This window comes from Lutjanus erythropterus, chromosome 12 (assembly GCF_056507025.1).
Source record: "Lutjanus erythropterus isolate fLutEry1 chromosome 12, fLutEry1.hap2, whole genome shotgun sequence".
Taxonomy (NCBI): domain Eukaryota; kingdom Metazoa; phylum Chordata; class Actinopteri; order Lutjaniformes; family Lutjanidae; genus Lutjanus; species Lutjanus erythropterus.
Window position 1 is genome coordinate 6,116,771 of NC_139328.1, and position 112,216 is coordinate 6,228,986.

The window sequence follows — 112,216 nt, forward strand, 5'->3', positions numbered from 1 at the left end:
TGCAATTTAACCTTGTTTTGACATGAACTGTTGACATCGATATTGATATTGCTTGGCTGATTTTTCTTACAGTATAAGTTGTGAGTTTTTTTGTTTTTTTTTTGTATTTGTATGTCGCTGTCATGCAAACATTTGTGCTTACGTGAAAGCTGACAAACGCTGCGGGACAAATACTTCGCTTTAAGCATTTGTGCTGCAGCGTCGGTCGGCCATTTTACCGCGGTCATGAAAAGTGTTCCATTTTGTAAAGTTTGGATGTTCCTGTCACTGGTAATGTTTACATTGTTCTTTACTTTCTCTCAGATTATTCTTGGTTCTCCTAGCAAAACGTGTTCAGGATATCAAGATGGAAATGTTAAGAGTTCAAGAACTGGATTCATCGTTCTACAGCGTGCAGGGAACCACAGCGAGCTGAGGCTGTTAAAATCTGAATTTGAGATCCAGAAATTGCTGAACCAGTCTGTTACTGAAGAGGGTTTTTGTTAAGAACAAATGAACCCTTTTTAAACGATCATCTATTAGAGAAGATTTGGCACACATTTTTACAAATTGTATCCAAGCACCGTATTCAAATTTCCCTTGAATACGAGCTGATTGTTTATTATGAAAGCATCCTTTCAGATGAGATTTAAAATCTTTCCCTCCACTCCTTCTCTGACCCAGCTGCTGTGGTCTCAGCGTACAGAAATGACAAACTGCACGGTTTAAAAGTATTGTTTATTTCATTACTGGCGCGTTCACTCATGTTGTTCTTGGACGCTCTAACTTTTACTCCCTCTTTGTTGCAGGATCATTTCAAAGGCGAAGCGAGGCCTGTGTTGAACCTTGTAATAGTTATTGATTTTTGACATGTTGCTCATAGCTCATAGTTGCTGTCGGTGCTTGAAAAAAAAAAAAAATTTGCTGAGTCATTTTAAATGTCCATGTTTTCCTGTAAAACACTAATAGCTTTTATGTCTTTGGTTCTGTTGCAGTAATACTTGAGCTCAAATTACCAAAATGTGAGATGAACAGACAACTGGACAAGCATTTCACTTTTTTTTCTATACCTCTCATTTCAGTGTCTGTATGCAATTCGATATCTTCAGCCCGTGTGCTTGGACGGCATGCGGCCTCAAGCAGGGCTGAATGAAACCTGGAACATTGGTTCTTGCCAGCTCAATCATTGATGTATTTTTTGTTTGTTTGTTTGTTTTTTAAACACAAAAGTAAATAAAAAATCCACTTGCAACTAAAATCATATCAGCTTTTTTTCTTCCTTTGTTTATTTATTTATTTATGTATATTTTTGTGCAGGTGTTTTCACTTTGTAGTCCTGAGGGTTAAAGGCATACTATGCAGGATTTCCTGCAAACAATATATAGACTCATAAAAAAAATAATCCTTGCAATCATCACTTATGACCCAGTAGAAATGTGTGGTGGTGACTGTATCTGTAGAAACCCTGCCCTCTGCCTGTATTTTCTTATTTTCTCATTTCTTGCTGTGTGCAGGAGGCTTTACCAACCCCAAACATCAATATTTGTTGACTTTCTGGTGAGTTTACAAACAGCAACTGACATGTCCTACCTTGAAAAAAGACCCTGTTATTTGGATGTTAGAAATGATTGATGAAAAATTGCAATATTTGACTTATATACTGTGCATAATAATCTTTCCTTTCAGTTTACAACATGTTAAATAGCTCAGAATGAAGAATCTCAGAAACTTACTGATGCTTCACATTCTTTCTTAGATTTGATGGAATTTTAACCATCTGTAACAAAATTTTTGTGCCAAAGTTGCTCATTATATAATTTTAAACAGACGTCTAAAAACAATATACTGAATGTGTATGAAACAAATGATCAGAGAGAGGAATTAGCACAGTAAGACAGGACAGGATGTGTAGGTTTTTCAGATTTCCATTTGTGCTCTTTTGTGTTGTGGAAATTTGGGCAAAAAATACAAACAAACAAACTGTTTGTATTTACCTACAATTACCACCAGGGGGAGACAAATAGCTCCTGATAGAATTGAGCATTGAGCAGTGCACAAATTCAAGTTTACTGAGTTCACTAATTCAGGTTTTCATCTCTCTAAATTACAATGAAGAAATGTCATAATATAAAAAAAATAAAAAGTTTTAATGAATTTAAATAAGGTGGGTATTTCCATTAAGCACGCACACACACACACACTAACAAAGGCCCACACAGTCACATCTTGCACACATCTTCATGATCATTTTCATGTTCAGACATTAGAGGCCAATAAAAGCATTGATTTCTATTTAGCTCTCTCTCTCTGGTTCACGTCTGATAACCTCCAGCAGAATGAATCAATGGATGAGGCTAAATGGAAATTGGAATAATCAGTCATCATACATGTCGTGGCTGAGATTTAGCCTATAATAAAAAAATGCCCATAAGATATTTAGAGCCCAAGCACCGATCTGTGAGGACCTTCCTGTAAACCAAAGATATATTTTTCTTTTTTTCTACCAAGCGAATCACGTTTTGAGGGGCCAACTGTGCTTGAAAACTCATCAAACCTGCCACAGGCATCAGTCGGGGCGAAAATTTACATCTGTAAATTTACATGCAGCCTCCATAGCATGTTTTACCTACATACATGGAAATTGGTATCATGCCCAGACGTAGAAAAAAAGCCTCTTGGAGCTCTAGCCAATCATCCATTTTGTAGTTTTTTAGTGTTAATTTTTGAATGTTTCCAGGCATTGTATTTTTTACAAACTCTTCCTACAGAATTCATCAGCTCTACTTCAGAACAAGTGTGTGTGATCTAGACTACATTATGGTCAAAAGTTACTAAAAGATTCAGCTATCATTAAAGGGTTCAATCTAGGCTTGGCATCAAATTTTGATGTTTTACCACGAAACAGGAAGCTGCTGTAACTTCAGTGTACTTTGTCCAATCTGCCCCAAACTTCACGTTTGATAAGAGGCACAGCCTGATGATATTCAGTCGTAGTCATAGCAACACTCACTCAGTTGTGGTCAGAAAAGCCCAAAGACCTTGATAAAGCTGTATTGTGAAGTTTATGACATTACACCAAACGTCATTTTAATCTCAGACACATTTTTATTCCCAGGTTTTCTCGGGTCCACCATGGAGTATCTGATCTTATTTCAGTCACATGCTTTTATCTTCGGCTTCTTTCCTCAAGCAACAGGACTGGGTTGGGGTCACCTGAAGTTTCTCTGCAGCTAATCTCAAGTACTACTGTACCGATCGTCTTAATTTTTTTCTCTGTACGTTCACGACTGCATGCTGAAGGACCTCTGTGATTCAGAAATCTTGAAACACCTTTAAGGAACTTTTTTGTGACTCCACACTGACGACAGCCGCGGCCACTGGAGTTATGTCATCACATGTTATCACATTCGTATGAACACGATATCTCAAGATCACACTGAGGGAATTTCCTCAAACTTTGCACAAATGAACTCTTCGAACTAATTAGATTATGGCGGATTAAGGTCAAAGAAAAGAAGAAAAGAAAATTCACACATATGCTTAATTGGTTGCTGTAAGTGCTGGAGAGTATTTACATTTGACTAGTTATGTAATTAAATTACAAAATAAATGTGATTGTAATCTTTAAAGGGCTGTCCACACCAAGAACTAAAAATCAGTCCTGCAATGCCACCTAGAAACAGGATGTGACAATGACCTCCTTCCTGCAGTGTCTAAAACATGTGAAAATTCAGAATCTTCGGGCCGGTTGTCATCCGGTTACAGAGCTGTAGCTGCCACACACCCCGACACGCATGGAGGTGCGAGGACCCGATCACTGCTGATTGCAGCTGTAATAGTTTATATTGATTCTGTAGTCCAACGGTTACGGTTGATCAGCACAAACAGCACACAGCTCGAAGCAAATCAATCAGTCCCACTTTGTTTAATTTAAACAAAATAGCCAGAATGTTAGAAATTACAGCTGATCAGTCCATTGGTCTTTTAGTTGTGTATTTGGATTGACTTCCACTTAAGAGCCCACTGATTTGATCAGTGATAAAGATTCTACTGGAAACCACAAACTGTGATGTTCACAAGAACAGAGAAATAAAACAGGGTGATAATGATACCTTCATGTGCTGTCGGAATTCTGTGGTTAGTAGTAAGGGAAAATTGCTTTTTACTGGAGGTGGTAAAATAAAGTAGATCAGATATTACACTATCTTTTATATATAATATATATGTAACATACATTGATGTACTTATATATAAAATAGTTTCGTCAGATTTTGTTTAAATTCTTTAAATGGTCCAGGTCAAGGTAACAGTTGCACAAAAAGCATAAACAGAAAATTTAACACTTTCTGAAGAAAATTAACATAAAAATTAATCATAAAAACTTACAGTTGAAATTTTTTAACTAATTGACAAACTGAAAGATGTTGAAGTTTCAGTGGCAGTTGAAATACAGTTACTGAAAGAAGTTGACTATGGCAGTTAAAACAAAAGTTAAAGTTGAAGTATCTATTTATTTCGGTGAAGCTCAAGCACTGAAAGGAGTTGTAATTGTCGAAAATGTTAGGTGACAAGTTGAGTGGTGTCAGTGACAGTTTCAGTGTGCCTAAAATCAGATAAACTAATCAAAAACTGAAGCAGTGAACTGTGTGTTAACGAGTCAGTGCTGAAAACTGGGTATCAACAATTCAGATATGAGCAGGAAGATAATAGTTAAGTTAATAGCTGTTAAAATAAAATCATAGAGAATATGAAAACATGTATGCAATATATTACATTTACTGAAAAACATCTGCAGAAATGTAACACATAAAATCATAAAAGAGATGATCACAATACAGTATATCCAACAAATTTACAAAAGTTAAGAAACACTGGGAGGCAGCTGTCGGACTCCAAATCAGCCATATTTTGCTTTTATTATCATTTCTATTAGTAGTAGCTGCCATAGTACTTGTTTAAATATTTTTTATTTATGTTTGAGAATGTGCATGTGTGTTTTTTCTGCTTATGTTTATTTCATTTAAATTTTTCCATGGACTTTTATTATTCACTATATTAAATGTTATCTTTAAGTGTCTCTTATCAGTTTAGTTTTTTTCTTTATAAAACACATTTCATACACAAAGGTAGTTTCAAGTTAAAATAACACAATTAAAAGGATCAAGATAAAGCAGATTAATCTATTAAAATAAGAGAGTAAAATAATTGAAAACTAAAACAAAATTTTTAAAGCAATAAAGAGATTGTTGTTGTTGTCGGGGATGGGAGGGTGGGTTTCTTTGAATGTTTCCTTCGCTTATTAAAAATAAACAAAAAGTTAAAAAAAAAAAATAGTAATAGTAGCAGTTATAGTATTAACAGCGAACATACAAACTTTACAAACATTAGTGTAGCAGTAGTAGTGTTATTATTTTTGTACTGCTTAATGAATTTTACAAAAGGAGTTTGAGTTCACGAGGAGCCCCTGAACGCACCATCCGAGCCTGAGCCAATAGCGACACAGTCGAATGCTGTGTTGTGGTGAAAGCGACCAATCAGCGGTCGCCGTGCGGAGTAAATGGACACTCAGCATCGGGACGCTGGCTGTCTGGATGTATCGAGCTGCTGTTTATCGCAACAAAGAAACCGTCGCTACACCGCCGAAACACATGTAACAGCGCTCGAGTAACGTTTCCGTCTCCAGCGGAGAAGAAGAGACGCCTCTGCTCCTCTGACCTCACAGAAAAGTGTCGTTTGGAGACGAGTTGACTTTCGGCTCGGTGAGTGTTTCTCTGTTTACACCGGACGAGCTGCTGACCACAGGATTTGGAGCACTAGGTTACGTGTGGTTGTAGGTCGGCGAGTAGGATGTTTTCCATTAAAAAAAAGTGTCTTCAGTCCACGTTGGACCGTTGACAACGACGGTTAACGTTGACAAACCAACTTATATTTCTATGCTTGTTAGTTTGTCGCCTCTTGCGGTGTTTTAGTGTGCAGAAGTTCTTTCAGCCAGCGTCAGAAATACTCACGCAGCGCACCTGAATGCAGCGTGAAATGGTCACTTCTGTGGTCAAACTGGGGTCACAGCATTTGTCATCTTGCATCCCACATAATGTGATGGAAGAGTTGACTGCATCTCTGCACTGACTGAATGTGATATGTCAGTGCATTCAGCGCCTCAGGGATGAGCAAAACCTGTCTGTTATCGATTGTTTGACTGTTTGTTTTGTGATCCTAATTTTCTTTTAGAGAAGAACTATACTAATCATTTCCAACCAATGAGTCAATCTCTTCATTTGTGACCCTTTGTCACACCTTGAAGGGTTCAGCCTTGAAGTGGGTCAGAAAGCTACTAGCCCAAAGTCGACATGTACTTGCCCCTGTGCATTTTTTACAGGTTGTCATTAAATAACAACAAGGACTAAAGTTAAATCTAGTGCTGAAAAGTCTATAAAATGTCAGAAAACAGCGACAAATGTCTATTCCAGGTTTTTTCATTCTCTTACACTCAAAGATAGACTGTTTATTATTATAATTAAAGAAGAAAAGCAGTTAATCTAGCAACTGAGAGGCTAAAAACAACTGTTTCTCATTTTGCATGAAAATTAGGTGCAATAATTATCAAAATAGTGTAATAGTTTAATTCTTTTTTTTTTTTTTTAACAAGTGAGTTGCCAGATTTACTTGCCGTGGGCAAGCAGGCAAGCCTTATTGTCAAGTTCAACAAGAACACAGATGTGTCATCCATGGATTGGATTGTTAAATTCAAAGAGTTTTTAGAGGTAAAATTCAATAGTATTTCACAGTAAAAGAGCAAGGATTAGAAACAAAAGTCAACACATCAACACTTTGTAAGCCAATCTGATTTATTTTGTATAAAACAAGTTGGACACTACTGGGTTAAATGAGCTGCTCTGTCAAAGCACCATCTAATCTTTGCATGACCATTTTTGGCCGTTTGTAGAAGTGTGAACATGCATAAAGCTCGGCTAGGCAGTTATTGTTGGTGCTGAAGTGTCAACTGTTTACACTTAATTTCCATATTCAGAGAATCGGTCAACTCAGTGGAGTGGGTGGATTCAGAGGACTGGACCCAGGCTACAAACGTTCCATAATAACCTTTATTCATGTAATTCAAATGATCTGACAGGAAAAAAACACTTCTGTGGTAATACCATTTTACACTAAGTTTAATGTTTATACGCAGGTTTCTTAAATGCAGCTCAACCCACTAAAATAGTAAGTAATAATACTTTTCTCCTGTTGAAAGTAGACAAGTTTGTCTTTCTGTTTTATTTTGTTTGTAGAGCAGAGAAAGTCTGTGTGTTCAGCTCTCAGTACTATTGTAGCTTCCAACTGAATCTCTGTAGCTTGAAGTTTAGTTTCTCTCCTACGTAACTGTTTGTACTTTCAGGTATTTGCTTTATTTTACTGTTTGTACTGTTAGCTACAGAGGAGTCATGTTACGTTAGTGCTGATGAAAACTCAACATTTCCTGATTTTTGCTGCTTTGAAGAACTTATAAGACGTTTGTTCACAGTTTTACAAGACGAGTGTGTAGCAGTGAAATGCACACCTTCAAGCAGGTGCAGACTCTGCCGTGCTGGGCAGATGCACAGGTCAAACTGATGCAGGTTTGGCTAGAACAAGTGTGTGGACAAAGGGCAAATGAGTCACAGTAGTTACTAACAGAGGCAGCAATCCAGAGTCATTTGACCCAGGAATGAAGGCTGATTGTAGCCTTTGCCACAGAAGACAAAAGCCAGGCGTTAGTGGGTGTTTGTGACTTTTTTGTCCAGTGTAAAAGGTGCTCAAGATATCTGACTGTTGAGTCTCATTCTCAAGATGTCAGTATGTGGCATTCAGGGAATGAGACTCAGCGATCAACCATTTTCAAGCTGCCAATCCAAGTCACAAGAAGAGCCACAGTTAGTTACTATCACACAGCAGTTGTCTGTGTATGTAAATGTAGAACTGGATTGCATTTTTGCAAAGTAACAAAGCATTTTCTTGCTGTATTCTATGTAATGTGAGTGATCAGTTCTCTCTGGCAACATCTTGACATTTATTCACCTAAGATGGGTAAAGTGTCAAAGATGTGAAGAAAATGGAGAGCAGGTGGTAAGAGCAGGGAGGGGATGAGAGGAAAGCGGAGTACAGACAGAGATGGAGTGCAAAAGAAGAGCAGTGGAGATGGGAGAAGGTACGGAGAGAGCAGGAAAGAGGATGAGGAGAGACGAGAAGGATGGGAGTGTAAGAAGATTAGGGGAGAGAACATAAAATGTAGAGAGAGAGCAGTGAAAACAGTGGGCTCTCACTCCCGCCTCATGTGTACCAGGTGCAGCATCGCTTCATTTGGTTTACTAACAAGTAGCCTAATGGGCAAAAAAATAAGTGTGTGTGCATGTGGGTGGGTGGAGTCTGCTGGTTGATGGATGATCTGTCGAGGTGAGGGTGGGGGGGGGGTGTTGGGCGAAGAGAGAGATGCAGGAGGTGTAAGGGATGGAGCATTGTAATGGTGACAGGGGGTCATTTATCTGTCTGCTCCATCTGACCAGCCGGTCACTACGGGAGATCAGGCTGCTCACCGGCATCTCCCCTCACCGGCTGTGTCTCTTTTTGTTGCCTTTCATCTTCGATCCATACGTCCCTTCCTCCCAGCTCTTCTTCTTCTGCTCCGTCCTTGGCGCTTCCCCTGGAATTCACGGCGACTTCATGTCAACCCACATTTCTGAATTTCTGTCCTCGCCCTCTCTGTGTCTGTTCTTCTTACCTGCCTCTTGACCTTCAACAAAGTGCACATGCTTCAGCTGCTTCAGACGCTTCACATCAACAGGACACGTCAAACTATTTTGCACTATTTTAACTGACATTTCAACTGCTGCCACTCTTCACATACCAGCTGACACTTCAACTATTTCCATCACACTTCTTTTAAACATTACACTTATCCATTACACTTCTTCTTTATATCTTCAGCTTCAGCTGAAATTTCAGTTTAAGCCTTCGCTGAGCCCCACCCCCCTTAGTTACTGTTGCTACACCTGTCAAGCTTTACATTCTCGCACTGCACATTAACAGTTTACAGTGATAACGGTAGATTTAAGATCCAAACTGGCAGTAAATTTTATAAAAACCAAGGTCTTGGACTCAACAGAGAAGTAAAAAAAAAAAGCAGCTTCTCATTTTCAACTGATGACCGTGGATTTCATCGACTATAATTATGACTCTCGCTGGCAGATTTCCTAAGTGTAGCTAGCTAATGTAAGCTAATGCTTAAACTCCTTGAGTCAACTGAGACGTTTGTCTCCAGCTGACTCTTTAATGTTTCCATCTGACACATTTTAAAACAAGAAACCTGTGAAAGGGTCTGTGGCTGCATAATATAAGCTACATCAAACACTGGTTGGATGGTGGAATACGACGTGTGTATACAAGAGACAACAGAAATACACTCTTGTGTTGTTGGAAAAGGAAGCGCAAGGATTGGATTGAAGAAGACCGATATAAGAGTGAAGTTAACCCAACTTAAACCTGAGAGAGCGAGCCACGGAGAAATGTGCAGCCATTGGCTCACTTTGATTCTGCACCAGCCCACACCCTCCTCTTCAAACCCCCCCATAACAAATCCCAGTGTAACCCCTGAGAACATTACTGCTGGTAGTAAGCTAGCTAGCTGTACAAGCTAACATTTGCAGCTTACATCAGGGCAGATAAAGACAGAAAAGTAGAATGTTTTTGAAAAGACGCCAGCGTCCAAACTCAAGACACAGCGAGTATCGCTCCTCTTAGAGCCCCATGCATGTCGCGTCAACATGGAGAGACAAGCAAAGCTTGAAAGGCTTGCTGTGTCTAGTTACAGTTACTCAGCTATGATTGGACAATTGGTGTTTGGAGGAGGGGCTTAGTGAAGGGTCACTTGCTTTCAACGGTTCAGATCAACTGACATTTTAACTGCATTCATCTTTGAGTTTTTACATGACAGTCCAGTGCTGAGGAGCTTTCAGTACTTGCTTGTTGATGTTTCAGCCATCATTAAATTTAAATGCTTTCAGTGAAGACACATCCTCTGATTTCAGCTGATTTGGGTTCCCACACTTACAGGCATTTAAAATATGCCTGTTTACACCTGCAGTTGTCAGCACAATCAAGCACACTTTAAATTTTCCTCATTAAATTGAGCCTTTTCCAGTACATTTCTCCCTCCTCTTTTGCTTGGCTTTCTCTCCCTCTTAATCTGTTTTCTTTCTGCCTTTCCTTCCTGCTCTTTCCCTCCCTTTTTAAAAATCTCCCCTTGTCCCCTTTATCCCTCCAGAGGGACTAATAAGCAGCATTATGAGTCAGTGTGAGGAGAGAGGCAGATGGGATTCAGCTCGTAGGCCAGATAAGGGTTTTTAACTCGGCTGTGTCTTATCACACCCTGTCACTGCTACTTAAACTGAACAGATACTGTCTGGCATTATGTACAGACTGGTAGAAATCCTCAAACTGAGATAGTGGAACTTCTGTCTGAAGCATGTTGGAGTAATCCTCGTGCAGAAGGGTGCCCGTGATGTCAGAGTGCTAATTTAAATGCAATGATGGGCGACTTTTTCAGGGAGTTCACAAAGGCGACAGCCGCCCAAGAGTTGACTCAGTATTATTGCGCATCAATTAATCAACATCTTGGTCGCAGAGCAGAATTTTAAATTAGATTTTGGGCCAGTTTTTTTTGCCAGTTTCCCGGACATATTGCTCATCTGCATTTTGCTCAGTGCCCAGTGTGTCACCGTGCGCATCGCTCTGTGACACACCGAGAGGCAGTTTGGTGACGAGTCAGACAACATTTTGTAGTCGGTGTGAGCTGCTTTCCATCAGCCATCATTATTTTTAATTACTTTATTTCCCCGCCTCTCCCACTGTGCTTGTTGTGCACCGCAGCAGAGTACCACGGGAAGCAGGCTTTAACAGGAAGCAGGCTCAAAGATCTGAACCTGTGAAGCCTCAAATTAGACTAAATCAAGGCACAAATAGATCACAGCCTTGTATTTATAATGGTGTGAGTCACATTTTGCCTAGCATGAGCAAAGTGCAGATTGACACCTTGAAATACTTTGAATCTATGTATCCAACTATGGTTGCAACTTATTTTCATGATTGATTAATCATTTATAATTTTGTTGTTTGTGAAAAATGTCCATTACAATTTTCCAGAGCTGAAATGTCATACTGAAATTTATTGTTTCGTCTGACAAACAGTCCAACAAGGTATTCAGTTAACTATTGTGTAAGACAAAGAAAAGCTGCAAATCCTCACATTTGTGAAGGTGTAATCAGTGACTATATGGCATTTTAAAGGACCGGTGCGTAAGATTTAGTAGCAGCAAGTGGTGAGCTTGCAGATGTTTGCAAGGCCATATCTAGTGCCAGTGTTTGGTTTATTATTTTGAGGTGACTGTACTTATGAATATTATAGTCCATTCTGTCATATTCTGCAGTAAATCTCTGTCACTCTTTCACACTAGTCCAATAACTTTCTATGAACTTTTCCTAAGTTTTCTGTAAAGAACTATGTTGCATGTTGAGAAATGGGAATATGCTCCATTTGTGTTGACTTGTATGCGAGCCTGTTTAACTTTTTTCCTTGTTCAGCCGACTTGCTTTGCCCTGATTAAAAGACTCTCTGGGTTATGCCAACAAGTATTTGGAATTAATTAAATGGAAATGTACCGATTGAACATTTAATCTTTTTTTCTCTATAATTAGTACGACATTGCAGGAGTTGCAGCTGTACTTTGTGTTTAACACTGATTGGCAAATGTTTGTACACCATGCTAAACTAAGCTGGTGAAAATAACATCATACCTGCAAAACATCAGCATGTTAGTGTTGTCATAATGAGCATGTTAGCATATTGATGTTAGAATTTAGCTCAATGCATCATTGTGCCTCAGTGCAGCCTCACAGAGGTGCTTGCGCGGCTGTTAAGTCTGCAACTAACAATTATCATCATAATCAATTAATCTGCTGATTATTTTCACGATTGATGTATTCATTGTTCAGTTCAGTTGTTTTCAAAGAGACTGTTGGTCTCCCTGCAGACGAAGCCTCTTCTTAGTTTACTTGCTTAAGTGTTGCTCAGTTCCTGGATGTCTGCCCCCCCCCCCCCCCCACTTTGAAAACCTCTGGTTTAGTCTATACAGTGTCAAAGACCCAACCCAAAGACTCTTCATGTATTTTCATAAATAACAAAGAAAGGCAGCAAACATTTGACATTTTTGCTTGAAAAATGGCTACCACAAGTAGCCAACTATCAGAATAGTCTGTGATTTATTTTCTTTTGATTGACTAATCCACTTATTGTTGACGCTTTAGAGTAATTTTCTATTGATAGGGTAATTGCTTCAGCTCAATAGATGGACAGATAGACAGACAGACAGACAGACAGATGCCTGAATGTCACTCTTTCTACCCATCTTTCTGTCTAGTTCATTATTGGTGTAGTCATTTATCTCTCCGTCCTTGGACAGCCATGTAAATGCATGTGTCTTACACTGGCAGATGGATTGGGAATGAATTTATATTCAGCAGCCTTTTGTTAAGTCGGTGATAGACTGCTGAGCTGACAAAAATGTACACACACACACACACACACACACACACACACACACATGCATATACACAAATACACAGATGTCACTCAAGGAAAACAGCACTCTCATGCCCTACTGCACTCTGAAGTCAATGACATCAGCTGCTGCAGAGAGGAACAAACAGGAAGATGACGTGTTCTTCTTGCCCTTGACAGGTGCTTAGTGTCTAAATGCAGTGTATAACCTGTGTGTGTGTGTGTGTGTGTGTGTGTGTGTGTGTGTGTGTGTAGGCTGTGTTCTGTGACCGCCAATGCACTGGTGACTCACAGAGGCCATTACAACGACAGGATAACTCAAGCAATAGTGCACTTTACAGTAATACGGGCAGATTTTCCTCCTGGTGCCTGCCAGTACAGTGAGTGGCAGAGATGAATCCGAAATGTCACGATGTTCCTGAAAATCAGCCGCTGCGTGCAACTTTGCTGGTGAGGCTGCTTGTGTTTTAGCTCGCTCATCGCTTTATCGGCAGGGCGAGGTTGATGCTCCCTGTCGTGTTGTTGTTGTTGTCATCCTGCGTGACACACGTCAGTTTGTTTAGGAAGGATCGCAGCAGTGAGTCATTAAAGGGATGCTTTGGATTATTTGAAGTGGGTTGCTTGAGGTATTTATCAATAGTTGGTGTATTTGCTGGACGCGCCCCCAGTTTAAAGAAGCAGAGAGGAGCACCAGCACGGAAGCTAAGCAATGTACTGCGGTGGACAGGGTCAGCAGCAAAAGGTATTTTAGCCCCCAGGTCCACCCTAAAAAAATCAATATATAGAAGTTTAAGTGTGCACTATATTCAGGATATTTTCACAGCTTAACTTACTTACCTTTTCTGACAGAAAAGGCCTAATATTGCTTTCTCCAAACCAACCAAATTCCATAGGAGAAATCAGCAATTTCACCTCACAGAACACAGGAGTTGCTGGTCTCCCTCTGCCTTGTTTTGGTGGTTTGTTTGTGTTATTGTGTGGCTTTGGTGAATCCAAACTATCCTTGTAAAACTCTGAAGTCAGACAATAACACTAACTAACTGATGGAAGCAGCAGTACACCAGCAACTCCTGTGTTCTGCCAGGTAGAATTATTGATTTTGAGTATGGAGCTTGGTTGATTTGGAGAGAGCAATATTTGGTTTGTATGATGGCAGTTTTCTGTAAAAGTATTCAAAATGTTCTAAATATAGTGGACACTTCTGTGTTGTCACTCCTTTCTGCTTCTTCAAACTGGGGATGTGGCGACGGCCATCTACTGTGGGTAATACACTGACTATCAGTAAGTACCTCATACAACCCCACATCAAATAATACAAACTATTCCTTTAAAGTCCTTCTCACAGGGAATACAGCCCGACCACGATCCAGCAATGGAGTTTGAGCCTTTTGGGAACAGGAAACATGAAATCATTAGCGTTGTGACAAACAGATCTGATTTGCGGCTAATATCCGCCCCTCGTAAACCCCGTCATCTCAGCTCATTTCACCTCGCTGTGGTCCCGTCTTGTCACGTATCGTTTGACTTCCCGTCGCTCCCAATCATCTTGTCTGACATCTTGTCTGATCTGATGGGAAGTTTGCTCCATCTTTTGGTTTTCTGAGTAAAGAGAGGCTGCATGGAGGGAGTGGCGGTGTGCTCATTTACATATAAATGACAGCGGCGTCTGAGGTGCGGGGCTCTTGCTCATTTGTCATTTTGAGGTGAATCAGTGACCACGCGTTTGTGTGTGTTGTCCGTAATATTAAAAAGTTTCTTTTCTCTTTTCTGTGTGTGTGTGTCAGTGCAGCGTCATAATGTGTCAGTGTCAGGACAATCAGCTGTGAATCAGCGGCCTCGTGCCGCAGTCTGGCCGTGATTTCATGGCTTCTATGAGACTATCTGATGGCTTTTCCAGTCGGATAAAATCAATTGACTCATCCTGGAACGTAAAGCAGGCATGTGATCATTTTGGCTCCAGAGAAAGACTTCAGATGATTGTGAGAAAATGCGATTGAAAGAAAACTAACAGGGTGTATTAACTGCTGTGATATGCTCTTGGTGAACAAGAAATGGTCGGATGTTGCATCATTTTTTTTTGTTTTACTAAAAGGAAAAACAATAGAATCTCCTGCCAGAGACTCTCTTTAAAAAAAAAAAAAAAAAAAAAAAGCCTTGAAGTCTTCTCACGTCTCATCTCTGAGTGTCTTTGTAACAGGAATCCTGGCTGGCTTCTCCAGCTATTTACTTATAAACCCAAAAATAGACCAGACGGCACTCTGAGGCCTGGTTACCACACATCATATTCGCACTAATATTAGATGTGATATTAGATTTGTCCTCAGGCTTTTAAAGGAATGGGATGAACCCAGTGCTGCGATGCTTGTGGGAAACAATGACATTTTTTTTTTCTGTAAGATAGCCTTTGGGCTGGGAAGCATGACCAAAATATCTGTAGCACACTAAGTAATTAAATGTTAATATAGATACCATCAAGGCCTGCTGATGAGTAGGAATTACATGATCATGTTTTGAATATGCTACACCTGTAAAACATAAGAGAACAATCCTGCTTTTTGTGAAGTAAGCTTTTTTTCTATTCTCGCTGAGGGTTAGATGAGAAAATCAATACCATCCTCATGTCTGTATGTGAAGCTACTGCCAACAGCCAGTTAGCTTAGCTTGGAGACTGCTAGCCTGAGGTTCACAAGTACTGGTGAAGCTGGACACACACTGTAAGATTTTTGAGCTGCACAACTGTGAAGAATCAGACAAAATTTCAGCTTTGTTGGGAGTCATTTTCTATGCAGCGAGGACAAATCAGCTGCTCTCGAATGGCCGTTGGACATTGTGATGAATTTCTGGTGTATCGGACATTTTGGTCGTCTGTCGTCAGGTTCTGGCACAATTGAAGTAGAGCCACGAGTCTGTTCCCCAGCGCCAGGGCCTTTTTAGCACCTATGCGAAAAGAGCATCTGAAAGTGCCATGGTGACACGATGCATCATGTGGACAGTTAATATGGACAGTAAAACGCAGCTAACTTACCTCCTATTCTCTCTGAAAAGCCACCCAGCCACCTGTTTGAGCACACAGGATGCATCAAGGCAGCATGTTTCCACCCATTATTTCTAGAAAACAAACTTCTACCTGACTCGGAGCGTTCAAACAAAACTTTACAGTTTAATTATATAGCACAGTGTTGAGCCAAAATGCTGTCCAGTTGAGGCAGGTGGGCTCATGTCTGCCTTCAATGTAGGTGAAACAACATTTCTAAAATTGCACAGTGCCCAACTTAAGCAGATTCTCTTACCTTCATACAGAGCCAGGATTTTCCAGTCTTTATGCTAATTGAGCTAAGCAAGTAAGCTTAACGTCCCCAAAATGTCAAACTCTTCCTTTAAGGCCTCGGTGTGTGTCAAGTGAGGTCGCCGTCGGATTGTCAAATAACGTCTGAAGCGCCCTTTCTGACAGGGTAATTGGGGCGGCTGTGTACGACAGTTTCTGAAACTTTCCACAGAAACAACCTCTCCTACTTGGCGCAGCTTTTGGCCAGTTGTGTGCATTTGTAAATGTAGTCAGAACTCCTCTCTGAAGTTCTCCTCTATAATTTCTTCCATCACTTTTCGTGTGAATAATAGAGGGCAACATCATAAATGCCTTCGACGTCTGAATATGCACACCTTTACCCTCATCTCTGTGGTTCATTGCATCTTAACAGCCTCTATGAAGGTGTTTTTTCCACCCTACCGAAACAGATATAAATGCTAATGACTTCAGACTTGGGTGCATGATTCGTCATACAAACTAGTTTGTTTGAGAGCTTCACCATTAGCCCTCATCATGTGCATGTTGTTTTGTTTTGAATATAGATTTAGAATAAAAAGTAGTTTTTTTAGTGGCCCATTCACTAGATCATCTGGGGAAAAGCTTTTCATCAACCTACCTGCATGAGCCAAATTAGATCAGTCACTTGTGCATCGACTCCTGATGTCGGCCTTGGTACATTGTTGGTTTATCGCCCAGCTCCACTTGGCAGATACCTCGAGCCAAATGGGAATAAACTGAGCAAATCTGTTTTTTGTTTTTTTTTTCCAAGTCATCACAAAAGCAAGTGCTGCCATAACTGATTATTGATTTCAACTCCTTGGACTGTTGAGTCCAGCGATTTCTGTCCACAGCTGTCAAGGAGAATTGCCACTGTGGCACTACAGCTCCATATATCCAGCCTCTTATTATCACATCATAAAACAGCATCCTTCATGCCTGAAGTGAGCTCTCTATATCAATTTAAGCAACTTTTTAGTGCAGCAAATGCAAAAAAACCCGCAGGAAAGTTTTGTTTGTATTGACATGGTGCTGCAGAAACAAAAAATACACAAAAATAATAAAAATATGTTGACATAAAACAGTAAAATCCCTTGCCAGCGAATCATATGACTAGAAATAGTCTCTAGCTTCTCTGGCTTGGATGGCAGAACTGCACGACACTGTGTTGATATTTCTGCTAATACTGTGGGACAGCCTGTGTTTAAAAAAAAAAAAGTGTGAGGGCATTTCCTTCTCTGCCTCCCACTCTCTCCTTCTTTTTCTCTCTTTGTCTCTCTCCGTCTATTTTCTGGCCATAATTACAGAGCTCATGAAAGCGTTTAGAGTCTCATGAATATTTAGGTCTTGGAGGGGAAGTGTCAGGGGAGACCCATGTGTGGCTGGCCTGCCCTAATTATGGAGATAGGCCTCCACACCCACACACACCCACACACACACACACACACACACACACACACACACACACACACACACACACACGCTTAAAATGAGGGAGGAAGGAGAGAAAATGATCAAAAGCCGCCAATTTGGGAAAAGTTAATATAGGCTTAAACAAAGGTACAAGCACTGGTGCATGTGTACACACGCACACACTGTAAAAAAATTATGCTCATTTAATGGAATCAGCTAACCTTTCTTCATTTAAATAAGAAATTAAAATGTCTAGTATTAATTTACTTATAAGCACAAGCTTTTCTAACTTGAAGTCTTGTGATGAGTTGGATGAATGTACTTCACAGCAGCCATTCTGAGGTGGGCCTCTGAGCGCCATCTAGTGGACAGCAGAGTAGAGTTGGTTTGTGTCCAGCGGTAGAAATTTGTCAAATCCAGTTCACACTGCGGGAGCTGTTTTTGCACCGTCTTGTGCGATTATGGCGTGATCTTGCAGGACCTCGTGACTCCAGATTTTGGCTGCTGGGCCGCTCAACACGTTCTTATGTGAAGCAAGAGCAGCAGTTGGTGGCAGCAATGCATCTCTAACCAGTTGATTCCACCAAGCATGGCACGTCTGCGCCACGGTTCTGATCCGTCCTCCGCATGGCTGCAAGCCCCTTCAGGCTACGTGGTTAAATAGATTTTTTTCTGTCTGTCTTGATAATTGTGATTCTGCACAGGGTCTTTTATTTACTGGATTCTCTTTGCCTTTTCTGTGTCTGACTTCCTGCCCGTTCGATCTGCTCTGTGCTGATAGACGCGGCATCCGTCAAAAATAGACTTGGCGAGTATTTGAAGCCGAGGGGCTGCTGGAGGAATCGCAAGCACCGTCTAGAATGGCTGAGGATCGCTCCGGCTGCCGTGGCGCGGCCGTAATGTGACGCAGCCGTGCCTGGTGGAAATCAGTCGTAACAGAGGAAGAGAGTGACAAGAAAACATGAAGGAGCAGAGTGAAATTGCAAATGCAGAACAGGCAGCATCTCCACAGAGCAGGTCCTAACCAGGCTGATATTTATTTGCACCTGTTAACCGTAAAGCCAGTTTAAAACAATCATATCAGATCATTTGAAACCTTATACATACATTTTTATTTTACTGTAATACTGGTCAGTGTGACTGAAGAGTTTATTTGACTAAAATTACCCCAACTTGTCTTTTCAAAGCCAGTTAACGTAAAATTTGAAGGCAGCTCAAACTTTTTAAAGTTAAAACAGATTTTAACAGTTTATTTTTACAGTGCACACACACATACACACAGCAGGGAGATAATAATAGCACAGCTGGTTGTGGCTTGCAGCTGGTTCTTTCGGCTTGCTGTTATTTAGTAGTGAGCTAATGATGGACATGAGTCTGCGTGGCAGATTAGTCAAGCGGACTTGGGGATGGGTTTTTTGATGTCATGTCATGCAAAGTCATAGCAGAGATGAACAGAAGTGTGACTCATTGACTCTATGATGGACACCATTGAGTCAAGAGGAGACAGGAGGGGGGGAGTCATGCTTTTTGGCTGGAGAAAGCTGCAGAGGAAGGAAGGAAGGGGGTGCATGAACAAAACTATGCATGAAGGCAAAATTAATTCATTAAATAGAGCTAAAAGAAGGATGGAAGCAGAAGGAGCAAGGAAGGAGGAGGATAGGAAGTTGGGGGGAGGAATAAAAGGCGGTGGAGGGAAAAATGGATGGAGTGAGAGTACGAGAAGGTGGGCGAACCGAGAGATGAAAGCGGAAGTTGAGATGAGTGTGAGTGAGAGAAAAGGATGGGTGAAAAGAAAGTGAGAAAAAAGCAAAGGAGAGAGATGGGGAGGTGAGAGGTTTGCGTTTGGGAGACGGCTCGTATTGTAATGAGTCATTTCAGAGAGGGAGGCTGGTGAAGGATGGAGGTGAGAAGAGAGGAGACAGGTGTAAGGAAAGGTGGGAGAAAGACAAGTGACCTGAACAGCATGTAAGGAGGATAGGAGAAGAAGAGGGAGTGAATTGGAGTGTGTCGCTGCAGATGGTAATGTCTCTGCAAAGGTGAGAAGTGAGGGTGGTGAATTTAAACACAACAGTCGCATGTTTAGTCTCGGAATAGAAAATAGCATGATAGTATAAATGATTCATCGGTACAGGTAGTTCAATGTATGCAGTGTTTTATAAATTCATAATTCATAGAGGTGAAGAGTTAAAAAAGATCCCTCAGGCTACCATTCACATTAGCATTTATTACTGCGAGATCAGAGCAGAGTTGGCCTCAGACACTGCGTCACCGAATCACATAAACGTACAGATGGGTGATAAAGTAAAGGACAAACCATCGAAAAGTGTCTGAGTAAGGAGTTGTGAACAGTTTCGGAGCTCCTTGTCATCGATTCTCCGAGGGTGAGGGACGAGCATCATTCTTTCAAATGTTATTCCCTCGCTGGGTGACTCAGTCCAAAATATCCCACAGGTGCTGGACTGAATCGAGGTCCGGTGACTGTGAAGGTCAGAGCACATGATTCAGATTATTTTCATACTCGTCCAACCGTTCAGTGACCTCTTGTGCATTGTATGGGAACATCTGCATCCGAGATATGAGATGGAATATTAAAGCCGCTGTGTGTCACAAGTGAAAATGTCAGCTTTGGCTCCCGTAGTGATTATGGATGCAGGTTCGTTCCGTTCCTATAAAAGCTGCTCGGTGGTGCCTGAAGCCGAAAAAGAAGGTGGACGATTTGAATCCTCAGTCAGAGGCTCCTCAGTTGACTGAGAATCTCCAACTTCAGCTGCTGTTTTTCTTAAGGGTTGCAATTCACGATTATTTTCATCGTCAGTTCGTCTTTTGATTACTTTCTTGATTCATTGATTAAGTCTGTGTGCTCCAAATGTTTGGAGCTATTCTTTAAGACTTTCCTGTAATTATCATTTTTATTATCAGTCAACCTGTGACGTGCACAGTGACCTGGAAGGAAAAACACAATGGGCCAACATGGCGGCTCACACCGGACTCTCTGTAGAGACGCAGCACAAATTTCCCTCTGCTTCAAGCCACGAATATTTGGATCACATCTCCATTACTGTAAAACAAAGATCAAGATCAAACTACAAGTTTTGGGTACTTGTGATCAATTTACAGTACCTGCTGCCATATTTGAGTCACTAAAGTTGCCACCAGAGCTCCACTTTGGCGATGTTTACATCTATATTCCTCACCTTACACTGCCAATCTGGATGAAAGTGTACAAAGTTATATGCATTTTTTATCTGGATGGGTCAGTAATGCTGCTGTTTGAGAGGCTGAGGATTAGAAATTCTTTGTTAGTTAGTTTCAGAGTCATTGTGGTCAGTGTTGTAGGGCAGTAGATTAACATAATAAAACGTGACATAAGTCTCATCAAAACTTTAGTAATGTGTTCACTGTAACTACGTGTGTCCTCTGACGGCTGACCTCCCCGGGGGGACCGACGCATGTTTAACGGCACAAATCTATTATCTCCCCCTTTCTGGGTCTTCTTTGTTGGACAGGATTCTGCAGAAACACAGCCCAGGCTTGTCTCCTCATTGTTTAGTGCATCCGATTGCACAACAATTACGCGAGACAATGGAGGCTGTTCAGTTCGTAAGCTGGCGGGCAGCGGAAGACGGCATTGTTTTGCCCTCCGAGGGGGCGTTCCCATACGGATGAGACGACACGTGAAAACTATGAATTGTTGATTAGTCGTTTGGTCCAGAAAATGTCAATCAGTGTTTCTCAAAGCTCAAGATGACGTCCTCAAATGTTTTGTCTTGTCCTCAACCCAGAGACATTCAGGTTTCTGTCAGAGAGGAGCAAAAACACCAGAAAATACTGACATTTAAGACATTTTATTTCTTAGAAGATGACTCAAACTGTGTAATTGATTATCCAAATGTCAATAATTGATTAACTGTTGCAGCTCAAGTTTTTTTTGTTTTTTTTGTCAGTCAGTGTACATTGGCTGCCTGGAGGCTTGCTGTGATGGTATCAAAATCAGGATTATTTCCTTAAAAATCTTAAAATATCTGTCTCTTTCTGGAGCCGAAATATTATGGATGTGAAATATTATTTCACTGGATGATAATAGTGCCTAATTATCCTAATATCCAGCAGAAATCAAGATAATAAATGGCTACATTCTCAAACATGATATAGAAGATAGATTTACTTGTTCAGGAAAGTGAATTTAAAGTCTGAATGAGTTTTTTATTTTTATATTAAACATCCTCTTGCTCATTCAGAGCTCAACTGTCTCGCCGCTGTTAAATATCCGCGTCGGACCGGGAAGTTCTGTTGTCCGTTTGCCGTTGGAGCGCTGCGGTCACGACAGGAGATCAGGCTCGTCTCACCGCCACCATGTGTGAGCTTTCATCAGGCCACTTCACAGCCCTGTGAGCGGAAACCAGACCACCACCACATGCTGTGAAGGCACGCTGCTGCCGCCGCCGCACAGACAGTGACACACACACACACACACACACATACGGGTACGATTATGAACTCAAAGACACACAAACACACATGTCAGCACCACTTACAACAGACCACAGTTTGATGAGGTGTGTCACCAGTCTGAGAGGACTGGAGACCACTCTGCTGTGTGTGTGTGTGTGTGTGTGTGTGTGTGTGTGTGTGTGTGTGTGTGTGTGTGTGTGTGTGTGAGGGAGAGAATTGGTTAGAAGTTAGTAATCACTTAATCACATAAAGGCAATCACTGTGCATCAGCCGACTGACTGGACGGCTTTAATGTCATTCAGCAGCTGTGTGTTTATGAATATTTATGTGTGTGTGTTGAGCCGCCAATGGGAGGAAGGAAATAATGTATTTATTTATACGTTCTACTTAATGTTTATTTATATATGTTGTACATTAGCTGAGAGTTTAAACGAATAAACCATTCACATGTAGCCTGAAGTCAGTCAGAAATTGTTTTAGAGTGTCCTCAGGGTCGTGTCTCCTGATTTCATTTTGTTATTCCAAATGTGATGGAGCGGTTTTGACACTGTTTTCCCATATTTTTGGTCCTGAGTTGGTGGATATCAGTGAACCTAGAGAGTGAAAAGTAGTAGTTATGATCAAAATGTCAACCAGTACTTGTCAAAAATATCCAACCCCCGTCTCTTTCTCTCACACACACAAAGAACAATTTAAGCTGGCGGTGGAGTTAAAAGGAAATGGAAATTGGCACGTTCTCACGGGCAATAAATTCGGGAAAAACAAGCCCTGCACTGGGCTTTGATTGCCACAGTGTGTGCAGGACTCCTGTCAAAACTTCACGCGAGCGCAACTAGTGTCTCTTCCTACCTGCAGTTTATATTTTTTCATCATTTAGCTAGATGGAGCAGTTTTGTGAGCCAAAATAACCCATTTAATGTGACTTGGAAAGACATCCATCCTCTTAACTAGGCCCCATGAATGCACAAAAAAAGAGACTGATTTTGTTTTTTACTTCACAGAGCTTTATTTTTTTTCACGCTGCCCAGTAAAAACATTTTAGAAGCCACAGTCAACTAAACTGCAGATAATGATGCCTGTACTGCCGTAGCCACTGACTAATCCACTGGCTCATTAAACCTACAATAACTTGGGAGCCACTGCTGATATATAAGGAGCTTGATAGCAAATAGCTTCTTATTTATGCATCCATCAGTTATGGAGCAACAGTATCATTCATGTGGAGTTGTATTTGTGTCCACATGATTAATATAAGTCCAATATTCACACTCTGTTTTTGTTCTCCACCAACTCCTGAAGGAAACATCTGCCTCTTTATCTGCCAAATACTAGTATATATAGTGCTAAGTAAAGCCCCTGTCATAAGGCCTTTTCAAGGCAGGAATATTCTGCCTTTGTTCCACCTCGCGTCAGTTTTGTTCTGCCTCTGATCAGCCAAGGCAGGCAGTAACAGAGCCAGAACAGAGCCAGTTTGATGCCTGTGTGAAAGGGTAAGCCGGCATGGCGAGAGAGGATGCTGTTAAATTACACGTTCACTGCTGTTTGTTATTGTGTTTGTTAATTACATACTGTACATACTGTTTTAAGCAGAGAGAGAGGCGAGTGGACGCTTTTTACAGCGCTGACACAGAGCTGTATGCACTAAGCAGACACGCTCAGACCGACAGGAAGTGAGAAATCCTCCCCATAGGTCATCACACAAGGCAAACGTTTTAACTAATCTGTAGCAGAAGAAACAACAGCCTCTTTATCCAGAAAGACATAAAAATACTGTTGTGTTAAGGCACCTCTTTTGGTTCTGCGATGCCAGCACGCTGTGTGAAAGGACACGCTGGGGCGGCTTTGTGCCGACGCGTCTTGATTCAATGTAAATACACAAACCCTGCTTAAAGGCGAGCCTTGGTTGCGGCGATATTGCGGCATCTCTGTGTAAAAAGGGCTTATCTGTGTTTGCCTGTTGTTGTTTCAGAGCAGAAAAGCAGCTGCAGGGATCTGCAGAGTTCAATTCTCAGTGGGTGCGTCACTATGAGCCGACCTTTTCCCATAATGTGGTGCTTTTTTTTTTTTTTAGTACAAAAACATTGCTTTAAAGAACAAAAGCAGGTTAGTACCTGTACACTGCACCTTTCAGGTAGTTTAGGGTAGAACCTGACTGATACTGGATTCTTTGAAGCTGTTACTGATACAGAGTTGATTGAAATTTGATTTGATAAATCCTTGTTTAACACAAACACTTAACAGAAACATAACATTTTAAAATAATTCATTTAAATGTAGTTATTACTGAAGACTAAAGACTAAATTGAGCAGCACAAAAAATGTAATCGTGCCAGTGTTTCTAAATGACCTGAAACCTCAGTTATCCTTGACATTTCTGTATTACATCTGCTTACTTCTTATTGGCTGACATTTTCACTTTGATGCACGATGAGTGTCAATGGTAAAATTGGTATTATTATTTATTATTACAATAATAACAATAATTGATTATAATAATATCTGATTTAACAGATTATGTCAAAGCATTTAATTTCAAATGCTCCACAGAAATGAAAGTGTATTTCCTTTACCGGGAAAATTAAATGAGTCAGGATTGTTCTTTGTTTTTGTTGCAACAGTGATAGATTTGGTTCAGTCGGAGGAGTGAATCATTTATCTCTGTTCACTACATCTTAGCCTTTCTTACCCTCAGGCATGCAGAAACTACAGGTTATATGAATTCCTTTTTAAATTACAAAAATGTGAGATTATTGGTCATCTTATCGGTATCGGTCACGAGAAGCAGTTATTTCCATCGGTCAAAAATTTTAAATATCTGTAATAAACTAATGATCAAAATGTTGGTCCAACAGTTTTATCCATTGATCTGTAGCCAAAAAAGTGTAAAAGAAGTGCTGATTATCAAGTTTAGTGTGTACAGGAACCTGCAGTTATAGTGTGTTTATGCCTGAATCATGGTCAGTGTGTAGAATACAGGATACTCCATAATATAGTGTTTTAAATACCCAGTTATAGATTGCTTTTTAAACAGCGTAGATAGATGGAAAATATTTCATGAAAGCGGCCACTCGTTTTGGTTGATCTCAGTGTTTCCCTCTTCATCCTTACTCCTCGTGCTGCAAAAGAAGAACAATCTCTCTCCATACAGTCTCATTGTTTTGTTTAGGGAATGAACATACAATTTCCTTGTCTGTTTTTTTTTTTGTTGTTGTGATAAAATTGGTCCTAGAATTGAAATGATCTTCTCCCTCCTGTGTTATTAGCCGTTCGTTTGATCACAGCCGGGGCCTGCGTAGTCTTTGTTTTCTTGGTTTTCACCACCGGAATTATTTCCAGCATCATCTCCTCTTCAATCGCCTCCCGTCCCGGCGTAGAGGACCTCGAGTTCGATACGGGTTCAATAGCCTTTGAGCGCACACCAAACTCCATTTCAAACTGAGTGTACTGCAGCTCTTAGAGAACACTCAGAACAGAAGCACTGTACGTCATCCAGTCGGCACTTTGTACTTTACTACTGAAATGATACTGTGTGTGTGTGTGTGTGTGTGTGTGTGTGTGTGTGTGTGTGTGTGTGTGTGTGTGTGTGTGTGTGTGGAGAGAAAATACACCATCTCTTGTGGAGGATTATAGAGATGATGAGCACTCAGTGAAGCAGATGTGTGTGAGTAGAAGAATGAGTAAGATAATGTTGTGAGAGGAAGAAAGATGTGTGAAAAGCCGTAGCGAGAGATAGAAATAGTCCACTCGAAGTTTCTTGGACCCAGTAATGTTGTTTCCTCTGAACTTTTATGATAGAAATCTCACGTACAGGCCGACTGGATGAATTCAACTTCGTTGCAAAGAGTGGGATGTTGGGCAGTTTGCCTAATTAGCATAATTAGTTCATTAGCTAAGACACTGGTTCCCAACCTGGGGTCAGGACCCCCCTTAGGTTGCTCTGAGGTCCGAAAAATCAGATTTGCACATGTCAGCTAAAATCAGAATTTCAGGGTTCGTACACCTTTTTCACCTTCTAGGGTTGCGAATTTTGCACATTTTCCTTAACTGATTGTTGAAAATACTTACAACTGAATAATCTTTAATAATTAATAATGTATTTTGGACAGTAAAGCTTTGGAATGAATCACATATTCTTTTGGTGAATGTTTGTGCATGTTTGGGCTCAGCTTTCCTTAGAAGCAAGTAGGTGGGGCTCCAAGGAAAAAAAGTCTGGGAACCACTAGGAGTTAAGATAAGGAAGAAAATCAAAAATTAGTCACAGACTTCTCAGAGTAAATTTATTTTACTGTCCTCGAACGGTGTAGTGCATAAAAAATCAAAAGCATTTTGTCCCCATTTCATGCCCTTGTAGCACATTAATCATTAATGACCATATTAAATGAAGAAAATATTTATCTCAGGTGTTTTTTGTTGTTGTTGTTGTTTAACTATTTTATCATTTAAAAACTAGCATAAAACTACCCTTGCATCAAAGCGGATAAACGATGCTTGCAGTTGCAGTCTTTTTTACGACATGTTATGAAACATTCAGGATTTCGGGACTTCACCTGGACCACCTTTCTAAGTTAACTAAAAGTAAAATTATAGTCCTTTCCAGTTTTGTTGGCACTTAATTGGCTCATTATGCTAACTACTCAAATTGCTCATCATGCAACTCTTAGCAGCCAAGCTTATACTCATTTACTAAGCCTATAAGTGACATTTTAATCATATAGGTTCATAGGAAACAACATTGCTGGGTTGCATACAGCCCATGTAGGGGTTTCCAGTGGACTAAAAGGGCAGCAGGTTCACATAATACAGAGCCCATCCCCCACTTATCATTTATTTATACATTCATTTTTGTTTTTCATTTAGCGGGGAGATCTGGGTCAGACTCAGGAGTGTGTGTGTGTGTGTGTGTGTGTGTGTGTGTGTGTGTGTGTGTGTGTGTGTAAGAAGGAGAGGAAGAAATAAAGAACAGGACAGATGTTTCTGTACAGTGGAGACTGAAATCTGCCAGTTTAAGACGGACACATGAGGCTGCTGGCAGTTATGTGGACAGATGCAGGATATGAGACAGATACAGAGACGTGAGGACAGACTGGCATTCAGAGAGACGGACAGATGTGAGCCAGCTGTTCATCATCTTCCTCCCCAGAGCCCCTTTGGACGGAAACCAACAGGTGTTTGTATTCAAATGACAGATGCAGACAATTTGTGGCTGCGTGTTTTGTTGCTGCAGCGCGATAAGAAAAGCGTCGGTTTGCTTCAGGGTTTCGGCCTCTGAGCCGGTTTATCTGCAGCTGTAACAGATCTGACTGATCGCCTTGAATTAGTCAAAGAAACAGGAGGTGGCCATGAAACTGGAGAGCCTTACAACATGTGTGTGTGTGTGTGTGTGTGTGTGTGTGTGTGTGTGAAAGAGAGACAGAGAGATCGAGACAGCAGGAAGAACAATAGGACAAGACCAGACAGCAAATTCATTTTTTCTTGATCGATTGATCGTTTGAGCCAGTTTTCAAACAGAGGGTTCCATTATTTGTTGTTTCCAGCTCCTCAGATCTGAAGATTTGCTGCTTTTATCTGTTTTTTATGATAGTAAACAGAATATATATTGATTTTTTGGTTGTTGGATTGCAAGACAAAGGAAGCGACACTGGGTTCTGGGAAATTGTCGAGATTCAACATTTCCTAAACAAAGTAATTGATCAATTAGTCATGAAAGTAAAATAAAAACATATTCTTTAATGAAAATAATCATTGTTCGCAGTCTGGTGTGTATTTCTCTGTTGGCACACAAGAAAAGACAATTGCGGATGAGCATCTTAGAAGCTGTGAGCTGTGACATTAAAGATTCTCAATTTTTCTTCCTGTTTTGCTTGAAGGTCTCCTTTCATTATTGTATAATCACCTGAAAATACGATTTTTGTGTTTTTTTTAACCTTAGAAGGAGCCCTTTGTCTGCTAAGTTGAACTGCCGTGTTTCTACAGTAGCCCAGAGTGGACAAAACAAACACTGGCTCTAGATATCTAGATTTTGTGCGAGTTTCACAACCATCATAGCTTCTCCCACATGCTTGGAAGCTCAGACGGACATACGTAGATGCCACACTGGCCTTTGGATTGTGCATCAATGTTGTCGCCATATTGGACCAGGCAAGACTGGCCTGTAAACAGGAGAGCTGCAGGGTTTTAATCGAGAAAATAACACAATAACATTTACATTTCTCATCTGATTTCAATGAGTTTTTATATTCAAGGGGAGAAAGTCCATGCTGATCGTGCAAACAGCAGCTCACCTGTTTACAGGTATTTTACAGGCATTTGTTCACAGTCCAGTAACATCCTCAAATGTCCAGGAGGCAAGGATATTCAGTTTACTGTCATATAGGGGTATAAAAAACAGAAAATATTCACATTTGAGAAGCTGGAATCAGAGAACTTTGACTTTTCTTCTAAATATATTACTTAAAACGATTAATCAATTATCAATATAGTGGCTGATTACTTTAATAGTTGACGATTAATCATTGCAGCTCTATCAAATTGGCTGAAGCGTTCATTGCAGCAGCTACCTATCTACATGAGATGAGGTGTATGCCATTAAATCCTACACACTGGCTTTAAACAAGCCTAAGAGCTAAATAGCACAATAATAACACACTCCCTTTAATTGTGGTTTGTTTGACAACCGTGCTGATTTAATCTGGATCCATGAGCTGTCAGCCAGGACCTGACAGACAGAAGCATTCTGTGTTCGAGGTGAGGAAATTGTCCAATATCCTGCCAGTATACCTGTAGAGATTTTTATTTTATTTTTTTTTTTTTGAGGAAAAGCTTGCTGCCGTCACATAATCGAAAATTCCTGGTGTAATATATCTCTTTTATACAGCAGAGTGGCTCTAGGGAAATATTTGGTCCATTCAAGGGGAAAGGAAGAGAGGGAAAATGTCAGGGAGATGGAGCGATGAGGAAACCGGTGGAGATATGGAAACGATGGAGCAGATGATAAGAAGCTCATTATTCTGTTCCTATATTTGGCTCTCCATATCCTCCTCTCTTACAGTGGAGACATCCTCTGTGTAGGCCTGCGTCCTACTGAAATCTGTCGCCCGCACGCCTGTCTGTCTCCGTGCGCCTTCTCAGTACTTCTGTGGTTGTCATGGCAACATTAGATCGTCAGGCATGTGAGGGTGTTTTCAGTGAGGTTGATGTATAATGAGCCGAGGTCTCTTGTTTTCAGAAGGAGACGTTCATCAGGTTGACCTTTTCCCCCCTCGGCCACGGCAGAGGAGCAGGCGTGAACGCACGAGGCCGTCTCCTCCTGCTGCGTGGAGTCTGACTCGCTCCTCTTGTTTGTAGCGGCTCTCCTGTCATTAGCGGCGAGGTCTGGCTTCATTTCACTTTTCCAGCACAAAACTGAAACGCATCACTTGGCGCTCGCGGTGTTTAAATGTTTACTGATGCTCTCATTCGCCACAGCGAGTGTTGACTTTTCTTTGTCTGTGAGCAAAGAGAGATGAGAGAGTTTGGTTACATTACACACAGTAACCTGATTAAGGCTCCTTATTCAGATTCCAGTAAGATGCATAAATAACTATATTCACTTTTGCACACATTATGGATTAAACTGTAGAAAAGTGCCTATAACAAGTTTCTCAGAGTCTCAGCAAATCCTCACATTTGAGAAACCTGAATAGGCAAATGTTTATATATCCCTTAATATGTGCCTTTTTTTGTCCATTGACTAATTGTTTTAGCACTACAGTGAACTGAATAATACCGTCCATGCTAAAGAAAATGTTTAATTAAAAAAAAAAGAAGATGAGAAGACAGACACCACTGTGATGTCTATTTTTTCTTGTCATGAACTTGTTGTGTGTTCACGTACGCAGCCTGGCCAACAAAAAGTCCACCACCTGGATTTAACTAATCAAATAGTTAAGATCCTTCCATTGGATAATTACTGCAGTCAAGTTATTTAACCCGAACTGATGCAGTGAGGAGCTTCTCATTTCTTAAACAGCCATGTCAGAAGACGTATCCTGTGGTTGTGGAAAAGATGTTTCTCTGTTTCAGAACCTGCATCAAGCAAAGAAAACAACTAAGGACATTGGTGAAACTAGTAAAACTGGGTTAAGAACTGTCCAACGAGTTGTTAAAACAGTAGAACTCACAACTGTTTAATAGTGAAAGAAAGAACATTTCCACACAAACAATGTGAAGAGAACTCAGGGGATTGGGACTAAACAGCTGTGGAGCCTTAAGAAAACCACTTATCAGTGAAGCTGATCAGAAAAAAAAGGCTTCAGTTTGCTAGGGTGCATAAAGATTGGACTCTGGTTCAATGGAAAAAAGGTCTGTGGTCTGATAAGTCCAGAGTTACCCTGTTCCAGAGTGATGGGGGCATCAGGGTAAGAGGAGAGGCAGATGAAGTGATGCTCCCATCATGCCTAGTGCCTACTGAACAAGCCTGTGGGGGCAGTGTTATGATCTGGGGTTGCTTCAGTCGCTCAGGTCGAGGTTCAGCAACGTTATGATGTCAGCTCACTGCCTGAATATACTGAATGAGCAGGTTTTTACATCAATGGATTTTTTTCTTCCCTGATGACACGGACATATTCCAAGATGACAATGTCAGGATTCATCAGGCTCAGATAGTGAAAGAGTAGTTCAGGGAGCATGAGACATCATTTTCACACATAGACTGTCCACCACAGAGTCCAGACCTGAACCCCACTGAGAATCTTTGGGATGTTCTGGAGGAGACTTTACACAGCGGTCTGACTCTCCTATCATCAATACAAGATCTTGGTGAAAAATTTTATTGCAGCTCTGGACAGAAATAAATGCTGTGACACTGCATAAGATTATCAAAACGATGCCGTGGTGAATGTGGACTGCAATCAGAGCTAAAGGTAAATGAAATATTAGAGTGTGTGACTTTTTTTGGCCAGGCAGTGTGTATAATATATGAAACAGCTTCTAAAGCGAAATTCAAATATTTCATTACTTTTTCAATGGGGCAAAGATTGCTGGATTGTTTTATGGTTAAAGGGATAATTCGTATTATTTGAGGAGGGGTTGTATGAAGTACTTATCCATAGTCACTGTATATCCTGTAGTAGATGTGGTCAACATGCCCCCAGTTTGGAGAAGCAGCTACCTCAATTCACAAAATCCCAACTACCCTTTAAGCACACCAGGCATCACAAGCAGGAGCAGTCAGACAGATTTTAAATACCGTATAGTGTGTCACCACTTTAACCTGCTCATCTAAACCACTTATTTGGAAATCTAAATGAAGCTAAATTTCAAAATTATTACCCAGAATGTCAGCTGTACACGTACTGAATCTGAACATGTGGATGAAACTGTTGAAACTATCATTAATGAGACCCAGGTTAAGAAAATATAAGTATTGTAGCATATAGAGATACAAAATAAGATGTTATTTTTGAGCATTAACAGTTTTAGCCTGGCAGATGAAGCAGTTCAAAGTCTTGGATGGACATTCGATTCTCTGAGTTGAATAACCAGTACAAAAGATAAGCGATTGCTTTAGATGTCTGATTCTTTGATTAAAAAGTTGATTATAAAAGTCAGTGGCTATAAAAATGTAAAGGACAGGAGCTGACTGCGACTACCAAAGTGCATTTCTATGAGAAATATTCAATCGCTCAGTTTTAATTTCCGTTGTGTGTGCCACTAACAGCAAAATTCAACATTCAGTTAAATATAGTTCACTTTCTGGGTCAGTGTTATAAGAATTCATGGACTACAGTGTTGTGTTCCAAATATTAAAAAAGATGGGGGGCTTTTTGCCTTAATTAGACAGGGACAGCTGAAGAACAGACAGGAAAAGGGGTAAAGAGAGAGGATGACATGCAGCAAAGGGCCGCAGGCGGGAGTCAAACCAGCGTTCGCTGCAGAGGACTAACAGCCTCAGTATGGGAGGCGCATGCTTTACCAACTGAGCTAAATGATGTAAACCAGTGGTTGAAACATAACTGTGCAGCATTGTTGAATTATCCAGGAGACTCCTGTGTGTCTCGTGGTTGCCATCTTAATATCAGAATATTGATTTGAATGTAAATGTAGAGCACATACAGGCAGGACTCTGTGAATGAGTCATCAGAATGAGTGAGGGAGAGGTCAAGACAGAGCTGGACAGACAGACAGCGAGTGACACCTGCAGAGGGCTGCTAATCCCAGAGTAAAGTAGATTACTGTAGCAGCCTGGTGCTCCCTCCCAGTCTGCTGCCTGGAGGAAATAGAGCTGCCATAAGCTGCTGAGAAACTGCTGGCTGTGCTGCTGTGTTGACCAGAACGCTGCTCGATATCTCGCGGCTCCGCTCTGGACTCCTCGACTCCTCTTTGACCCGTCTGTCATCCCCTACGTGTCACTTAACCTACTCTGCCGAGTCCTGCTGTCGGACAAGGTCTGTCTGTTTGTGTGGCTGCTGTCACTCTGATCTGTGCTCTGTGTGTCTGTGTGTGTGTCTGTTTACTTAACACACAAGTGTAGCTGCAAAGAGCACTTGAGTTACTAAAAAGGTTGTGTTTATGCAAAGAAATGACACGAACATTAATGACAATTTTACGCTCTTTTCACCCACTGGGCAGTTCTGACTATTTAAAGTATTTTTCTGTTTAGATTTCCCTGAATGTCTTCTTGTCACTCCCATGCTGACAAATTCATTTTGACAAACTAAGTCTCTCTTTTTGCTTTTGTCTGTACATACATGGAGTGGACACAATGCTGACCACAATTTATCTTAAAATGCAATAATACCACTTTTATATGTATATTTTCATTACAAAGGTGCAACACTTCACATGGGTTTGGGGCAAAAATTCTTCATTTTTAATTTTTTTCATCGAAAAAGTGTATATACTATAAACAGTTCTTGTTAGGCGCAACTTTCTGTGAAAATATCATAGGAGGTCATCACAAATCATAATTTAGTAATAAGCCTGGTTGAAAATTTTCTGTCAATATTGATACTTATTGATCATGTGGGTCATGACTGACGACATGTCTTGTACTCCAAAGGGTGGATGCGGCTAAAGTGATAAAATAAGTTTGTTATATTGGGCATACACAAAATCAAATATCACTTTTAACATAGTTTTTGACCAAATACCTCTATTGATATTTATCAATATTGTATAGATGACTATTGGTGCTTTCACAAAGTAGTAACACAATTATGATTTTTGATAAATGAGGCGAAAAAGCATATAATGGAACAGCTAGACAAATCTGGTACATTCAGAAAAATACATCACATAACTATAATGTAGGCGTTAAAACCAGAAAAATACAGCACTTGTGCCATCTCATGATACACCGAAACCTAAGAAGATATCTTGTCTCATATCACAATGTGATTTAAAATCAGCCCTGTTTGAGCCTTGAAGGTTAGAGCTTTAGACTTGCTGGTGACTTACACACATGTGACTCACTCCCACCTCTGCACTGAACGTAAACATACATGAAAACCCTGCAGGGCGTCTTTAATTCTTGCAAAAGTGTGAATAATTTTTTTTTTTTTTTTAAATAATTCTAACATCTGAAAAGTAATCTGCTGTAAATAAAGATGTCTTTCATTTTTTAATTTCCAACCTCAAACAGCTTTCACAGTTTATTACTTGTTTGCTGAATGTCTAAAATTGCTTTCTGGTTGTCTTCACTTGACAATCAAAATTTTTTGGTCATCTGAGTGGCTGTTCAGCCTCACAGGGTGAGTGATGCTGCAGGTGTTCTGGGCTTGAATTACAGGCACAAATTATGTTCCCTGATGGCACCGCTATTCCTCCGTTTTGCTGAGTTACACACAAACACGCAGAAATGTTGACTCTGCGAGTGAGACGGATGAAAACAACAGGCACGTCAAACTTCGGGGGGGGACAGACCTCTCTGTGGGCGCTGGTGTCGTCTTCGTCACGCAGGGTGACAACACGACAGAGTGCATGTCACCCTGCGCGACAAGGCTAATATCACATTTTGTAAATGGGTCTCTTTGCTCAGCATGACATGCGGTAAATGGAAAATATGGAGCTGGAGGTTGATGGGAACTTTAAATGCTGCTCTAGCAGACAGATTTCGTGACCCACTGTGACACAGTTTCTGAATGCACAACACAGCAGAGAAGAGGGAAAAGGGAATAAAAAAAACTAAGTACATATGTGTCTGCATGTATTTGTGTATTTGCCGAGTTCAGTCCTGATGGCTGATATCTGTGTCTCTGGTTTATTGATGACAGGGAACCCTGCAGTCTACATATTTGACTGACCGTGCACCTTTGGCCCTGGCCTGGACAAACACATGCAGGATAAAGACATGTCGGTGTAGACTGAATACTGGGTAAGGTTCATTCATTCATTTCATAAAGTTTAAAGGGATAGTTTGGATTATTTGATTTGGATTTGTAGGAGGTACCCCCCACCCCTCCCCACCCCAGTTTGGAGAAGCAGACAGGAAGCAATGTACTGCTGTGGACAGGGTCAGCAACGAAAGGTATTTTAGCCACTTAAAGAAAAGGTCCACTGAATAAAAACTCAGTCTCAGTTTAAGTGTATGCTGTATCACTTTACTTTGCCTTCAGACGGCCTTTTCTGATGGGAAACAACCCAAATATCTCTTCAAACCAACCAAACTTCATGGGCAAAATTTTACTTCACAGAACATGAGAGTTGCAGGTCCACAGCTGCCTTGATCTGTTGATTAGTTTGTGTTAACATTGTGTGACTTTGTTGAATCCAAACTAACCTTAGACCAGCAGGTAAAATGACTGATTTTATCCATGGAGTTTGGTTGATTTGGAGAGTGAGTGAGAGAGATATTTGGCTTATATAACTGCATTTTCCCATCGGCAAAGGCTGTCTGACAGCAGAGTAAAGTGGGGAAATATGTTGCTGTGCACAGCAGTTCATTGCTTAGGTTCCATGCTGGTACTCCTCTCTGTCTGAAGCCAGGCCTGTGCCAACTGGCATCTGCTGTAGGCTGACTATCAGTCAAAAACCTCTTACAACCCAACATTAAATAATCCGAACTATCCCTTTAAAGTACATAACCTGCAACCATCAGCTATTGTCTGTCCGGCACCTTCTTATTGTTTGCATGTCTGTGGGTGCAGATACGTCTCTGTGTCTCCGCTGATTACCTCAGTCTCTGTCTCTGTTTTTCTATCTGATCGTCTGTCTGCCTGACTCTGACCTGGTTTCTTTTGAAATCGTGACTCAGGTTTCATAACAATGGTTGATTCAGTAGAAAATCGCCAGTGCAGATATACTACGCGGGTGTCACAGATGCCATGTCCATGAGCAACTTAGGCTTGAAGCTCACACCCGACGTATGACTGGCAGATGCGTCTGCACTCGACTGGTATGAGGAGACGATGCTGGACGTGTGTCACTGTGGTTTATTAAGATCCCATTTCCTGTAGTAGAAATGAAAGATAAGCTGCTTTCACACAGTGCAACATGTTCATGCATGTGTATTATGTTGGCTATAAAAGGTCTATAAGCTTTAGATTTCTGTAAAACAGCACATAGGAGAGGCGGCAGTGTACCAGAAGCAATTTGATATTGTGGACGCACTGTTTTTTTCCGTCCCCGTGGTAAGCTGCTGTATATTGCAATATATGGCAGTAATGTTCTTATTGTTGCTGCCTGAGCACAAGCTAAATTCACAATGCACCTTTGAGGTGACACTTATGACTCCTGGCCTTGCAGGTTGGCTAGTAAAACAGATTTACCAATATAACTTCACCACTGCCGAGTCCTTCATATTTCAGCTGTTAGTGACTCACAGCATGCGGTCTATTTATTTTGTGGAACAGCATTAACTTTCTCAGTAGCTGGGGTATGTTTAAAGGGATAGTAGTTTGGGTTATTTGATGTGGGGTTGCATGAGGTACTTGTTAAAAGTCAGTTTGGAGAAGCAGAGAGGGTCCCATAGCACTATACTGTTGTGGATGAGGTCAGCAACAAAAGGTATTTTAGCCATTTAAGAAATGGTCCATCTAAAAAAACTCAAAACCAGTTGAGGTGAATGATATATTTAGAATATTTTCACCATTATTCTTTGCCTTCAGACATCCTTTTCTGATGGGAAAGCACCCTTACATAAGCTAAATATTGCCCTCTCCAAACCAACCAAATTCCAGAGGCTAAATCAGTCATTTTACCCCACGGATCACGGTCTACCACTGCCTTGATCTGTTAGCTTTTGCGTGACATTAGTGTTTTGAAAAGTTAGTTTGGATTCCCTGAAGTCACTCAGTAATACAAACTAACAGACTGAGGAAGTGGTAGACCAACAACTCCTCTGTTCTGCAGAATGAAATGACTAATTTTGCCCACGGGGTCTGGTTGGTTTGGAGAAAACGATATTTGGCTTATAGTGCGGCAGTTTCCCACTGGTAAAGGCTGTCTAATGGCAAAATAAAGTGGTGAAAATATTTTAAAAATAGTCTACACTTAAACTGATAGTGATCTTTCTTGTTGCCTTTTTGTGGGCAGTGGCTAACCCTGTCCACAGCCATACATTGCTTAGCTTCCATGCTGTGGGTAACACACTGAATCTCAATAAGTACTTCATTCAAACCCACTCAAAATGATCTGAACTGTCCCCCACCCATTTGTGATTTGCAGTATGTTATTCGTTTGTTTTGCTGAACAGCACAAGCTAGCTCAGTAGCCGGGGTGCCTTTAAGCTAGTGTGTTTTAGCACAGCGTTAACCCCAAACCAAAACGTCAGAGTCAGCACTGCTGCGTCTGTAGCTGTAATGCAATCAGCGCTTCAGAGTGATGATCTTAAAGCTGTTGAGATTCTCTGCACACGTTGTCCAGGCCCCTTTAATTGAAGGATTTGGCCTTTATGAGACATTTAATTGACAAATGATACAGCGACGTAATGAGAATCTGCAATCGGAGGTCAAATTTGTGTGCCTTTCTCGCTCTCAGTGGGTGGGAGACAACCACCTATCACAAGCCGATCTGTGTGTGTGTGTGTGTGTTAATGATTTAGGGTCTCTGTGGGACACTGAGGGGAGGACTTGGCACGTGGCAACGAGGGGTCAGCAGCGACAGACGCAGACCAGCAGATGTTGGAGAACGGGGGGGAGGAGAAGAGAGGTGGGGGCACGAGGAAGAGGACTGGCAGTGGGAGAAACTGTGGGAGGAGAGGAGTGGCAAGGGAGGTGTTGGGTTGATTGATGGATGGGTGAGCAGAGATAGAGGAGCACAGAGAGGGAGGAGAGGGTGGAGATGAAGGGCTGGAGGGAGGAAGAGGGGAGGAAGGTGAGGAAGAGGCCATCAGGCAGCTATAAAAAAGAAAAAAGAGAGAAGGAGAGACATTAATTCAACTGAAACATTAGTTGTCCACACACTCCTGGAAATAAAAGCGCTAACTAGAACAACAGAGTTCTCTGGCTTGTCCCCATCAAAGAACACTTTTTGATTTCTGGTAGAACCTTTTATTAAGGTTCCTCTTTCAGAGAGTTCTACCTAAAACCCAACATAAAGGGTTATACTTAGAACCATCTGTGAAAGAATGACAATATGGTGTATTGGTTCCACCCAGAACCCTCTCTGGGAGTTCTATCCAGAACCGTTCCACCTTTTTAAGGGTGCTAACAAGAACCCAGTCAGAGGGTTCTACCGGGAGCCCTTTTTTATACCATGGGTTTTATTGAGAACATAGTCTGAGGGTTCTACCGAAACCATAGTCTTATAAAGAACCCTTTCTTCAGAAACAAAAACTTTTCAGAAGCAAATGGTTCTGGGTTCTTTTGGAGCCATTATTTATTTATTTATTATTTTATTTAAGAGTGTAGACTCAACCCGTGTTTAAAATGCTTTCTGAAGGTTATTTATTTATTTAAAAAAAAGCTTGTTTAGTGTAAACAGGAGACTCTGACATATGATTGACATGTGATCTAAGGCCTCTTTATTGTCATGTGACATATTTTTGAGAACTCTGACTTGCTGACACGCTCCATTCTTCAGACTTCAACAATTGTGAAATTCAATGCTGTGGAAATTTGCTGTAACTGCCGGCTTAAGTGGGTTACAAAAGCTGAATAAGAGCGTGAACATTAATAAAAAAGCCTGACAATGGTGGTGCAAATGGAAAACTTCGCACATTTAAAGCAGGTTTTCTGCTCTTAGTGAAGACGAGTCCTTTTTTCAGCTGTACACTGAGCAGAGAGCAAGCCACAGACATGATACCCTGTGACAGTGTAATTGAAGAGTTTGAAAGAGAGAGGGAAAACTGCATGTGTGCTGTACAAAGTGAGGCTGTGACTCACTTAGAGAGCTTTCCTATAATGAAACAAGACATGGAAAGGTTGTGTTTTAATGGAGGGAGAGAGGGAGACGGAAATGAAAGCAGCAGATCGCTGTCTGTCCCTCCTGCTGCCTCCATTTACCATCATTGATTGTGCAGCCGGGCTGAATTAATGCCTACCTGCTGTACTCAGATGGCCGGCATCTGTATCGATGTGTGTGTGCGAGAGGGAAAGGAATGGAGCGCTGTGTGTTTCACCGAGCCTTTCTTTTGTGTTCACACAGGACGCCAGCTGAATATTGGTGTTCTCGCCTTCTCATGAATGTCCTCACAAAGAAAGATGAGGACGGCCCTCTGATATGAGGACATTTTTTTTTTTTTAACCAGGCACTGCTCCTTTATGGGGCTCTTACAGGGTGAGGGCGGGGGTTTAGTGCAAAGATTAGAATACAGATTAGATTTGAGTTTGATAAACTTAAATAAAGGTTAGTTGAAGGTTAAGATGGGTTTAGGGTTAGGATTAAAAGTATTAGCATAAATTTTACGAAAAGAACAATACCATAAAATATTTCTTTAACATACTCAGTTAATGAAAGCTTTCCTGATAAACTAAAAGGGCACTCCACCACAGCCAGTACTCCAGTCTTATATATGTCTGGATGTATTTAAATAGGCTTATTTTCATTATATTGTCTTGTAAAAAGCAAAAAGAGGAACTCATTTCTTACATACCTGCTGCATAAGTTTCTCACAGCATGGCATTCACTTTTATCACAACGGGGTCATGCACATGCAACAGATTCAGTTCATCTTATCATAGGCAGTGGTGTTACAATTGAGCTCACGATGTTGCGTTAAAATAATTAGCATGCACCCTGTGATTTGGATCCGCTTGAAGTATGCTGACCCCTTCCACCAAGTTTCACGAAAATTAGGCCAGTAGTTTTTCCGTAATTCTGCTGACAGACAAACAAACCAAACTGAAAACAAAATCTTTGACCTGTTACACTGGAATTTTACAGATTATTTCTTCATGTTTGGTCACGTTAGATTGCAGTTAAGATTTAGGCATAAAGGAAGAGTTCAACATTTTAGGAAATACGCACATTTGCTTGTATACTGAGACAAAAAGATTGATACCATCATGCCTCTTGGACTGATGGGGCTTTTCAATTGTCACTGTTGGCTGTGGCGATTTGCATTTCCATTACCACTTTTATCGCACCGAGTTATGCTAAGTCATGCCCAGGATAGACCTTCTCCACGTCTGACGTTTTGTTTCTCTCCTGCGTCGCTGTTTGTACTTTCAGGTATCTACTTTATTTTACTGTTCATGTTGCTTTCAGCTGGAAAGGAGAAGATAAAGTATTTATCCACCATTTTGCAGTCGCTCAACCGAGCTAAGGTCATCTTCAGTTAAAGACACGCTTTCAAGCAGGTAGGCCTGTTGTCATGGAGATGCAAATCCCTGCCATGCTGGGCTGATGATGTGACGAGTCAAACCAAGCTGAGCCAAGCCAACACGTGTTTGTAAAAGGGGGTAAATATCTCCCAACCAGCACCTCTGAAGCTCACTAATAAACATGTTCTAACTCTTGTTTAATCTGAACTAAAACCAACATGTAAAAAGGACACGTTGTGGTTTTATGAGGGTTTGTTTAAGGGACTATTTTTCAGCTGAGGCTCACTGGAGCATCCCATGTTCCTTGCAACCGCATGGTGAGGTTTAGACTCACTGTGCCAGGAAATAGTCTGGCACATAACCCCTATAAAACACAATCAACTATCAATTTTCTCATCAAACTCTAACAAGAAAGTGAAAAAGCTTATTTCCCCAAATATCAAACTGTTTCTTTAAATTTTAAATGAAAGTGGTTTTAGGTTAGGGAAGATAATTAGAATCCCATGGATGTGAAATAGTGATTATAAGTGTTTGAGTGTGTTTGTGTCCAATATTGAAAACAACAGCTGATTGTTTGAGCACAAAATCAGCCAATGTGTCCTTCATCATCCCTCTTTCATTATTACCTCGTCCAAACTGGCCGCCTGGCCTCCTGTCGCTCTGTCTCTCAGCCATCTGTACACGTAATTCTACCATCTACTGTTTCTCTTTTTTCACTCTCCTCCTCTTTCTCTCTCCCTCTAACTGTCCTCACCCTTCACCCCAAGGCAGCACGTTTCAGACCCCTTGTTCCTCCCACTCCCTTTCTTCTGTGCTCCCGTTCTCCCCCGTCCGTCCGTTCATCTATCCCTCCTTCCCTCTCTGTCGATCCTTTTCCCCTGGGCCGTGTGGACAGTTGGATGGCTTTGTGTTTGACACGTGTGTTGGCAGGAGGCGGTGCACGCACACATACACACCCACAAATGCACATGCACACACACTTCCAGTTTCTATTGTCAGTAAGCTGCTCAGCTGTGAGGCCCCTAGCCCTAATTCTGTGTGTGTGTGTGGGGCGAGGACAGGGCCCCCATTGTCCTGCAGATTAACTCTCACACACACATACACACACACACACACACACACACACACACTCTGCCCAGACCCCATGGGGTCCGTTAAGTGTGAATGTGCCTTGAGGCAGAAAATCAGGGGGCAATTTACAGCAGGGTCCTTCGGAGAAGATGGGGGATGTACCGCTGGCTCAATCCTCCGTTTGAAGCTTTGATGTCCAACTGCATCTTTGGTTCTCATTCAGGATGATAGAAGTGAGTCTGAATCCTTTTATTAGACAGCACAATAACCGAAAATATGTACAGGAATTTGATTTAGCGGATTTTTGCAGGACACTGACAATTCACAGATGGACACTGACAGATGCAGAAAACAATGAAAAAAAACAGTAAACTAGACATATTTTCACCATATCAGGGAACATGTGCCCTCAAATATAGTGTAAATAGAATGTAATTGCTGTGATGCTAAACAATACAATAAATTTTGGTGATCACTGGTTTGAAGCAAAGCCTCCCAAAACTAAAACCCGGAAAAGCCTCTAAATCCAGCAGATTTAGGGGGGTTGAGATTGTGGGTTTGTATTTTACATGCAAATTAAACTGTAAATTAGCAGCAGTAAAATAATGAGCTCAGACTTCATATACTCAAACATTCAACCTGTCTATAAGCTCACTGTCTTTACAGCTGATCCTTTGCTATCAGTGAAGCATCTCCAGGTCCTGTCTCGCAAATCCAGACTTCCACAATCCTCTTCTAGGTCTGGGAAGGAACAAAACTTAATTGGCATTTGTGGAAGAATTGGCAGGTTTCTGCAGCAAACAGGATTATAGCAATTAAGCTTGTTTATACATACTCAATCAAGAATTTATATCCTGTGTATACAGCTGTCCGAAATAAAAGTCCTTAATTTAGGGGGAAAATCATTAGGGAAATATTTCCCCAGACCATTAAACCTGAACTCGGCCTGTCAGCGTCACGACTTTCATGGAAACGTAGCCTCAGGTCCAGATTTCTAACCTGGCTTCAAAGCCCCCTCCTCCTCCCTTACCTGTGTGTATTATGTTAAGCCCACAGTGACTGCTTACATTCAACACCATTGACCTACATCGACTGCTGTCTAGAATAACGGCAAGTCAGTTAGACGGTTGAGGTTGGTGTGTGTGTGTGTGTGTGTGTGTGTGTGTGTGTGTGTGTGCGCGCACATGTATGAACTCTGTGTGTGTTTATGTGTGTGGGGCAAAGGTAATGTGTCAAACCCATACGTCTGCTTCAGGTGATCCATAGCCACCAGTGTGTGTTTGTACAGATCTGCACATTTCCTCTTTTCCGACGCTCGTCTGAATGAGGCCGATTGACTTGCTTTGACGTGTACACACTGTGTGTGTGTTCCTATGTGTGGCTGTGTGTTTGTGTGCGTTCGTTTTGAATAGTTACCAACGAGTCCAAAACATATATTTTTCTTTTTTACGTGCGTGTTTTAACCTTTTTAAAATCTTAATGAGTTTCAGGCCTGTCCCACAGACTGTACAAGTGAATTTGATTTATAACAAAAGTTTAAACCACTCAAATGTTTGTCTGTTAAATATGAGGTCACCTCAAGCCAGGACTTCCTGAATTGTATTTCACCAACCCCCACCAACACAGCTCCTTGTGTTGTCTCAGCGCAGGGCTGATTTTGGTCTGAACTCTTGCTCAGGCTACAGCGAGCAGCAAGTGAGCCTGGCTTACAGCAACAGCTAGTGTGGTTCTGTCAAATGACAAAATGCACCTACTAGCACTCTTTAAAGGTCAAGTGTGAAAAGATAAGGGTATTTATTGGCAGAATACAGCAAAGATTGAATATAATCTTCAAAAGAATGTTTTCATTGCTGTATATTCACCTGAAAATAAGAATCTTTGTTCTTTTGCACCTTAAAATGAGCCATTTATACCTACAGAGAGCATGAATCCTCTTCGATGGCCACCGTGTTGCCTTACCATATTTATACAGTAGCCCAAGACAGACAAACCAAACACTGACTCAAGATATGACCTCACACATTTGGCGCAAATTTTGCAGCCACTCATGGTTTTCCTGCATGCTTGGAAGGGGAGAGTGAGACGTGGTGTTCGCAGTCTGCTAGATGCCAGCAAATCCTACACACTGGTCTTTTACAGTTCACCAATTAACACAGTATATCTTCTTTATTTTATCCGTTCAAAATTGAAGTGTAAAAACAACAACTTGCTGTTTTATTGATCCGTTGCCAAGCAACCTGCAGAGACTCCAAGAATTTGCTGGTCCTGGCAAAGAAATAGTCCAGCACACAACCCAGAATAAAACAGTTCATTTTTGTTTTTCAGTTTGGTCTTTTGTAAGGAGTGAATTAAACTGGCAGTTAACCACTGACCGGTTAGCTTAGCAAAGCTAACCTGGCTGTAGTTTTATATATAACGGGCAGATATTAGAGTGGTGTCAACCTTTATTGCTTGTGCTTTTTCACTTTCTTGCAGAGAGTTGCATAATTCCCAAAATGATAAACCCTTCCATTAATGTAAGATTTAGGGGTGTCTATTAGTAGAACATGGCAGAAACGAAATATAATATTCATAAATATGTTTTAATTTGTGTATAATCATCAGAAAATGAGAACCTTTGTGTTTTTGTTATCTTAGAATGAGCCGTTTGCAGGTTTTCTGGCCTTCGTAGGTTCTCCTACGTGCTTGGAAGGGAAGATTTAAGTGACATGTTGGCAATCTGCAAGTTCTACCATTAGATGTACAGCTAGATGTCACTAAATCCTACACACTGGTCATTTAAGTGTGTGATGTGCATTTGTGTATCCATGTGTGTGTGTTGGCTCCCTTGATTGCACCAGCTCCTAATTAAACACATCCTCTTTGTTAATTGCAGATGTCTGAGAACAAAAGTCAGACAAAACTGTGATTAACTGTCCCACAACTGTCTCTCTCTCTGCATGCTACACTTGAACACGTCTGCAGACATGTGATGTAATGATACGGTCATGATATATAGTGGGAGCGGTGGTGTTGCGGGGAGTTTGGATCCCTTGTGTTCCCTGCAGCCCTGGGAAAAGGAAGTCTATACAGGAAGTGAGCTGGCTGGGCCTCAGTCCTGCATGACTGCGAACACTGTAGTCTGCTTTCACCACTGAAATGTATGTGAAAGTAAGCATGTCCATGCTTGAACACACACACACACACACACACCAGTACTACTGCACGAGAATTTTTATGTGTAAGTGTAAGGGCATGTTGATGTGATTTGCTTTTAAATGCTGCATGACGGTGAGAAGTTCCAGCAGTGACAGAAAAACCTGACCACATCTAAGTAGTGTTTTTTTTTTAAATCTTATGTGCTATTCCAGACTCGTTCCTCACCTCCCCAACTTTGTGAATGAGTGATGTAGCTGCGGGAAAAGGCTCCAACAACTGAAGGCTGATAAATGGACTTAGTCATCACATCACCTCAGTGCCAAGTTATGCAGTAATGTGGGCAGATGCACAACGTGATGACAGGAAGGAACAGGGAGCGATCAAGTAGAACAAAGCAGAACAGGTCATAACCCAGATAGTTTGGGGTGTAATGTGTCAACCGCGGAAATTTAGGAAAAAGAAACAGCTTGTACTCGGCAACAATATTCCAACATTGTGGAAAGAACCATTATTTTTCCTGATTTTCTGGGTTTCTGCAGTATACTACAAAAGTCCATGGAGCTGACACTTATTGATTAGTATGGATTATTTGACGTGGAGTTGTGTGAGGTCAGTGAATTACCTGCAGCAGATGGCGGTTGGTACGGACCCGGTTAAGAGAAGCAGCATGGAAGCTATGTAATAAAGTGCTGTGGACAGGGTCAGCAGCAAAATGTATTTTAGCCACCAAAAACCTGCTAATATTTATAGTATTTTCACCGCTTTACCTTACAGTCAGACAGCCTTTTCTGATGGGAAACCATCATTATGTCTACCACTGCCTCATTTTGTTAGTTTGTTTGTGTTATTGTGTGACTTCCGTGTTTTAAAAAGGTAGTTTGGATTCACCAAACTCACACAATAACATATAAAAAGTCTGATAACAAACTGATCGCGTTTCTTCAACTTAATTTAAGTTGACTGAACTCTGTACAGTACATTCACTCAACACATCATTTCAAGTCAAAAGACTTTCAAGTTAGAAGAACTCATGTTTATAAGTTCTGAAATGTTCTGTAAATAAATAATGATGTTAATGAATGGAAGTCATTGAGAAAAGTTTAGCTGATTCTACTGAATTCCTGGGTGATTTTTTTTTTTCAGTGTACATATACGTGTGGTGAAACATGACATGACTGGCATTTTTCACCCTGACGCCTGAATATACACATGCTCCTCTCGTGCTGTGTGTGCGTGTGTGTGTGGCACGTGTAGGTGTGTGAACATGTGTGTTGGTGTGTGCCTCTCTCTAACAGAGGGAGAGGCGGGGGTTGGTTTGGTTGGCTGGCTCGGTGTGAGCTCTTTGTAAGAAGGGGGGAGTCAGGCAGGGGAGGGAGGGAGGTGAACCGGGTGTTTCTCTCAGCTGCCTGCTGGTCTGGTTGCTGTTGGTAACTTTACTTGATGAGATCAGAGGGGATCGGCTTTCAGCCCTTCATGTCTCTCTCTCTCTTCTCTCTGCTCTCTCTCGGAAAGACTGAAGTGGAACTGAAACTGGAGTGGGGCTCCGCTGTTGAGGTCTGTAGTTGTCAGCGGAGAACGTCGTGATGGCGCTGCCTTGGAAACACTCTTTAGAGTTGTGTTGGGGGAAGGTGGCAGCAGTGGTGGTGGTGGTGGTGGGGGGGAGTGTGTGAGGAAGAAGTGATAGCCTCGGGACAGATAAGCTCCAGGGAAGGAAAAGAGGGAGGGAACAAGAGCAGGAGGAGGAGGGAGAGGTGGGCAGCTCTGTGAGGAAAGAGGGAGTCTCTCTCAGTCTTTCTCTCTCAGTCAGACTTGCCGGCTGCTGGTCTCTTCTTCCTCCCGTCTACTCGGGTTCTCTGTTCCTCTGTGTGCCGGCGGCTGGCTGGAGGAGTTTAGCTGTGTTTTGGCTGCCTGTCTGGATTTGAACATGGACTGAACAGCTACACGCAGCGAGACATGAGAAGAGCCACTGGAGATTCACTGTAAGCAGCTTGATCTGTTCTCTGTGCTGTCTACAAGGTGTAGTGTGTCATCGCTGAAATATGTCTCACTGAGAGAGATTGTTGCTATTTCAGGAGTGTGTGAGAGTGTATTTGTGGAAGAAATAGAGTAGCCGCTCAAGCTGTGTATGATGACAGTTTATACAGTGATATACAATGTATGTCTGAGTGTTAAAAGTAGCTTTAACTGTGATCAATTTTATATTCTGTTTCCATTGTGTGTATTTGTGGAAGACGCATCTGCTCCATCTGTGTGTGATGATAATTTATACAGTGATAGCGGGGTGTGTATTGGCAAGAATCTGGCGACACGATATGTACCAAGATACAGGGATTATGACTCAATATATTGCGATACTGTAAGTTGATATATTGCTATTATTTTAATCTAATTTAAAGAAAACTGTGGTAGTATAAATATCACATAGTCATCTGCATAAAATCTGAGTTAAAAGTTTACTTATTTTTTTTATAGTATTATCATTATTATTATTATTAACAAACTATTAAATTAATCACAAACTCTTCTGATTTTAGCCTCTTAAATGTTAATATTGTCTATTTTTTAAACTCCTTTATGACAGTAATCTATAAATCTTTGGGCTGTCGACAAAACAAGATGTTTGAAGACATCATCCTGGGTTTATTATCACAATTTTCTGACATTTTATTGCCCAAAAAAACTGATTGATTAATGAGGAAAATAACCAACATATTAATCAAAACATGACACCCACGTGAACCAACAATTTCCGCCCCTCTTTGGCAGAGACAGTTAAGGCAGGTCACCTGTTTTGCTTCTTTGTCATACACATGTGCTGCTTGACTCGGTTTGACTCGATTTGATTTGGCTCTTCAGCCCAGCACAGTGGAGTTTGCACTCGATTGAAGGTGTGTATTTACTGATGAAGCACTCGTCTTTAGTCGAGCCTCTGAGCCTCTTATTTCCCTTAAATTCTTCACATTAAAAGTCCCCTGTTGCTTTGTTATCTAAAAGCTTCTATAATGAATTAGCAAAATCAGGAATTGCTTGGATTTCATTAGCAGTAACTTAATACAACTCCTATCCCACTGAAAGTTTAAATGAAAAAGTTAAATAAAGCAGATACCTGAAAGTACAAACATCGACGCAAGAGAAAACTAAACTTAAAACCACAGAGATTCAGTTAGAAGCTACAAAAGCAATGAGAGCTGAACACACTGACACGTCTCTCTGCTCTCCTGTACAGAGTTGACTCTTGACTTTCCAGTGCACATTAGAAAAAAATAAGTCTTTAAGTACGATCAGTTTTCCATGATGAGCCCAAACATTGCTGCTGCTGTTAACCCGCTGATGATACACTCAACATTTTCTTCTGTTATGGATGCTACCATGCACTCAGCCTCTCCTCCTCCCTCTCTCCCCCTTCCTTTGCTTATCTTCTGTCTCCTTTAATTCTCTTAATGGTCTCGAGGCCCCAGCTGGCCAGCTGGGATACCCCTGTGTCTGTGTGTGTCTGTGTGTCTGTGTGTCTGTGTGTGTGGGTGTGTGTCCTTTTGTTGGGGACAGATAGAGAGAAGAGAGTTGTGGGATAAGCTACCCTCGGATTTCCCCCGCTCACATACAATAATAGGATAGATCCTGCTTTCTATTTTTAAACACACTGTTTGTCTATATGTTACAAACACCCCTAATCTGACGCCTTGCTCCACACGCTGCCTGCAGTAGCATTTTCTCGCCATGTTGTTGTTGTGTTTAGTCTATGGATCGGGTTGGGAAGGTGTATTTGTGTGGTCCATCCTGGGATAGGGAGATAGCAGCTCTCCTTTTCTGACTTTATCCTTTTGTTTTGTCAGCTGCTGACCTCTGTTTCTCTCTTTCCCCGTCTCTTCCATTGTTTGTGTTCTCTTTTATTTCTGCCAAATGCATACAGACGTCCTCCATCGCAGCCTCTGCTGCCTGCTTTTTATAGTCAGTCCCTTAATTTAAATAATCGCTCTTTTTCTGCAACGTCTTTCCTTTCTTTCTCTTTGTTTTCTGTCTTTCTCTGGTTGCAATCTGAGAACGGTGGGGAGGCTTCTCAGTAACTCTGTGTTTGTTTGTGTGTACAAGCTTGTGTGGATGTACTTTTCCCTGTCAGATGTCCTGGCACAGCACCCTTTGTTCCACTTTGCACAAAGCAATTTTGGAGGACACCAGAGAGAGACAAGTGCCCCACCATTGACTGTGTGCATCTGTGTGTGTCTGTCTCATATAGCTAAGGCTGCAGTTATTTCCATTTTCTGTCAATTATTGTTTGACTAATTGATGATTTGCTTAGCAGTGAAAAATGCTCTTTTAAAGTTATTAGAGTATCCAGAGTGACATCCTCAGAAATATTAATATCTAATTTACAATTATATTAAACCAAGAAAATAAGCAAATCTTCACAGTCGAGAGCTGCAAACAGCAGCTGTTTGGTATTTTTAGTTATGCAGCGGGGCTCTAGAGATGACAATGGTCGGTTCACCACATTGGCTCAGACTGAAATATGTCAGCAACTATTGGATGGACTGACATGAAATGTCATGCTTTGTTCCATTTACCTCAGACATTGGAGCTGGGAATGGCGTCACACCCAAATCAACCATGTTCCAGTTCAACAAGTCAGAAAGAGAGACGCCTCCCAGGAAAACCTTTGTAGTGCTTGATAACAATGTTTTGTGCATACAAGCAGCGTAGCAACATGTCCACCGATATATATGAGTTGGACTGTGTGCAACTGATTTAATAAGACAAGAAAAAAGACAAGTGCTAATAAAATGCCATGTTGGATTTTGAGGTTGGGGTTAGTGAGGTTCCTCCAACTTTTGGAAATTTCAGAATGGGAACTCAAAAATTCTGACAACCATGGTGCCCATCGTGAGATCAAAATTTTATTTGTCTAATACTTTGGTTTATAACCAAATACCTGAAAGGCTATTGGCATCGCTATACTATGTGATTAGCGCTTAATGGCGAACGTAAGCATGCTAACACACTAAGCTGAGATGGCTGACTTAAATGATGTACGTTGCTTGAACGGAAACGGATGAAATGCATGACAAAGTCATGTTTCCATCACTGCTGATCGGAGCTGGAGCCAATAAATACCCATGACTACTGGAGAGTGATTTGGCCTGAGAATTACACTGATTGTACTCTCCCTACTAAAGACAAAAGACAAATATCATTGGATGTTAATGGGTTTTGTCCTGTTGCTTAAAAAATCACTAATTTACTTACAGTTTTAGCTCTACAAAGATCTCTAAGCTCCTCAGTCTCCCTCTCTTAAGTGTTAAGTGTAGTGGACCAAATTCTGTTGTAGACGTCATTCCATCATAGTGTTTTTACAAAAAAAGAAATTCATGGCTTGCGTTTGGTTTGTGTGGGTGTGACACGTTTCATCACACTCTGCAAGCAGCTTTGGATGTTAAACGAGTGAGGCAGCAGCAGTGCGTCATATTCAGGCAGACTTTGATTCAGTTTCATTACTGCTGGGGTTGTGAATCTGCCACCTGATTCTACCGCTACCCCAGAGAGCTTTATGGATGGCACCGCCAAGGCCTTCTGTGTGTGTGTGTATGTGTGTGTGTGTCCATGTGTGTGTCTGTGTGTGTAAGAGAGAGATGAATAGGTTTTGCGTAGGTGTCCGTAAAGGAGTGCTCAATCACTGTAGCACTAATAGTCTTCCCTTAGGGCACCATGGATTTTAAGGTGTCACAGCAGTCGTGAGAAAATATAAGAACTTAGTAGCAGACTGGGTGTGTGCGTGTGTGTGTGTGTGTGTGTGTGTGTGTATTCATCCATCTTCCTTATTTCAGTCTGTTTATATGCACTGAATTGTATTATTTAGTTTCAATTCCTTGATAACCAACGAAGCAAGTTCTGTATTTAAAGGGAAAGAGCAAGGGAGTTTTAGGAGGGAATTTTTCATTTCAAGAGAGGAGCAGATTAATGTGAGCAGAGGAGGAATATGTGGGAGAGGGAACATGATTCATTAGGGAGACGATGACTGGAGTGACATCGTAAGGAGTTCAGACCGTGATGGAAGAAAGAAGGAGAGACTCTGCCTCGCCGACTGGAGTGGGAATACAGAAAAGTGATGCATCAGGGAAATTTCACTGACGGCGACCGACAACTTGTGTGTAAAGGTCATTCCTTCCACAAGTCAATTTCATCTCCATGTGAGGGAAGTTTGTGTGCATCGGTGAGCTTGTGTACTAACATGTGGCTGTGTGCGAGTTTGCTTGTGTTCTGTGTTTTGCAGAGCAGCGCTTTTCCTGCATGCTGAGCTCGCTATTGATTGCCGCATGGTAGACGCTAGGGCATTTGGTGGCAGGCCTGAGATAATTTGTACCAATTGATAGGGTGTCAGCTCCGCCGCCGTCTCCATGGATTTACTGGTACAGTAAGCCAGAGAGACAGAGAGAAAGAGAGACAGGGACAGAGACAAATGCATAGGGGAAAAAGTGGAGAAAATTGTAGAAAGTAGAAGAAGGAAGTGGAGTGGAGGGGAAAAACAGAGACGGGAACATTTTGTTATAGATACCCAAAACTTAATTTATTTTTCTGATGTTTTATTTCTACTCCTTACATTTTAACCCAGATGTCTTTCATTTGTTGCTTAAGTTTTGCGTGCCACCTTCCCAACATCAAGGCTGATTTCAGTCTAAATCAGTGTTTCTCACTCCTGCTCCTCGGGGACCACTGCCCTGCATGTTTTAGGTGTTTCCCTGCTTCAACAGACCCCATTCAAATTATAAGCTCATCATCAAACCTCTGCAAAAGCCTGATAATTTCTTCATTTGAATCAGGTGTGTTGGGGCAGGGGAACACTGGTCTAAATGGATGAGACAATAACAAATAAAAAATACAATTACTTGGTGTTACGCATCGGTGCTCATGACAAACGAGCACAACAGACATAACAACAACAACAACAAAAAAAAAAAGACAGAAGGAGACTCTACCATGGAGAAAAGGTGAATCCATCAGCAGCCTGCGAGTCTTTTTAGCGCTTTATTCAAAGAAGTTTAAGAACCGGCTTCTGCTGACGGTGAACAAAAGATTTCAGTATTCCTGTAGAGATGAAGGCATCTCTAACAAAAGAAAAAAAGATTAATTAGACTTGCAGCACGTTCTTGTGTTGATCATAATATTTCCATAATGTTTCAAGTTCTGTTGCTGACATTGAAAACTGATTTGCATACTGGAGCGAAGTTAATGTTCATGACACGATGTTCTGTTAGTTTTGCATAAAAACAGTCAGTAGAAATTTGCTTCAGCGGGCTGCCTTGGTAATACTCCCATTGAACGGGTGTGCATAAGACTGTCATTACACTGTCATAACCATGTCATGACACCTGTCATGGAGTCCTTATGAATGTTTATTACTGTGGTTGTTTGTGTGTGTGGTTTGGTCAGTTATGTCATTTTTAAAGCATTTTTTGTTTAAGACTGCTTGACATTAACCAAGACAACATAACCTGTCAACTTGACATTATCAGACTTAAAGAAACTGTTTAGCTTTATGTTTTCACATCACATTCAGCTTCATATGTGGTTGGTTTGACACTGGCTATCAAACTGTGTCATAAGTGCGTCATGAATTTTTTCCTTGACCTCAAGTAAAGTGGTATATTTGGGCTTTGTCATAAACATGTCATTAAATTTTATTACACTGCCGAATGCTATTGTAACAGTGTTATGGTTAATTTCCTGGACTTCAGCTGAGATGGTTCCATTGGGATTTGTCATAAAGATGTTATTTAAGGTTATAAGACCACTACAGTACAGACAGAGGACATTTAGCTACAGAATTACCTGCTGGACAGACAGCGATTAGCTAGGTTACTTGTTGCTAAATGTAGGCTAACTGCAGTCTGCTGTTATCTGTAGCTGCCGTTAGCTAGTTAGCTGGGTTAGCCGTGGAGCTAGCTGCCTAATTGGCTGACTCAACCCTTGGTGTCTGGAGTGAAACATTCATAAAGACTCCTCCATATTCATGACAGGTGTCAATAAATTGTTATGATAGTGTAACAACAGTCTTGTGCACATCCCTTCAAATAAAGTGTTAGTGCTACTTTCACTTTTATACTTTGAGCACATTTCAGAGACTGTACTTTTTCACTTTTACTTGAGTAAAGAAGTTAAATTCTACTTTTACCAGTCTTTTCTTTGCACAAGTATCTGTACTTCTACTTGAGCAAAGAATGTGTGTGAGAGAAAGATGTGTGAGGAAGATAAAAAGTCAAACCTACAAAGATAGGCCGTGATAACAGAGTGGTGATATCTCCTTCTACAACTTCCTAATAAGTCCGGAAATGTCCAAATGAGTGCACCACTTCTTCTCATCAGCTGAGAGATAAGTTAAAAGTCTTGAGTCTGTATTTTTGACATCCTGTTAGGAGCCAGACGGTGCAGTTTATGTCTAGTTCTGGCATCCACAGCTACCCAGGGATTCCCTCAGTAGGAATGAATGCGAGCGATGAAGAGAGGACGGTAGTTTGTTTAATCTGGTGGGTACAGCTGTTGCTATGAGAAGTTATAATATAATACTGTAACCGTGTGCGCCTGTTTCCCTGTGTGTGTTTGTGTTTTCATGTGAGCTCTGTTTTTATATGCTGCGGTGCCCAAATGTCCCCCCCAGGAGTGGAAAGTGGAAGAAGTGACCGCTTTGTGATTCATTTTTCAGACGTCACAGGAATGAAGCAAAGTCTCTGTAATGTTGCATGACAGTTAAAGTTCAAATAAGGTCGGAGGGCTTTAAAATATGTTACATAATCGTGGCAGAAACTGATATGGCCGTGAAAGAAAGTCTTTGAGTAAAAACTAGAATACTTTTGTTTTAACAGGACACATGAAATTAGTTTGGCATGTGCATCTCAAACTTCAAACGTGTCCTCGTTATTAGAGCTTCTGCTGCTCTCCAGCATGAATTACAAGCTTGCCCAACATATCGGCGAGTGAGCGGTTTTTAAATTAACACGCCACCTAATTCTGCTCTTAAATCAGAATTCACCACAGCCAGAGTAATTCGAGTTCAGCGACCCTTGAAAGGCGAGTCACAAAGTGCGTTTCGCACCCTGCTGCCGACATGTTTTAATGCAGACTCGCAGTAGTTCCCACAGAAAAAGACAGACACCTCAATATTTCAGGAGGAAGCTGCTGAATTTCTCATGTGATAACCAAAACAGAAACAGACACATGAAATGTTTTAGCTGCAGTTCATTAAATGTTTCATTGCGTGGACTGTCTTTCCAAATGAATGTCCCCGGTGTCTCAGTGGTCTTGGGGGCAAGTCATGTGTATTAACTTTGAAATGGAGTTCAGCTTTGTAACTCTGAGGAGAACCAAAGTTTTTTTTTTAAGGAATACTTTTGAGAAGTTGGCTCATGCACTCTCTTGCTGAGACTTAGATGAAAAGATGTCATCTTCAGACAGAGTCAGGCTAGCTGTTTCCCCCTGTTCCCTGTCTTTATGCTAAGCTAAGCTAACAGCTGCTGTCTGGAGCCTTATATTAAACAGACAGACATGAGAGCGGCATCGATCTTCTCATCTCCCAGCAAGAGACCTCACAAAATGTCAAACTTATATTAACATTTCACTGCATGTGACTTTCATTTTGCTGTAGAGGAAAAATATATTCTGGCTTTTTTTTTACATTTACATTAGGCTTGGGAAATATAGCTGAAAAGTGTATAAAAATGAGGTAAAAGATATGAAGTTCACATCAGCTCATATAGAGAGTTATTGATCATGTGACTGGCGACATGTAATATTCTCCAAAAAGTGTAAGCGTCATGATAAAAACAAGTTTGCTGTATTACTGGTGTTGGTCAGGATAGTATTTCTGTAAAGTTTACTCGCAACAGCTCTGATAGTTTTACATCCATCCATTTTCTTCTGTTTATCCGTGGTTGGGTCACGATGGCAGAAGGCTAGCGATGTTTTCCAGCTCCTCCCCCTCAGTGGGCTTCTTTCAAAGCATCCTGTGCTTTTATTGCAGGTTGCATTTCAGTGCATTTAAGTGGATCCATCAAACATTTTATATGGGACTGTTTTCTTAATGCTATCAATTACCTGTCATATTGTTGTATCACCCAGGCCTGATTTACACATGACGAGGCGAGCCCTGGCATTAACATGGCAAATCTCCACAAAAGAAAAGGCAAGAGCTGCTAGCTTGTTTATGTGCATACCGTTAGCAACCAAATGCTAACTTGCCATTTTCAGCATGTAGGTTGCTAGCTTTAAAAAAAAAAAGCGGATAACAGAAATGGCGGATGCTGCTTGAAACAGGCAGCCAAAGGCAGACTTGAACTCAGAGTCTACATCCGGTGTGTCAGATTAGTGACTCGCTAAACGAAGCCCATTGTCTCCATGCACGGTATTAATGGTGCAAGACAACAGCTGTTTCTGCTGCGTCTGCAGGTGGCTGGGATGATAACTCGTGGACCAGCTGATGTAGGATGAAGGATGTGCGCACACACGAGCACAGTCTCGGGCCAGACATTGATGCATGAACACAGAAACAGGAAGGCTGAATAATTGTCTGACTACGAATCCTGATCCTGTGTGGCCTTGTGGGTCACTGGTTGACCAGTTGACCGTCAGACACAAATTTGAATGAACACATGTACAGTAAATATGACTGTATGTAATCGCCGTTGTTGCAGGTCACACCCGTCTCTCTCCCTGGTTCCTGTCTGCCTCTTTACTGTCACCAAGGCAAAAAAACACACACAAAAACCCTAGAAAATCCACAAAAAATCCTAGAAATAAAAAATAAATACTCCTGTATTCAACATTACTTGGAAAACTTGGTTTCTGTTAGTCATGAGTCCTTATTTAAACATGGTGCTTTGGACATTCTGGGGAACTTGACATGATTTTTGTGGAAAAGCCCACAGACATATTTGGCCTGTCCCCAGAGGGTGGTGCAGTATGAGTGAGAGGTTCCCCAGCAGTGTTCCTACCCTGTGAGTGTGTGTGACTTCAAAGCCTGTCTGCCCAGTAAGAGGTTGTTGGACAGTTTTAGATTTAGTCTGAGGCACGCACACACAGCATCCTCCTCTCATACAGTGTTACATACTTACAGACACACACACACATACACAAGCCGCCCTCACATGGTTTTCAGTGACTGGAGCTTGTTAGTAGTGCGGCAGGAGAAGCCAGATGAAGCCAGCCCACACACCAGGTGCACACTGCTGTCTGTCTGTCTGTCTGTTCCCTCCCGTCTTATCTCCATCCCTCCCCACTTTTTTTTTTGACAAGGCTTTTAGAAGACTTTCTGTTTTAATGTAGCCTGTCGGCTTCTTTTTTGTCTCAGATTCACTGACCTTTTTTTTTTTGCTGCGCTTCTCTCTCAATTCAAATTATTTCTTTTTATTCTGCCAAGTTTACTCATTTTCTCATCTTGTCCCTGCTCATTGTTCCAGACTCCTGCTAATTTATATTCCTAACATCCACCTCCTGCAGAACCGATTTGTGTTATCTGATATTTACAAAGCGATAACAAAGCTAAAAAAAAAACAAAAAAAACAACAGAATAAAGCTGAATCAATTAAGTGACGAATCAATAAGTTGACCAGCTAATGTCAGCTAAGTCATTTTTCATGCAGAATTGGCAAATATTTTCTAGTTCCAGTTTCTAAAAGTTAAGGAATTAAGTTTTATTTATCTTTTCGGACAGAAAGGTGTAGGCCTGTAGCTAATGTCATTTTTTTTCCACGCTTCTTTTGAGTTTTTTGAACAAAATGTCTGTTGTCGTATTTTATGATCTTATAATATAACGTTTTACTTTGCTAGAAAAGGGCAGACAGGGCGCTGAGAGGAAGCGCTCATATGGTGACATCAAAAAAACATGGCAGATGCCTTTTGTTTCTATGACGCAGTACACTTAACTATTAGCTTAACAAGTACACTGTGGTTGTGTAAAACACCAACAACCGTGAACAAAGCAGGTAGAAATATCCATATCCATCTTTATCCATTGTTACTCAGGTAATACGACGTGCATGCCAACTCTGTAATAAGCCGCTAGCCCCATTAGCTCCATTAGCCGTGTCGTGGTGTCTCTACGGTGGCCGTCAGCATCTCATCAATCAGACTCAGCAAGTCCAGGAGTGATGCCAAACTGTGGATCGGTTGTTGGTCAGTTGTTCACCTTCACCGCAAATTGGATGGACATCTCTCTAAATGTCAATAAAAGAGCATTAAGACTTAAACAATCAAGCAGTGTCTGTAAGCTCCAGGTGCAATTAATAAGGGAATGATCCAGTCAGAAAGCGCAGTGTGTGAGTGTGTGCGTTTCCAAAAGTCTTTCTTTCTGCACATCCAGACTGAAACCCTGAAGTTTTAAAACTGAAATTCGGCTTTTTTGGCGGTTTTAGGTTTCCTCACTGGTCGGCTAATGTGGACATCACGTAGCAAAAGGAAATGTAGTAGTGTGGCTGTAGCCTTAATACAAATGAAAATATTTGAAGATGCCACCTTTGGCCTTGGGATATTTTTTCTACTTCTTCTTGTGCAAATGATGAGTTTATTGGTTATTAAAACACACTAATCATCATGTTTATAGATAATAAAAAGAAAACAACCTGTGTTTTGCACTTTTGTGGCACCATGTGGTCCTTTGTCCCCTCCGTACCTGTCTGACCCAGCTGAAAGTACAAATGAAGGGAGGGGGGACGAGTGTGTTCGCTCCTAAATGAGTTGGCTGCAGAAGAAGAGAGAGATGGAGGGAGATGGAGAGAAAGTAAACAACAGATGGCAGAAACATGTTGCCGCTATTCGCAGCAGCAGACGCCGCGCCAGGCCCACCACCAGCCTCTTGAGAGGTTACTACGCAACGGCGACCGTGACGACACGGGGTCAGAGATCAAGTGCCTCCTTGATGACAGCCCATGATGCCAGATTGTCATCCACATGCTGCGCCAGACCGGGCCAGCTGAGACACACACACACACGCTGGGAGTTTGTACAGTGTTAAATGGTGTTTTCTTTGGCTGAAGTTCGGCAGCGACGGCTCTGGAACCTTCCATGCAGAGTCCGCCCTTAACCCACCTGCCAGCCGTGATGACACACACTGAGGCAGCTGTCTGCGTGCATGTGTACGTGTGTGTCCGAGCACTGAACCCTCTCATGCTGAGGAGTGAACTGAGTGGGGGCACACATTGGCTGCCAGCTGCCATGACCTCATTCACAGCCTAGAGAGACAGAAAGAGAGAGACAGAGAATGGGAAAATGCAAGTGGCCAAAATGAGATGGAGGGGTGTGTGTCTGTGAGTGTGTGTATGTGTGTGTAGAGGGCATTGAAATTTCACACAGAATTACACCATGACCTCACTCTGTGGTGTGTGGCTGACTGGTTTGGTGGGAATATTTCTGCCTGTGTCATCAGTCTTTAGTCGAAAATAAAAACACTGTATGTATTTTTATTAACTTCACTGCGCTTTACATTTTAGAGAAATTAGGTTCGGGTGACATGTTAAAATTTTCCAACTGCGCGCGCGTGCGTGTGTGTGTGTGTCCGAGTTTGAGCTGGGAGCGCGTGTGTGACCACCAACTTTACTGTGTTAAAAAAAATTTACGTTTCCAACGTCCAAAAAATAAACAAAACAGAAGCTAGAAATCTAGCTACTGGCTTTACAATTCGTGTTGGCTCATGTTTAGACTGAGACAATAAATTCAATAGATAATAAAAATAATACAGCACAGTCAACAGTAGATCAGGATTTACCCCTCTGTATCTTTTTTTTATACTTGCAGTGTTGACACATACAGTAAATAAACTGAGGTGTGAGACACTCTTACCAGAAGAAGCGTCAGTTTGGTGTAGACATAAATGGCTGCTCTGCAGTTTGCGGTGGGTGAGGTAAAGGCAGGCAGCAGATAGATGAGACACACAGCGAGTTGTGTCATCCACTTCCCTGTCTGCCCGAGGTGTGACTGCCTCTTTTTCCTGTGAACAGGAAGCACCAGCTGCTGTTCCTGGAAGAGATCACTACGTCAGTGTTACCACACCGCACTGTCTAAGTTTGTGTGCATGAGATCATCTTGATAGGCCTGATGTGCTAAAATATTGCGTTCAAGGCTAATGACTGTAAAATAACGATAAGATCAAATGAGTAAATTACACAAAACTATACTTTTTCTGCCTACAAAACTAACTATACCACACTAATATAAGTAAACTATTATTATTAATGTAACTTTTTTTTACATGTGGGATAAAAAAGATGTCAAAAGGAAAGTTTTTGACAGTGCCACCTTTACCCCAAATACACCAAAACAACTGAAAATGAATAAAAACTGAACTAACACGTTCCTGCCCACACTGGAATTAACACACATTACACTGAAAATGGTATAAAAAGGGAACTAACATTCTTAAAATGAAACCACAATATTAACGGTGGTTATTGCTCACCGGGACTTTGGGTTTTATGCAGATGACTGAACACAAACTGCCTTCTGCTCTTGCTTGTGTCCTCGTCCTATACCATCTATTTATTTACAAAAGTGTGAGGGTAGATGTAAGTCAAGCTGACTTTTTCAACTTTGTTTCACTAAGGAGTGGAGATAAATTATTACCTGGTGTTTTGTTATTCCTTGCGTTGTGTTGATAGCTTTGCAGACTCAGGCAATACTCATTAAAATTACATTACCTCACTGAGAGCGTCAAATCTGGGCAATGTTGCACAACTGGGGAATGTTTGCAGAGTTGCATGCATATATTGGCGTATGACTTTGTTAGGAGGATGCGGGATGAGTCAGAGGAAGTGTGTGTGTGTGTGTGTCTGTGTGTATTTATGCCAGCATTTGTATATACTTGTTCATCCTGTTCATTGTTTACTCCTATGAAAACAAAGCCACACGAAATCTGTGACTCGAGGAGGTATGCCAACACTTGCCATCAGCGTAATTCCCTTTCTCTTTGAGTTACTCCTCATTCTTTTTCAGTCATCGACTCTGGTTGTGTCTTTTGTTCTTTTTCTAGTTCACACGTTTGCTGAAAACTCTTAAGCTGGGTTGCAACAACAAGCATTAATTTTTAAACCCAATTAAATCAGGGCTTAACATTAAATCATGTTCCGCCAAACTTTAAAACTACTTGAAAGACATAAAATAGTTGCCTTTTTGAGATGGACTTAAAATAATAATAAGTTGTTTGAAGAGAGTTGAGGGACAGACTTAACCCAACTGAGTTATGTGGACGTGTCCTGTTGATCTGTTAAAACAGTTGCAGCCTGGAATTCTCTTGTCCATACTTGTTTTTAAAAATCTACTATTACTTGGTCGTATTGCTCCATTAATTTGGCAGACATGTTTTTGTCAAAGGAAGCAAAATTAGAGCTTCTGTGCTGAGCCATCATGAGTAGTTTAGCTTTAACTCAAGCAATGTAATGTTTTAACTTTTTAGCAAGTTAGCGACAATATAATTTTTTGTGAAATCCAGTCTTGGTGATTAACAGTCAGAGGGTTTAATACCTGTCTTTGTTTTCTCTTGTCCTTCTCTCAACAGGAGTGGCAGCAGCTCTGTCTTTCTGAAGACATATATGGCATGAAACCAGCTTGCACACGTCTTTCATTCATCACCTCCTTCATCTCCCTCCACCACTCTCCTGTTAGGAACTCTCACCTCAGCTCCACCGCATTGATGAGGTAACGTCAAGCTCTGCGCAGCGCAGCACCCACCTGCACAAACACCACCCTCCCTCCCCCTTTCCTCCCCCCCGCCCTTCCTTCTGTCAACCCTTGCATCGCAGCCATGGGACAGAAGATCTCTGGCGGCATTAAGTCGGTAGATGGCCGCGGGGAAACCGGCGGCTCCCCGTCCTACCGGCCCTCGGCTCACCGCCGCCAGCACCCGGAACTGAGGGATCCAGATTTCTCCAAACCTCCCAGGCTGGACCTCCTGCTGGACATGCCGTGTGCCGGACCGGAGACCCAGCTCCGTCACGCGTGGAACCCCGACGACCGCTCGCTCAACATCTTCATCAAAGAGGAGGATAAGCTGACATTTCACCGCCACCCGGTCGCTCAGAGCACGGACTGCATCCGGGGGCGGGTCGGATACACGCGGGGCCTGCATGTGTGGAAGATCCACTGGCCCTCCCGGCAGCGTGGCACCCACGCTGTGGTCGGGGTGGCGACCTCAGAGGCCCCTTTACATTCTGTTGGGTACACGGCGTTGGTGGGGTCGGACTGTGAGTCCTGGGGCTGGGATCTGGGACGCAACAGGCTCTACCATGACAGTAAGAACAGGGCCCACAGCTCACTGCCCACTTACCCTTGTTTCCTGGAGCCCGAGGAGACATTCACCCTGCCGGACTCTCTGCTAGTGATTCTGGACATGGACGAAGGGACGTTGAGCTTCATGGTGGATGGACAGTATCTAGGAGTCGCATTTAGAGGACTGAAAGGCAAGAAGCTACATCCCATCGTCAGCGCCGTGTGGGGACATTGTGAGATATCCATGAAGTACATTAACGGCTTGGATCGTAAGTACCTCATATATATATATATACACACTAACAACACATTATGAGCGTCGGTTAAAGAGAATACTCAATTTTACCATATTTTTGTACACAAGAGTCTTTAAATTAATGATGGAAAATTCAACATTTTCCTCCAACAAGCATGAGCCATAGTTTGATGACTTTTAATGGAAGAATAGGGAACCAGTGGTGGTAGCCCGATCGAATTGTGACATGTCACCACTTGGGTTGTGGTAAGACTTTCCCCTTTGTGATGTAACTCCATAAACTCTGAGCTTGTACAGGGTGAAAGTCAGTTTGGCAACAGCGGTAAGACAGCAAATCAGCTTGTTCTGCAATACTCATGGGGAGCACCAGTTTCTCTAGAAGAAAAGTTGAGCAGTAGTTTAACTGCTCATCATATATCATCTTACAGTGTTCAGTCAGTTTTCTACAGAAACTTTTTTTCCATTGGAACTGTTGCTTCCTTCAAGGTTAACAGCAAAGAAAAAATGTTATTTGTCATTGTCATTTGTCATCATTTTGGTTCTCTGCTTAGTTTAGTGTTAAAACAAAGAAGTAGGCGTTTGTTTTCTAACATTTTCTACCAAATAAAGTTGCACTCCAGCCAGTGATAACTGTCGTTTTTTAGGTGAGCGTTCTTTCTCAAACTGAGAATTGGGCTGTGGTTAATTTTGGCAACCAGCTTGGTCGACAGCATTAGCATTGATAGCAACAGCGGTCGTCCTTGCATCAGTTATGACGTGATCCTTCCCCTGAAAACAAAGACCCTCAACGAGGTGGGAGGGCAGCGGGAGATAAACAGCTGATTGGCTGGAGCTGAATGCTCTGCAGCTAACCTGCTAACCCTGCATCCCCGCAGGGATGCTCCCCGATGATCCTGTCCTGGCTCACAGTGGTGGGGCGGCGTTATTGCCCAAGTGTAGCTCACCCTCGAGTCAATTTGGGTTTTCTTCTGTTGCTTTACTCCCCTGGTTCATGCATGTTGTGTCACTGGAGGTTAATCAACATTGTCGGTAAATGACTCAGAAAAATACCATATAATATATACCATAAAATGTGGGCTTTAAGTATTAATCAACATTTGCAGACATATTGCTGACTGGCCCTTAGGAAAGGATAAGATGATTGTTACCTCATGGCTGTGTTGACTGAGTTACTTTTTAGTTGAACAGGACTTGACCTCCTGGATGTGAAGTTAATTTCATCTCGTCTCGCTGGAGCTTCTCTCAGACTGATTTCTCCAGATATTACTGAGCAGCTGCCCGAAGAAGCACTAACGGATAATATCCTCATGTAGTGGACTTACAAATGGTACCTGCAGGCATCGGCACTTCATTAATGTTGTTTTGGCTGTTTCAGATTGTTTTTGGGTCATCGTCGTGGCTAGAAGGGTCCGTTCTGCACTGAAGAGTCCATGATAGCAGCAACAATACATCCAGCTGCAGAAATGTGTCAGGAGGGTGTTTGTGTCTGTCTGTGTTTGAAACAGCTGTGTTTTTCAGGAGGGAGGAGGGTTCAGAAAGAGCAGTTTGGATGTTATTCTGGCTGCTTTGGGTTTCGGTGTTCGAATATGGTATGTTTTGTTCTCAGGAGACTCTGCATTCTGTTGACTCCCACTGTCTGTCCACATGTGTGTGTTATGAGAGAAGAGACAGGCTCTTTCTCCCCTCGCAGTCTAAACAGAGTGGCTCTTTGAACGGCTTGTTAGAAGAGCTCTTAGACGCACATCGTGGACACCGACACACATGGACACACACCTTCCAGGAAGGGAAAGTGTGTTATGAAAACATGCTTATGATCTGACTCTGGCCGTCTCCCTCCCCCCTGTGTTTGCACAACCCCATGGGTCTTATTTGATATCACAACAGGGTGTGTTTTTGTCTGTTACCTTGCAGAAAGCTGAAAGGAAACCCATCGCTCTCTGTAGTTTGTTACGTCTGATCTTTCTTTGCCCAATCACCTGAAATTCCTCAAATTTTTCTTAGAAGTTTTCTGCTCTTGAGGGTCACCACAACATCAAGAGCCTGTTTTCTACCCTTAAAAAGATGCCACAAGACTCATCCTAGCTTTAAATTGGATGTTTTGGTCTTAAAACCGCAGCTGGCCAGCTAGAATATGAATCAGAATGAATCACAAAACACTCTGCTGAATCTGGAGACTTGAATTTCTTAACCTCTGGTTTAAGTCCTGCCTGACTGTTTGTGTGATGTATGGTAATCTCCTACACTCAGGCTTAGTTCAAAGTACATACTTTAGCTGCTGAAAGCACCTCACCTCAGCCATTTTCCATTTATGGAGCCATCTGCTGGATTTCACGGCGAGTCTGTGTGATGGGCCACCTTGGAGAATATGGAGAATATTGAGACTGTTCAAAGCCCTGGCTTCTACAAGCGTATAAACTTCATGCTGTGAAATGAGGTTTGACTGTTGAAAATGTGCACAGCTTAACACAGGGGGTAGAGTGGAGGTTGAAAGGCTCATCCTGATAGGTGTATCTTAAAGAATACGAAAACGGGGAGTAGATGGAGAAAACGAGGCAAGCGGGAAAAAAATGACAAGCAGAAACAGAAACAGCAAGAAAGTTAAAAATACACATTTGTTATCAGATTTAAAGGTCCAGTCCAGGGTCCGATGCTGACACCGGGAAAAAAATGAACTATCACTCTATCTATCTAAATTGTTTTTGGGATTGTACATCATTTAATTTAATGCAGTTATATTTAAATGTACTCTCTAACTGTCAGTTAGCAAGCTGTGAACAAACCATTCAGAGGACGTTAAATTAAAGTTGATGGTGAAACACAGCTAATGAACTACGATAGCTTACTCTGATTTGGATTCTCCGTCTCTCTGTTCCCCTAAAAGGTCAGTACTGTCCAGATGGCTCGCTGCTGGTCAATACTGCAAATTCGCATGTCAAAGTTCACCGAAAGGAGAAATTTTGATGCCAGAATTAATTGATTTTGCCACACTATTGAGCTGGTTTTAACACTAGCGTGACCAGACCTTAACATGAGGGATTGTAAGGATTTTATAGCCACCGATATTGATAGGGTTGCCGCTTATCAATACTCTTATTGATGCTGTTTGCCATAATTTGGTGCAAAAAATAAAGGCATGACATGAAAAAGATGTGAAGAGATTCAACAGTTATTTTATGATAATTTTTTTCCTGAATTATTGCACTCAGCTGCATTTTCATCAGATTTAGTAAAGTCACTTCTGTGCATTTTGCCCTGTCAGCCATTTATGTATTTATGTATTACATAAATAACAGTAGCAGTATCATTTATCCAGGAATATTTTGGCGCTGACAAGACAGGAACGGGTTTGGTTACGATACCCGTCCCTACTTAATTGTCTCCTGTGAGAAACCAGAGTCTTAAAAGGTACTAAATTATTCAACTATGCATTCCAAAACTCATAAACAAAATAAATGAAATCATATGTGCGTGTGAGGGTGCAGACAGATGAGACAAAGACTTATTTTAGAGACTTGAGAGACGGGCCTCAGGTAGGGGAAATCCACTTAGACCACCGAGTCTAAAACAACGCTTTTGGTTTCTCATTCCATTCACACGTAACCACATTCATGGCTGAGAGGTCTTTTTGGGTTATTAGCGCTCTGGTCGTCGCTCTGAATCTGAAACAAACCCTGTGATGTGGGCAATATCTCAGGATTTCATTCAGAGGTGAGGTAAACAGCCTTGGGGTGCTGCAGAAGGGGGCAAACAGGGTGTGATTACGGTCTGCGTCAGTGGCTTCGTTCAATATCAGTTTCGAATTGAACCGGCTTGTCTGCCCCGCGGATGACTCGAATAGTGAGAATGAAGTCATAATTGCTGTCTGCCTGTAAGTGTAGGAGTGTGTGTGAATGGCAAAGCAGCAGTATGCGGTCAGCGAGACAGCAGACATTGTATTACATGACTGTTGCTGACCTGGTAATTGCTTAGCGCATCATTTGGGAGATGTGTGTGTGAGTGTGTGTGTGAGTTTAACCATCAATAAGTGTAACATATAAATCTGCTCAGTGTGTTTATGAGTGTGTGTGTGTGTGTCTGGTCATGAAAAATCCTCTCGGTAGTTCTGTAATGACTTAATCTAACAGGCCTTCCCATGAGAAAACGGCTATTGGATTGTTTGTGAATTATTGTTGAGAGGGGAAACAACACGACTGCAGGGTATTAAAAAGAGATTTATAGACGCCGCGTCTCCTCGCCCGCCACAAACTGTTTGTTTTTCTCATCGCTCCGGCTCAGGCCCCGCCGCACCGCGAGCACTTGATCATCACTTTGCTGCACCTTCACATCATTGCTCCCATTCCTGCAGTAACACAGCAGCACATAACGGGCGAGACGTACAACCAACAGCTCTCCAGGCTCATGGAAGTTGTGGAGAAGATCGCACAAAGCTATCGGGGTCAGATAAGTATGTGTAATAAGCGCTAATGCAAAGAAATGCTGAGCGAGGTTCAAACTGCATTATCCTGTAAATGTGATGTAAATTATTCATCCTTGCAGCGCTCAGACTTCAAAGAATTTCTTCCATCGAGAAGTCAACAGACCCCCGTTTGCCAGATATATTTCGCTTAATTGTTGCTACATTACACAAACATGTGTAACTAATTTATTTTGGTACCTTGAAGCACACACTCATCTGCTTCTGTCTAAGGTGTGTGTGTGTGTGTGTGTGTGTGTGTCTCCCTCTCACACACACACAGCTCTGTATTCTCTCTCGTCCTGTCTCCATAATTGTACCAATTAGCGGTGCTTTGATTCACTACAATTGGAGCTGTCTTAGCTTCAGCCCTGATACGTGCCACTTCATCTCTTTCTCTTCTTCTTCCTCTCTTCTCTTTGTGCTCGAGGACACATCACACCAAACTCCAGCGCAAAATCTGGCAGCTTAATGTTGCCTTCCTTATCAGCCAATACACAAGCCACCCAGAGTATAATTTCAGACCTTTTCTGAGCCGTTAGAGGCCGCTGCTGGGCACATATGACTGTTATCAGGTGCAAACCTTGTAAATCCAATTTGGGAGATTGGTTTTAACTTCAGTAGGAAGGATTACATAGTCTCTAAATGTTCTTTACGGAACAGCTGTGATATGATTCACCAGCACGAACCAGCTTCAGCCTCAGACACTTTAACTGACCCGATGACGGGATCAATCATTACCGCCCCTTTTACACTGAACAGATGACCCACTAACATCTGTCTTCTGTCTTTTGTCTTTTGTGGGAAATGGTGCAATCTGCGCTCATTCCAAATGACTCTGCTATAGTGAGTAATTTTCGTGCATTTTCTGCTTCTGTCAGCAACTTCTGTTTTTCAACTTCTACTTTGCTCCTTTTTCATACAGATGCTTGACTCTTTGCTGTGTCACCCCGGCACAAGGAGTTTGCACATGGTTGAAGGTGTCTGTTTACTGATGAAGCGCTCGTCTTTCATCAAGTGCCTGAACGGTGGATGAACATTTTCTTTCTTATGAATTCTTCATGATAAATTACCCCTTTTTTGTTATCTAAAAGCTTTTATTATGAAGCAGCAAAATCAAGAAATGTTGGGTTTTCATTGATGTAACTAACACAACTCCTATCCAGCTAAAAGTGAACATGTAACAGTAAAATAAAGCAGAAACCTGAAAGTAAAAATGACAAAACAGGACAGAACTTCAAACTAGAGATGTAGTTCTAGCTCTACACACAGAGACTTGTAAAAAAAAAAACTCTTTCTCTCTGCTCTGCTGCACAGATATGTTAAGTCTCATCAGAAAAGAACAGAAAGACAAACACATCTACTGCCAATGGGAAAAGGGTCAATCACTTATTTTTAGCAGGTTTAGCTGAGCTTAAAAAACCTGCATATATGTGGTGTAAAATGGTATTGGCGTGCGAGAGAATCAAAGAGAGTAGAGAACAATGAGGAACAGGGAAGTTAGGTTGAAAACAGGGAAAGACCAGTGCAAAGATGATGGAGACGGTGACAGGATGGAGGACAAACCGGCAGTGAGAGTTTCAGCAGTGAGAAGTTTAAACCAGGATAAGATCTAAAAGTAGCAAAGACCGAGCTGATTTTTTGTTATGAGAGGGACGGAGACGGAATACAAAGGCAGTGAGAGGGAGGGTGTGAACAATAAGGACAGACGGCGGAAAGCTGCGCAGTTGTGTGGGATGATATGAATGAGGCAGTGTGACACTGACACTCAGCTGATCAGCTTCCTGAGCTGACCTAAGATGGAAAACTGTCATATTTTCATAGAAGTTTCAAAACTGAAGCGCAACACACCCACGTCTCTGCACCAACACTTTGTCTGTTTTAACTACGCCGTGTAAAAAATGACAAACACACGAACTTCTAAATGTGGCATTTGCAGCACGTAGACACAAATATGAACGGTGGGTTTTGGTTGGCCGGGATTAATTCATGCCTCGTAGTTAAAATCACAATCGCATGCTTATTCAGGCATCACATTCCTGCAGATCTGTCGACAAGAAGTGACCCACTTCTTCTTTTCTCCTGTAAGCTGGCCTCTGGCCTGACACTATGACCTACCTACCTCTTCCCTACTATTTAGTATGCAACTCATGAGCTTAGAGGCTTCAGGTCAAACCTAAAGCAGCTGCTGCATGCACCAAAACCACAGATCCATTTATGACCAGCTAGTTTACATGAAGGTCATAGTCGTAGAAAGTATCATGCTTAGGTTAGTCAGTAATGGAGGGTTATGGTAATTTTATCTGGTAACGTCTGGTTACATACTGTCATGACGGGTCACGTTACATCTACAAGTGTCAGTCTCAAAGATTCCCATTTAAATAAATATCTGTTAAGTTGCTATCACTGAAAGAGGAAACACAATGGTGATTGCACCTATAGCCCACCTAAGGTGTTTATATATTTGCAGTATTACAAACCTTGTGTCTGTTGCAACATTCACGGAAAAAATGCTGCACACTTTACTACTTGTAGTCCTGTGCAGATATCTGCATATGAATGCAGACTGCCAAATCAGTCAGTTGAGTAGTTTGCTGATTTTTCTCCTCTCGCTCCAGCTTCACATTAAAAGCATTTAACTGGCAAAACATGAGTTGACTTTTATAAAGTAGTCACAGGAAATGCATGCAAGTGTTTGACATGGAGCTTAGCACCTTTCATTCATACAAAATACAACTGTTGATGAACACACAGGGCAGCAGTCATTTTTGTCATTTTGTTGACAGTGGATCAGTTTGAAACATTGCTGCACTCATGCTGTGCGCTGCATAAAATCAGATTGTTCACAGAATGATGGGAAAAAAGGCCATTTACTGTTTGACTTCTTTATTAAAACGACAGAATTCTGTAACGTGTCATATTAAACCATATTTGCTGTTAATGCCAGTAACTACCAGTGTCAACAAATCAACCTGACGACCGAAATCATCGAGATTGCTGCTTTAAGATGCGCATTTAGATTAAAAGTACAAGGTTATTCTGTCTAATCATGTATACATCAATTGTGCAGTTAATCTGCCTCTGCCTCAGCATATTTTTCTTACAGACTTGTCAGTATAAAAGCTTAGTTTAGTTGATGTCCTTATCAACAAAAATCATTGAGAGTTACAATATAACAGCTGCCCAGTGTCGTACCAGTATTATTTCAATCACGTCTTTAATGGTCATTGGAGCTTGCAGCCTGGGAACCAGACGAGATAATGTTTTCATTTGCTCTGGCAGATAACATTTGAGAATTAGTCTGGTGATGTCAGGCAATGTGTTCCAGATAAGGATCTGGGGTTGCTTCACCCAAATTCCAAGAAAACATTCCCTCGGTTGCTCCTTGTGATATTAAAGTCATGCAGTTTCATTTTTTTATCTGCCTGGGTTTGCAGATAATCATCTCTCAGACTTCTGCCGCCACCGAGATACAATGGAGGTGAAAAAAAAGTGTAATTTGTGCAGCTCAAAGCAGTGAAAAATCACATCAGGAGAACCCAGTGGCAATGTGCTCTTCCAGAAACAACTCTGTGGCTCGTTTCTGCTGAGAAATATAAAACGGCCTACGAGGAGATAACCCCTGTGTAACTGTGGGGGAAATCACTTCTTGAGAAACGCTTTGCTGTCGTAATTGTGTGAAATTACAGTCAGCAAGAATCGAAACTATTTAGACGCCTTGTATGGTAAATAAAGAAAATGTTTTGATTTGGTAGAACTGATCCTTTAATACCAGTTCAAGTCCTGGCAGTTAGATTTACCTCAGCTCTGCTCAGTTTAGTGCACTTAAGCTTCACTCTGTTCCATTACATGTTATGTTCATCAGTGCTGTGAATTATAAATCTTCTGCTGGACAGTAACTCAGCTCTCTAGTGGCAGTCCAGTTGTTAACTAACTAGCTCTTCCAGTTTCACACTAACTGCTGCCTGTGTGATATGTGGGTCAGTGGGTTAGTGCTTTAGCCTAACTTAGCTGCTAGCTGCAGGGCTAATGGCTTGCACTCTGCTTTTTTATGCCTCTCTGATTTGTCTCTCTGTTTTTTTACTGTCACATGTGCATGCTTGTTTCTCTTTGGCTGCTTTTTTATCTCCCGCTTGTTTGTTTTCCCTGAAGTGTTGGCTCCTGCACAGTTAGACAAGCCATCAGAAGCTAGAGCCCACGCATCGTACAGACAAAGAAAAGTACTGTATATGTTGTATGTTTTTTCTTACACCACCCAACTCTGATTTTTAGAGCCTTCGGCATGTTCAGGTTCAGGCTGGAGTGATCGTTTTACATGCAAATTACTGCAGTGTATAAAACATTAACTCATACAGGAATTAGGTGTCATCATGATGCGTTGAATGAATGTACTGTATAAGAAAAAATTGTAACATTTGTCAGTGTGGTTTAAGAGTTGTCGGTTCAACTTAATATCTTCAGCTTACTGAACGTGTTTTCTCAAGTACAACTGAATTGAAGTTTATCTGACTAGAAAAGTTTGTTTGCAATCATTACACGCTGTAAATGAAAGTTGAGAAAACTCAAATTCAACTCAAAACTTAGACAGCTGTCTAGATTTTTCAGTTTCTGACAACAAGTTTCAATTTACATTTTAAGTCTTCATCCCCCAAACCCTCCACCCCGTCTCTATCCCCTCCCACGCCTTCTCTTGAGTTTGACTTAAAACTTGAAACTTTAGTGAAGCCAGTTGCCTTAAAATAGGTGTTTTTTTTTTTACAGTGGACCAAATTTTCCCTTAAACTGCAATATCAGTTTGTTTGCACTATAAACTACAAAAACACATTACAGATGCTAATTGTAGCTAATTTCCACTGCCTACGCAGTTACTTAACAGCTTCTGCAAAACATCTGAGTGGAAGCTACATTAACCAAAATTTAATGTCCTTGTTGGATGGATTTGTGTCTCTTTGCATTTTTATTCTGTGACCTCGCTGTTCTTGGCATAATCCAGCAAACATGTCCGTGATTGGCTGCTCTGAGGCTGCACCACGAGATTATGTGACAGAAAAGAGTGTGTGTTTGAAAGTGCAGCATGTTTCCTTCTTCATCCTCAGCTTTGAGATCTAAACACCCTGAGCTCCAGCAGGGAACAGTAGTGTCATGTCAGTGCACTCATAATCAAATATTTAACAGCAGAGATGAATAGAGGAGGGGAAAAGAAGAGGCAAAGAAAAAAAACATGAAAAATACAACAAGACAGTGAAAGAAAAGAATAGGAGTTTGGAAGCTGGTGGCATGTGAGAGAATAAAGACAAATAGAGAAATATGTATAAGACAAAAAGTGAAGATAGTGATTTTTGTATGCTGTCTAGTGTCGGAGCTTCAGGAAAGATGCCTTCTGACAAATGAGGGTATGAATAAAGGAGCAAGAGTGAACGAAGAGCGAAAGAGACCATAAGACAAATAACTCAAAATACACGGACAGTGAGACAGAGGTGGCAGCGGGACGTGCGAATGATCGCAGATCAAAGCGTGGCAGCCGGAATGAAGAGTGCCAGAGACAGAATGATAAAAGACAACACGGGAAAGGAGAGACATTAGAGATGGGGAGGATGAGAGGCGTTAAGAGTGAGCAAGGGGCAAATTGAAAGTCATGTCAAGCGACTGGTGTCAGTTCTGCGGAGATCACATGAAGTGATTAGCGGTGGAGGAATGAAGGGCCGTGCAGAGAGAGAGGAGGGAGGCGGCGGAGAAAGCTGGAGCTAATGAAGGGCTGCAGTGGAGGGAAAAGTGCTGGAATATGAATTAGTGTTTTATATTCACACACTTGCAGAGTGGAATGCCCACAACCATGTGCTGCTGTAGAAACACTTGATTCAAAGTGTGAAGCATATTTTTCATAATAACATGAAGGAATCATCAAAATCATCAGGCATATATGAAGTAAGCAGATATTGTGTATTGCATTCTGTTTATGTTTATCATGTTTATCTGTTTAGCAGCAGAAAGTTGTAGTAATATGTTCCTATAAGTTCAGATAACAAGGCAACAAAAGTATATTGGAAAGCAAAATATTCCCCTTTTCTCTTGTTAACTCACATGCACAGGATAGAGGCTGTGTACACACTGTGTTATTAAGACACATGCAGAAAATGCAAATTAAATTGAATAAATTTTTGCCTTTACTCCCACCTCCTTTAACCACCTGTCTGCAGAAAAAAAAAAACAGTTATTTCGATGTCATTTTATTCAGTAGCTTCAAAGAAAAAATTGACATTTTTCTGATCTCGAGAAAATCATCTTAAAGTAGCTGTTGACCTTGTCAGGGCAACCAGCTCTTCTCCTCTATTATTCCTGCAGACCTGTTGTTAAGTCGATCTTCAATTGACCGTCTAAAGCCCTGGGTCGGTGCAGCAGGTACAACACTGAGACCTGGTTCCTGAAATTATGACCGACTCTCAGACTGCGATTAAGCAAAGTTGTCGTCTCGACAGGCCTTTTAAACCAGCTCAACTGTATTTACCACTTGTATACTTTTAAAACCAGATGAATTCAAATTGTTTTTCTCTGTTAATTCAGTCTTGGATTAACTAAACCAATTCCCCAAAGGCAGATTAGAGTTATTCCAGCAGCCTTATTCATAAAATGGATTTATGATCAAGCTTGATGTTAAAGCTATGATATGTAACATGCTGTTCATGCTGCGCGCACACTTTCACAGCACACAGTTCAGACAGTGTGTACGTGCACATGTGAACGTGGCTCCAAGCTAAAGATCTACAGTGAAGATTTAGGTCAAAAACATGGTGCAGAAGACATCTTTCAAGTCAGCTGAGCATGTTGGGGTTTCAGAACAATATGGAGGCATTGTGTATTGTTTTTAGGCTGTGCAAGACTGTTTTTGGGTGAAACTCCAGCAGTGTTTTGTGGACTAAAACTAAACCTGACCTTAATTTGGTATGAGGATGAGTAAATAAATGACTGAATTTTCATTTTTTGGTGTACTATAACTTTAATTTGTATATATCTACTCAGAATCTGCATAAGCGAGGTTTTTTTTATACTCAGTATAAGTTCAAGTATAAATCTGAGGATATTTCTTTTTAATAATTGAGGCTGAGGACTCCAGACATCTGCTGTTTATCCTCAATTACTTGGTTTGTTTGACACTACTGTTTTTTCTCTTTTTCTGCCTCTATTGTTTTATCTGTTTCTGCTCATTGATTCTGCCACATTAATGTGCTTTTATTGATCCATTCCAGCTTTTACGAGCACCTCGAGGCCACAGCCGTGTGCACCTGCTCTCACTAATGAGCACTAACACAGGTGTTTCACATTAATCTTTATCAACGTAAGTAATGGGGAACATTTAAAAAACTGTTTCAGGAAGCGAATCTTCAAACCAGGATGAAATATTCCAGATCAACTCCTGGTTTCATTATGCTCTTAACCAGGAAGCCAGTGGCTTTGCCATACTGATGAATCAGAGATATAGCTGTCTCTATAGCAACTTGACTGCAAACAACTTCACCCAAGTGCCTCGCAGATATTAAAAGCTGGATGCTGGACGCTTTTGAAAGGAAATATATTTAGAAATGTATTTATTTGTTTTAGGCCCTCACTGGTTCTTTAGCGTTATGAAACATTTAACTTAAGTGCATTTGTCTTTACAGAGGATGCACTTAATTCTGCAACTGCACATTATTTTTGTCAGAGTCTGTATTTTGGGCCGTTTATCTCATCTGAGTCTCTTGAACATCGCTGCTCTTTATTCCGTATGCAAACTAACAAAGCAAACAATTCTGGTCTCATTTAATAAGCACTCCGTCTCAGACAACTTTTCAAACTTTTATTAAACATAGAGTCAAGTATACATAAATCATGAGTAGACGCACACATTTAAGAAATACTGGTCTATATACAAATGGTAAATATACAAAAACAAACAGAAAAAAACAGTGTAGATCCAATTCCATTGCAGAAATGAACACAGTAGAAAAGAATCAGAAAGTAAGAAACTAAAAACATTTTAGCTTTAAATAACATCAATGAATTCCCTTGCAACAGCAGAGCTGATTAGGTGGACTTTGTGTTGTTTTTTTGCGTGTCTTTTGTGTGTTTTTAGCATGTGCCTTTGTTTCTCCATGAAAACCCCGATATAACTCTCCAAGGAGCCCATGTGCAACACCAAATCTACTGTTTGCTTTGTGTCCGTCTGCTGCCAGTTAACAACCACTGAGAGGCAGGCTAGCTTAGTTACCAACTGTCAAGTGAATATTTTTACCCCAAAATTTGGATGGTGGAATAAGACATGAAAACTTCAGAAACACACCCTCAGCGGAAAAACTCTTTCTACGTTGCATCGCATTTAGTTGCCGTTACAGTTTATTGCATAATTTCCATCTAGCCTCTTCATCTTAACGCTTTATAATTCAGGTAACATACTTGTATAAAAACCTGAGTCGCAGAGGGGCTGAAAAGGAGGGATGGAGATGGAAGATAAACAGAAAGAAAGATGCGGTAGGGGATGACTGATCAACAAGAGGAGGGATGATATGAAGCTCAGGGGAAAAGGATGAAGGTGTAAAAATGGACTGCTGTGGGAGATGAAGCATGAAATCCTGAATGCTGGTGCTTCCCTGGGAGTAGTCGCAGACCTGTGGGAGGTGACTGGTTAACATCTCCCTACTGTACTGCCTGTATGGGAGTGAAAAGCCCTGCGATCATTGGTGCTATTAGTTTTGTGTAAAGCAGAAATGGCCTTGTGCGCTGAGACGCTGAGAGAAGATGAGAGACCGACTGAATTACTGCAGAAAGAAAATCAGGGTGATTTCACACCTGATTATCTACTCATTTATCCCCGTTCTCTGTCAAGATCCATTTCCCCTCATCTGTGTGCGTGTTAGAGAGAGAATCTATCCAGACATAAGTATTAGAGGAAAGATGCTGCCTTTACTGTATTAGGACATGTTTAGGAGCTGGTCAGTCTGTGGGAGATTCATTTGAATGCAATTAACTTTCCAAAAATAAAAACAGCAATAAAACCTTGTGACGGATCTGTTTTTGCCTTGCAGACAGTTATGCACCACAACAGCAGCCGCCAGAGATTCAAAGAAATTTATGCAGGCGAGGAAAGCCGGGGAGCTGAAATCAGTTTTGAAAGCTCAGCAGTCGCTTTTTATAAACCCCATAAATCCCACGTTTAACGCCGCCACAGACTAGACTATGATTGTGAGCCACTTCTCCCAGACACAAGTGCCTTCTCCGGATGAGTTTTTTTATTTTTAAATAAAGATAAAAGAAGGAAAATACTACAACCTCTTACATGCACTGAAGAAAACATGGTGACATGTTTTTCTATTTACCCTTTATGTTTATTTACACAGTTTTACACAGAACATTTACAGCAGCAAGATGGTTGTCACAATCAGCATGCTATCAAAAGCTAATGAAAAACAGAATAATGGGAATGTGAAATAGATTAACAAGACTAGCAGGAACATAATGATAATAATGACTGTATACAATATAAAAAAGGACAAGATAAAGATGAGGGAAAACGGAAAGGAAAATAAGAAACATGTTTTTTAAAAATCTGTAATATACATTAAGTAAAGGAAAGGAAGGCACACGCTCTACCAGTAGGCTATATCCTGTAATCTTTGTTAGGTGAAAAGTTAAAGGAGAAATTTGTAATATATTTACTGTAATAAATCATAAAATGATCATAATATGTCATCAGAGATAAAGAAAACATGCTAAGTTGAAATACTCGTGACTGACAACAGTGCTACAGCCGCAGTGTCCTTTGAAATCTCTTCTTTTGGCTGCCCGTCACTTGTGTTATTGTTTGCCTGTTTCATGTTTATTTGAGTTAAAGTTAATGCCGAATGTTTGCCGAATGAGTAAGTGTCTGTTTATGAGTCTTAAGAAATCATTAGTAATCTTATAGAAGGAGTAGATGTTTATTAGGGTTAAATTGAGCAATATGTGAATGGAGTTTGGCAGACGGTCACTGAACTCAAACTCCAGAGTGTGTATTTTCAGAACAGTGAGCTTTTATGTTTTTGGGGTTACAGGCTTAGCTTTACATTGATGGTTATAAACAGCAGATTTAACTTACAGTTAAACTTTGCGTTGTTAAGTTATAATGTTGTGCCGGACTTGTGCTCCATTACTGTTCCTGCAGCCTGCCTTAGCTTCCTGGACCCACAGACTGTATATTAAATAGGATTTCACCCTTTTTAATAAACCGTCTGTGGCTCCAGCTATTTGGACCGCAGCACTAGTTTTTGGACGCGCAATTGCTGCATATTGCTCCTTTTAGGAAGTTTAGAAGACCAGTAATCCAACAAAAGTGAAAGGGAGGATTTTTATCCTTCCACTTAAATGGCATTAATCGTTTTGCCAGTGGTGACATGTTTTTATGTGGAATAAAACATTTCAATGCCATGGCATTGGGTGACCGCTGATTCAGTGCGTCATTGTTTTCATTTATTAAATCTGCCACCAACGCACACACACTCACACACACGGGTCCAGCATTATTAATGGGGCGATCCAATCACCCTCCGTCTCTGTAATGAACGAGAGCAAGATAATCCTCCCCAATCTTCGTCTCCTTCGCTCTTTGTTCAGGAAGCAGTAGCATCGGCCTCCAATCAACACTTCAATTTGGCCTCCTGACATTACCAATTTACCGACAGCCCCGACTCCTTTGTGCGCTCTCATGGATTCAGTTCTATTTAAAGGTCCCTCGGCTCTCTCTCTTTGGCATCCTCCCGCCTGGTGAATGAAACTCTCCCAATTTATTCAACTGTCGCTTCATTCACTTCACTTCTTCTTTTCCGCGGCTCTGCTGAATTAGACGTGTGTGTTCGGTTATGTCAATGAACGCTGTGTTGTTGCGCTACAGGCGGGGAGTTCAGTTGGAGCTACCTGTAGGCACTGAGAGCTTCAGTTAGCGTTTGAGTTTTCCCCCACTGTTGTCTCTCCCTTGTGTCACATGAAGGAAAACCAAACTCCGTCTGTGAACTCCCTCTGAATTGTATCCATCTGTTCCTGCTGAAGACACGTTGCAGCGTTTCCATGACAACACTTCTTTAACGTTTCCTGTTTGCACATCTTGTGAGGGTGATGTCATGACTTCAGTCAGGTGAAAGGGGGTTTGCATTAGCGCTCAGGAATCCTGTCCTTCGTAACAGAGACCGGAGACGTGATGTAATGGATTTTGTCCTTGAGAACTCCTCTTTTAACCTTTTTTTTTTTTTTTTTTTTTTTAATCGTGGAAAGTTGACAGGGTACACTTGCACTCTTCCAGCTCTTTCCTGATTCACACTCAGTTTCCCACCTTCACACATGGGTAGTCCTCTGCCGTGTGCCAGTGAGCAGCAGGGTTTTAGGGCAGAGTGGTTTGCACACAATTCAGTTTCGTTTCAGTTCAGTCTTTTTTTTTTTATCAGTTTTGGTGTTTCAGTTTCTTTTTATTATAATACGGAGGGTATTTTTCAGAAGTTCAGAGGCTGTGTTACAATACAAACATAACAAGCAGTCGACTCAGTCATGTAGACTCTTGTTACGATTACAAAATCATTTTTCATCTGTGTGGTTAACAAACATAGCACTCTCATTCCTGGTACTTTTAGTTCAGGTTTTTTTTAAAGTGAGGTTGTATAGTGTGAACTATATTTAGAATATTTTCACTGCTTTACTTTGCCGTCAGACAGCCTTTTCTGATGGGAAAGTGCTTCTTTATAAGCCAAATTTCGCTCTCCTCTCTCCAAACCAACCAAACTCCTTAAGCAAATTCAACAATTTTACCTTGCAGAACTCAGGAGTTGTCGATCTACCGCTGCCTCGATCTGTTTACTTGTGTTTTAAAGTATAGTTTGGATTCACCAAAGTCATACAACAACACAAACAAACTAACAGATTGAATTAGTGGTGGACGAGCAACTTCCTTGTTCTGTGATGTAAAAAGAATAATTTTGCCCATGGAGTTTAGTTGGCTTGAAGAGGGTGACATTTGGTTCATGTAACTGCGGTTTCCCATCAGAAAAGACTGTTTAACAAAAAAGTTAAGCTGTGAAAATATTCTAAATGTAACGTACACTTAAATATTTTGGGTAGATTGGTACTCCTCTGTGCTTCTCTAATCTGGAGGTGTGCCAACCGACATCTATAGGTATCAATAAATGCCTCATACAACCCAAATTCATATAAGGCGAATTGTCCCTTTAAGTGCCTGTAAACAGTGACACTTTTCCAGACTGATATTTTTTTTTAATCCTCATTAAATAAGTAAACTATTTGAGTGAGTGTCAGGTTTTTATTTCTGTGCACATCTTGTTTGTTTGACCTGAGATGAATCACAGACACCTTCTGTCACAGTCCTGTTGTAAAACTAATGAAACCAGGATGTTATGTTCATTGTTCACTTCAATATTTTGCCTGTAAGATTAAACAAAATCAAGACAAGTAATATGAAAACAAACCATTTGTGACTCAGTGTGCAGCTGGCCAACACTTTCCACTCACATTGTTTTTTTTTTTCTATGTTTGAAAGCCCAGTGAACATGCATTGTGCGTACTCTTTACTAATGTCTACAATTAGTGTCTGCATTGCTTTGAATTTTCTGCCAAGTGGCAACTGTTTTGCACGTCGTAACCTTGGAGACCAGCAGCCCAAACTGGCTGCGCTGGGCTGAATCTGGCCTCTGTCACATTTCTCTTTTGGAGCACAAAGCGCCTGTTCTGGCCTTTTGCTCTCCTGCAAAACAACATGAGGCAAAACAGCAAACGAGGAATCTCTTCTCATAACAAAATTATTTTTGTTTCATTCCCTCCCAGTTATTTCCCTTTCCAGGTTATTTCACAATAAGTGATCTATTGAGACATTTTTTTTCAAAACTTTTTTTTTAACATTTTGACGCAAGTCTTCAAACCCACATAGTGGGAAGTTGGACAAGACCTAAAGGTCACGGTCTAAAGTCAGATATAAGACACATTGTGAGCTCCCGTTATTACTCATTTGGTTTATTTTTTCTTTTTGTTTTATAATATAATAAAAGGTAGCTTAGTTACATTGCATGACACACATAGAAGTTGCAGAATGATACTTTAATTCTTATTGATTTTTCATAGATTGTTTCATGATTGTATGTACTATAGTTATAGTTATCATATATCTTATGAATGCTCTCCTCTCTTTCTTTCTGTTCCATACTGTACGCTGTTTATAGTATCTATTCATTGGTTCTGGGTGGGAGGCTCTTTAAGAAACCAGCGTCTTGTAATTGCCTGCTTGCTTGCTACCATGACTCATTTCATTTCTAATCTTGTTAGACATAAATTAATATAAATAAAATGAACCCACTTAGTCTTGTTTTGTAACACTTCAACAGTATGGAAGAAAATATAAATGTCACAGGTGACTTGAGCTAATTTTTACAATTAAGGATGATTTATAGAAGGAAATGTACAACTTTTTTTTTTTTTTTTTGCTTTAACTCATTCATGAAGAAAATGTAAAATGCACTGTGTAATGCTATAGAATAATGACACCATCTGCATTTACATAGGGTCTCTATAAGCATCGCTTTCATCTGTCTCCCACCAGGCTTCATTTTTCCCGGGAAAATTATGTCTCCGTTACGGACTAAATTAATGGAAAAAAATTATGCTTTTTTTTCTCCCTAATGTTATCTTCTAACTTTACTCCACCCTGACACCATCCTCTGCTGTAATTATCTCCAAAGCATTAGAATAATGTACTTCAACTATGTTATTACTATGCAATGCACATCATTACAAAAGCTTTCAATATACCTCGCTTCAGTGAACGTGCTTCTTTCTTCTCTCTCATTTCATAGTGGTTCTGATCATTTCTCCAAGGAACCAGGCTTTGAGGAAACAGGAATCTGGTGTTGTGCACAGGCGTTGTTTTTGGCACAAATAATAATTCCAGATTTCCAAAGAAGTGTTTGAAATGTTCCCTTCTAACTTACCAAACATGCCCTGACCTGTGGTCGTGAATTATATCTGTGTATATGAATTTCTACAGATGTTAAAGTGAGTGAACAGCAGAGGGCATATTTTTTCTCATTGGCTAGAGACACTTAGACACTGGTCATCTCTTGCTCTGCTCACCTGCTTTTAATGAACTATCCAAGCAAGTTAGTGGTTTTTATCATCACACAAGTCTCTTATACTGAAAACTTTATGTTGTGTCATTTCCTTTGTGTCATGGCAGGGCTGTAGGATCATTTGGGGCTTTTTAACATTTGTACCATGGTTGCTTAAATGATGGATCAGCAATAGACGCTTCAACAATAGCAATGAGAGAGTTGTTCATTAAAATGTCTTAAATGCATTAAATGCAGTCCCTTATGATGGAGTGTGCGACATGTGACACAAAAAAAGCCAATCATTTATCAGGTGTGTTGTTTAGTTGCATCATCGACATGTGACACAACAACAGAAACGGTGTGAAGGGAGAAAATGAGTCCAGATGGCTGCAAAATTGTTAATGAAAGGGGACAAGTCAGCTCAGCAGTAGAGCAATTATCGGATTACGTTTTTCAACGATATCACCCAGCCCTATTTTAAAACTTCTTTGGAAGTTGAATGACTGTTTAAACCATTTTCTGGTTTACAGATGTCAAAGCAGTAGAATCTGCACACAGTTAAATCTGCTTCCACAGCTTAGAGATAGAGATGAACATCATTTTAGTGTTTTTTAATGTTTTTGTCCTGTCTGTCCTGCAACTGAGCACCACAGAGGATGTGTGTTTGTGGGCTCTACTTTCTAAAGCATCGCACATCTCCAATGTCAACTTTTTATTTGCAAGGTGACTTTTTTTGCTGCAGTATCTCCAAACTGTTGTGTGAAATTGTCACATCTGCTGTAATAACCTCACACTGGTTCGTGTGCTTTACCTGGGAATGCTGTGGGAATCCTGCTGCGTCCAGAGCAGGCAGATTGGCGGAGCATCTTTCACAGACTCTGACAGACTCTGATTTCTGTTCCCACATGACGGTGATGCAGAAAATTGCCACTTTTTAAGGGTGAGAGTGCATTTGGGAAAAGGGCTTTAGACAGATGTTAATCTGCCTCGCCTAAATCTCATGTTTGACAGCTGGACACCCTGTGAGTAAGGACAAAATAGATTTTTAGATTTGAGCCTTATACCAGACATAAATAACAGCAAATGTAATACAGATGCAGACAGAACCCATAAAATTACTTAATCTCTTTATATTTTACTGTGCAAGTCAGCGTTGGATTGGTCCAATTTCAAAGCAGTGTGACTCTTTATATTGCCACAACTGTAAAAATTTATTTAAGACAGGAGGTTCAGTACAGTGAGCAGGACTGAAGGTAATATAAGTCGTGTGAATCATTTCTTTGAAGATATTGTTTTACTGTCTGGCATCAATCCCTGTCCCTCCCTCTACAGTACGTCCCCTCCCTCCTACTGTACTGTCCTCTCTTTTAAATGTCATTCGGCCTCCAGTTATCCATCACTTTATCTCCGTCTCTCTATCTAATTCACATTACCCCTTCATCCCCTCAGCCTCAGCTGGGCTCAGTGCCCGGGCAGCCGCTGTAGCTCGCTCTGTTAGCCTGTCCCGCAGCCGTCCAGTTCAACCTCTGTCATGCACCGACTGCTGAAGTCACTAAAAGAACAAAAGAAATGTTGAGATTGTTGTCAGAGATTTGTAACGCCGGTACAGTGTAGTTCAGACATGGTTACTGGGTTTTATAGATGTTAAAGCGATACTTTGGATTATTTAGTGAGGTTGTCGATAGTCAGCGCATAAGTGTCCACAATAGTCTGAATATTCTCACCACTTTATCTCACCATCTGACAGCCTATATAAATCAAATATCATCCTGTCTTGCACAACAAGACGCTTTTTGCAAAAAAGAGTAATTTTACCTCACAGGACACTGGAGTTGCTGGTATAATGCTGCCTCGATTTGTTACTTTGTGTGACTTTGACGGATCCAAACTTATCTTTTAAAACACAGAAGTCACACGATAACACAAACTAACCAACTGAGTCAGCAACTCTGGTGTTCTGTGTGGTAAAAGTACTGATTTTGGCAAGAGAGTCTGGTTGAGCAAGATGGGTGATATTTGGCTTATATAATGTCGGTTTTATATCAGAAAAGGCTGTCTGACAGCAAAGTAAAGCTCTGAAAATATTAATATAAATAGCGCACACTTCCAACAGAAAAGGCCCATCTAAAAAAAACTGTTTAATCTTCTAAAACAGCTTCCTACATTCCTGCTCCTGCTGTACCTCATACAGTCCCACTTTAAATAATCTGTACTATCCCTTTAAGGCCTTACTTGTCTATACTACTTCTTTATGTGGCTTTTGTAAAAACTTTTGATGTTACGTTCACCTTTCATGGCAACTCACATTTCAGTAGGACTTGATTGTGTGAAGGCCTTATCATTGAGCTGTAATGTGGTGTGTGTGTGTGTGTGTGTGTGTGTGTGTGTGTGTGTGTGTGTGTGTGTGTGTGTGATGAATGACTGTTACATAGTAAGGACATCCATTGTGGAGCTTGCCAGATTAAAAAGAGTAGAGGAAGTCACCTTGCAGTGAATCATTACAGATAGTTTGTAGCTGCATTGCAGGTTGTTTCACCTCAACGGTCTGGCGTTGAATAGAGTTTGAATGGTTTATGAGTTTAAAGGTAGACAAGGTGAGTGAGTAAATGGAGGCATGCCGCAGAAATTCTTCAAAAATGTGTTGTGAGTCTTTTTAGGCTCACATAAAGAAAACAACGACTGTTCATTTCATCTGAAATGAAGCCGAATTCACAAAAAGACACACTAGGCAGTCGTCTTGGTGCATTTCTCCTCTTCTCAGAGGCTCGTAAAATCATCAAATTTAACTGATATAATTCATTCACACAGATGAGGTGATAAGAAAAGCACATTAAGAGTATTTTTCCCCTCAAAAAACCCCACTGAAATTGCAGCATTTGTATGTTAAATCATCCACACAGACCAACCAATAAAAAAGTAATTAAACATGTTAAATCACCGAGACAAATAATAATGTGTAATTAAGACAGGTTTGGAGGTGTTAGGGAGTATTTTTAGGAGTAGGCAGTATATTTCATTTTTCATGAACCCCTGCTTCCAGTTTCCGCTGCTGCCAGCCTTTGTGCTAAGCTAGGCTAATCACGCCCTGCAGCTGCCTCTGCTCTGCATACTGAAGAAACTCACACCGACCTCATCATCCAAACTATTTTCTTTCTTCTCCCCTGTCGATGCTGCGTGATCAATGATGTTCTCAGCTGCTTCATGAACAGTCCAACCTTTGTATCCGGTTTTATCTTGGTGTGGTCTATGTCGGCGGGCCTCACATGTGGTTTATAGGTCACTGGGTCATGATGTCATGTAAAACTGTGTTTCTCGATAACTGTGGTGAGTGTCCCGTGGTTATGCTACGTGCTTGTAAACAGGCTTTGATTTACCATTTATCCAATGAACGCTTTTCTACTTCAGTTTTTCAGTGTCAGATTTACCAAAGTGGTTTTGTGTTTACTAGAATTCAGTGAATTGTCCTTTCAGCAGTTAATTTCTGTGCCTGTAGCATTTATCACACAAACATCACAGTTTAACAGTAATTGTAGAAGTGTACAGTAATTAAGCCAACAGTGACAAACTGTATAATTAAATTTCACATTTTGTTTGTTTACTGTGGCTTATTAAGATTCATAGTTTCCGTCAGTGGTTCTTTAAACCTTTGACCTGACGGCAGCACCTGCAAGAACTGATGTTATGTAATATCATAAACTAATGAGGATCAGGCATCCAGAAGTCAACCAACATTTTGGATGATTTTAAGGCTAAATAACATTTTTATTTTAACCATCACATTCTGAACAGTAGCAACTAATTTCACCTTGAGCTGCTCATTGAACACAGAGTGTTGATATTGTACAGATATGCATAAAACTGCAGATGAATGCACGTTGCTAGGTTACCTAAAGTGAGAAAAGTGACACCAGAATGGGTAAAGCTTTATTGGATTGCGTTCAGACCACTGGCTCCTTCATCTTGTGCTCTCAGAGGGAACGACGTGCCGATGTGCATCCTGTGGCTGCTCTGAGCAGAGAACAGAAAACGCTCGGCGCTCAAAGTTGAAAACGTTCAGCTTTTAGCCAAAGACGTCTGCACATCAAATGGGTTGTCAGTTGTCTCATAGCAACAGTGGTAGCTATGACAAGTATTTCCCCCAGACAGCTGTTGCTCTGCAAGATAGATAAAAGGTGTCCCGATCCAAGAGCCAAAGTTGTTTTTAGCTCTGTGTCATGATATATTTATTTTGTCTTTTTTGGAGACTGCTCTGTTACTATTAGCTCGCCGTTTGAACAAGAAATCTATTACAATGTAAGATGGGTCTTCTATTGAAAGGAGAAATATGTGATATATTTACTCTACTAAATGATAACATGACCATGATGTATCATCAGAGATCACAGAAACATGCCAAGTTAAAATACTGGTTTCTCTGACAACAGCACAATAGCCAGGATGTTACCCTTATGAAATTTCCATTCTGCTGTGGAACCTGTTTTTGTTTTTGTCACATTTATTCAATTAACATAGAGTTCAAGTCAATACCGGATCTTCGCTGAATGAGTTAGTGTCTGTTTTATGAGTCTTGAGAAATCGTTCAGAATCTTTTAGAAGGAGTGGAGTTTTATAATGGTTAAATTTAGCAAAATGTTAAAACAAAAGCAAAAACAACTTGCTATTTGAACTGCAGCACTCATTTTTGAATGCTGGGTCTCACATATTTCATCTTTAATTGAATTTCAAGTAAACTTTTACTCCCTCACGATTCACAAGTGTCTCTATTGTACAGAGAAGTGGACTCCTGACCGATGGTGATCTTTGATATTGCATAAGACATACTGCTGATAAACATACGCTGTCAGCTGAGATGACAGCTATAAATATTATGTAACATATAAAACAGTTTGCTTCCAGTGACTGTCATAAGCTTGCAAAGGTATTTCCTGGTAGAGTGAGTAAAGAGGAGCTACGGTATTACCTGATCATGTTTTAAGATCTCATCACGTGCAATAAGGCCCAGTGAAAATGACAGTATGCTATAAAAGTCGAGTAGATTTATAGTTATGTCCAAGGTGTCAATACAAAGTCCCTGAGGGAGTAAATTCACTGCTGTTGTGCTGCATAGATATGCATTTAAAAGCAACAGTTAAATGCTTAAAAGAAGCTAGAAGCATGATGTATAAGGTCAGATCTACAGACAAAAGGCTGAAGTTTCATTCTTAATACTCAAAAACTAATCTGCATCATTCAAACAAATGAGAAAACTACACGCACATCGCTAATAGAGAAATCTGTAATGTGAAATAACTAAAACTGTTCTGACTTTGGCAGATAATTGTGTGATGTAGGATCCATTATTCATAGAAAGGAGAGAAATATGTTTTCAGGGCCCTTAGCATAAAATATTTAACGGGGGTAGCGCAGTCTTGTTCCATCATAACCTCTGAAAAACACTTTTTAAATTTACATTTTGGCATCAAACTCACACATGTGCCACCCAGAGACAAGCATGTGGGCTTTGATCCCAAACAGACTCACAAATAAATTCACTGATAGCTTACACAGTCCATCCAAGAGGAGCTGACTGCTGAAAGCATCTGGTGTGGTGTTGTTTGGTTGCAGCGAAACCGTGTAAACATACTGAGTGTGGAGACGCAAAGAAGAACCAAATTAGTGTCACAGTGGCTTTCCATGTCCAATTAAAGGAGGCTGTTGAGGAAAGGAAATATTGTCTGGGCTTTTTTGGTTTGCTCTGATCCTCCACCTTACCTCACAAATTGATACAGCTTTTCAAATCTTTTTATTGCTGCAAAAATGAGAAACTACTGACCCACAAGCTTGGGGCATTTTAGGGCATTTTGGTAGCTTTTTATAATTACTTCACAGTCTGAGCGAGCTGAACCAATTCCAGTGTGAGGGATAGAGATATTTTTTAATCTGATTTTGTGCATTTTGGGCTGCAGTGGCTCTGCCCGATGTCCCGGGCTGAGCCTGACCTCGTTGGTTACAACACGACTGACCTTGCATGGCATCATGACTGCGAGCCAGAGATGAGGATTAACTGTCTGCGTCAGCCGAGGACAGACAGCAATTCCCTGAAGCCAATTGACAATTTGTTCAGATGTAATGAAATGGTTGGTAGACCACACTTCCCTCGCTTCTGCCGTAAAAACATGCATGCATGCAGTGACAGTGATTGCCTCATTTTTGCAAATTGAAAAAGCAAAAAAAAACAACAACAAAAGAATGATGGCGACAACTCCAATGTTTAGCACCCCCTCTGCTTTATCATAGTTTATTCTCCAACGTTTTCATGGATAACAGCTTCTTTTTTTTATACATTTGCTTTTCGCAAGCGAGAAAATTTGATTTTAATTACTGTAGTATAACAGAATGTTGCATATACTGCGGGCTCATGAGCATTCACAGGGTTTGTTTACAGTGTGCTGTACATAATTAGGAAGAGAACTGAGGTCTGGGATCACAGCGTGTCTCATGATTTTTAGAATACAATTTGAGCAATCCTGCAATGAAAGGCTTTATAATTACCAGCCTGCATGGACACTTAATATGTGACCAACAATATTTTACAGTGCAGATGGATAATTTTGTATAATTCATCATAAGATGGTGCTTAATAGCAGTTATAAAATTGACAACACATAGAACCATTTTCTCCTGTTTTAAGACTTTATAGTAAGTTAACCAGCTGCTGGCTGTAGTCATAGTTTTGGAGATCTCTGCTCCTCTTGTAATGCTCAAATTTATTTATTTAGTTATTTATGTATTGGTTTTAACTCAACATTAATTTTCTTCTACTACCAAACTACATCTGTGAAACAAATCCCCAAACAGAAGGAAGCGCGCATCTACTCATGGCTCGTGACAACACAGCATGTAAACATTAATGGCGTTCTTCTCAAATGAGCTGTAACCTCTTGTCCATGAGTAGATGCATGCATCTTTCTGCACAGTGAGGGTGATGCTCGTGGTGCTTTGAGCACCATAAGCCAATGGTGCAAGGCAGTTATGATGCACACCAGTGCACACTACTTACTAGCTATGAAGCACACACACACCCACTGCTATCCTAACACAACCTGCTGCATGGTTGTTGACACACAATTGCAGCAGTGATGCTGATGCAAGATGAACTGCTGCATTGCTGCTGTGAGAGGACTAGTCTGTGTGCTCAGCTTCACAGATTTTGAGCTAACCGTCACAAACTAGCTGTTGTATCTTCTCATCAAATGATCCAAAATACCAAAGAAAATGGCAGCACATAAAGAGCCAAGATTGTTTTCCCCATGATTTCAGCCTTTGTGCTAAGCTAAGCTAACCAGCTGCATCATATTTACAGATGTTTCTGTGATGCAAGAAACTGCTACAACATTCACAAGAACATTAGAAGTCTGGCGTCGGAAGCCTCGGTGAGGATCTGCAGTTATTTTAGTTTTTATGTTTATTGCTGATGGATCGTCACATGACAAGAGTTTAAGGATTCAGTGTCACAGCATGAAAGAGTAAATGTGTCACATTGGCAGAGTCAGCTGGAGAATAAACTATAAAATGATTGTGAGCGTTGTTACTTTAGGCAAGTCCCCTGATTGGACTGAAGGCGAAACATTGACCCGCATTAGGCCGACGAGGAGCCATCATTCCAGTTTTCACTTCAGTGCTCTCCTCACATTCCTCGCCACTGTCAGAGCCGTCCTCCTTGCTGTTCAGTCTCTTAAGCTCTACTGTTACTCTCTCCTCTTTATCTTCTCCTCTCTTCATCTTCCTCCCCACACGTTCCACCTTGTTCTCCTGCTCTTTCCTCAGGCTGTCATCCTGCTCCTCTTTTTCGTCTGTCTCCAGCCTCTTCTCTGGCTTCATGTTTGTCTTCATCTCCGCCATGTTTTGTTTTCTCCTCACACCTCCCACATCTGTCTCAGCTTCCAGCCGAGCTCTCAGCTCCTGCTCTCTGTGGCTCCACTCCTCCTCCAGCCTTTGGTACATGTGAAGGGAGAAGTGCCATCCTCCGTTCTCCTGCAGCATGTTCTCCACTTTGCACAGCAGCTCTGTCACCTGCTCCTGCTGTCCTCCCTTTCTTCCATCTGTCTCACCTCCTGCACTCTTCCCTCCCATCCCCTTGTCAATTTTCCTTCGCCAAATCCCTCCCCTTTTCTTGCCACCCTTCACCTCCGGCTTCCTCCTCTCTGAGTTATTAATGATGGCTGCCTTGTTATCAAACACCTGGTATCGATAGTTACACTTCTGCATCAGCCAGTGCAGAGCGGGGCCTCCTGATTGGATGTGCTCCTCCACACTGCGCCCTCTTCTCCTCAGTTGGTCTCCACATGTGAACAACACCATCGTGTGTCTCCAGACTGTGGAGGTCAAGATCTCCATCCTCGTCTCCACCGCTGTCCGCTCAGGCTCAGTAAAGTCCAGCAGAGGGATGACTAACAGAACGACATGAGGTCCTCCCGGTCCACAGAGAGACACTGCTCTCAGCAGTTCAGTCTTCTCCTCTTGGGGGACAAACTCCTCGGATGAACCCCAACCTTGCGCGTCCACCACTTTCACCCGGCGTCCAGCGGTGATGGCACCGGCAGCTGAGCTCGCCCCGCCTCCTCTGGTTTCAAAAACCTGACCCCGGCCCAGCAGGGTGTTACCAGTCGAGCTCTTTCCAGTCCGTCTGGGACCAACCAGCAAAATATTCAGGTCACGTGAGGCTGGAAAGAGAAGGACAAGACAGAGGACGCTTTTTAATCTGCAGCTCACGGCTTGAAACTTCTCTGATTCCAAAGATTTGTGAACGTGGCATTTAGTGTTGTCTAGTAGGCTCGTTACAGCTTGATCAATTACTGAAGTCATGAAGGGTAGAGAATTGTTTTTTTATGACTGGGTTGAATGGAAGGAGTGAATCAATCCATCTTATTATCTTGCAGATTTACTGCAGCTTTTACACTTTTTTAATCTCTCTTCCTTCCAGTATTTCTAAAGCTGACCACTGGAGGTTTTTATTAGCATTACTTTGTTCAAAAAAAAATGTAATTCCTGCTTTTGTACTTAACTGCAGAACTGGTCTTTGATCTGGAGCAGATCACACGCCACCAAACAGCTGTCACTGCCCAGATAGTTAACATAGATTAAGATCAGACCTGGACAAAATAAGGCCTGGAGGCATACTGCAAAACTTATTTTTTAAGTTTTAGACCTTGCTATCAACAATAATTAGCCCACAGTCTCATCCCATGGTGATTCAGAAAGGGTGACCAACAGTTAAAGTGCATTACTGTGTTAGCCAACTATTAACTCATGGATACAGACTTGCCGGTGTGACCTATAAACACCTTTGACTATCCCATAATTAGAGATTTTGCCATTATTAGGACCTTGTATCACATTTGTGTCCAGGCCACAGGAGCCTGATAAATTTCTCACGTGCCCCCCTGTCAAAATTAAATGCCCACCCCTGTTCAAGATGGAAAGTATGAATTCTGGGCATGTGCAAGATGTGCAATCCTACTGCAGCTTAAACTTGTCTCTGGCCTCAGCATTTAGAAAACTTTCACATACCAACATTTCCTGGTGGGTTGCAGCTTCCCATTGTGACCGTCCTCCTTGTGGATGATTCCCAGAGGTTGCAGTTGCAGTAATATCCCTCCACAGTAATGGCGGCACTACATCAGGGGTCCCTGAGACCACGTTCACAGGATTGTCAACCCGTATGGTCAAGTCTTGTTTGAGTGATGTCTCTCAGGCTGCACTTTCTTCCTCATTATCTTTACTATATGATTGTTTGTCCTGAGATACTCTGTCATCTTATCAACACTTTGACTAAAGCGCCTCCCAGTTTTTATTGCTAACTCTGCATTCTTGAGTAAGATAAAGATATCATAACTTTTATGATTCCCATCGGACAATCTTACCTCTCTTTCAGGAAAACTTCAACCGAATTTGACTTTTACTGTTTTATAGAGAGATAAAATATTTTTCTCAGTGTCTGTCGATGTTTAACCGCTGTTGTTTACTTCTGAGTGGCTTCTGATGAGCAACGTGGAGCGTACTGACAACAGGATCTAAGTCTTGGTTTTGAGAGGCTGTACAGACGGTTTGTTGCATTGCAACAGAGCAGAGAACTGAGTTGCATCAAAGAAATGAAAATGGTTTCCAGTACATCCTGATCAGCGTTGCCAGGTCTGTGGTCTGTGGTCTGCAGAAAGTGTTGCTGTGGGTTGAATGTTTTTTATGCTGGCTGGATGTACCTATTTTGCATGCAGATGACATGAATAATATCTATAAATCCATACTCCAAAATTCATAATCTAATTGAAATTATTTATTTATATCCAAATCTTTCACATACGCCCACATACACACACAATGTGCCCTGCTTGGAAGCGAAGAGGGAAAAGGGTAGAGAAAATGAAAAGACAAAGCAAAAGGTTAATTTGTGTGTCAGTGAATTGGTCTACATGTTCATAGAGCTGTATTTGATTTATTATAATATACTGTATCTGATTCAGTAACAAAAGGTCAAAAGAATGATTCAGAGATAACTGCTTCTAATGTTGGCACACTAAACGTTTATGGTGTTAATTTGTAGATATTTCAGTACATTTGCCTGTGAAAGCAGTTCTGTTTAAAAGAAGTGTATCTGGTTTTGCAGGGCCACATTTTGAGTTCTGGTTTTGGGCTGCTTTTATTGGCCCTTGCGGTGGTTTTGGCCTGGTTTTGATCTGCTACTTGGCTGCCTTTGTCACACAAACCTGGCAACCCCCGAGCTCGATACTGCAATAGATATTATGACATTTAATACTCAGTAATTCAGAAAAGTCTCATTTTGCAAAACTTAAAACACTTTTGTGAACAAATTGACCAACACTAATAATTACAACGTTGCTGCCAGTGTATTTTATGCTGCCACTATAAGCATCCATAGCCATACTCTATAAGACAGGTTCAGCACAGCAACAGAGCATAAATTACTTGCTTTGACACATACATATGTATGCATGTCATACATATGTATGTGAAATATGCATGTACAGAATTGGCCATGCATGCATGTAGACGAGATGTGATTTTTTTTTGTACACATGACTCATCAAAATACAATAACTAAGAAGTAGATATCCGCAATTTACTGGATTTCTCAGTTTTATTATGTAAACATGCCCGTCATCTCACTCTGATTTTGTCCTTGATGTGTTGATTTCCTGGTTGTCCACGCCTCGTGCTACTTGTTTGCATCCTCCAGCCCGTTTTACAGCCGTCATAACAGAATAGTTTTTTCTTTTTAAAGTAGCCGGCCTCTCACGTTTTACACACCTCAAGGCTCGTGCGCATGATGTTTGTCTCTCTCTCATTATCAGTGCTCTCATGTTTGGTCTGTCTGTCGCCTTAATCTGAGCTTGTGCTCCTCACAGATTATAGTTTACCCCGACTCGGAATGTGTGTCTGTGCTATGACTAATCTTTTGTTTTTTTGTGGAGTCTTCATCCTTAAAGGGATAATTTGGAGAGGTCCACAGTCAGTGTATTACCTAAAGTTGATGTCGGTCGGCATGATCATAGTTTTGAGAAGCAGCAGGAGGCTAAGCAATGTACGGCTGTAGAAAGGTCAGCAACAAGCCACTTAAAAAAAAATCTAGATCAGTTTAAGAGTATGCTATATTTAGAATGTTTTTACCACTTTACTTATCCATCAGACAGCCTTTTATGACAGGAAACCACTATTATATAAACCAAATATTTCTTTGTCTTGCTCAGCAAGACTCCTTTTGCAAAAATAGTCTTTTTACTTTGCAGGACACGAGAGCTGCTGGACTACAGCTGCTAAATTTTTTTCTGTGATTCAGCTGATCCAAACTAACTTTTTTAAAACACAGGTGTCACACAATAACACAAACAAACTAAACGATCAAGGCAGTGGTAGACCAGCAGCTGCAAGTTAAAATTGGTGAGTTCGCCAGTGGAGTCCGGCTGGTTTGTACAGAGCAGTTTTTGGCTGATAAAACAGTGGTTTCTCATCGGAAAAGGCTGCCTGTCACGTTACCCGGCTGTACGTACATAAGTACCTCATACAACCCCTCTTTAAATAATCCGGTCTGTCCCTTTAAGTGTAGGAAGTTTACTGAGGTATACTGGTAAATTGCAGCAACACCACTTTAAGACAAGTCCATGCTCAGATGCTGCTCATAGATTCATGTATGATGAAATGCTGTAATTCACCTCTGTGTCCACCTGCCTCATCATTTACTTCAGTTAGTGATTTCCAACATTACTCAGCATGACTTCCAGTATGAACTTGTAGTGTTCAGCTGTGAGTTGCACTTTGGCTGGAAGTGGAGGTGAGCATTAGTGATAATGACACATAATGTACAGTTGCTTTCTACCTTAAAATTAAGGTCTTCTACCTCCTGTGAATCAGCTGATTTCTACTCCTTGAGAGGTTTAGTATTACACTCCAGTGAAATGTTACACCGTCCATCCAGGCTCTCTAATGTCTCACTCTGTGTGTTTTCTCCTCTGATCTCAAACACACACAGATCAACACACACTCTGACTTGACAGTCACAGCAAGCCAAGGATCAGGCAGGTTTTTTATCCCAGTCTGTCTCGGCCAGGTTGGTGGTGAGATCCTGTGTGCGCACGTGTGAGCACGTGTGAGAGCTCATGCCTCTATACGTGTTAATGCACGTGTGTGTGTGTGTGTGTGTGTGTGTGTGTGTGTTGTGTGTGTGTGTGTGTGTGTGTGTTGTGTGTGTGTGTGTGTGTGTGTGTGTGTTGTGCGTTTTTCCCACCTTCATTCACACATAATCAGGGTTGGAAATTAGCATCAGCCAAATTCTGGGAAAATATAAAAGTAGCTGATAGATTTCAGACACCAAATTATGATTTGCTATTGAGTGGTTGGTGAATTGGAACATTTACCTGTTTGGTTCCCATCCTGCACATAATCCACTGAAGCGACAGCAGGAGCAAAGTTTCTTTCAGGTTTCTCCTCGTTTTCACCTTTAGCTTTTCTCTCCTCCCTGTTTTTTTTTTTCTGTTCCATTTTGATCTTCACGCTCTGATCTTTTCTGCTGTGTTTCGGTCTCACCTTCAGCTGCGTTGTCTTAACTCCCGTCTTCGTTCTTTTATCTGACACACACAAATGTACAGTAAGCTTTCCTAATCGTCCATATAATAAGGTGACCTTTTTGTAATGATGCTGTCCATCACATCTGGACAAGTTGGTCTAATGTGCAGAATGTTTGTAGATATATTTATTTATTTCCTTAAACAGTTTTGTTGTCCCTGAATCATTTTACTGACATAAATGATTGATGTGTCCTCCTTCTACACAACCAAGGAGAAATAGCAGAACATCAGGTTGTGTTTTTCTAATATTATACTACAAAATTTCTCCTCTTAAGTCGACTTAAAACAGCCTCAGTAGCTGCGTCTATCTTGCCTGTAGCAGTCAACATTGTTGTTATTACTAATTGGTTCTAGCGCACAGCTTGACAATGGTGTTAATCCTGACCCGAGGCACTGATTGGCTGAATAGTCCCCCAGCAGCACTTATTGGTTGGTCATCATTCAGCATTGGTAGCGTTGTTATATGGGTCACACATGCACAAATTAACGGGAGTGGCCGTGAATTTGCATACTTTGTTCGCATCAAGTTCAATTTTGGTGAACTTCAAGGGGGCGAAGTCACCAACTTGACCAATAGCGAAGGGCGTAAATGGCGACGGCCTCTCCCGTGCATTCGTCTGTCTGTGACTGGGTCTTCAGAGTGGGCAGATTCGAAGGTCTGGACCCAGGAAAGAGAAGAACTGCAAAGTTCGATAATACTTCTCCATGGGCTTGTTAAGTAACACCTTTCACATTTCACACAGTCATCTTTTCTATTATTAGCATAAAAATACTGATTAGTGCAGCTTGAGGCAATTAGATTTGCTTGCCCTTTTCACCTTATCTTACAGTTGACTGCACTCAAACTCATTCTGTCAGACTGTGAACAAGTTATCTTCACTCATTTAAACAGAAAACGCACTAACAAAATGCCACAGTGGATCAACATCAGCAGTTTGTCTGCAGATGACACGCTGGGATGAAGGATCGCTCATCACGTTTGAAAAACTGCATGTAAGCAGGAATATTAATTGAAGGTGTGCTTAGTAAATAACACCAAGAGATTTCCTCTAATATTGACATTTTTATGAAGAAGGTCCGCCTCCCTGCAGTTCGTAACTGTCAAGGATAACTGAGGGTCAGACAGGCCGGCTGCGCTCTATCCTTTTTCTATTTATCTCCCTCTCTCCTCTTTGTGTCCATCCTCGTCTCTCATCTCGTGACCTCTTCCCAGCTCGCTCTGCTTCATCTTCTTTGCTCTCTTCTCCTCTTCCTCGCCCCAGCACTACTCCTCCTCCTCCTCCTCTTCCACCACCACCCCCGCTCCTTTTATTTTCCTACCTCTCCTTCACATCTTTCCTCCTCCTGTTTCTCTTATCACTTTGCCTCTCATCCCAGAGGAGACGGTGAACAGTGGATTTACAGTAATGCAGGATGGTAAAGAGAGAACAGGGCTTTAAAAAGAAACACTGGCAGGGCTTGTATTACCACCAACTCCTCTCTAGTAGCCAGCTCTGCCCACAGTGCCCATCGTTCTGTGTGACATTAATGTGGCCGGTAAGATATGACTCATACCACGGGACCTGCACAAACAATTTAAGCACCAGTTAGCTTTAGCCATATATCTCTAAAGATGGAGTTTGTTCAGGGAGGACTTCAGAAAATAGGATTTTCACACCCTCCTCTCCAAAATCTGTGTGGGACGATGGACTTGGTACAACCATGTTTGTAGCCATTAGTCCTCCCACCCTGTGGCTGCATCCCTTTTTTAGTACAAAAGGGTTTTCTAACAAATCCTCTGTGGATCGTAGCAACATTACTGCTGTTGCGACGTGTCTTAAAAGTGTGATTGTGCTAAAAACTGGTGTTGTGACACAATGTGCTGAAGGAGAGGATACAGGACACCACCGGAGGTACATTAGTTACAGATAACGCCAGCTTCCCTCCGCGGCTTTGAAGGACGTTGGTGTTTGGCAGAGTTCAGCATCTCGTGTGTTTGAAAAGGAGGACGCTTTGTGCAAGAGTAAAGCTACACCTCCTCCTAATCCTGTCCTTTGTTGTGTTGTTTTTGTGTTTAATGAGGGTTGAATACACTTATTTCGCTCAATTTCTCTATTTGTTGTGACATGAGGAATAACTCATGTTCAGAATTTACATTATTGTCATTAGAAACGTGATTAAGATGTTTTTAGTCAGTGGATCTGTAATCCAGGCAACATTACTTTTTATTGTTGCACTCACAGTATTACAGTCACAGTACAGGAAGGACCATTAAATGAAGTTGAGATTAGTCAGGGGTGTGCACAAGACTGTCATTACACTGTCAAGTAAGGTACAATTTGGACTTATAAAGATGTTATTAAGTTTTATTGCACTGTCAAATACTTTTGTAACAATGTCATGGGTAATTTCTTAGACTTAAGTTTAAAGTGGTACCATTTGGACTTGTCATAATGATGTTATTAAATGTTATGAAGCTAGTTTGACAACAAGGCACAGTACCACGGTGGCTTAGCCTACAGAGTTGAGATGATGGAGAGACAGTGGTTAACTAGTTAACATAATGCTAAAGTAGGCTAACCACTGTTATCTGCAGATGGCGTTAGCTAGGTTAGCCATGGATCTTGTTGGCTTAATTGCCTGACTCAAATCCAGCAAAGTCAAACATTCATAAAAACACCTTCAGCATTTCTGATTCACTAATTGCTCAGTTTTAACAGGTATAAAGAGTTTAGAACTCAACCTTTGTCCCTGTGTTGCTCCCCATCCAGTGAAATGTCAAGCCTTTACAAATTTCCTCCCCCGTGTTTCTCACATGTCGGGTTGGTGTTCTGGATGACTAGCAGCTTTTGCAGAAGACAAAAGTCATCATTGTTAAATCAATATGGCAATTCCAGCAGTTTTCTTTTCAGATAATTGTTTAAGTGGCTACCCAATTAGCTAACTTACCTGTCCTTCTTTTGAAAGGCTTTTTCTTTTTGTCAAACACGGGCTACACTGAACTTCCAGGGACATGCTTTCAGCTGAGGATTAGGCCCGTCACAGTTATTACAGAACCTCCAGGCGAATATTTGAGCTGACCACAATTATTTTGCATATTAATTTCCATTCACCTGTATAAAAATAGCTGGATGAAACTAACAGAAAGGTCATGTCATTGTGTCCCCATCTTCTGCTATGGTTTAGTAGAGTGGAGAATTGGCGCCACCAACTCGTATATTTAAGTTATTATAAAGGAAAACAGGAACATATTGGGCACTGTAATAATAGCATAAAATGAACAGCTGCTGCTTTCACTGGCTTTACTGTTGTAGAATATGTTGTTACAGTAGGTTTTACTCATGTCTTTGCTCTTGTAAGCTAGCAGATGGATATCCTTATCACCTCACCTGCTATAGTAGCTAAAACACTGGTAGCCTGTAGTGTCTATAGAGCTCAGAGCTGCTCTGATGGTTACACAGAGTCAAAACATGAAGATCCCAAGACTCCTCATAATTTCCTATTTTAACATCTGCCACACAGCTGTAAACATTAGCCAGCCCTGATGTGAGCTATTGAAACTTTTATTTGCTGTTCTAGGACAGACCGATCATACCAAATCCATGCGACTACAGCTGGTTATCGTTTTTTGATACTTGGTGTTCCGGTCCCAGCACCAAACCTTTTAAGAATGTGAGCATGTTTTTTTTTTATAGCTAAGTCTTCCTTTTATTAAACCAAGGAAGCATAACTTTCCAAATTGTTATTGTCTAAATAGAACCAGCTTTACAACAGCTTATCTCTCTGGACCATAAAGTAGTGATGTTGAATAAGCAGCACTACATGTGACTCTACTGACTGAGCTCAGAGACATTTGAGATTTTGTTGTGATCCGTCTTGATCTGGAGGTGTGTGTGTGTGTTTGTCAGTTTGATTTCCTGCACTCGTGACCATGCATGTGTGTGCGCACTTTGCCTCTGCTTTTCTACCTGTCAACATGTTGGCGAGACGGGTCTGTGGATTTCCTCTGAGTAAATGTTTTTTCTTTTATGTGCCTCATGTTAACAGCAAAACACACTGCAGTGGGTCGATAGCATGGCGTTAGATCGGGAGAGAAAAGGCTCGGTATTTGCCTTGAATCATTCCAGAGGTCACATTATTGAGCTGTTGGTAATTTTACCCTTTAGCTGATTACTCTGTATATTTACACATTCCTGTGAGCGAGCACTGCAGTCGACATCAGTGCAAGTTTTACCACTTTTGTCGTGTGAAAGCCTTGTAATTACAGTTTTGTTCATTTTCATATTTATTGACTTTAATTAAAGGATTAAAGGATTACATGCTCCTCTAAATTCTTCAACCTCTTGGGCTCAGAAGCACTTCCAAAGCCAACTGGATAATGATAAAAACTGCACTGTCATCAAGCTAAACACACACCTGTTTTCTGTCTCCTGTTGAAATTTCAAAGATAATACAGCTTTGGCCCAACAGCGATCATTTCTGATGTGTCAGAGAAGGGCAAACACTCCGACCTTGGAGAGTATAAAGAGCAAAGAGGAGGGGAAAAAAAAATAACAGCGTGAAAGAAGTGCAGGGAAGAAAAGCGATGAAGAGATGAGAGGAAAGCAGGCGGAGGGGTTTCTTCTTTGCTGGTGAAGTGGCGTTGCAGGAGGAAGCAGGCGAGAGGTGTATTGTTACAGATGAGATGGAGCTGTGTGGCCAAAGGAGGGAGGAAGACTTGATAGAGAGGAAGAGGAGAGGATCATGTTCCTGAGCTCTATTCTATATGTAACCTGTGTGTTTACCATCTCCACCCTCTCTCATTAATGCACTCAACTCAGTATTTTCTTCAAAGTAGAATTTGCTACAACAGTATATCCTTAGTGTTTGCTTTAATTTGTGTACTTACTTGAAAAGTTTTATTGATTTTTCTGCAATGACAGTAGCTCCTGCATTAGGTGACGTGAATTTTTGGTTGTGACAGACAATTACTATACTGTAATTTTATAAGCTTAACATCTTTGTGGACGTGCGCCAACAGTACTTTGTCGTGTCGTTTCAATTTCATAGGCAACCAAAGCAGGTAACCAGCTGGGGAGTTTACAGTGGTGATGTGCAGACCACAGTTACAGCTGCAGGCATTGTGGTTAATTTGCGGATCAAGCAGGCAAGGTCATAAAAATGACTATTCTGATTAATATCGGATGGTTTGTGGATGGGAAAAGGGATGCATCTTCCCAGACGAGACCATATGTGTGCATTTACGTATGAGGCACAGCAGCGCAGCTTCTTTGATTATTTAATTCTTTTTTTCTGCTGGAGTTTCCTCTCTCCTGTCAAGTTTAGAACTACAGTTTTTAGTTTTGCTGCAGTGGCATTACTGCACACACAGGAATGAAACTGAAAGCCTCTCTAATTAGTAAAGAAATCAGCTGGAAAGCTTGCAGTGGTTGCAATGGACACAGTGTGCACATTTACGCACAAGCCACAGCAGCACAGCAGAACAACTTCTTTGATTATTTAACTGCTTTCTCTGGAGAGTTTCTCCTGTCCTGTCAAGGTTATAACTACAGTTTTTAGTTTTGCAGCTTAAATGTTAGCAATATTTGCTGCAGAGACATTACTGTGCACATGAAGACATTTAAAATTACTTGGCTTACATGGCTCGACATAATTTAAAAAGGTAATATAGCTTGCAGGGACCGGTAGTCTCTACATCAGAGAAAATAATGTGTTCCGGCGGGTAGCAGATGCGTACCTGCAGATTCAGATGAATTTATAGCTCATTCATGCATCACTGTTTCTCCGTGCTCTGTACATTAGTTACTTTCCATGTTGATCCTTCAATCAGAGTAATGCATGGTTACAGTCTGCTTTTGACATTGTGGTCATTTGTCATAACCACAACATGAACACAAGACTGCTAATACTGGCTAGGCTGCCTCCTTTCTAAAAAATACTTGCCAAACATAACACTGAGATGACTCAACAAGGCTCAAAGTGTCTGATACAAATCATTGCTAACTTTGGCAAACTAGACTAACTACAGTTAGAAAATCAAATGATGAATGATGAAAAGCAACAGATGTCTTCAAAAAAAGGGAATTAAAGGTCCTTGTATCAACCTATCATGCACACTGCAGGGACGTACCATGGAAGTCGATGGTGTGTCTGCTAGAAAAACAAAAAATGCCATTTCCAAAAACACAAAATGACTTTATCCTCTTTTGAAAAACACAACAGCTGCAGTGTCATCACACTTTATATTTCCTTAAACAGATTTCAGTTCAGCTTGAAGCTTTTTCCTCTCTTCCACTGACTCTTTTTCTAGTTTTGCTTTTAAACTCACACGTCATCCGTCAGGCTTTATTTAGCTCCCAGCCCTCCTCTCAGGTCACTTTTTACATCCATCATAAAAGTGATGCTGCCGTTGCCATTTTCACCCTCTCTCCCATTATCATTGTCTACAGACAGTAAATCCAGCTCTGCACTGCTGTGCACTGCATCTCATTACAGGCGTCATGTCACATTGCGTGCCCCTATTACTTCTTGTTCCTGTAGCGGCAGACCCCGGGTCACAATTCATATCCATATAAAATATCTCATCAGGGAGGAAGTTCTCCAGCTGGGATCAAGTCACACATGGTATCAATCTGACATTGTCCCATAGTCCTCATCAGTAAAACATTCTCACAAAATTAATTGAGGTCTGACACCTTCATATAAACGAATCAACAACAGCCGATTGTGGAGAAAACTAGTTGCTGAAAAGTTGCTGGTTTGATTCCCAGTACTGCGAACAAGGGCTCTGAATCTAAGAAAAAAGAAAGCAGAACATGATTCATGCTCATAATCTTTAGCTTTTTATTTTTTTTCTGCACTAATGGGCCAGTTTTTCCCACAGGGATCATACACAATTCCTCTCTCTGTGTTTTTAAGAATTTTAATTCAGCTCTGGAGAAAGAACGGCGCTCTAAAAACAGACGTTATGTTTTAATTAAGGTAACAAAATAATCTTAGTTTTAGTCTGTTCCTCTGTATCTCAGCGGTGAACTACAGGTGAAGAGATGTACCCACAGTGATGATATTCGGTCCTGCAGCATTTTGAAGCGTATTTCCTCTTAATGCACTGAATGTGTAATGATGCAGGGTGAAATGACCTGCTGCTGATCAGTTCATCCTCGGTTTCTCTCCTCATTAGATTGTCTCACCACTTGAGGAGATGCTGATAGGATAAAACATGATAGAAAATGTGTCATTAAGAATAAATCTTATCGTTAATGCACTGTGTATTGCAACAGAAGTTGTTAAGTCCAGCTAATTAGTAGTATCGGGCAATACAAGGCCGTTATACACATCTGGAGGGCAGCGGATGATGAATGCAGAGACAAGTTCAACTTATAGTAAAGAGCAGCTACTGGATCACCTTTATGAACAGAGAGCTGGGTTCTTATGGAGCATTATATTGTATAAACCCACATAAAACACCATGACATGTCTAATACACATAAAAGATGGTATAAGCTGTCATAAAGCATGTTGATGTCTTATAAACACACATTGAAAGTGATCACAGAATCAAGTTTAAGTAACACATTTTAAAAAAGTTAATGCTGCTATAATCAATATTTTAACATTAACAATGGATCAAATGACTACTGAAAAGAGTTTCCCTGTGACAAGTATTTTTTACATGACTCTGGCATTCTCCTAAACTCTACTGTTTCAGAGTCTTTCAGCTCATTGTTTAGATTTTACGGCCCAGTTTTACCATTTCATCTACAACAAAGGCAGCTGTTTTCTGTGAAAAAGGTCTAAAATCCTACTGTACACTAACTGTGCAGCAAGAAACAGCAGACAGACACAGTTTGCGCCAAGCTGGTGAACATATTGGAGCATTTAGCAGCTAAAAGAAGCAGATATTTGCATCAGGAGACTAAAACCAGAGCTAAAAGTGAGTGATAATTGGACATACATTCATCAGGTGGACAGAAACACGACGCCAAATGAATGCTAATGATGCAACTTTTTGCTAACAAATTGGCTTTATAAAATGTGATATGTCTGTGTTTACAACTTGTCCTAGTAGGTAAGTTCTTTTGCATTTTTCATGAGTTTCACGGCCACTGTAGGTTCTCCTACATGCTTGGAAGGAGACACAAGGTGTTTGCAAACTGCAAGCTCATCGCAAAATGTCACTAAATCCTACGTACTGGTCCTTTAAGTGCGACTGTAAAGTTTTCAGAAGTCTTATGCACATCATGCTTTGTGGCTGTTGTTATAAGACATCTTAATGCATCATGGTAGAAGCTTAAAGAAGGCATTTAATACATTAGTCAATCATTAGAATTCATTATGAAGGCATTAATAATGCATTATAGATATGAGCTGCGTAGAAAGTATTCCTGTTATCTGGCAGACAAAGCAGTTCTGCTTTTTTTTTTCACAGTGAAGTAAAAGTGACTCCTCCTGGAGGTTTGAGGGTGTTTTGACTTCTTCCTGTTATTTCGCTAATTAAGTCTCTCTTTTTGCTGTGGAGACTTTGTGGTACAACTAGTGGATTTTGACTTTTTCAGTCTACTTTTCACTTTTATTTTTTATTTTTTCCAAGTTCTCCAAGTCTTTTCTCCAGAGGGGATGAAAGAAATAAAGAGAGAAAGGGAGAAACACACAGAGTTGGCAGCAGCTCCTTCCTTTCAGCAACCACAGCGTTGTCTTCTGAAATTGTCTCCACGTAACTGAGCACTAAAAAGCCTGCGAGCGAGTTCAAATTAATTTGATTTGGTACAAAATTGCTCTCCTTGATATGTACTTGCACATGTCACACACACACAGACAGACACACACACACACACACTTCACACACACACACTTAACACACACAGCTTACTCAGTAAGATTCAGGTTTTTTTTTTTTTTTATCCACAATAACCTCAAATTGACATGTCCAGATCCAGTCTGCTGTGGTTTCTGTTGACCCCCTCTACTCAAATAGTGGCTTTTTGCTGCACGTCACCAGAACAAATGAGCACTTTTACTGCAGAAGAGCTAATGAGCCAAATATGTGTGTAGGAAATGAGGTTTATTGGGTTTGTGTGCCTGTGTAAACATCGTGTGTTTGTGTATTGTCACACAGCGTAGATAATCATGTGTAACAGTTGTATATCACGCCTGTTTCTTTTGGCTGACTTTTTCTTGACTTCCCTGCAAGTTTAGTTTTGATTCTTCATACAGTCAAGATTCGACATAAATAAATGCTTTCAGCCAGAGCAGATTTTGTTTTATATTCTATTGTTGTGATAAAAAGAGGACTTGGACCAATCAAAAGCAGGTGTCAGCAGACACTTTGTGTCTCTCTGGTCATCAGCCAGGGTGGCAGTAAAGCCAGCTTAGCATCACTGTGTTATATTTAGAGCTGTTAATGAGCGGCTTCTCTGATGTTCACAAGCTTTCACTCTGTAACTACATTTAAGACTAATTATAATCTAAACCACTGTGACTCTTAATTAGTCATTATGTTTATAGAAATTCTAGCTGAAACAATTAGTCAATTAATTGATCCATCACTCTCTGGAAAATTATGACAGCTGCTTAGTTGTGGAAGTAATTTATTAAGTCTGTGATTTAGAGAAGACTAAGGAAAATATGCAAGGTTTTCTCAAGGTTTCACTGTGACTTTTAAAAGGAAATTACGATGCATTTAATGATACCACGCAACCTGCCTTAATTAATCCACTAATTGAATATTTTTAATTTAATAGTAAAGGAGTAAATCAAACCTTCTGTGGGGTTCCCACCTCACAAAACCAAAACAAACTAGAGACCACCTTGCGATAGATCACACCAGCCCCAACGCCGACCCATGCATACAGCAGTCATTACTGCATTATTACATGTGGACACAGTACTGAGGGGTCAGACCACCCCCATCTTCCAACTCAGCCTTCATTTTGATCTCAGCTACACACCTTTAAAGTTTTGTGACCGCTTCTTGCACGTCTGTGTCGCTATGTGTAGTCACAACGGCCTCTGTGGTAGCTCCTGTTAAGTAGGTGTCTCTATGACCAAGTTATGTTGTGTTTGTATAATTCTGTTTTGGACTTCAGTGTGTGTATCATAACTGATTAACGCTGCACCACTGTGAGATCGGTGCGCTGTCATGTCAACGTCAGACATTTGTTGGTTCCAGCTTCTCAGTTTCTTGTCAGTGTAAATTGAATGTCTCTGGGATTTGGACAGTTGTTTTGACACAACAAGCTATTTGACAACATCACTTTGGACTCTGAGAAAATGTAATGGGCATTTTCGCTATGTTCTGAAATTGAATAGACTAAACGAATAATGAAGTTGTCAAAAGCTAACCAACAGATTGATTTATAATGAAAATAATCATTAGCTGCAGCCTTAATGTAGGTGCATAAAGTGACTGGTGTGAATCACTCGTCTTCGGCTCACTGTCTCTGATGTTGATGCCGGTTAGCCGCCATATAACAGCATTCATCTACTGTATGTATCCTGTTAATGTGATGAGAGCAGCACTCATAATGGCAGCGTAATTGAGAGTCAAACAGAGGTCAAAATAAAAATCAACAGTGCAGACGCGACACTGTCACTGTGCGCAAGTGAAGAACTGGTTTCTGTGAGCGTGGATGAGCATTAATGTGACAGTCACATTGCAAGGACACATGGCGTGGATGTATGAGTCGTGTGTGCAGAAGCCGGGTTGTCCTTTTTCCTGTTGGTTTAACCTTGGACACGCACATACGCGCACGCACACACACACACAGTGGTGCAGCGAGAGAAGCAGGTGGTAAAGGACGTCCAGAATTACAACGGGTGATGGCGGAGTGTAGTTTTTCCTAAACAAGAACAGCAGGGAAAGACGGACTGATAGACTCGCTGTGCTCTAATGTCACTGAGGATCCTCGCGAAGCACTTCACACCGCCAAAATAAGATGCATACCACTAATTAAAGCCTGTTACAAAATAAAGACAAGATCTTAAAGGGCATCTCCAGCTCCAACAGCTCTTTTTCTGCAACTTTACACAGTTACATATCAAGCAATTAGACGTTTTCTCCTTTTTCAGTTCTGATCCGATTCCAAAATCTGAATTTAAATATCAGCCAATACTTTCCCAATACCAGCACACCTTTTTCTGTATTATTATTGTATTAATAAGATTACATCATGAGGCTCAAATTGAAAGTCAGTTTAGTGGTGAAAAGTTCTGTCATTTGATGTTGATGCACATCAAGGCTCACTATCTGGAAAGCATGTTTAGTTTGTGTGATGTAACTTGTGAAATAGCATCTTTCAACAATTACTGGGCGCTGTAGGATTGTGAGTTGTGACATTCACGTGCAACAGTAGTATTACAAATAGAAAACTTGTGGTGGATAAAATGCACATCGGTGATGCAAGCCTAATATTGGTTTGGCGCCATCTCTATTTATAACCTGCGTCTCTGCTGCTATTTAACCTTTATTGTGTCTTTTTCATCCCTTCGTCTGACTTTTTACGGTTTCTCTCCCTCCACCTTTCCATCTGAGTGACTTCCATTGTTGTTGTTCTGCCCCAGTTCCCTGCATTTCCTTCCAGTTGGTGTACTGGACTGATGATCGGGTGCCACTGTGTTGGTGGGGGTCACTAGGTTCTGTTTTTTTTGCATATACAGCGCAGCCATGTGTGCACACTGTACAGAGTGTGTCTGATTGTGTGCGAGTGTTTCCTCAGGTGGAAAGGTTTGAGGAGGGGTGGGCGGGTTGTTGGATCATGGAGTTCATTTTGGTAACGTGTCTCTCTCCCACTCTGCTGTACTGCTGTGTAATTAGGCCAATCAGACGCGGTCATTACTATTAATTGAAACTGATGATACTATAAAAACCCGTGTGGAAGAAGCGACAGTATGAGGCCCAGTTGTTCACACTCAATGAAGGGAGAAGGACAAAGTAATCCAGTTATTCACACCATCACACAGTCTTCAGTTTTTAGTGCAGAGGCAGTTCTCGTTCTTGAATTAGTGGAGAAAAGAGCCTGAATGATTATCAGTTAATCTGCTGATTATTTTCTCAATTCATCAATTAGTTGTTTGGTCTATAAAAGTCAGTGTTTCTCAAATCCCAATATGACATCATCAATGACATATATCATCATCATCGTCTTTTTTTGTCCACAAGCTAAATACATTCACTGTCATAGAAAAGAATAGAATGCAGAAAAAAAAATCAAATTTAGGAAGCTGGAATCAGGGAATTTTGAATAATTGATTATTAAGAGTTGGTCATTAATTTAGTAGCTGACAACTAATCGATTAATCCTCGCAGCTTTAATTTAATCCAAACTGAATCCTTTTTTTTAGCTTTCAATGTTTGTATCTGATCTGTATCACTTTGTTGTTTGAGAGGGAAGAAACTCAGACTTTGAGTGGCAGCTTAATTAATGTTCACAACCTAATCTGAAAACGAGATGAGCAGCAGAAGATGTGAAATGTTAATTAAAATAACAGCTGTAGCAAACTTACTTTTCAAAACTTTTTGGTTAATTTTTTATGTTTTTTAACAACCCGTTTGCTCTAAAAGTGGGAGATCTTGAGGCAGAACTGTAAAGCTGATGAGCTTAAAATAATGATATGAAGATTTCAGTCTCTCAGTCCATTTGCAGATGTAGTGATGTTACAGAACTGGCTTTTTTTCAATCATAAACAACCTTAAGCTTAAACAAAAACCGGCTTAATGAGACAGACCGCAACCAAAAGAGTCTTCTGAGCGGTTACAGAATTAACGTCAGTTACATTAATTTGACTGGCTAAAGCAACAATCAGCAACAAATAAGGAGACTCTGCCTTTTCTACTTTGCTCTTTTCTACTAAAGAGCAAAGAAAAGGAAGTGTTAGTCTTGCAAGCATCAGTGAATCTTAGTTATCTATCTATCTTAGCTCATAGCATTGGGCTAGCAACCGATGGCAAGTTTGTCACATTCGCTACGTCCAGTAAACTAAAAAAAATAAAGCCACAAAATGTCAAGAAAGGAAACCGTCTTACGCTTTTCCTTTTTAAACAGAAAAGTACAACTCTTTTTACTGAACCAAGACGAGCTTGCCTTGTTAACTCTGTAAAAAACACTGCATTTTCAATTCATTGATACCGTCTTGGGTCAGTCTTTCCACTGGCTCAACGATCACCACGTCTGATTTGGTCAAAATAAATCCAGAAAATGTTCTGGCCCTACAGGCTGTTTTCCTGTCACCAGTCCTCCAGCTCAGTGGGTGTGCACTGTGCCACTGAATGAAAGTGCGCTACAGAGCGGCTGTCACTCATGCAAACCATTAAATTAGCAACACAAGGGCAATTCATACTTCACGACTATGGACTATTAGAAAACAACAACAACAACAACATGACTCAGCCTGCTCTCTCCTGAAGCACCAGCTCCTCTCCTCTGCAGTCTGCATGTCTTGTAGCTCAAACCGCAGCCTCCTGTATCCGTTACCTCCTCAACCCTGATGTGAAGATGAAGGTCAAAGAGGAGACCGATCAGGAGCTCACAGTGGAGCACAAACACACAACGTGCACATTGTTAAGCAAATAAATAAGGCTAGTTTTCCAAAGCCCAGTTATTCTTAAGAAAGTAGACAGAAAGTCGGGTGACAGATGGCAGATTGTGTTCAAATGGTCTCAGAGTAATGTGACGATACAAACAGGTGGCACTGGTGTGTGTGTGTGTGTGTGTGTGTGTGTGTGTGTGTGTGTGTGTGTGTGTGTGTGTGTGTGTGTGTGTGTGTGTGTGTGTGTGGAGGAGGTTTAAATATTTAAAGGTGTGCATCATCACTCTCTCTACCCTTCTACTTCTGTTTCTCATTCATTCATGCATAACAAATATTAAGATGTGTTATGCATGTATTAAAGGCTGAGACCCAAACAACAGTCATAAGTCTCACTTTTTATTTTGCATTTTCCTCACTAACTTTATCTTTCTCTGTCTCCTCAGCCGAGCCTCTTCCTCTGATGGACCTGTGTCGGCGTGCGGCCCGCATGGCGTTGGGCCGGGAGCGTCTTCAGGAGATCGAGAGCCTCCCTCTGCCCCAGTCCCTGAAAAATTACCTCCAATACCAGTGACTGACACCAGCAGAGCCAACCGGGAGTACAAGGACGCAAAGCAGAAAGTCCAAAAGGTGGACGGATTATAGAAATCATTAAGGAATTCAAAGAGGGGGTTGCTGCTGGACGGAAGAACGTCCACGCCGGGAGCACGGCGGCTCCACAACAGATGGACTTATTAAAGGATGGAGAGAAAGATGGTGGATGAACTGACGGAGGAGGTCCAGGCTTTCAAACAAAGAACGGGACAGCACCAGCTTCTTTTGGATTTTCAGCTGCTTTTTCATTCGTTTTTTTTGACTTGAAGTAAATTATTAATGATGGTATCCCATCAGCGTCTCACTCATCCAGAAAGAAAACCCATCCTCTGATGGCACGGTGTGGTGAAGAGGTGACAATGTGAAGACAAACATCGCCACCTAGTGATGAGAATAAGAAACTGCGCCGAGAAAGCACACTAATCCTATCCCTGGAGGCCTTTCTGACACACAGTCAGTGACCATATCATTGCTGTTGGATACCATAGTGTGTATTCATGGTCTCCTCTAGCGCAGGTGGCAGGCTGCACACGTCCAAGAGGATTTTAGCACTAATGTTTTTATCTGATTGACTCGGGGCCCGACCAACAGCTCGCATCGCATACAGAGCAGATCAGAACATGGCAGCAAGGTGTTTGCAAAGTTCAGTGAAAGAAATAAAGCATGTTTAACTTATCAAATATCAGCACAGAGCGAAGACATGAGAGTAAAGCCCTTTTCAGACGTGGAAAACATAGACATCAGTCAAAGTGAGGCCTTTTGTCATTCAGCTGGTTACGTAAAAGTTTGTGATGACTGTGTTCACAATGCCGGTACAGTATTTAGCAGCTGGTGTGTAAGATGGAGCAGTGGAGCTGAAAATTGATAATATGAAGGAGGAAAAAAAGGATCGGTCACAGATTTTAAAGTAGTTTACCACCAGTTCCCACGCGTCAATTTCATCATTCATTAGTTTCTTTTATAAAATGTTTTTTTTCTGCTGCGCATTTTATACTATAACACCCAATTGTGCACAAGTACAGAGTGAGTGGTTGTTACACCGTGACTCTTGTATAATTCTATGCTGTATTTAAATCATTTACATTTACAGGACAGTCATAATTAAATCCATGCAGATGCCTGAATGAAAAAATAAGGTCTCATGATTGTTAATGATTATTAAGTTTTTTTTTAAAAACTCTAAACATTTCATTTCCTTTGTGCATTAGACTTGATAATTAAGTGGCTAATTTGTTAAAGTGCTCTTAAAGCTATATTTTATGTAACATTAAATATTCATAACTTAATAAGGACCAATCAAGTTGGAAAAAAACACTGAAAAACTCATCTGATCTGCTTCATCAGGACTGTGAGTATAGTTTGATTAGATTTTATTGACAATATCCCAAACAACTCATCACTTGCTAATTAAATGTTCCTGAATCCTGATTGATGGATGGGAATACTGAAAACCGCCTTTTCCTAAAAGAGCACTGCCAACTTTAAACCTGTCAGAAGAGCAACAGAAGAAGAAACACACAAATGTTTGATAACAAAAACTGAAAATTGGACTAGAGGTGCACAGAGACGTCATTATTTGTATCTGTTCAATGAACAAAATTATCCGTCTCTGTATCTATATTTGGAGAGAAGACCAGAAGTGGTCGTGGTTTATTCTGCAACTTAATATTCAATGGCAGTGAAATTGTTGTGCCTTGTTTTAACATTACATATAATTAAATATGAAATATATTTCCACATCATCATAACTCAATTCTTATGAACTACATGAAGCCCACCACCACCTCCCCTTCAACTGGGGATACTGAAAATTCGGAAACTGAAAAAGAAAAAGTTTTCTAATTCAAAAGCTTCTGTTTTGCACTGAAATAGAACAAACAAGTGTATAAAAATATCCTTCATTTGAATAATATTGCAGCGTTACATCAGTGATTGATTAAGGCAAAGAAGACTTTTTTTATTTATGTAATTAAGTAATCATGGAACTGACTTTTTCAGAATAATAACAAGCAACTTCTGATGGATGAAGTATCTATCGTGTTCTTTGAGCTCTCCCAAATAATGCATTCGGATAACAGCCCCATGTAGGAGTCCATTAATCACAGTAAGAGGCTGAATGAGGAAATACTTGGCCTGTGTTAAAGGAACAAGATCTGGATTTAATCCTTTAAATGTGAACACTTTGTGCTGCTGCGGCCTTAATGTTAATGCAGTGTTATTAAATTAAAACTTCTCCATGTGGGAAATGTTACGGAAATGTTACTACAGCTGGTGCGACTTACTACGACTGCCATCATAACTTCTAAGTAACAAGCTGCGTGTCTGAAAGGGGCTTTACTGAAGTAACAGAGTGTGTTTACATGTATACTAGTATCCTGGTTTTGTTTTTGTGCATGTTGTAAACAGTTTATCCCAGTTTCAGAAATCTCGATAAACTTGGTTGAAAGAAAGAAAGCTGGATTCACTACCTGGAGTTTCTGAACCATCTTACTGTGGTTTAAATGGTGAGAAATTAAGACGTGTGCAGATAGATGATCAGAAACCTGGATATTGTTATGTTAACCAGGTTCATGTTCCATGTAAACACCATGGAATCAGGATGCTAATGCACATGCAAAAACACTCAAACAGGACAAAACTGCTTGCTGTTTAAAGTAGTGTTAAGTTGCACTGAGAAGCATTCCTCACAGGACACTAAATTATTTATTGTGACGTCAATCCTGACCAAAGTATTTCAGACTTGAAGCCATGGAGTGTGTGAGCGTGTCTGTAGGAGCTGGAGGTTGTGGCCCGTCGTTGCAGTGTCACTAGTGCTAACATGCTGTTGGCGGTAAGAAGAGCCTCACCTGCTGTTGTAGCACCCTGCTGTAGCTCACTGGTACCAGACAGTATCTGTCTGCTCTCCGCACAACTGTCTTAATGACCACAAACAAACAAACAAGCAAACAAATAAACAAACGAGCAGGACCAGATCTAGTCTCACTGGATCTATAATAAAGGCTGGAGCGGGATGGAGGAACATTACTGCTGCTGCAGCGGCGGGGCAGATGTGTTTCCTGCTCAGAATAGGATGCAGATGACCAATACACACACACACACACACACACACACACACACACACACACACACACGCACACACACACACACACACACGCACACACACACGCACACACTGTAGACCAATCATGTTTTCTTTCCTAAAAAAAAGCTTGAGTCACTTTTTTTTTTTACTTCTGAGTTTGTATCCTACATTATTATTATTATTATTATTATTATTAATATTATTGTGAGTGTGGAGTCTGATTCTGATGATGGTAGAATGATGATGATGATGATGGTGATGGTGATGATGATTATTTATCACAAGCTAGTTCTATGTTCATCTTTTTAACTGATCATTGATGGTTACATTCAGGTAAATTTAATACAAAGACGCTGGCGATGAAGGGAGAGAGAAAATCAAAAGTTGTTTTCTTCAATGCTGCTTTTATTAATTATTATTATTATTATTATTACTATTATTATTATTATTATTATCATTTGTGATGGTGGTGTTCTTACCTCCTGTTTTCACCAGTTAGGATGGGGAGAAAAGGACGATTCAGAAAAGTAGTAGAATGTACGGACAGACGGTGCAGTTGAGATGTCAACAGATATGAAATGTGAATAAAAGCCAAGTGAATTTGAAAAATACATTCCCTGTGTTTCTTTCCTGTCACCCTTTTCTTGATTTTTAGGAATGCTTATTAAAATGTAAATGTTAAAATCGGCCAAAATAAACCTGATACCTGAAAAACAAACAAACAAAAAAAAAAAGCTGAAGTGATGGTTGAACTGAAGCCGACACATTTTCGGCATCTTAAATTGTGTGTGAGGGAGCGTTTAATCTATTGGGGGAGGCCTTGGCGAGGAAAATTGGGCTGTAAAGTATTTGGCTGTTGGTTTTTCCAATTGTCAAGTGTGCAGTTTCCACTTCAGAGGGTAAACAGCTAATGCACTGCTCATCAGCTCCCGCTGCTGTAAACACAGCTTGCACTCAGCCACGGAGATATCGATGTGTACTCAAAGTCTAAAAAAGTAGAAACTGCAGGACACCGCAGAGTGAAAAAAGCAGACATTAGCGAGGCTCAGCTGTGCTTACAGGCTTTATATTTCCTCTGCACAATGTGGGATCAGGCTCATCAGGTCCAGCTCACCTTATCTGAGCACACAGGGGACTGATGTTTGAGAAATCAATAGCAGACAGACGGTGTAACGATGTCTCTGCGTCATGCACGATCTTGCCTGGGTTGTAGCCACCGCTCACAGTTTCACAGGACCAGAGAGCCTCCTTACCAAAAACACACACTTGATGTCTACAGACAATCAGATCATCAACAGCTGTATCTGTTTTCCCAAACACTGACGTGAATACTGCATGTGGCGCAGGCCTCAGGAGCTGAACGTTGTTATGGCTACACAGCGGAGCAGCTTGTGATTTACAGCAGAGTTTTAGGTCTGACGACAGACGGCAATAAACCAACACAAGCTTATTAACACTTAAGTCTGAAGGTGCAGACAGACCACAGTTTGGCAGGTGAGATAAACTCATGTAACAAAAAGCAGGCGGGAAACAGTGTGGACAGGATTGTAAACAACAGTCAGACAACAAGTCCACAAGGGTGTAAACTATATGTCAGGCAGCGGTGAGCAAACTGCAGCTCAAATCTAGGCCTGCAACAACAACAGTATTTCACCCACAGAATGATTTTATCATTTGGAGCTTTTTCAAAATCTGTCATAAATCTACTGTCGATACAAGGCTGGTATAAATCCCAACAAACATGAACATGTAATATCTAATACAAATACACAGCCTGGCCACCAAAAAGTCACCACCTGGATTTAACTGAACAAAGAGTTAAGATCTTTCCACTGGATAAATACTGCAGTCAAGTTATTTAACCCGAACTGATGCAGTGAGCAGATTCTGACTACTGTATATGCTTTTATTTTTAACCTATAACAACACAACATTTTCTGAATATGTTTTACATGTAAAATTTAGATGTATGAAGTACCTCTAGCAGAGTAAAACGAGTAAAAAGTACAATATTTCCAATACAATATTTTTTATTTGTAGTAGAGTAGAAGGAATAGGTCAAACTGTACCATTGTACAATAACTGAGTAAACTGAGTAACTGAGTATGAAAGCACATATAAACACACACACACACACACACACACACACACACACACACACACACACACACACACACACACACACACACACACACACTGCATTCATTTCAAACATTTAACCCTGATGTTCTGCTAAAGCGGTACAAAGGTAACAAGTTCTATTCTGGGACTTTGACAGGAAGCTGAGGTGAGAAAAGGGTCCATGACACATTTCTCCTCTGAGGAGGGCAGTTTGTCTTCAGTGTGGGCGATGAAGACCACGAACAATGCTAAGTATATTCTTAGCAGACGATTCAGAGAATTAGCAGAATAATGATGCTCTTCAATGTTCTGCCTTCCCGTCATCAGTCATGAACTAATAATTGGCTCACTCTCTTGTCAGATAAAACTGTTATGGCTGCAACCATCTGAGACGACGGGCTGGTTTGACTCAAGCTCTGCTGCTTCATCCACTGAATTTTCACTGTACTAATACAAAGCCTGAATAAATAAAAGGTTTTTGCCTTAAAATAACAGAAAAATGTCACATTGATGCAGAAAGTAATTATAGGATATAAAGTTTGTGTTGAGATATTTTATTCTTTTCTTCTTTTTCAAAGTATTTTAGAGTTTGTAAGTTTATAAATGCCTCCATTTTTACTCCAGTTTGAGTTTTGCCTGAATGCATTTAATCAGCTGTTGTACAATGGTTCAAGAATAACCTACAGATGTGAGCTCACTCACATATAAGACAACCACAGTGTCTTGACTCCTACAATTAATCAATACACTGAAAAACAAAGCTCCACGACGCAGCAGTGAGGAGGTGTGCTGCTCGTCTCCTGAGAAAAAAAGAGAGATTCGCTGAAACAAGTGAGAAATAAAAAGGGATGACAAGGAAACAAAGTCCTTCAGGAGTCCTGATAGCAGGGTTCAGGTTACTGTTAATGGTCGACTGTCACACCAGGAAGAGTGTGTGTGTTTAAGTATAATGTACTCCACAAAAACACTCTACAACACATCCTGTAATCACAAGCCAACACACACTTATACACACATTTCTGTTCTTAACAAGGCTGCAAGTGACAGTTACTTTCATTCATGTTGATTCATTTCACATTTTACGACCGAGTCAAAGACAATGAGATATTAATATGATGGAT

At 41.0% G+C, this 112,216-nt stretch overlaps 2 protein-coding genes across 4 annotated transcripts; one reads left to right on the top strand and one right to left on the bottom strand.

Annotated features, from left to right (window-relative positions):
* Positions 1–5,549: 5,549 nt before the first annotated feature.
* On the top strand, positions 5,550–106,535 carry LOC146317472 (SPRY domain-containing SOCS box protein 4-like). 3 transcript variants are annotated; one of them, XM_084732867.1, is made up of 4 exons: positions 5,550–5,738; positions 33,986–34,086; positions 59,154–60,132; positions 105,745–106,535. In XM_084732867.1, the coding sequence occupies exons 3-4, from the start codon at positions 59,400–59,402 to the stop codon at positions 105,870–105,872; spliced, it is 861 nt and encodes a 286-aa protein (XP_084588993.1). In that variant the 5' UTR covers positions 5,550–5,738; positions 33,986–34,086; positions 59,154–59,399; the 3' UTR covers positions 105,873–106,535. The 3 variants fall into 3 exon arrangements, with proteins under 3 accessions (XP_084588993.1, XP_084588995.1, XP_084588994.1); XM_084732869.1 differs by lacking the exon at positions 33,986–34,086; XM_084732868.1 differs by lacking the exons at positions 5,550–5,738; positions 33,986–34,086 and adding an exon at positions 45,380–45,603.
* Positions 86,200–88,459, bottom strand: LOC146317473 (GTPase IMAP family member 9). Its single transcript, XM_084732629.1, has 2 exons — positions 88,230–88,459; positions 86,200–87,382 (listed from the first exon to the last, which is right to left on the bottom strand). The coding sequence occupies exons 1-2, from the start codon at positions 88,258–88,260 to the stop codon at positions 86,253–86,255; spliced, it is 1,161 nt and encodes a 386-aa protein (XP_084588755.1). The 5' UTR covers positions 88,261–88,459; the 3' UTR covers positions 86,200–86,252.
* Positions 106,536–112,216: the final 5,681 nt, after the last annotated feature.

Excerpts from the sequence above, each read along its gene's own strand:
- LOC146317472 (XM_084732867.1), top strand. The coding sequence starts at position 59,400 with ATGGGACAGAAGATCTCTGGCGGCATTAAGTCGGTAGATGGCCGCGGG. Across the intron at positions 60,133-105,744 it reads GTACATTAACGGCTTGGATC|CCGAGCCTCTTCCTCTGATG; the intron begins GTAAGTACCTCA and ends CTGTCTCCTCAG.
- LOC146317473 (XM_084732629.1), bottom strand. The coding sequence starts at position 88,260 with ATGGGAAGCTGCAACCCACCAGGAAATGTTG. Across the intron at positions 87,383-88,229 it reads CAACCCACCAGGAAATGTTG|CCTCACGTGACCTGAATATT; the intron begins GTATGTGAAAGT and ends TTCTCTTTCCAG.